Source organism: Cyprinus carpio, chromosome B14 (assembly GCF_018340385.1).
Source record: "Cyprinus carpio isolate SPL01 chromosome B14, ASM1834038v1, whole genome shotgun sequence".
Lineage (NCBI taxonomy): Eukaryota > Metazoa > Chordata > Actinopteri > Cypriniformes > Cyprinidae > Cyprinus > Cyprinus carpio.
Window position 1 is genome coordinate 177,202 of NC_056610.1, and position 103,103 is coordinate 280,304.

At 34.5% G+C, this 103,103-nt stretch overlaps 1 protein-coding gene and 3 pseudogenes across 1 annotated transcript; 3 read left to right on the forward strand and 1 right to left on the reverse strand.

The window, feature by feature from the left end:
- Positions 1-7,753: 7,753 nt before the first annotated feature.
- Positions 7,754-10,593, reverse strand: LOC122139550 (annotated as a pseudogene).
- A 24,156-nt stretch (positions 10,594-34,749) lies between these two features.
- On the forward strand, positions 34,750-47,983 carry LOC122134570 (annotated as a pseudogene).
- Positions 47,984-56,121: 8,138 nt separating this feature from the next.
- On the forward strand, positions 56,122-81,112 carry LOC122134617 (annotated as a pseudogene).
- A 1,140-nt stretch (positions 81,113-82,252) lies between these two features.
- Positions 82,253-83,038, forward strand: LOC122139565 (protein bicaudal C homolog 1-B-like). The gene is made up of 2 exons (XM_042737724.1): positions 82,253-82,431; positions 82,543-83,038. Exons 1-2 carry the CDS (start codon positions 82,314-82,316, stop codon positions 82,668-82,670), a joined length of 246 nt encoding a protein of 81 aa, XP_042593658.1. The 5' UTR covers positions 82,253-82,313; the 3' UTR covers positions 82,671-83,038.
- Positions 83,039-103,103: the final 20,065 nt, after the last annotated feature.

Below are 103,103 nucleotides of genomic sequence, written 5' to 3' on the forward strand. Positions count from 1 at the left end.
CAAATGGGAAGAATAAAAGCTCACGTTACAACACAAATTGTTTTTTTTTTTTTTTTTTTTTTTTTTTGCTGTTGTTTTATTTAAAAACTGACTGTTATACTATTGCACTGTAGGCGTATTGCTCGAGGTCTGTCTGTTTTACAGAGAGAGAGTTATTTCAGTTAAACAGTATAATATTTTTTGATCCCTAGTTAGCCAAGCTCTTTCTGTATTTATTTTTATAATATTACACCTGCTGTTGTCTACTAAAAAATCCAGACATCTGGATAACCTCATTGAAATCTGTCCGTAGGTTTATGCTATACCAGCACCTGGGGCTGTTTATGTCGTTGGAAGGTTAGTGGTTATGTTATTCTCCATGGAACCACCTCTGTGATTATTTATTAAACATATTTAACTGTTTGTGCAAATTAACTTGCCCGGAATCTAGACACCATTCCCTTTCGAAGTCTCATGATTTTGCTCTTACTTTCCCTTTCTTTCTTCTAACCTGTGAACATGCGCTTGCTGGGCCCGCAGTAAGATATCCAGAACCACAGGAGAGAGCCAACAGTGAAGAACGAACAACTTTTAATGTATTAGTCAGTAAATAATGATTGTTTGTATCAACAGCCGTTTCGTGTTGAAAATATAGCCCCTACCCCATTCAAGCGTTTGTTACAGGATGCACACAGTCTTTTTGTGGGAAAATACAGAAAACTCCTGATCCTGTCAGGTACAAGATTGAGATAATTCAATTTATGCCAGTATGCCCTGTCATAGCTTAATCCTCAAAAAATGACAAATCAGCTGGACTACAGGAGGGCTGTTTATGGTAAAAATATTTTGGGAAATAATTTTATTAGACTTAATGTCACAACCAGTACCAGCTTTTAGTAACCGAGTGAATTAATCTAGATAATTCTTTTCTGTTTATTGTAATGAGTGTGAATTCCAGTGGTGACTGTTTGCTGTATGGGCTGGTGGCAGGGCTTTGCACTGTGGAGCCATTCTTATGCCTTTACACACCAGGACGTCGGGAAAGTGGGAGTAGTGTGGATCCGAGTCCCAGAGCGTGATTAGAGGGTAGTACATGGCGTATCCAACTTTCAAATTTGTTAGCATTTTTTTTTTTTTTTGGAAATGAAAGTATTTCTATAACAATACAGTTTCCCTATTCAGTTGCCTTACTATAAAATGGCCATTACAGAGGTTCCTCAATTAAATTTCTTAACTAGTAATAAATTCACATACAGAGAGATCTAGACTTCTAATTCTTGCCTATTAAGAACTTGTTTTATTTTTTTCCAAAAATAAAAAAAGCACCAAAAAGCATGAAGTTAATAGTATTCTCATTGTGTCAGAATGACCATAAGAGTGAGATGACAGCTTAGAAATGTTTTGTTTTTGTGAAAAATAATATTAATCACTACATCATCCAGGTGGATGCTGCACACTGGTGCATGAGGAGATTCCCCCTCACAATGTAAAGTGCTTTGAGTGCTTAAAAGCGTTATGTGAATGTGATGTTATTATTGTTTATTTTTTATTATTTATTGTTTATTGTTTGTTAATATTGTTATTATTATTTTTTTTTTTTCAGACCCTAGGTCCATATCAAAAAAATAAAAATAAAGAGTATAAGAATCTTTACAAATTCTTTAAAAACCACAACAAAAACAAAAAAAAGGAATAAGAAAAAGATGGTCCAACATGGCTGTTAATGATTTTTATGAGACAAAAACCAGACAAAATATCATCTCATTTTGTGTCGTATTCTTATTCAACTGTAACATCATTCAGAATTTGAGCTACATATTAAAAGGCTATCGCCCCTCTCTCTCTCTCCGCTCCTCCCGCCTCTCCTCCCCCTTCGGCCAACTCGTCTCCTCTCACCCATCTCTCCTCTCTCTCTCTCTTCCTCCCCACTTTTTATAAGTATAAGTAACAACTGTGTATGTTATATATAGCTATAATATATATATATATATATGATATATATAATATAATATATTCGATATATATATATATATATATCGCCCAATATTCCTTTTGATTTAATAAAATAAATTTTAAATGCCAAGTCTCACTCTACTCCTTCTCTTTTGGCATGTGTTAAAAACAGCCATTATGGTAGGCAGCACGACCCTCTGGTGAATTCATTTTAAAAACACACATTATGGCAAGTATGAAACCATGTTTTCTCTGCAACAAAGTTTCTTAATCCAATCTCTAATTGGAACTGTTGTTGTGTTGAACGAAACCCCCATGAAACCCCAAAAAAAAAAAACAGACAATATTGTGTCCACGAGTATGGCTCATGCACTGATCTTCGGAGAAAAACGGAAAAAAACGGCACTCTTGCTTGTGTAACATATGCTTTGATTTATATCAGAGTGTTACCATGGTTTAAAAAAAACAAATACTCATACAGGGATATTTTGCCTTCATAACATTGAATTATAGGCGGCATTCTAACTCATTTTTTTTTAATATGGCTTCATCATGGAGTAAATCAAACAAGATCATGGTTCTGGGGAAGCAGGGTTACAAATCTCTACAGGACAGCTCAGCTGAATCTCACTTTAGGTTTTCTATGCGGAGATTTCAGTTCACTGGAGGAGATAAAGTGCAGGCCACTCCATTGTTCGAGGCTTACCCCCCCAAGCGGCCTCCAGCAGCCGTTTCCTGATTACGCAAAACCTCAATGAGAGCTTGGGCGCAGCTGTTGTCGTTGGTTCCATAAAGTACTTGAAGATATCAGGTCCTGTTTTGTCTTGCTTTTCATGCCAGAGACAACAACGAACGAATTTACATGATGTTATTCAGGGTAGAGCAATTGTCTAGCTCACCGGTAACCACGTCACAAGAGGTTCTGTAGTGGGCAGTTCTGTATTCCTGTATTGCCTGAGACACACCCTGCCCAGACCATGTAAACACCACCCACCCCCCAAAGCGCCTTTTGTCGTGGACAAACAGTGGCTTGACATGCCCACTTAGTGGTGTGCTCCCTTGACCGGGTCTCCACCAGACTTTAAATGGCCAATAGGAATCAACCCTGTCTCATCAGGAGGAACAGCATCTGAGGCCGCACTGGGGCGCGCTTTGCTTTGTCCCGGCAGTTTGTAGTGGTGTTGTGCCATTCGTGAAATTTCACCCTATAAGTTGGAATATTCCCTAACTTTTTGTGGCGTTAGTAATTATATATACTATATATATATACTATATATATATATATATATTGTGTGGTGTGTGTGTGTTGTGTGTGTGTCTGGTGGTCTTGTCGTGTGTGTGGGTTTATATCTCACATCTGCAAAAGCTCTAAGTGTTGTTTTAACAAATTTTGCATCTGAACTATATATAATACAGTGCCGTGAAACACGGTTTTTTGCTGTTTCCCTGCCTTTCCTGTTTTTTTTTGTTAAATTTTTGCATATTTGTCACACTAAAAGATTCAAGATTCATCAAAAAAAACTTTATATTGCACAAAGATAATGCAAAGTAAATACAATTTAGTTTTTAAATTTGATAAGTTCATTTATTTAAGGAAAAAAAAAACTGTCCAAAAATTTGCCTGGCCCTACGTTTGGAAAAGCTTTTTTCTTGCTTTTTTTTTTTTGTTTTTTTTTTTTGCCCTACGTGGAAAAAATTCATTGCCCCCATCCTGTTAATCATGCAAGAAACTGATTAACCACATTATTTTAGAAAGCTGAGTTAAAATGGTCACTTGCCACACACAGGCCTGATTACTCGCCCTACCTGTTGTAATCAATCAAAGAAATGACTTTAAATAGAAAGCTGTCTGACAAAGTGAAGCCTGCTTTTAAAGAGTCAACACAATCATGGCCTCGGATCTAAAAGAAAATTCAAGAAACAGATGAGGTCCTCATTATGAGGAGCAAAATAGTTGACATGTAATTGTATCAGTCCCTGGAAAGGGTTGGCGCGGGGGTTAAAGCCCATTTTCTAAGGCTTTGAGACTCCACGTTGTGAACCAGGTTTCACTTTCAGAGCCATTATCCACAACACGGCAGGTTGCTTAAACTTGGTTTTTTTTTAACAGTGTTCTTAACCTTCCAGGAGTGGGCACAAGCCTACCAAAATTACTCCAAGAGTGCCAACGACGACTCATCCAGGAGATCATAAATATATAAAGAACCCCCAACAACATCTAAAGAACCTGCAGGCCCTAACTTATTACTTCAATTAAGGTCAGTTTATGTTCATGACATTCTAACAATACAATAAGGTAGACAAAAAGAGGACTGTGCAAAAAATGGCATCCATTGGAGAGTTCCAATAGGCAAAAGCCACTGAACCTGACCAAAAAGCACACAGAAGGCTCATCTCACAGTTTGCCAAAAAATTCTTATCTTGATTATCCCCCAAGACTTTTGGGCAAATAATGGAACTGTACCTCCTCTTGCTGATGAGACAACCCCCAAAAAGTTTAAAAAAAAAAAGTTTTAACTTTTTGTGATTATGTGTGTCCTGTTTACTTTTGGCGTGAAACCAACACAGCATTTCATAAAAAGAACTTCATAGCAACAGTCAAACATGGTGGTGGTAGTGTGATGGTCTGGGGCTGTTTTGCAGCTTCAGGATCTGGACGACTTGCTCTATCAGTAAATCCTGAAAGAGAATGTCCGGTCATCAGTTTGTGACCTCAAGTTCAAGCACACGGGGTTCTGACACCAGCAAAACCACCCCAAACAAAGCCAGCAAGTAAAAACAAAAATAAGATTTAGAAAAACAAAAATAACACATTCCAGAAGCCAAAACAAATCCCCAAACACCTAAAAAACATTCTGCAAAAGGGAAAGTGTGGCCAAAATTCCTCCACAGCGATGTGAAAGACTCATTGCCAGTTTATCGCAAATGCTTGATTGCAGTGTTTGCTTCAAAGGGTTTGTTAGAACTGGCTGGAAGACCTGCCAAGAGCCTGAGCACTTGCCCAATACGTGTCCATTCTGGACAGAACAAGAGCTGAGAGATAGAGTAACTGTTATCAAGTGTCAGCAGTGGATTGAGTTTCTCAGTAATGTCTCCTGATTGGTCACTCACCGTGCTGGTGGCATGTGATTGGCCGGAATCTCTGTGTGTCTCCTGTAATCTGATCTCCTCTTTAGCTGTGTGATGCAGTTCACTCTCTCCTGATTCCTTTGGACACTGGCCCTGCCCTCTGACGACGAAATCATCATCATCATCATCATCATCATCATCCTCCTCATCATCAACGTCCTCATGCCTCATGCCTACCAGTAAAGATGCATGTCCATTTCCTGTCTGAGGCAGGTCCTGCGGGGGTCCCTCTTCCTGTTCTGCTGTCTTCACACTCTTTCCTCAGCTCTTCCTCCCATCAACCACCTACAACACAATCCCACACCATGCTAGAAACTCATATTTCACACAAAACTCAAGCAGAAATGCATGAGATTGATGAGATTACTCACAGACGAGTCCATGTTTGTGTCGAGCTGCTCTAAACTGGAGATCAGTGTGTGTGTGTGTGTGCACTCTCTTCAAATATTCATTATCATTAGTGTTCACTTTCACCTGTGTGTGTTTAAATGTGTTGCATTCAGGGTTCCTATATAACTATATTGTATATAAACTATATGAACAGAAGTATTGTGATTTCCCCTTAATGAACAGGTTTGACTACTTTAGTAATTTCCATGAGTACAAATCTTAATGTTGAAGCATATAATGACATTATAGGGAATAGTGTGCTTCTAATTTTATAGCAACAGTTTGGACAAGACCAATACCTTTTGCAATATAGTTTTTACATTTTTATTATATTATCATTTTTATTTTATATTTTCATTGTGCAATTAAGTTTTTGGTAATTTTATTGTGAATTTTTGTCATTCTGGTCTGTTTTTGTTTATTTCTTATTTTTTTTATAAATATGTCTATATAGATTTTTATTGTGTGTGTGTGTGCTGTCTGTGTGCATTGAAAATAAAAAAAAAAAAACTAAATAAATCAAGCCTAAATATGAAGATTTGTGTAGAATATTGTCCATAATTAAAATATTTTTTTTCAGTTTTACATATTTTCTATAGTTTAATTTATAGTCTGTAGTAAATTTATGTATATTTAGTCATTACAATGTAATTGTTTTAAATATTTTTTAAAAAAGTTATGTTTATCTAAAAATGTCTATTTAAATTTGTCTATTTAACTGAAATTAAAACAATACAAATCTACAAATGTTTTTTTAAATAAGAAAAAAAAAAAGAATGACAATGATACACAACAAAATGACAAACTCAAATTAAAATATAAAATGAAAAGTAATTACATTTTAAAATAAAAGTTAAAATGAATATAAAAATAGAAAACTGTTTTAAAGTATAAAATAAAAACTATAGTATTTCTCAATGATGGTCAATGATGGTAAAATATCACAGCTTGCATCTCATAATCATCCGCTCCGTCTATAAATAAACCCTGTGGTTAGTTTATTCTGAACATCTTCCTGTGAGATTCATTTCATTGTTTGACCTCATGCAACACTTTCATATTAAAATCAAAATCCTCATTAACACAAAATCACAATGTTTAAGTTAAATTTAAACAAAAAAAAAATAAGGAAGTGATACTGAACATATCTGTTGTGAAAAAGATAAGGAAGATTGAGATCATTTAGAGGAAATAAGGCAGATTATGATATATGACTATTTATTAAAATATACACATCTGAATGCAGAACTCTTTTGTAGGGAACTATAGACATTATTAATTCAGTGAAAATGATCTGAAAGAAGAAGTGCATGAGTCAGACGGGATGTGAGCTATATTTCTCAGAACTCTTAATATTTACATCTGTATGTGCAGTGGTTCTGCTCTATTCCAATTTAAGTATATAAGTTTATTATATGCTGATCAAAACTGTTTCCCTAATGACGCATCTGATGTTTTTCAAGTCATGTTCAGAGTGCAATCTGAAATAGCACTTGTATACATTTTTCCTGTTTTTTTTTCAATGGTTGCCTTATGTTTTTGTATTATTAGTATAGTCTTATAGTATATAAATAATACTAATAAAACACTGTAAGCTGCATAACATTTCAGTGCAGATTTACTCTTCATTTATTCTTCATCTCACATAAAAAACAAAGCTAATTAAACTAATTAGCTACAGTAACTCATTTTATTAATTAAAACTATTTTTGAATAAATTTTGAATAAAAGTAACTATAAAATAAATCAATTTTAAAAATCTTAAAAATCAACCTGTTTACAATTAATTGCAACTTAATACATGGATCAACATTCTATTTTTATGATGTTTTGAATCATATTTATTGCAATATGAATAGCACTTATAATTTGTGTCTACACAATAAATGCAATATTCTAATTTCATGTTTTCATATCCAAAACACACAGAGATCATTCAGATAGAATTGAAAACATTCACATGTTTTAATAAATAATATTTTTGCAGAGGGTTTTATGGATAGTGTAAATCCTTTTAAATAAAACAATTGACAATAAACACACACAGTCATATTTGGAAACAGCATGTGTTTATTAACAGTCCTAAGCACTGTAATATTCATGCTACCGGGGATCTAACAACATGCTTGTGAGTTTCAAATTTAAATAAGAAATAGTATCACACAGAGGACCTTACTTTAGATATTATTAGAATAAAGGTTAGATCAGTGCTAATATCCTGTGCGTCATAGTTATCTATTCTGCAGCACAGATCAGGAAAGAAAGATCTTCAGTAGGAAGGTTACTGGTTTATTCCCATTTAATATAATCCATATGGACTGATTGATCGTCAGGAGCTGAAACTAATGACAGGTGATAGGACTGGAGTTATTCTCTTTATTTCTGGACGAGATGATTCACTCTGGAGAAACAGAGACATACACACAAACATCAGTTATGAGTACATAATAACATGATTTTAAACTAAGATTATCAGAATACCTCTTTACAAGAAACACCAGTTTCAGCCTTTCAACTTAAAAACTTTTACGTTTTAATTGTTAACTTGCTGATTCTTTAGATGTTCATATTAGCAGAATAATCTACAATCGACTGTAAATGATACTCACCGAGAAGCTCAGCATCTGTGATTATCCATCAGCAGAGAAATGCATGAAACAAACACAGAAAAAGATGTCAGTACTACTTTATTATATAAGTTATTTACTCAATGGTTTTTTTTTTTTTTTTTTTTTTTTTTTTTTTTTGTAAAAGTGCATTTCTAGTTTGTTTGATCATAGTATGTATTTATACTGTATGTGCTACTGCTGCACATTTTTCTAATTGAATTCAACTTCATTACAAATTATATTAGCAGCTTTTGTTATGAAGTTGTAACCTGAAAGTAAAACTATTAAAAACATTTTTGGTAATTGAAAAAAGGCTTAAAAAAAAAAAAAGATAATATAAATATTAGATTAAACACTTAAAACTAAAATGAACATCAGAAGTTGTCAAAAATCTGTCATGTCAAAAATCATTTGTCAAAAATCATTTTAATCTTGTAAATTAATTCTTTATTTGATGTAAATATTGAATGGAAAACTTAAATGTCAAAACTTTAAGAAAATGTTGCCTTTACACTAAATGAAATAATCTATATATATAATATGATATATATATATATGTGTATATATATATATAATATAACAAAGACCAAAAGTAATAAAAGAACATTGTGAAATTAATAAAACTTTAACTAAAATAAATATAAAAATAAGCCTAAGTCAAAATATTAATAAATACTATAGTAGTATATAAATATAATTTTTTAAAAAACATATATTTTTTTTTTTTTTTTTACATTTTACATTTTAGGCACAAAATAAGCTTACGTTGAAGGAGAGACCTGAACCTGTGCTGTAAAACTAAAACTTTTTTGGTCATCAAAATAAATTTGAAAAAACTAAACAACTAAATGAAAACCTTGAATGACCCTAATGGTTTTTGAATGTTGCTTTGGCAAGTAACTAAAATAAATAAGTTCTAAAGTACTCAAATTAAAATAAATAAAATGGTAAATTAAAGTTAATAGAATTATAAAATTAATAAACATAACAAAATTAAAAACTAAAAATGAAACCCAACAAATAATCAAAATGAAGCTAATCCAAAATATGAATAAATCTGTATATGAATAAGATAATTAACCACTAATTCTAAAATATCAGTTCACAGTATAAACAGTTTCTGAGTGAGAGCACATTTATATTATTTATTGTGAAGTCAGCTCGCACCTTAGCTGGCACTGGGGGAGTGGGCCTCCACGTATGCGTGTGTCTGGGATCTCTGTGCCGTCTTTAATCCACACACCGCAGTATCCTGTTGCTGAGTCGGCCAGACACTGCATGGGCAGATAGTTTGCCCTGCTCATCACACTGAGGCTTTTGTAGAACCCAATGGTCTCACCTCCTTCTGAGACTCCCAGGCTGACAACTTACGTCTGACACCCTCCACAGCTGCGGAGACGACACGAGCACGTGTGTGTTATACAGAGATCTGAACGGATCTGAGTTGTTGTGTGTGTGTGTATGTGTGTGTGTCTCACCTGATTCAGGAGAGTTCTTCACCTCCTCATCCACGTCCACCAGCAGTGGCAGGCTCCTCATCGGCAGCTGCATCTTCTTCCCGATTCAGTCTGGAAGCTTTTTCACAGAATGTGGAGATTAAGACCATGTGTATGTGTATATATATATATATATATATATATATAAACACACTATTATTAAATGTATCTTGTTAGTATTATTTATTTTTTATTATATATAATTTGGTGATTTTACCATCCAGTTTGTCCCACTGCCCTCGAATCCTCTGGTTTGTGAAAAGTTGGTCGCAGTTTTGCTTAAAAAAAAGAATTCAGATATTCAAAAACAAAATCCAAAGCAGCCATGCAGGACTATGGATGAAAATTATTAATTAGCAGTGTTAATCTCACAGTGAGAGGAATGCTGCTCTTCTTGTTGGAGGTCTGGTCAGAGGACTCGTCAGAGAAGTCCTTCAGCATGGCATGCTGTTGTTCATAGGGAAGATGCATGCTGTGCCTTTGGAGGAGCACAACGCAAAGGTGGATAGAGACCACATACATAGATAAGCAGCTGTAACTGATTCGACAGATAGATTTACTGATTTAGCTCTTCTAAACCATAAATAAAGGATCAATGCCCGCTGCCTAGCATGCCTGGGAAGGGGGGGGGGGGGGGGGGGGGGGGGTGGGGGGGGGGGGGGGGGGTGGGGGGAGGAGAATTCAATCTTTATTCCTAAATAATACTGCATGAATAATTTGCTGAAATGACTCGTATTACTGTAAATGAATAGTGCGTAATGATTCTGTGTTTGAGGTTTAGTTTGTGTAATTCATTTGGCTGTGTTGCTCACCGGACATCTTTCTGGTGAGCTCCGTCTTCAGCTTCTCCTGCCAGTGGTCAGAGCACTGATGTGTTCCTTCTGACCCCAGACGAGGTACGCGGTCACAGCGCCTGTCCCGCCAGCAGAAGACAGGCCCAGGACTGTCAGTCCGGTCACCTTCAGTGCTTTCCATTGGCGCTCCTGCCGGATAGAGCACAGAACAAACATCTGAGACCTTCTGCTCTTCAGGGGCATTTCTCATGATTGATTGTGTGGGTGCTGATTGTTTTGAAACAAATGGTCATCTATCTAGCACAGAAAATTCAACTACAAACAAAAACTAAACTTCCCAGTGATTCACGATGTGCCTGTTTCAAAATTTTTTCTAGCTGATTTTCTGTACATTTAATTTAAAAAAAAAAAAAAGAAGTTTCATAATCCTCATTTGTAAGCTGCTTTTGGATAAAAAAAAACATTTTCTATATGAATCAATTAAACTGTAAATTTAATGGTTTCATTTTTTAAATGATGTTGGCTGGGGGGGGTTTTGGGTTTTTAGGGTAACTGAAATAAACACATAAAAATTCCCAATGGCAGGGTTATAAAGTAGGTTAGTTAAAATAACTAAAAAAATGTAGTTACTTAAAACAGAAGTCAACAAATATTGAAATATCTTATTGCAGCTTGTCAAGATAGCATTTATTGTTATTTTGTTAACTTGATGTAGGCTACTAAAATAACTGAAACTGAAACTGAAAATGACAGTTATTCATAATAATATAGACATATTTTTAAATAAATACAACAAAACAGCATAGGATAATACTAAAACTTTAGAATTAAAACAGAAAATATTAACACATTACAAATTGCATTAAAAAGTATCTTGATGTTGATATTTGTCAGTAACTCACTTATACGTAAAGTCTGTTTGATTGTAACTTACTGAAATCTAAATAACTAATAACTGAGTTTATTAAAATCCTTAAGTAGGTTATTTAAATAAAAATTATTCCTTGTCGCTCTGTCTATTACATAAAAACATCCAATCAATAACATCAGCGTGTGTGACGTCACCAGTAGCTAGGCAGAGTTTAATTTCCTTCTTTCAGATTTCGCTTTTTTCATTGGAATTTCACACAAAATAAGCTATGCACTGAAACGAGTTACATAATTATTTATGATCATTAACAATGTTTTTATTCGCACAAAACTGTCTTTGAACAAGCTACCAAAAGAGAGTTTTGCATGCAAAAACGCAAAAATAAAAGTTCCACAGAATATTTCAAAGCATGTATTCTTGAACATTTATGCTATATTATAATTACCACCATGCACCGCTGTAATGTATTAATATATGCAGTCATAATATATATATATATATATATATATATATATATATATATATATATTATATATATATAAATTATTATTATGTCCCAAAAACTTTTCATCGCAAACAAACAAACAAACAAATAAATGAATGAATTTACCTCCCGCGGTTCAAGATGGTCTCCTGGCTTGATGGCGATGCACAGCGCTGCAGCCCGCGCGTGCCTCGTCTTGATGCTCGTCCATCCCTGGCGTGTCCCCTCTGGTGTGTTTATGTCTCTAACACGAAATGCAACTCTCTGGCAACTCTCCAAGGTTTTATGCGCCTCTGGAAACCGCTTTTTCAGGACGTGTGCGTTGGAAAGTCCCAGAAGTGGAATCTGAACCTGATTTGGGCTCCATCTTCACATCTCAAATGTGATTGGCTGTCGAGAAGAGCGTCATTAGTTGATGGAGAGAAGAATACTTCAACCTAAATGTAAATATGAGAACTAAAAGTAAAAACAAACAAACAAAACATCCCCATTCCTCTTTCAGTGATCAAATACAGAATAAATCTGTATTTCAGAGACGGATGTGACACCCATATAAGGTTATTCTTTGTAATAACTCACATTAATAGTCAATTAAATTATTATAGAGTTATGTTTAGAAAATATGCATTCATATCTGTAAAATATATGAATTAATCTGACATTTCTAATACTTTTATTGATATCTTGCATTTCTAAATGTACATTAATGATAAGTACTTAAATGAGTTTTATGAGTGAAGGTTTAGCACTCAAACTTATAATAAAGTTTAAGCCAACAGTCTAAAGTGGTGTTATTTTGAAATAAAAACATAAAGATGATGAAATGTGAGGGAATTAGTGCAAGTTCTGCCAAGATACAACTGATTCATGCGTCCAGTTATTCTGATTGGAAAACAAAGCACCTTTAAATCATTTAAAGCAATGTATCTCTTTTTTTCCTGAAAGGCAGAACTGAGATACGAAGAATCCTTTCCAAATATCAAATGTGAAGTGAAATCATAGGCTACATGATCTCTGATATATGGCTTGCTTTATGGCCTAAATTTACTTCACTAAATTACAAATAAATCCTAATCAAACAATATATCGTTGGAAAGGTCTAAGACCTTTAATAGATATTTTACCATGTTTTTTTTTTTTTTTGCTACAATTTATGTAGGAAAAGTAATAGATTAATTTATGACACGAGTGCACCTCAAACATCTACATCATAACAGGAGTTCTGACCTTTGTCAAAAAAAATCTTATTCGTTGTCTTTTTCCCCATCAGGCTTTAGAAATCATCAGAAATTATATATAATTTAAAAGCTTAAACTCTCAAAATTCATCCTGTGAAAACCATTTTAAAATTGGACATTGCATTTCCATGAAAATGGTACATCAAAATCATATTACATTTTTTTTTTTTTCGTTCATAAATTATAACAATTTAAGTTTGGATAGTGCACTTCCATGGTTGTTCAAAAATGGGAGTGACAGTTAAAGGGCTAATGCACAAGACTAATCACAGCAGGCTTGTGTTCTTGCAGTTCGAAAAATAGAAAACAGATCTGAATAACATCTCTAAATCAGTAACAACACGGCACACTGTACTGTATGAATATAAGGGGATTTTACAGGTGTTTTACCTTATTTAGAATTTTACACTGCATTGCATTGTGTTTTAGGGTTAACAGAAATGTCCATAAATGTTTTTGTTTTGTTTTTACCGTGTTAGGTTGAATAAAGAACTTTTTACATTATTTAAAATATATGTATTTAAAAAAAAAATACTTATTGATACTTAATTACCAACTATATTGATAGATATTGCATGGAGTAAATATTTAACTAGCTACCTACTTAAGCACATCTTTATACATTGATTCAGCCAAATATTCAGTTGAAGTCATTGTCAGTCAGACACATTTTAATTTTGTGTTTTTTCTTTTTTTTTTTTTTTTTTTTTTTTTTTTTTTTACAGTGTAAGCTTTATAGGTTGCATAAAGAACCTTGTCTTTCTTTCTTTTCTTTTTCTTTACCTTCTTTCGTATCTTCTTTTTTCTTATACTCGTTTCTTTCTCTTTCTTTCTTTTTATTTCTCTTTCGTTCTCTCCTCATCTAACGTTCTTTCTTGTCTTTTATACTTTTTACAATATGTATATATATATTGTCAATAAATATTTAATTTACCAACCTGAAGATTATTTACATTGTATTTGTTGTAATATTGTAGCATACTGTTATTTTATTACATTATTATATGCTATTATACAAACAGCTTATATTTTTTTCCCATAATTGAGATCATATACAAGCTATATTTACTGTATATTTCAATAAATATTAAAGACTTTTTTCCAGATTTGCTGTTGTCACATGACAGTTAGATCACAGTGAATTCTGAAGAACTTGACAAGAAATACATTTCATAATTTTAAAGACAACTGGGAAACACAAACACAAAAGCATAAACACAAAAACAGAGTGTGTTGTGTTAATAACTCTTATACAGTATTCAGAACTACACACCTACACAAACAAAACACATTTTTTTTCTTCATTATATAAGCAAATAATCTTTTCCTTATGCAACAACAACAGACATATTCATAAAAGAGATCAGTCACATTTTCTCATTTTTTTTTTACATTCACTGTTATAATCTTTAGCTTGGGTTAATCTAATTAATTTTACTTGGCTGGAACAGCAGCTACGCTAATTATGTCTCTATTTGTTTCTTCTGCTTTGGGCCACGGGATTTTACATCCCGTGGTAACTAGGATTTACACAAGCTCCAGTCCTGGATCCAGAACACCTGAGAAGAGATGATGCCAACCCCTCAGAGGACTTCAGATGATGCTAACCCAGAGACCAACATACAGAACTACCACATTTTGCTATAAGTTTGATTGCATAATTGCTGTTAATAGTGTTAATCGTCTGTTTGTTTACTTCTCTTTTATTGATTCTTTCCTGAACATTTCTGCCGCTCTGCCGTATGCACATAAACTGACAGTCATCACTGATAAGCTACTACTAAAATATGTAGAAACTTAATTTTCTGTAAAAGTTGCTTTGCAATTGATTTGTATCGTAAAAAGCGCTATACAAATAAACTTGAATTGAATTGAATTGAATAATCATCATCATCATCATCATCATCATCATCATCAGTAATGTTGAAGATACAGTATAAACAGACTCCTTCACTTTCCACTTTCCCTCAGCAGATCCCCATATACTGACAGTAGACGGGTGAATCACCGTCCTGAACTTTCCCTCATCACTTCCTTTTCTTCTGTTCTTCCTCATCAGTTTTTTCCAATGAATTACTCAGAAAAACATATTGGCATAATAAGCCCCTTGACTTCATTTTGTGCCAAACACAGGCATCAAAAAAGCATCAAGTACATAATCTTAGAGTGAATAATCTTAGAGTAAACTTTACAGATAGATATGAAGATATGAATATATGCAAAGCTGCTAAACCAGTTGTATGAAAAAAAAATATATATAATAATAATAAAAAAAACTTCCCCAAATGGTTTTTACAACTTGATTCTTTTATAGTTCTTTATATTTTTGGTGCCTTAAAGGAGTGTTGAAATTTACACAAATGATCAATGAAAATATATGCTGGTCAAAATAATAATTTGATAACTTTATGTTGCTTTTTAACCTACATGTTTGCTATTTCATCAACTGTCTTGCGCTTCATAAATGTTTTCCTTAATACATTCAGAAATGTCTATAAAAGCCATTGAGTAAGATTTATAATGGCTGGGTTTCATTGTGACCCCCTCTATAAAGATATTATAAAGACACTATATGGACTATATTACCCAACTATAAAGACACTATAAAGACACTATATAGACTATATTAACCCACTATAAAGACACTATAAAGACACTATATAGACTATATTAACCCACTATAAAGACACTATAAAGACACTATATGGACTATATTACCCCACTATAAAGACACTATAAAGACACTATATGGACTATATTACCCCACTATAAAGACACTATATGGACTATATTACCCCACTATAAAGACACTATAAAGACACTATATAGACTATATTAACCCACTATAAAGACACTATATGGACTATATTAACCCACCATAAAGACACTATAAAGACACTATTGGACTACATTACCCCACTATAAAGACACTACATGACTATATTACCCCACCATAAAGACACTATATGGACTATATTACCCCATACATAAAGACACTATATGGACTATATTATCCCACTATAAAGACACTATATGGACTATATTAACCCACCATAAAGACACTATATGGACTATATTACCCCACCATAAAGACACTACATGGACTATATTACCCCACCATAAAGACACTATATGGGACTATATTATCCCACCATAAAGACACTATATGGACTATATTACCCCACCATAAAGACACTATATGGACTATATTATCCCACTATAAAGACACTATATGGACTATATTAACCCACCATAAAGACACTATATGGACTATATTACCCCACCATAAAGACACTATAAAGACACTATATGGACTATATTACCCCACTATAAAGACACTACATGGACATAATCAGCAGCATCCCAAGGCTTTATAAATCTATATTCATAAACATTACCTGGAGAAAATGTGACCGCAGCTTATAGCCTACATAAGCATATCTTCATTGATTCAGTCACATACAGTATTTAGTTGAACTCCCTGTCAATCGGCTGCATTTTATTTCTTTTTACATTTTTTTGTTTTGGTCACACCAAGCATTACTGACATGGTAATAATACGTATTAATAACATTAAGTTAACTTTCTGGCAAGTTTCTCCCAAAATTCTGAATAGCTAAATGTTTTGCAAGTAATGTTAATAGAAAGCTCCTTCATAGTCTGGTCTTTATTTTTATTATTATTATTTTGTTTTATACTTTAGGCTATTTATACGTCGTTCATGGAATATATATATATATATATATACAGTACAGACCAAAAGTTTGGAAAACATTACTATTTTTAATGTTTTTGAAAGAAAGTTTCTGTCTGCTCATCAAGCCTGCATTTATTTGATCAAGAATACAGAAAAAAAAATGGTTAATATTGTGATATATTATTACAATTTAAAATAACGTTGTTTTTTTTTTTTAAATTTATTATACTTTAAATGTATCATTTATTTCTGTGATGCAAAGCTGAATTTGGTAGGATCATTATCACATGATGCCTTTAGAATCATTCTATATGGAGGATTCATTATCAAATGCTGAAACAGTTGCTGCGGCTTTGATATTTTTTCAGAACATGTGATACTTTTTTAGGATACTTTGATGGAATAAAAAGTAAAAAAAAAAAAAAAAAAAAAAAGAAGCTATGGTTTTTAAAAATATAATATTTTGTAATAACAATATACACTACTGGTCAGTAATTTGGGGTCAGTAATTTTTTCTTTCTTTCTTCTTTTAAATAAAATCAAACTTTTATTCACCAAGGAAGTGTTAAATTGATAAAAAGTGATAGTAAAGAAAATATATTATTAGAATATATATTATTAGAAATTTTTTTTTTTTTTTGAAATAAAATGCAGTTCTTTTTAACCTTTTATTCGTCAAATATATTAGACAGCAGAACTGTTTCCAACACTCATAATAAATCAGAATATTAGAATTGATTCTAAATGATCATGTGATAGACTGGATGTTACATGTGACACTGAAGGCTGGAGTAATGATGCTGAAAATTCAGCTTTGCATCACAGGAATAAATTATTCAAATAGAAAACTATTATTTTAAGTTTTAATAATATTTCACAAAATTACTGTTTTTTTCTGCATTTTTGATCAAATAAATGCAGGCTTGATGAGCAGAAGAGACTTCTTTCAAAAACATTAAAAATAGTAATGTTTACAAACTTTTGGTCTGTACTGTATATATATATCAGTCAGATCATTTACGTTCTTAAAAAAAAGAAAAAAAAAAGAAAGAAACGTAAAAAAAAAAAAAAAACTGGACATTTTTGAAAAACATCTCATAACTTAATAAAAAGGTTAGCCTAGCAGAATGTTCTGAGAAGATATTTCTGATAGCTGGGACATTACTATAACTGTGCGTTCAAGTTATGTTGGAAATATCGTAACACATGAAGCCAGGGGCGTCACTAGGCCCTTTTTAGGGGGGCTTCAGCCCCTAAACTTCTGCCCAGCCCCCCTAAAAAATAATTTGATTAATTAATTTGTAATCGCTTCAGTCCCCTTTAAAAACTCATTTGAAACGGCCGCAAGCTGCGTCAAGTTTTCGGCTCCTCACCCTGAGTCGGTGAGTCTGCAGTGGAATTCAGCGCATTGTTTTCAATCCGCATGGGCGCCGATCAGAGCGAACATCAGAGAGTACAAGGTGTGGGTGTGTGTGTTGTGTGCATTATTGATAGAGTGCTATGATATGACCATCTGCATTGGTTGCAGTTCTTGTGGAATTGCAGTTTTACATAAGTTACTGGACAAATACACAGTTCGGTGTTTCTCATCCAATACCAATACGTCTTCACTGCATTCACCTTCAGCCCTCAGTCACAGTGTGATAGTTGTTTTTCTTCCAACAAAAATTGAAGCGATTGTAACACCCATGAAAAACGTAACTTGTGAGAAAACGATCATAATTTGATTTTATTACTTTTTTTTTAAAATTTAAAACAGTTTATTGTTTATTTTGGCATTACATTATTCATGCCCATTGCACAGAAATGATTAAAGACACACATCATTTTCTGAAAAGCCACCCCCCACTAAAGGGCACAGAGAGAGAAACATCATGTGGAGTTATTTTGGTTTTGTATTATAAATAGTAATTTTTTGTATTAAGTAATAATGAAGTCATTAGTGTATCATGATACATACTGTATATTAGAGTAAGAGGCGAGTAGAGTAAAGGGATTTGTGATTATTATTATTATTTTTTTAAGTACTGGATTTATAGAAGTGGCAAATTGATAATTCATGTTTGTTTATTTTTAATAAATAGAAATACATATAGAACAGATTAAAACCATGTTGCCAACAGACAATTACATTAATACATGTTTTGTCTAATATCTTAATGAATATTAGCTGGTTAGTTAAATGATTTGAATGAAATAAATTTCAGGGGGTGACTTGATGTAGAAACCAACCATATTGTTGATTATAAAGACTAAAAGTCTCAATAATATAATAATAATAATAATTTTATATTTCATTGTAGATGGATATACAAATTGTTGGTCTTGTCAGTGCGGGAGTAGGTCTGCAAATGAGCAAGCGTCAGTTGAGAATAGAACGTAGACAGCCTCTCACCACACCATACCACTGTGTTCCCAAGATTCACTACAGTCACTGACCCTTAATGTTTGTTTAAATGGTCTGCCAATTCCACGTACATTTCATGAGAAAAAGCAGTGGTATCGTCAAAGGATAAAACATGAATGTCCTAATAATTGAATCAGGAAGTCTTCATTGTAAAAAAAAAGAAAATCTACATTTCCCAACTCAAAATTTTCTAGTGACTGGTCACATCTAAATTTTTCTTTTTTCCTTTTTTTTTTTTTTTATACGGTGTTGTATATGGCTCAGTCAGTACTTTTCTACTCCCATATATGAAATACAGGGCAATACAATGGAATAAGTGGTTGTACAATAAGGTTAGTAGTATACAACCCTACCCCTAATAGTCAAATAATATTTTTTTTAAATCATACCCTTATTGGGGGCTGAGCCCCCCTAAAATGAAAATCCTAGAAACGCCCCTGCATGAAGCTCACCACAAAGTCATAATTACGACTGGGAACCCCGCCCACAGACCGCACTTGACTTCACAGGAGGACTGAGAAGGGTCTGGCTGCAGACTTGCACTTGCATTCTCAGACTTGCATTCTCAGACTTGCACTCTCAGACACTTGCGCTTTCCGCTAATGACATCCGTCTTTTTTATTTTGTTCTATTTATTGATTACTTTTGTTTGAATCTCTCATCATTTTACAAACACAGTAGCCAGGTGGTGAAGACAAGAAAAAAGAAACAAAATTACGAAGTCACTTGCACTCTCAGCTACCTGCGACGTCACTTGCAATCGACCAAAATCGTATGTGTCGCCAGTGGAGACAAGACGCTGTGGTGATTAAAACGATTAAAACTAATTTGTACCGTAACGTACAGGGTCCTGCAAGAAAAAGGACAAGACCCGCAAATCCGCGGCCACAGAACAGCAGAATATGAACGCAATGCAAAAATCTCTCGTTAAGCGTGTTCATTTCCTCCCGTAGAAAAATCATTAATAAAAAATAATAAACATCACATAGCTTAATGGACAAAGACAAAGAAATAAAAGAGCTGTAGGGACAGTTATTCTATATGGGAAAACGCTAAAACGCGAAACTTTTGCATGTTGCATTTATTCTGGGCTCACCTGGTTGCCTGTACATATTGTTTATGTATATTTTATAATGAAGAGGCGCATATTGAGTTTCTTCTTTATTCTTCTTCTTAGTCTATTAATTTATGCCACATTATGCCATGTTTTTGTGCCTGTTTTGCCATGTTTTATACATTATTCGTTATATTAATAAACTATATTGAATTTGATATTTGAATAGCATCTTAATACATTAAGCCATATTAAGTATTTCTATGTTCTACGGGAGGAAAAACGCTTAATTAGAGACTTTGCGCATTGCATTCATATTCTGCTGTTTTGTGGCCACTGGATTTGCGGGTCTTTTTTTTCTTGCAGGACCCGACTGTACGTGATGTTACTAATTTTGTTTTTAATCGTTTAATCACCACAGCGTCTTGTCTCCATTGGCAAACCTGCACGATTTGTGTTGGTGTTGCAAGTGACGTCGCAGGTAGCTGAGAGTGAAAGTGGCGATTGCAAGTGACTTCGTAATTTAGTTTATTTTTTTCTTGTCTTCAACACCTGGCTGCTGTTGTAAAAATGTTGAGAGATTCAAACAAAAAATAAATAGAACAAAAATATAAAATAAAGACTGCAAGTAATGTCACTACCGGAAGTGCAAGTGTCTGAGAGTGCAAGTCTGAGAGTGCAAGTGCAAGTCTGCAGCCAGACCCTTTTGGGAGGACTTGAACGCACCATATAGTTATAGTTTGGCATCAGGTTGTATTATCGTCCTCTGACCACTAGTCGTCGCCCTCTAACGCTTTAAAACCACGCTGTGTGTTTGTGGAGTCTGTCGCCCTCTATCGCCGAGCGCGTGTATCGCGTCAGTTCAGCGCACGTGTGTCTCAGCTGGTGTCTCGCGGTTTGCTTGTGCTCACCGCCCGAGACGGACGCAGAACGGAGCTGATTTACCGGAATGCGGTCGGAACGGCGTCGCAGGATGAACGTTTCTCCGGAGGAGCGCTGTAGGAGCGACGCAGCCCGGTTCTGCTGTGAATCAGGTAAATGAAAACCCGCTGCTTGTTCTGACACTAAACAACAGGCTTGAGCTCGTGTGATTGAGTGCTTTTGACACAGTACTGCACCAGTGACGGGATCACCTGTTGTTAGGGCATGACTCAGTGTTCAGGATGTTCTGATGTGTTTACAGACGAGGTAACTGGGAGTTCATGCTGTTTTGTGTTTTTGCACATTGTCTTTAAATTTAGCTCATGTTTTGGTGATTTATAGTGGATGCATTTTATGAAACTTTAGTGTACATAAGGCTACTTTCTGTGAAGATATATGCGAGATGCAGTCATCTGAGATAAATCATATTGCATTTGATGTTTACTGTACTATAAATCTTTCAGCATTCTTGTTACTTTGAATGGCTTCAAACAGTTCTGATCGAATAAAGTATCACATGGAGGATAAATTGCTTTATTTGAGTTAATTAAATGAACTGTGTGTAAAACCTGATTTAGATGAACAGTGACAGTCTCATGACAGTCATGTATGTTGTGATTTATTTTGCTCGGATCTTGCTTTCAAGGCTAAGGAGAGTTACATATTTTTCAGAATCTGATATTTTTTTGAAGACCAAAAAGACCATGTTTCTTAGGAGATAAGTGTATATGTAAACTTTTGAATTTGTGTACATTCAGTTATTTTATCTTGTGGACTATATGTAAACATTTTATGTAAAATAGCCTATTAAAGTAAGCCTTAAATTTAAAATTAAAAAAGCCTTTTTTATGGTCATAGATGAGACTTAGAACTAGATAAAAAGTGTTTGAGTTCTAGTTTCTTTATTTCTCACAGACCTTGTGCATGAGATGCAATTCAGTTAAAATAAAACAATTACGTTTTCCCCCCAAATGGTCTGTAAGTGCTTCATATGTTTGATTTTAGTATTTTCTTGTAGTGTCATATTGAGGTTGTTTGTTGTGAATCATGAATCTAATGAATCAAATTGAATCAAGAGTAGTTTCAGACAGCAGTTTTTGCAAATCTATTTGACAGTTTAGATCAAAAACCATTAAGTGAGTATCCTCTTCAATATGAATGTGTGTGTGTGTGTGTGTGTGTGCGTGCGTGCGTGTGTGTGTGTGTGTGTGTGTTTGCACATGACCCATGAACTCCATCCACTTCACAGCTGTCATGTGTGCGAAGTGTATTTTTAGCTGAACTGACGTCTGTTGTGTGTTTTCCGGGTCTTCAGAGCTGCAGTGAGGAGTTTATTGTTTGGTTTGTCTGTTTAATTGCTGATTGATTGATTGATTGATTGTGTTTCCAGTAGCATCAGAGTCAGAAAGATTCAGTCTGAATCAGATACTTTTGGGGCTGCACGATTAATCGAAAATAAAATGGAAATTATTAGGAAAATTAAGAAATGAAGGCTGCATTTTACATTTGAAAAGTAAAATTATTATTATTATTATATTTTTTAAACACTGAATTTATTTTATAATAGTAAAAAGCAGTTTCTTATTTTTCTTCAGTAATTTTTTTATTTTAGTAGAAGTAGTAGTAATAATAATAATCATCATAATAATAATAATAATAATTATTATTGTATATATTTTAAATACTAGATTTTATTTTACAGTGAAATATTATAATTGTAAAAATACAATTTTTTTGTATTTTGATTTTATGTAGTAATATCTGTTTTATTTCATTTTAGTGATAGTCATGATGTTGATGATTGTTGTTATTATTATTATTATTTTTAAACACTAGATTTCATGTTCCAGTGAAATATAACAATAGTAAAAACAATTTCTTATATTGATTTTTAGTAATTTTTATTGTCATTATTATCATTTATAATTTTTATTTTAGTAATAATCAAGATTGTGTTTATAATGCTTATTATTATTTTAAATACTAGGTTTTATTTTAAAGTAAAATATTACAATAGTAAAAACAATTTCTTATTTTCTTTTTAGTATTTTAATATTTTTATTTTAGCAGTAGTTATAATAATAATAATAATAATAATAATAATTATTTTATTTTTTAGTAATATTTCTATCTTTATTTTAGTAGTAGTAGTAATAATAATTAGTTGTTTTTATTATTATGATTATTGTTTTTTTTTTGTAACAACATTGCTATATAATCTCAAAATTACGGGGACAAAATTGGATCTTTTTCTTTTTTAAATCGCTTTCTTTTAATTGCAATCACAATTATCAGAAAAATCATAATTTACTTTTCTGTATTAAAATGCAAACTGACTCCATTATGCAAATTAGGCATAATTTTTATAAAGTTTCACAATTTTTGGACATGAAAAATCTACATTGTTTTGCCTCTTTTTAAGATTAAGCTACTCATAAATCAAACATGTATGTGTGTTTATTACTGAAACTCTTTCTTTAGGTCTGCTCTGTCTGTCAATTCATGTTTTTCCATCCGAACATTGAACTGTTCAGTAAGTCAGAGACTCAGGATTATAATCGTGAGCTGTTTAACCGTTAATATCACTGCTGCTTAATGAGCTTCCGTCTGCGGAGAAACACGAACACTGGCCTTTGTCAGGAAACTACAATCCTTTATTTGTTATGTCCTGAGGAGAGGCAGGTTGGCGGCTGTCGTTTGGCAGAGAATGATGGATTGTGGGTAATTTGACTCTGAAATCTTCATCTGTTCAGTGGGGTCTGATTTTGGATGATGTCATCACTCAAATCGTTTGCCCTCAAGGAGAACAGAAGGAACCACGACACACACACACACACACACACACACACACACACACACACACACACACACACACACACACACACACACACACACACACACACACACACACACACACACACCAAAAACTGGTGTACATTTTACTTTGAAACAAATTTCACTCAGAAATTGCGAATAACACACTGAATTATATAGTATTTTAATGTAAAATGTACTCCAATAATCTGAAAATCTTTTTATTGTGTATTTATGTGCAAAGGGCTCCAAATTTCTGAGGCTGCTAATTTATTTTTAATTTTATAATTTTATAATTTTATAATTGTGGCCAACGTGAACTAAAGAAAGCATTTGTTTCATCATGAGATTTTCTCCCTTCTTTTACTTCAGTGAAAGGTTAGAACTTCTGTGAATTTTCTGAATGAAAGATCAAAACACAGCCGTCCTTTGCTCATATTGCTCAATTGCAAAATTACTTTAATAAAGTCTTGTTTTCTGAAAAATGCATCAAATTGAAGTGAGTCTATGCTTAGAAACGTCTGAGCCCATTGGTGGATATTTGTTCTTGTTTTAAGCATAAACTCTCTTCATTTTGATTAATTACTCAGAAACAAGACTTATAATCTTAAATCATTTTTCTTCCCAAATAAAATGTGTTAATTTCTGAATGTTTGGATGTTTTCCCTGGACAGAAGACTGAGCTCTGAGTGGGCTCTGTGTGATGTGTCTTTGTGTCGATGCAGCACAGAGCAGACATTAATCACTCTGTCGGGCAGGTGGAGAGAGAGGAAGTGAAGCAGAGAGGATCATGGGAGGACAGCAGCTCGTGCGGCGCTCATTCATCATGCAGTGCGTTGTGGGATATGTGAGGTCAGCGTGTGTAGAGCAGGACATTACGCACTCGCTTACACACGGACAGCTGATGTCTCTCTTTCCCTCTGATAGATTCACATCAGTGTCGCCATGAAGCTGTTGTTTTATTGTTATTAATGCTAATTATTTTGATAATATTTTAAACAACTTGGTCAAAGGCTTTTGCCTTTAAATGCCACTCAGAGTAGATTGATAAGCGCAGTTTTCCCACCCATTTGAACACATTTCCTCTTAAGACAGGAAGTCGGGACGGGACACATCAGATATTTCCTTTTTTCATTTATTTTGGCAATTATAAATTTACTGCTTACTGAATACTGAGCAGTATGTACTGCACACTGCCTACTATTTTGAAAGCCATCAGGATTTAGGGTTGCACAAAAAAAAAAAAAAAAAATAATAAAACTAATAACAAATTAAAATAAGTAATATTAAAAATCTGAAAAATGATCATTACTGTAAAATATTTCACTGTAACATAAAATCTAGTATTTATAATAATATAATAATAATTATTAATATTATTACTACTACTAAAACTGCGCACTGTTTTAAAACCATCAGTATTTAGGGTTGCACAATGTGGGAAAAAAGATCTAATTGCATTTTTGAATTAATTAATTATTATTATTATTTATGTAAAAATTGTCATTTACAATTCACAATGTTTGAAGCTCTAGATATATAGATGATTTATATATAAGTATGACTACAATAATAATACAAATGAAATAATGTTTCTACTACAATAATAATTAGTATTATTCTTCTCTATAACTGATTATTTTTCCTAGTATATGAAGACATGATGTGTTTTTTATTTATTTATTTTCGTTAATGTGATTTCAGGAACACTTGACCAACAGCCAGTTGTGACAAACCCTGAGTACCAAATTGAGTTCTCTTTTTAGCCTCTTCTTTTGCTTGAAAGTGCAAGTTTTTTCTCTCTTTTATCTTGAAAGTGTAAATTAGCAAGACAATACACGTGCAAATGATAAACTTTAACTCTATGATGGTTAATAAATTTGTGAATCACATGCTTGCCGAACCGTAGGGCCTGGTCCATACTGATCACAGATCAACTGCGTCCCTTCCACCCCTATTCATTATTGTCACTACTGTAATGCTGCATCGCTGATGTTGTCTAGTCAGCGAAATTACAGCCATATTCAACGAAATTCAAACCCAACAGGTCAGAGGTCACCAAACGTTAACTTTAGTGCTCAGCAGAAGACTGAGATACTTTGCTGGAGTGTGTAGTCACTGATTGCTAGAAGAGAACTTGAAGTGTAGTGTGAGCACACTCTCACATGAGACACTGATGGTGAATGTTTGCTTGTCCCGGTCTCAGAGGTGTCAGACGACACTGTCGTTTTCGGGATCATGTTACATCATCTGACCCGTAACCAGCTCTCTGCCAATCCAAGATTTAGGTGAGAGGTCACAGGGCACAAATCAAATCAGCGTGAAATCTGCTGTATGTTAAAAAGCAGTCAGGACAGTCGCTTCTCCTCACCGTATCATCTTGATGTTCTCAGTTTTTGTATTAGATTTAGATTTTATTTTTAGGATTTTTTTCACTTTAATTTTAGTAAGACTTTAATAGTAATTTTATTGTTTTTGTCATTTTTCTTTACATTTTCTCTTTAATGTCTTTATAGTTTTATTTACTTTAGTATTATTATTTTTTTTTAATTGTATATAACATTTTATTTTATTTATTAGTTTTAGTTTTACTTATTTTAGTACTTCAGCATACAATGAAACTGAAAAATGTAGCCTATACAGTATATATATATATATATATATATATATATATATAAATTTCAGTTAACTTTTATTTCAAGTGTCAAATAATTTTTTTGTAAAAGCTAGAAATGATTTGCTCTTGGATACATTTTTTGAGAAACATTTGAGTTCATAGTTAGACTTTTGAATGCAGAGAAACATGAGAAACGGGACACTTGAAAATGTTGCGGGACAGAGGCTGAACGGTTGTAGTTGCTCTTTTAGACTTTCATGTATAATTGATCTCTTTAAATAATGGATGGCCAATATTGCAACACCTTCTCTCTCTCTCCAGCATGTTCGTTTGACCAGCATGTACTCACAGCAGATGTTTTGTTTCGGCATCGCTGCTGTGTTTAGGAAAGATTTGCTCAGTAATGGTTTGAAATTAAAGAGTGTTTTGCTTTTAGGTCATTTTCCATCTCAGTGACTCAGTTTTCAACACTAAATTGTGGCTACAAGGCTGTTCTACAGCAGAAACGCAGAGCGCTTCGGCTCTTAACGAGCGAGAAATTAATCACGTACAGTCAACACATGTAATTAAGTGCTGCGTTCGTCTCAGCGGGGCTCATTATCTCATATTAAGCAGCACGTCTCTGCTGAGGTCATTACTGTGCTAGCAGGCTGATATGAGGGCAGGCCTTGCTATTTTAAAGTTTGAGGTCTGTGCGATTTTTTTTTTTTTTTTTTTCTTTTTTTGCTCATCAAGGCTGTACTTATTTGATCAAAAATACAGTAAAAACAGTAAAATTTAGAAAATATTATTAAAGTTTAAATTAACTGTTTTCTATGTGAATATATTTTAAAATGTAATTTATTACTATTATATAAAGCTGAATTTTCAGCATCATTACTCCAGTCTTCAGTGTCACATGATCCTACTGATTATTAGCACTTCTTATTACCGTAATATTAATAATCATATTATTATATGGGTTTTTAAGAAAGGCTAGAGAGCATTTATTAGAAATAGAAAACTTCTGTAGCATTATAAATGTCTTTACTGTCACTTTTGATCAATTTAATGCAGTTCACATGCAAAAATGTGTATTCTGTATTTTGTTAAAACACGCATGATTTCATACACATACTCAATCAAAAGTGCTTAGTGGATAGTTGGTTCATTCTGGTATATATAAATAATATATTTATGCCTTATAGTCATGTTTTGCAGATTAGAGCTGAGAGATATATTTACATTTTGCACCGATATAAATAATCAAGTTAAGATTTGATCTATAGAATATATTGCTTTACATTTTTTTAAAATAAAAAATCAGGCATGTGATGATTAAAAAAATATCCAAAAGATTTTGGTCTGGTTAGTTATTTTCTGTGGCGACTGACAGCCATAGATGTACATTCATGTTTAATATATTCGTTCAAAGAAAATGTATTTAAAAAATAATGATTTTAGTGACAAGGCTATTAATTGTGGTAGTTGGTTTATCATGTGATGTTGATAAATGTTTTAAATAAGTGGATATTGTCAGATTTGAAGACATGCAACACTGTAGATCTGATTGAGGTATGTGGTGTTTATGAGTATTTGTCATGTGTTCTGACTGCTGCTGAATGATTAATGTGCTGGTTTGTGTTTGTTGATGTCCGTCTGCTGTCTGTGGGATCAAACTCCATGTACAGTCTGTGGCTCCTCCTGCACTCATTAGTTGTTTTCCCTGAATAATAATTGGGCTTCTTGACGGAACAGGTCACATGTCATCACCACAGTCAGTGGGAAATCTGACCCACATGACCCGCTGTGACATCAAACATGACAACAACTCCCCCGCTTCAGCGATCCAAACCTCTGTGGTGTGCTTCATGAGAAATTTTCTTTCTTTTCATTTTCCAGTTTTTTGGTGCGTTAATCGGGAAATCAGTCTTGCTGATGAATGTACGTCATCGTTCCTCTCACAGATCACTGAATCATAACGGCTCAAACGTTTTACTACTGTACTGCTGTAAAACTCAAGTTGAGTTGCTTGATACATTTAAATAAATGTATAGATTTAAGATAAAACCTTAATTAGATTTAAAGGTGAGAGTGTTTTGCCTTTGCCTGTGTTTTTATGTCGTCATGCTAACTAGTAAGAAGTGCTTATTAGTTATAATTCTAGGGCATTGACAGGTGTTTGCTGTCAATCAAGATCAATCAAGATAGAGACCGCTCACACAACACTTCAAGATCTCTTCTAGTATTCAGTGACTACTCACACAATCAGATCAGCAGATCAGAATTTGAATTAGAACCATCAGAATTCCAAAAGGAATTTTGAATGTGAGGAAGATTAATTTGTAGTGAAATTAATAAAAATAGAAATCTATTAACAGAAATAGATAGATAGATAGATAGATAGATAGATAGATAGATAGATAGATAGGTGTAGTTAGAGATAAATAGATAGTTAGACAGATGAGTTAAAGATCAATACTTAGTTGGGGCTCCTTTTGCCTGAATTACTGCAGCAATGCGGCGTGGCATGGAGTCGATCAGTCTGTGGCACTGCTCAGGTGTTATGAGAGCCCAGGTTGCTCTGATAGTGGCCTTTAGCTCTTCTGCATTCTTGGGTCTGGCATATCGTATCTTCCTCTTCCCAATACCCCATAGATTTTCTGTGGTGTTAAGGTCAGGCGAGTTTGCTGGCCAATTAAGAACAGGGATACCATGGTCCTTAAACCAGGTACTGGAAGCTTTGGCACTGTGTGCAGGTGTCAAGTCCTGTTGGAAAATGAAATCTGCATCTTCATAAAGTTGGTCAGCAGTAGGAAGCATGAAGTGCTCTAAAACTTCCTGGTATACGGCTGTGTTGACCTTGGACCTCAGAAACACAGTGGACCAACACCAGCAGATGACATGGCACCCCAAACCATCACTGACTGTGGAAACTTTACACTGGACCTCAAGCAACATGGATTGTGTGCCTCTCCTCTCTTCCTCCAGACTTTGGGAACCTGATTTCCAAAGGAAATGCAAAATTTACTTTCATCAGAGAACATAACTTTGGACCACTCAGCAGCAGTCCAGTCCTTTTTGAAGCGAGATGCTTCTAACGCTGTCTGTTGTTCAAGAGTGGCTTGACACAAGGAATCAGACAGCTGAAACCCATGTCTTGCATACGTCTGTGCGTAGTGGTTCTTGAAGCACTGACTCCAGCTGCCGTCCACTCTTTGTGAATCTCCCCCACATTTTTGAATGGGTTTTGTTTCACAATCCTCTCCAGGGTGCGGGTTATCCCTATTGCTTGTACACTTTTTTTCCTACCACATCTTTTTCCTTCCCTTCGCCTCTCTATTAATGTGCTTGGACACAGAGCTCTGTGAACAGCCAGCCTCTTTTGCAATGACCTTTTGTGTCTTGCCCTCCTTGTGCAAGATGTCAGTGGTCGTCTTTTGGACAACTGTCAAGTCAGCAGTCTTCCCCATGATTGTGTAGCCTACAGAACAAGACTGAGAGACCATTTAAAGGCCTTTGCAGGTGTTTTGAGTTAATTAGCTGATTAGAGTGTGGCACCAGGTGTCTTCAATATTGAACCTTTTCACAATATTCTAAGTTTCTGAGAAACTGAATTTGGGATTTTCCTTAGTTGTCAGTTATAATCATCAAAATTAAAAGAAATAAAAATTTGAGACTATATCAGTCTGTGTGTAATGAATGAATATAATATACAAGTTTCACTTTTTGAATGGAATTAGTGAAATAAATCAACTTTTTGATGATATTCTAATTATATGACCAGCACCTGTAGATAGATAGATAGATAGATAGAGATAGATAGATAGATAGATTGTTTACAAGCCGTTATATTGACATCTTGTACTCTTTTTAGTAACTTACCTTACCTCACTCTGTTTATTCATGATTATTTTGTGCTGAAACTGGTATTAATGTGGAGGAGATGATTAGTTGACGTGCACTTGCCGCTGCCGGGTCTGTTGAACTGAGGCACTACTGCAATCTGTTACTCTATTAAACTGCACCAAAACGCCATTTATTGTTTAAATACTACAATACAATGGACAGAATTTGAAATCTGAGACTTTGTTTCATATTAAAAGTATAAAAGCACAATGTTTATTGCAATTTATCGGATGGGAGTTGCCCTTCAAACTTCTGTCGATTAACTGAAAACAGGCTAGACTAATCCATTCTTGGGATTAAAGAATCTATATAGTTGCATAAAAATAAGAATCGATTAAAGTCGAGATATGGATTTTTTTTTAACCCAGCCCTGGTACATAGTTATAGATGTAGCTCGATAGATCTTAGTTAGATTAATGGAATTCATTGCCTATGTTGAATTCTTTTTTTAAATTTGAAGTTCATTAAATAGTTTTTCCCTGTCATTCTGATTCAACTTCCTGTGTGTTGTAGCCAATTCAGTTCTGAATTTTATAAACAAACTCTGTATCTGTTATAAAGACTGTCACATTTTGATAGTTTCACATTATAGAAGTAAGAATCAAATTCTAGCGTCACACCTGCACAGAGCAACTGAAGTGATTATTGACTTGAGTTTTGGTTGCAATTAAAGTGTTGATTGCAATTGCTGCGCTGAACGCTGCGCTGAATGAGCCGCTCGCTCCCCGCGTGTCATTGTGTTCAGCACAAACCCACAAACCCCAGAGCTGCCAAAAGTGATAAATGAGCGGCCGCTCTGCCCTTCAGGTCTCTATTGGCCGTCTCTAGGGAATCCGCGCAGTTTGTTCCTCTTGCATATCCAATAACATAAACACGCTTGTGTTGGTTGGTTCGTGTGGGTCGATGGGGTTGAGTTAAGAGTGTGAGGTATGTCGTACGTGGCCTGAGGTGTTACTGTTCATTTTCTCATCATGCATCTGTCACTCAGGATTGTGTTTCCCGCTGATGTCTGATGACATCGTCCTCTTGAGCTGCTCTCGGGGGTTCTGCTTCAATCATTTACCCACTTCTGACTTCGTAATAAAAGTATTTTATGAATCTGTCACAGTCAGAATGAGGTAATGAGGCAGAATATGGGCCACAGAAATGTTGGTATGTTTGCAGAAGAAAAGATTAATCTATTTCATATTTAATGGGAAGAGAGAGAAGAACTGAGATGTTGCAGGATAAAAGGAATTGAAAACCCACGTTAATGAAACTGGCTTGTGTGGATCAAGTTTTAGAATCTGCTGAGAGAATTCTAAAATCATAGTTCTCAAGAGATCTAGAATTTAGAATTTTTGAATTCTTTCGTCCACATTGCATGAAAATTAGCACAAATTTGATTTGATTTGTCAAAATTCATTAAGGGTTGTAAAGATTTAAATCCAGTGTTTCCCCTACCATTATATTAAGGGGTGACCCGAAGGTCAAGTTAATTTTACTTTATTTTTTATATATATTTTATATTTTCTCTGTACTAATTTGGTTCCAAATCTCTTGTCATTTTGACCTCCCTCTACAAATAGTGGATAACTTAGTAAATATTCATCAGTGACATTCATATTTTTGGATTTCTTCTTCATTTATGTATTTTATTATGTATTAATAGAAAAAATCATTGTAAATCAATTTTAGATGTGAATCTCTGGTTGAGTTGAGCCTAAACACCCATGCCAAGTTTGCAGTCTGACTTTTTTTGGTCTAAAATTACTTAAAGTTTTATGACTTAAAGTTAAGACCAGTCTCAGAAGACAAGGTCAAATTGTTTAAATAGATTTATGCAACCCGGCCTTGGAATTAAAGTCGAATTTTCATTTGCAATTCTGAGTTTCTGAAAGGAGTTCTAGAATTTCTGCTCAGGTTTCCAGGCTGACTGAGTCTTCATTCTTTCTCTCTGTTTCCATGGAGAGCGAGTGGTTGCTACAGTGCGTGGTTTCTTGGTGTCAGCACAGGGCTTCTTGAGGATTCGCTGTGACCCCGAGGGTTCGGCTGGCCCCTTTCACAATGGGCCGACCCGTTCCAGAGTCCCAGCACTGCTTTTGTTGGCACACTCATATATCAAACGCATTCTCCTGCCAGCGGCTCCAACAATGCTTCTCGAGGGTCGTTTCTGTCCTCAAACGCTCACATGCTCGCATCAAAGAGCCAGTGGGGACGGTCCTGTGATTTCGACACATGCAAGTGCTGTGAAATGAGAACAAACCCCCTCCTGAGTGTCACCAAACAACTTCTGCGCTCGTTCTTTTTTTTTTTTTCTTGGTTTTGTCTGTATGTGCAGCAGGGCTGACGAAAATCATAGTTTAAACTATATAATTTACATTAAAATACTTATTTAATTTTTAAATATGCAATTGGTTTCGCACACACAGACATGTCTGTAATCGGTTACAATGCTAAACCTAATGTATATAAATTATTTGAAATAAAATGAATGCTAATTGAAATGAAATAAAATAAAAATTTATATTATATATATATATATATATATATATATATATATATATATATATATATATATAATATATAAAATAAGAAAACTAAGGCCTAAACCAGAGCAACATTTCTCAATTTAATTAATTAGTTATTAACTAAGATTAATAGATAGGTCATTCTATGTAAATTCAACTAAATTTCTGAAGCTTCCCTGGTTAGTTTTATTTTATTTTATTTTATTTTATTTTATTTTATTTTATTTATTTTTTTTCTGAAGAAAAACATAAATAATGATAAAATCCAAAAAATGTATTCTCATGATAATAATGATCATAATGTTATTTTTTTTAATACCACATTTGTACCATCAAATATATCAAGAGTAATCCTTATTTTTTTCATATTTTATTTAATGGTAATAATGATGCTATTTTTCTTAAATTCTTTAACAGTGAAATATTACAATAGTAATATTTATTTTTAATATTTTATTTAATAATAACGATGATGCTATTTTTCTTAAATTCTTTAACAGTTAAATATTACAATAGTATATAGCAATATTACAATATTTAATATTGTATTTAATAAGAATAATACTAATAATAATAATAATGTTATGATTTCTTTCTAAAATATATTTTTACAGTGAAATATCACATTTTCTTTTATAAATTTTATTTAATAGTAACAATTATAATGATTATGATAATGTTTTGATAATGATTTTTCTTAAATACTAGTTTTAACTACAGTTAAAATTACAGTGGTTATATTTATTTTATATGTATTTTAATAATTTTTTTCTTAATATTTTTACAGTCAAATATTACAAGTCATTTATTTCTAATATTTTATTTAATAATAATAATAATAATAATAATAATGAAAATTTTATTTTTATAAATGTTTTTTTTTTTTTTTTTTTTTTTTTTTTTGCAATATATTTAACTAAATATTTTTTGCATATCTGTCTATTTTGGAGACTCAAGTGCATAGTGACCCCAGATTTAGTTTTTGACCACTGAAAATGTGACCACAGCATTTGTTTTCATTGTCTGTCTGTAGTTTTACCTTCTCTGTGAGTCTATGGATGAATCTGTTGTGTATTTTTACACCGGCAGAGAATCAGGACACAATTTCACGGCTCTGTTGCAGCATGTCTCATCCAAAGACGCTGTGAAATCTATGCAAATTCAGCCCAAAAAACCCAAGAAACCCGCTGCTCTCCTGCTGCGTGTGTCCTCAACGCACCGCGGCTCTAATCTAACTTTGAAATTCCTCTTCATGCCCTGAGCGCTGTGTCTTCATCACATAAACACAAAGACTGCTCTATGTTTGTGTGTGTGTGTGTTTCTCTCTCAACTACACACACACCTTTGATTTATTGTCTTGCAAGAAACATGTTTCACTGTAATATAATAAATATATATAATATAATATTATATAAATATTTCACTGTAAAATAAAATTATTCTAAAAATACTGTTGTTTTCATTATTATTAAATAAAATTAAACAAAATAACAAATACTATTGTAATATCCACTGTAAAAACAAGTTTATTATTATTATTATTTCAATTTAGATTCTTCCTTGTAAACATTTTTTTCTGACTTTCATATTCATGTCTTTCAGGTGTGCTGGTATCCACTGGGATATTGTAGTGATGATTATCTGTCAATCACAGCAGAGCCGGCCCCCTCCAGCAGTTTGTGACCAATCAAAAGTGGACAAGAGGGCGGAGTCAGTTTGACTGACAGGCGAGACATCCACTCAAATTCTGAGCCCCGCCCCCTCTCTTCAGCTCAGCGATGGTCACATAGAAGCACAGACACATTTCTGTTGCACTTATTTTACATCCCAGTCATGTAAATTGAACTTTAGCCATCGGTTTTCCTTCCTTCATCTCTTCCTCTCTATTTGTTTGTGTGATGCTCGGCGTGCTCCGCCTGCGCCGTCTCGTTCGCCAGGTGCAACTACAGACCAGCTTCATCTTCCTCTTCCTCCTGTGCATCCTCAGCGTCTTCCTCTCTTCCTACTTCCTGTTCGTCATCAAACGAGAGCTGGAACCATCGTTCGCAGCAGGACGCGCAGCCGATGACCTCTACGTGACCTCGTCTCGGCCCCTCCCCTTCCTGTCTGGAGCGGGCGGGACGCTGTCATCTGATGGCTCTCTGACGGATCCGGTCGTGCTGGTGTTCGTGGAGAGTCCGTATTCACAGCTCGGACAGGAGATCGTGGCCATCCTGGAGTCGGCAAGGTTTCGCTACCAGATGGAAATCTCTCCCGGAAAAGGAGACATGCCCACATTAATGGATGGACAGCGGGGCCGCTTTGTGCTTATTGTATACGAAAACATCCTGAAGTATGTGAACATGGACACCTGGAACAGGGATTTACTGGACAGATACTGTATCGAGTTTGGAGTGGGAATGATCGGCTTCTTTAAGGTGAGCGACTCTATATCACTCCTTCAGCTCTGAGTCTGAATTACCAAATTCTTGCTGGGAAAAGTACACTACCGTAAGCAGTGAGGTTTGTAACACCTGGAGAAAATGATCCAGTAGTCTCAAAGCTTCTTGACTATCTTGAGCTAGAGATTATGTTGACATTACAGACAGCAGACAGGGCAAATATGCCGCCTCACAGTCACCCAGTCGTCCTGCTGCGGGGGCTCTACAACCGGAACCGAACAATGTACAGGACTCCCTGAGCTAGTCGCATCCAAAGCTGTATCTAAGACCCTCACATCCTTACTATCCTCAGTTAAAGTTTGCATGTCATGCAATGCATGTCTAGTTCTAAAATCTTCTCTGTCAGCCTAACTATTTCCCTGCATTTATCACATGTGAATCCCCCAACAGAGAGAGATAAACTATACACGTGGCAAGCGGTGCAAACAACAATAGCAGGAGAAAAAGCCATTACTCACTGTGATTGATGATTGATTCAGACTTACCACTGTTGTTTGATGAGCTCGTGAAAAACAGAGTGAGAGAGAAAAGAAAACGGTAATAGACGTGAATGGAAACAGGCGAGCTGCACTCGTGGGTTTATTTTAAGGTGAGCTATCAAATTAGCCAGATCAGTTTGATAGACAATATCAGAAATATGTGGGGAATAAAGTTAGATTTTATAGAGATTCAACAGAAAAGTGAAGCTGCATGGAGCTACAATCGCAGACAGGAACCGTCCTGAAGTCTTTGGACTTTTTTTTTTGAGAGCTATCCATTTTAACATTTATTAGACTTTAATTTATTAGATTTTAACATGTATTAGACTTATAATTTTTCATTTAAGTGAACCTAAAACAATCTTTACATAAACCCATTATAATCAATGTCATATTTACCTGTGCCCTTCAGGAGAAATACACAGAAATTGAATAAAGTTATCAAACGCTAAAATTCTAAATTAAATATAGATGAATCCTTAAAGCTATAAAATTTATTGATTTCCTCTCTTTTTTTTTTTTGATGAACAATCATCACAGCAGCTGGTTACTAGTTTGTTTTGGCTGCTATTTCTTTAAGAGCTGCTGCTGCTGCTCAATGTGACGCAATGTGACAAATCTCTTTACCTTTTCTGACCCACTTCAGGTCTTAAAGTCTCTATTAAATGAACTGAGGAGTTGAATCAAGGGTGTTAGATGAGGGAGACAGTGCTGGGCTGCTCCAGGACAGTTTTAAAAACCATTTCAGAGACATGTTCTTAAATGTGCATAACATATTACATGCATGCACAGATTTAAGGGGCTGTTTACATTGTGTCTTTTGCGTGCTCAAGTTCGTTATTTCTATTGCAGATGTTCATAATTGAAGCGACATGTGAATGGCCCCTAAGGCACCTTTAACCCTTGTGTGGTGTTCATATTTTTGTTACTCAGCCAGTGTTCCCCTGGCCATGGGGTCTTATGGCAAAAAATCCCACTAAATTGGACAAAAATGCTCCTGCACAAACAAATTATATATATTGCGTCTGTTTCTTAACATAGTGACACACCATACTGAAACCAAGGATTCACATATTTTGCTACACACAAATATTTAACACCGGATCATTTTTCTCAATAAATAAATGACAAAGTACAAATTTTTGTCCTCCTTAGTTTGATTGGATTCTCTTTGTCTACTTTCAGGATTTGTGTGAAAATCTAATTATTTTTTTGGTCATATTATGCAGAAATATAGAAAATTCTAAAGGGTTCACAAACTTTCAAGCAACACTGTATATATATATATGCATGTGTGTGTATGTATTTTATATATGTATTTATTCCTGTTTCTTTTTTATAAATGTATTGTTCATCTTATTTTGTTTTGACACTTGCTCATTGATTGAGACTGATGTGTGTCAGAATGCTGTAGTTATGATATTGACAAGTAGAGACAAACCAGTTAACCAGGAAGAGGCATTCTTTTCTTGATAGCATTGCTTTTTTCTTTAGACTTTATTTTTTGAGCATCTTGCTGTGTAGCATTATGGTAAGTGGTCTGAGATATCGAGTATGAATATCCCGCATCAGACTCTGGATGAAGTGCGGCTTGCGTGTCAGATTGTGTGATGTCACTTCCTGTCTGTCCCATCAGGCCAGTGAGAACAGTCTGCTGAGTGTTAAGCTGAAAGGATTCCCGCTGTTCCTGCGCTCCAACCTGGGCCTGAAGGACTGTACTGTCAACCCCAAATCCCCTCTGCTGCATGTCACACGAGCGCGACAGGTCAGCTCATGCTTCAACGCTCATCCACTCAAACTTTCCCAAGACTTCATGACCCCAAGTCCTAGAATTTGTTCTCTTTCTCACAGATTTTTTTTTTCTCTCTCCAAAAACAGTTTATTCTTTCTGTAAAAACTTTCTCTTTTCAAAAACTTTTTTTTCTCTCTTCAAAACGTTTTTCTTTAAAAACAGTTTCTCTCTTCAATTAGTTTAATCAAAATTTTGTCTTTTCAAAAACCTTTTCCTCTCTTCAAAAATGTTTTTTTCCCCATTTCAAACACCTCTTTCTTCAAAGACTTTTTTCTCTTCCAAAACCTATCTTTTCAAAAAATTACATTTTCAAAGCTTTTTTTTTTTTGCCTTCAAAAACATTTTTCTCTTTTCAAAACTTTTTCCTCTCTTCAAACACTTTTGTTCTCTCTTCAAACACTTTATGGATCAAAATAAAAAATAATTTGGAGAGTAAAGAAAAAAAATTTTGGAGGGAAAAATATCAGAGAGATTTTTTTTGGTTCATGGCTCCTGTAGAAACTTGAATCACAAATAAAGTATTTCTTTTTCTCTTTATGTCTCAGGTGTTAAGCGGCCCTCTCCCCGGGGACGACTGGACCGTCTTCCAGTCCAATCACTCCACCTACGAGCCGGTTCTTCTGGCTAAAACCAGTTCGGCCGAGAACACTGGACTCATACACACGTCTGTGGTTCAGGATCTCGGTCTTCATGATGGGATCCAGAGGGTTTTGTTTGGACACAACCTCTCCTTCTGGCTTCACAAGCTGGTGTTTGTGGATGCGCTGTCCTTTCTCACCGCTAAGAGACTGTCCTCTGTTCTGGTCCCTGGAGCGATTCATACTGGTGTACATCGTGATATATTTAGTGGAAAGGAAGGGACCAGGATGAAGGTGGGCAGATGGTGAAGGTGTGTTAAAGAGATACATCCATTGTTTTTGAATTTTTTCCAGGGTTATTTAAAGAAACTGTGCAAAGTAAAGAAACTATGGGAAAATAGAGCTAATGTGATTGGGAAATCACAAGATTTTTATTTATGTTTTGAATAAAAAAAAAAAAAAAAAAAAAAAAAAATATATATGATATATATATATATATATATATATATATATATATATATATATATATATATGGGGAAACATCTCATGAAAACGATATTTCACATCAAAGGGGAAAAATATGAAATTAATAAAAATAATTAAGATAATTAAGTTTGTCCATTATTGACAACAAAATCACAAACATCATTATCATTACCATGTCTTGTCCAGGTATTTTATACTCATTATTACAGTAATTGGAGTCTAATGAGAATCATCACTGAAAATCATTAGTCTTTTTCACTGTTTAAAGTTTACTGTCCCAGATTTTTGTCAGCTGAAACCCTTTGAATGATGACAATTTCTTGAAATCCCTGAGATCTTAAGTTAATATTTCAAAATAATTTCAAAACAATACATTTGCATGTTCAAAATTCTCTGATGTCGGTTAATAGTCACGTGGCATGCAGGTGAACAAATAAAATATTTAACAATTCTTAAGTATTTTCATTTGAATTTGAATTTTAATAATTTATTTTACATTAAAATATTAAATAATATAAATGATAAAATAATCATTAAAATGTTTTTTTTTATTTTTTTAATGTTTTTTGTTTTTGTTTTTGTGCCACACTAATGTGTAATAGTGATGCAACTACCATGAAAATAATGCCACAATGCAAGAAAAAATCTTAAAAATGCTTAATATTTTTTGTGCTAAACATAATTTCTTATTTTTCTCCCCTTTAAATGTATTTAAATGTGACCTGAACATGTTTATGACAGATTTTTTTGAGATTCTAAACAAAAGATCAGCATAAAATCATCATTAAAGTCTGTAAAAGTAGTGCGTTCAACTTATTTGTGACCACTGCTGTGCATTTCATGTCTTCTGAACTCATGCCATGACTGTATGTGAGAATCAGACACAACTGTTAATATTCTTCTGAACTTTCCCTTTAATCTCTCATGAAAAAAATGTTCATTTGTGTCTGTTCAGATGGAAGCAGAAAAACTCAGCTCAATGACGTGTTTGTGTGTGTGTGTGTGTGTGTGTGTGTTTGTGAATCTGAGTGTGTTTGTTCACTTTAGTGAAAGAGTTTAATGAGATCGTTTTATTCACTTGCCACATAAACATGCATGTGAGTGTGTGTTTGATAGTGTAGATGAATATGATGAAACTCAGAGCAAATACACACAATCATTTGAATCATGAAAACAAGGATGTCAGACACATCTGATGGATTCTACCGTGAGTGTGTGTGTGTAAAAAAAAAACCCTTCACAGTGTGTGTGTGTGTGTGTGTGTGTGTGTGTGTGTGTGTGTGTGTTTGCTGTAGTTTATCTTCAGAAGTGAGAGAAATCTAACAAACTTTCCTTCACAGACGCTTTCCAGACTTCATCATATAAAAAACCACCATCACATGTTCACAAAAAATATTTATAGAGTGAATAAAAATAATAAAAAATGTGTGTGTATCTTCTCAGGCGTTGGTTGAAACTCAGAATGAGCTGCGCATGTCGATTCCAGATTTCACTTTTAACCTGGGCTTCTCAGGGAAGTTCTTCCACGCAGGTGAGTGAAACCCACACAAGATCAGCTTTTGAGGAGTCTTGAATTTATGTCATTTTTAAGTATAAACATCCATTTTATTTGGATTAAATATTTATATATCAATATGTAAATCCATAATTAATGACAAAATTAATACTAAAACACTCCCTTATAAATATATGTGTGTGTGTGTGTGTGTGTGTGTGTGTGTGTGTTATTTCATATATTTGTATATTAATATGTATAAAATTATATATATAATTTAATTTAGAAATATTAAAAATGAAACACCGTTTTTAAATGCTAGATATATGTGAATAACTGTGTCAGGTACTGATGAGGAGGATCGGGGTGATGATCTGCTGCTGTCGTATGTTGATGAGTTCTGGTGGTTTCCTCACATGTGGAGTCACATGCAGCCGCACCGCTTCCATAACCAGAGTGTGTTAGCAGAGCAGATGATGCTGAACCGACGCTTCGCAGAGGTCAGACGCGTGCGCACGCACACACACACACACACACACACACACACACACACACACGCACAGAGGTCTGGAGTGATGTTTCATCGGGTGTTTGTCTTGTAGGATCACTCCATCCCGACTCATCTGGGTTATGCGGTGGCTCCTCATCACTCCGGCGTGTATCCCGTCCACATCCAGCTGTACGAGGCCTGGAAGCGCGTATGGGACATCAGAGTGACCAGCACTGAGGAGTATCCACACCTCAAACCCGCTCGATTCAGACGCGGATTCATTCACCGCGGCATCAGAGTGAGTGTGTTGTGTGTTGGTTGAAAAGCTTTTAAAACAATATTGTACGTAAGCCGCGTTTTTTCACAGACTCACAATTGCATAAAAAACATTTGTCACATTTTGTCCCCTAATGACAGTCTGATCTCTTAAATCATCATGAAGCACAACAGCAAGAGCGTTTAACACTCTGCTTGGATAACTCACCACAGTTTTTGAAATGATGATTATTCGAAATGAATATTTATTCCTTTATCCACACGGGACAAATGGACCTGGCAAAACATTTAAAGGAAAAAATAGGATGTGTTTTCAGTGTCATCAATGGTGACAAGTATATTTTGCAATTTGTAAAATAATTCTGAAAAACATTGTTTATATCATTATTTTATAGTTATAATGACTTTATTGAAACATTTTAGTGAAACAGTATTGCATGTATTTTATAATAATTATACAAAATATGAAATAATAAATAATTATAAATACAGAAATAACTAACATAATTACATAATTTCCATAAAATAATTATAAAATAAAACTGAACTATTAAAATAACAAAATAATATAGTGCTTATCGGTGTAAATAGTTCTTTTGTAATAATAAAATAATAATTTTGTAAACATAAAAATAACGCAATGAAATTATTTGTTATTTTTAATAATTATTTCATAATTATGAAATAATATATATTATATATATTATAAAATATATAAATTATATATATGATATTATTTCATATTAAATTTATAGTTTCATAAAAATATTATTTTGTAATTACTGTAAAAGAATTATTGAATAATATTTAAATCTAAAATTAAAATAATGGATTTCCACTCTATTCATAACCAGTTATTCTACATAAATACTGCTTAAAGCAATACATCTGACTGGAATAATATGATCGTCACCTCGCACTCACAGTTTTGATTCAAATATTTTTTTTTATTAATAATAATATTCACAACAATCAATGGAAATCAACCACACGGACAACTGCACATCACCAACCGAATAACCTCAAAAACTTAAAAATTTAATACATTAATACATCAAAACAGATCCGCAGATGCGCAGCTCCCATGCAACTCTTCTATGGAAATCAATGACATCAATGCAACTCTTCAGTTCAAATCCCTGTCGTTTCAATTTGAAGACCTTTAAAAATCAGCTCTCAAGACGCTGTTTTGTCAGAGATTAATAATCTTGCTCGCTCGTCTTTCATATCGATTTGCTAACGAGTTTGGATCTCCTGAGTTCAGTGTGAAATGTTACGAATATTCATTACTCACATCTGAGTTCATTCCCCCAGATGATGCCCAGGCACTGGAGCCCATGTGTGTGAAGGGAGAACTGATTGTGTGTGTGTGTTTTGCTCAGGTTTTGCCCAGGCACAGGACGTGCGGTCTGTTCACACACTACCATCTTTCTAAGGAGTACCCCTGGCGGTTCCGCAGGAGCTGTGAGCGGATCATTGACGGAGGGGAGCTGTTCCTCACTGTCCTGCTCAACATCCAGTCCTAGTCCTTCTTTACAACTCTTACACATCAAGCGTACGCTGTGCTTATGACTGTACTGTCAGCTGGACCTGGGAGATATAGCTGTAAAACCAGGCTAATAATTTTCAGCATTTTGATGATGCTCTGTAACGCATCTTAACTATGTATATATTTGATTTATATATAATGACTTGAAAGGGTGTTTGTGTCTTTTTTTTTCCTATCAAGAGAAACGAAGATGATTGGAATAATATTAAATTATTAATAATTCTAAATGGCGATAAAAATAACTGAAAATCATTATGCATTTATAAAAATATATTATTTTAATATTTATTTTTTATAATTATGAAATGATCTAAAATATAAAATAATTATTACATAAGAAATAACTGTAAAATAATTATGAAATATTACAAATAAAGTAATTAAATAATTCAAAATAATCAAGATTTGAAAAAAGATGATGTTTTAATCAAGACATCTTTTTAATAAATGAAATCAAGGAAGGATAATATTTAATAATAAAAAAAAAATAAACAAAAAAAAAAAAAATAAAAAAATCATATTTATCCAGACAAGACAAATGACCTGCAGAACATTTGAAGGAAAAAAATCCATCCGAGGCTTATTAATGTAATTTATTATTTTTTGTAATTGTAAAATAATTATTTATTTTTATATGTAATAATTTATGAAATATATGTAATGTAAAATTAATTCTGAATTAATTAATCATAATAGTTATACAAAAATTTTAGCATTATAAAAAAAATAGCTGTTTTTAAATGGTTATGTGTGCATTGTAATTTTTCATTAATTATTTTAATATTTTATGTAATTTCATAATTATAAAAAATAAAATAATTATGAAATAATAATACATATAAAACAATTACTGAATAATGGTTTCATAGACTTACAGACACTACAGAAATGGTATTTGCAGTGAACTGGCTTTGATTGGCTGAAGTGTGTTTGTTTCTCAGATTAGCATCTTCATGACGCATCCTGTCGAACTACGGGAACGACCGCCTGGGTTTGTTTCACCTTCAAACGGCTGCTTCAACTTCCTGCTCACCTGGACACACCGTGAAACTACAGACGCTTCCTCCCGCTGCAGCTGCCGACAAATACTTCCAGATGTTCCCGTCTTGACACCGCGCCGCTCTGGCAGGTCTGTGAACGAGACCGTTTTAAAGCCTACTACAGGAACCAAAATATCACCGCGGCTTAATCTGCATTTTGAAATCTGAATAAAATGCTTATGAGGTGACTTAAAAAGCACTTAATCCAGGAAGAACCCGCCAGCACTTTCACTGGGTGATTGGCTGCTGCTTAGTGCTCATGTACATAAAGTCTCCAGCATTTACTTCCCGACTGGTCTCAGCTCTCCTGTCGGTCTGCTTGTGACGCTTTCTTCTCTTCGTCCGTCAGTGAAATCTGTCAGCGGTGTGATCTTGGTGTTTAGGACCCCTGTGAGGATAAAGACACAAGGAACATTTGGGTCGAAAGAGAAACCTGTGACCGTTTCCCCCAAAACTTTTGCTGCTCATTGGCCCTCAGAAGACAGGTAAGGAGCAACAGCGCCACCTGACAGACGCATGCAGTACTGCACACACCCTTTACACTTTATTGGCATGATTGTTTTTTAAAACATTGTCAAAGCGTACACCAAACAAGTAATAAGAAAAAACTATTCAATTAATAGTTTAAATTAACAGTTAAAACAGTGTTAAAATAAAGTGCTTATTAATGAATTAGAAAAATATCTTATGTATTATAAAAATTAAAAAAATCTTTTTTTTTTTTGTTAGAAACTAATGACCGATCTCATCTAAAAAGAAATTAGATAAAATCACTATAACACACAAATATATACTTCTCATAAATTAAATATACTTTAAATAAAAAAAATTTAAAAAAAAACATATAAAAAAAAATCATTAAAACAAAAACAAAAAAACTAAAAACAAAACAGAACAAGTATTATTTAAACTTATTTTAACTTTTAATTTTATATATATATATATATATATATTGCATATATATATATATATATATATATATATAATATATATATATATATATATATATCATATATATATATATATATATATATATATATTGTACTGTATGTGTAATTATATATATGAATATATATATATCTATATAGATATATATATATTAAAATTACTAAAATGACTAAAACTTAATAAGAAAGATGTATATATAATTTTTTAAATAATAAAAATGACAAAAACACTACAAAATTTCAAACAGAACTTTAAATGGGAAATATCAAAATAAAAAAATCTATAATAATAGTAATAAAAAAAAGATAGGATATTCAAATATTTACACATCTATATAATAGTATATGAATGAGAACTGTAATAACAGAGATGGTTCAAGATTTTTCAAAGTTTTTTTTTTGTTGGTTCTGCCTCAGAGGGCGGCTCTCTATCTTTTCTCTGGGCCATCCTGATCTGAGCATAATTACCATTAAAGAGACTGTTGCGGTGAGAATCCATTCGTTCAGCGGTCACAGTTCTCACCGTGGGGCATCGACTTGGTGCGTGTCAGTGAGCTTCCACATCACACCTGCTTGTTTTGCCTTTATTTCTCATTGTTTTCTCATCTCGTATCCTGCAGTTATTGGAGTATTCCCCCTCCCGTCCAACAGCAGCTCTGATTATTATTTTGAGAAAAGTGCCAGTTATTTTGATTCAGATGTAGCTGCGGTCCGAGCCGCAGCGCTGCTGCCCAGAGCGAAAATCATCACGGTTCTGAGTGACCCTGTGCACAGAGCTTACGCCTGCTACCAGGTACACATGACAACATTTCTTCATTAACAAAGCATTAAGGCAAGTAAGAGACTTTGTAAAGACAAAATCATTTATTAATATGCAGTACCATGACTTTACCACATTAACCATCCTTTAAGCAGTGGTATTTGCAGTTAAACTGCAGTAATCGCAATTAAAATATCATTTATGAAATGTAATGTTTTTCATTTTTGTGTGGTATCACTATTATCAGTAATGTTTTTAACCATAAAAACACTTCAAATCATGATACTATAGTTATTGTAATATGATACTTGGCTACTGACTCTTTTAACCATCAGTATAGACTAAAAATGTAATTAATTCATTATTATTTAAAACATTTATTTATTAAAAGAACAAATTAATACAAAATGATAAAATAATACATGTAAAATTGTATTTGTTTTTGTTTATTTATTTAAAAACATGTCTTGGTTATTATAAAAAGAAGGTAAACAATGTTTTTAAAATTTGTTATCAATAAAATAATTCAATTTCATTCTTCCTTGAGTTCATTTAATATTTCTATATAACTGTAAATACAGTTAGAATCATGATACTGTAGTTATTTTTCTAGAATTTTCCTAGTATTTTGTTTACATTTCTGTGCTAAATGTGGTTTGTTGTGCATACATTTATTTGTAGTATTTTGGATGTAAAAAAAAAATTACAGTTTGAACCAGCAATATAGACTAACAATGTAAAAATGTAAAATAATTAATGAAAATAATAAATAAATAAAGATATTAGTAAAATAATAATAAGTAATTATTTTTTTATATTTCTATGTGTTTTTTCTATTTATTTATTAAAAAACATTTCCTGATTATTATACAAGTAGGTAAATAATGTGGATTATTAATATATTAATATCTACAGTGTTTGGTGTATGTCCATTTTAACAGCGTTTTTTTTCTTCTCTCTCTTCAGCATCAAAGAGCACATGCTGACCCTGTGGCTCTGAAATACTCTTTCCATGATGTCATTACGGCATCCCACAATGCACCTGTGAAGCTGCAGGTCCTTCAGAAGCGTTGTCTGGCTCCAGGATGGTACGCCACACACCTCTCACGCTGGCTCAGACACTACCACCACGACCAGGTCTGTGCGTTTAGCAGCATGTGGACTCGAATGTTCTGATACAAGCAGCTCTATTCTGCGTCATACTTCATTCATTAAACCCTCACCGATTCTGGTGTGGACGTCAGACATTGAACACAGCTCCAGCGTCAGTCATGGCTAAGTCCAGACATTTCGGGTTTGGAGAACGAGTCGATTACCGCAAGAGACTAGCTGATTGTTGAGCATCAGCTTGACATTCAGTCCCATGGCTTTCTTTCTTCAGGCATAAATGAACAATCGTTTGAATTAAATACACTCAAAAAAGCTTTCAATGAACTTCAAATCAATGTTAGTTTTTAGGTCTGGTACAAGTTCATTTACAGTTAACAGATAAGTGTGTCCGTTAAACAAAAACGTTAAAACAGTGGGGGAGAATGCAAGTTAAAACATGATTCATGGGTAGTCTTAGGTTACATTCCCCATTTTTCAAATGTAAGTGAATTGAATATAATGAAATTATGTTTGTGCTCAAGAACTGTTTCTATCATGCTCATTTTAACGAAGCAGCAAACATGAACTTTTTGAGTGTAGATTGGGAAAATAGACAGTTTCTGTTTATATTGTGAATATAGTTACCCATAACTAAAAACCTTTAAGACAGCTACCCAAAGTTGCTTAAATGAATTTCAACCTTTATTTAGTCAGTTAATAGATAGACTCATCAAAACAATAAGGTAGCTATACGTTTTTAATAAAACATTATTAGATAAATTAATTGGGGTTATCCTTCCATTAATACACTTCCGGTGAAAAGTTTGAAATAATTAAGATTTTTTGAAAGAAGTTAGCTCTTCTGCACCAAAGCTGCATTTTTTTGATCATAAAAAAAAAAAAAAAAAAAAAAAACAAAAACAGTATAATTGGGAAATGTTTTTCTTTCCATGTATTTTAACGAAATGTATTTTCTGTGTGAGTACATGGTAAAAATGTAATTTATTCCAATGATGCAAAACTGAATTTTCAGCCATTATTACTGAATATCTGAATGATTTCTGAAGGAATCGTGACACTAATGACTAAAGTCTCCCCCCCCCCCAAAGTAATGATGCTGAAAATTCAGCTTTGCATCAAAGAAGTAAAATTACATTTTGACAATATATTCAATGTAGAAAAATCAGCTATTTTTGCAGCCTAATAAGATTTCACAAAATTAAAATAAACATAAGATCAAATAAATAAAAAAAAAAAAGAAAAAAAGATCTAGATTTAATAGTGACTAGTTGGCCTCTATCAGCATGAGATTTAATAGGTTGGACGATAGTGGCCTCTATCAGCATGCAGAACCTTTTTTATAACAAATATCAGGAATGTTTGCAGAATGTTTTCATCTCCTTTCTACACTTTTTTCCAAATGATGTTTTGCAAGGTTGTTGACCCAAGAAAGGCTTCTGGTGTCAACTGCTGGACGGAGGAGGTAGTGAGACCCAAGTGTTTAGGGAAGAGTAAAAGGACAGAGATATGCAGACATGGACATACAAGTAACACTCTTCTTTCACTTCATTGAAATTATGTATTGAGTTTATTGTAAGAAGAAGTAGAGGAAATACACATTCACAGTCTGTCCCTCTTCATCAGTCTCAGGTGTTTTTGAGGAGCTACTACAGAGATGCTAATATCCAGCTCTCTAAAAATGCGGTATAAAGCGGGGGACAGGTTTCTGCCCGGCTGGACTCAGAGAAGGATCTGCTCAACATCAGGTAAACAGAGGGCTCTCGTCTGGGTCTGGAGTGCCCTGAGACTCTCAGAGTCGAGTCCACCGATGGACGTACAGGAGACTGGAGCTGTTTCTTACCTAGATGACTTTGAACTAAAAACCAGTTTAAAGAACTGTGCTTTAAAACTCACTGATACTAACTTTTGTATACTATTTATGAGCGGACACACCATCTGTCCTGTTAGGTGAACAGACTGTGCTGAACTAATATGAAGATAAACAATTTGATTGCTGCAAAGGAAAAAGAGACAATGCAACCTATAAATTTTTTTGTTTACTCCACAAATTTGAATACAGACTCCAATATGATTTATAAAGTCAAAAATCATGCCAAATGAAACTGTGACGCTGATATGGACATTTTGTAACTTTTGGTTGTTACGTTTTTAGTTAGTTCTCTGTTTTGTTGTTGTTGTTGTTGCTCGGGATGATGGTTTTACATTTTCTATCGGGGAATTTTAAAGGAGTCGATTTACTTTACTGTTAAGCTGAGGACTTCCTTTCTTCTGGGAGAACGCTTGTTGAGCTCAAAAACCATAAAAAAATGACCAAAAGTCCCGATCAGACAGTAGTGCACTATATCCCATCTCTTCAGAATCAGGAAACCATGTGATGCTCTATATGACAAACAGACTGAAAATGTCAATGGTAGTTGCATTTTATTCATGTTTAATCTTTTGTGTTTCCAAGCGGAAGAATGTCCCCATACAGGGTTTCGAACCAAAAATGTGAGAGAAAACCTCATTAATTTTTTTGGGTGAATTATCCCAAAACAGGCCTGTTAATGTTAGTTTTTTATTTTCTCATTAAACAGATAACTGGTGATTTATTCAAGGTAAATGTGTTATTAAAGCAATAGTTCACCCCAAAACTAAAATTGTATAATGTTTGCTCTCAGTGTTGTTCAAAACCTGTATAACAAAATAATAAACACAAATGTTTACATTTTTTTCTTTCAAACGCTTCATCAGGTTTAATGTTAGTAGTTGTTAAACACACCACAGGCTCTCATAAATGCATTATGATTTATTTATATACACTGAACAAAATTATAAACGCAGCACTTTTGTTTGTTGCCCACCGATTTTTCATGAGCTAAAACTCTAAGTCTAAGACTTGTACACAAAAAGGCCTGTTTCCTCTCAAATATTGTTCACAAATTCTGTCTAAATCTGTGTTAGTGAGCACTTCTCCGGTTGCCGAGATAGATCCATCCCGACATCTCACATATGGCATATCAAGATGCTGATTAGACAGCATGAATATTGCACAGGTTGCCTTTAGGGGGCTTGCCCACAATAACAAACCACAATAGGCCTTTAGTGTACATAGAATAAAATCTTCAATCTTTGAGTTCAGCTCATGAAAAAACAGGGGGCACAAAACAAACAAAGTGCTTTGCGTGTTATGATTTGTGTCAGTGTAACATACCCCCACCCCCACCCCCATAAAGGTCACCTGTCATTTTCGACTGGAGCTGGTGTGAATTTCTGTTCATTGCATGATATATTAAATATTGGGCAGATGTTGAAAATAATTAAACTCAATGTGACCTTTGGAAAACCCATCACAGTTTTATTACTACAGGGTTTATATTTGGTAACGCCCAAAACCCGTGATTCGTAAAAAAGTTTTCTATGGATTTTATTGATATGGTAATGTGAATAGATGTATGCAGATTGAAGGGATCTCTTACTAACAATGATTCAGAAGAAATTCTCGATGTTTTCTTTCTTTGTCCTGTGATCTGGTCGAACACAATGCAGATTAGAGCAAAAATAAACTCTACAAATTGTTACTAAGTGCTGGAGGTGTGTGTGGTGGATTATTTCTAGCGATGTTGGGTGGTGTTGATTTGCTATGGTTTCACATTTCCTAATCTCCTAAGTGTTTTTATGGGTGGTTAATTACATTCATTATGTTTTTTTGGTCTGACAAGCTCAAGAGGGTTTTAGATTATTAATTGTGAGTTTCTCAATGTAAGAAGCTTTCCTAGGTTTTTGGCGAAAAACTTGAATAGCATTTTGGGCAAGGACGTTTATTTGTTGCTTTTTTTAAAATACATTTCATGACACATTAGTGGATGTGTCAAAGTAGTGCATATTGAGGCGTTCAAAACACACGGGTGGCAGCAGAAGCTTTCAGTATTATGGTTTTTTGCAGGAGCTGAAACAATCCCCTATTTTAACATGATTTTCCTGGTGGAAAACCGTTTACAGCAGTCATCATTATAATGGGTAGCTAGTTAAAGTTTAATCGTTAGCATAATTCCATGACCCAAAAGTAGTAAAACTCACAACCACAAACTGTATTGATATCATTGGAGTCCCTTTCATAACAAATTATTTCCAGCTGATAAAAATCACCTGACTTTAAAGAGAGCAAAAATTAAGCTACAATTGACGTAACTGCCTTGCGTGCCTTCCTTAGAATAAATAGGAAACAAGTTTATCGTTCCTTGATGGCACGCTAAAAAAATAATTGTAGTTTTTGGTGTGATAACATCAGTTTTCTCCTTCTTTTTGACTTTAATTACTTTAATGTTTCTGACTTTTTGTGAATGATTCATTCAGTCGGAAAAGATTTTTTTTTTTTTTTTTTTTTTTTTTTTAATAATCGTTTCATCAAAATGTAATAACCTGCTCCACATGTCGAATAACCTTCCTTTGCAGCTTTGTTTGGATCATGCTAGCTTGTGTTGCTCGTTCCAAGACGGTCTTCAGTCTCAGGTAACGTTACAGGGACTGGCACTAGTCAGAAGATTGTTCATTAGTTGTACAATTTCAGAAAGAAAGTTCTCCTGGTAAGTTAGAATAGTAAGTTGAGTTGGTGTTGGTCACGTGTCATTGGGTGATTTTGAAGTGGTTTATGGTGGGTTAAGGTGTAGACAGTGGTAATGAGTTTCTCTAGAAACGTTGCTGATTGGAATCAACATCTACATCACTTGATCTCCAAGATGACGCTTCTAATGGATGTCTGACACCAGAGATGGGCACAATTACATCAAAAAGTATTTAGTTCCAAATCACAAATACTTACTCATCAAATGTATTTAATTTAAGATACAAAATACTGGTGTGAGAAATTAATTAAAATACAAATAATTTGTATTTACAAGCAATCAAGCAGCTCAAGAGACAGTGTCCATTACATTTAAAAAAAAAAAAAAAAAAAAAAAAAAAGATTACACATATAAGAGAAAGATACAGTGCTTTCCCCTCCTTGACAAACTTATAAACAACAAATTTATAAACAACATAACCTTAACACTACAAAATATACCCAATTATAATAATTTCCGTATTTAACCTAATTACCATCTACTTGATTACCATCAAACATTTTATGTTTTCTTTATTACTAATTACTATTACCTTACTCCTACTCACATGAGAATGGCTCATATTAATCATCAACAGTAAAGGAGTAACTCCTGAAAATGTTCGATATTTAAAGCTGTGTAAAAGGGCTCTATGTTAGACTACAGAAACCCTTGTTATTAGACGACAACGGTAGCCGTTAAGTGAGCTGTGGTCAGTTAATTGATTGCTCATGCTCTTGTACAACACTTTAATAGTACTGCGAGCCATGCAACGGCCCAATGGGATTCACCCGAAAATCATGTTGACAGATGAGATTCATTAAAAAAATCTAAACTGTAATGACAGTTTCTCTTGGACATTTTCCAAGCAAAACTGCCCTGAGATCCATTCACCATTCATAATAAGTCTACAGGCTTTAAAAATTTTTTTAAGTTTTGTTCTCATGCTGCTTTAGAGAGCACCATTGACAATAATAGTTAATTGAATTAACTACTTCGAAAAAATTTCCCTTTGTTCTATAGAAACAAGTAGCTAACTTTGCGCCAAAGTAAGCTAACATCACTTGTCAGACTCAGCAAGCAACAGTTCTAGAGCAGCTTTTTCTTCTGTCCGTTGTAATAATATTCAGTTGAGCAAGTATCTTGATAGTATATATTTTAATACATGATTTAGCCGTTTTGCGACTGAGCACAAAACAGGCAGCTTCTTCTATTTTTTTCCCAGGCTGGAAGATTGGAACCATGGACAAATTAAAGGATTTATTTCCCCCCCCACAAACAGAAATTCTGTCATTACATTACTCACCCTTGTGTGTATGTCACTGCCCTTAACGTTCGTTGTGGCTTTATAGTTCCGCTTCCAATACATCCAAAAATGGACATCTCTGATTTGATTGTGAAATCTAGAGCTTGCGGTCCACAATAGCCTCTGGCAATGCAACTTAAACATTTTCTTATACATAGAAAAAACTGAGTTAAAACCCATGAAAAAGTTTGCAGAAGGACATGCTTATTGCTATCCGCCAGTCCAGATGTTAGGCATTGAGGTCACAAAATATTTAACCATCATCATCTATGATTTCGGGCTTGAGGTATTTGAGTTATGGTTAAATGTTGAGTGACGTTAGCTTTTGCTTAGTGTCTCGTGTGATCCAAAACAGCTCTCTCTTACAGTTGACTTAGCGCTGATGCCGATCAACATATGGTTAACTCTCTTGCTTTCTTACAAACCACATCTTGTGCTGTGTCTCCTCATCTTCCATCAGTGCACGATCTCCACACTGAAGTTTGTATTTATTCTCCAAATCTCTAAGTGTTAAGTTGACACAGCACAAATTGGAATAGAAAAAAATAGTGCAAAGGAGTGATTCATCAAGGCAAAATGTCTGAATGCTGGCTAGACAGCCTTTAAAAAAAAGTGTGAAGGTTATGGGGATGTGATTTGAAAAGATGGTCTTGACCAAGAGAGATTGAGTGGAGAAAGACATAGATGTCAATCAAAATCAAAATTAACAACATAAAAGCAACATGTCATTAAATGTTTTTTTATGAATGTTTGGAATGACCACAAAAATAAAGTTTTTTTTCCTTTCCCTCTCTTTAACCTTACTCAACTTTTTAACTGAAGGTACTTAGTTGTATATACCAAATTAGAGGGAATTCATTTGAAACTCAATAAATAAATAAAAATAATTCTATCAAAAAAATAAAATTTACCTCACCTTCAAGCCATTAAGATTTTCATCAAAACAGAACATTTTAGCCAAATTTACCATTAACATCGCTTGCTCACCAACTGGTCTTCTCTGCCAGTGAATGGGTGCCGGTCATTCAGAATGAGAACCCAAATAGCTCATAAAGAACATCACAATAATCCACAAGTTATATTACCCACCACCCCACTCCAGTTCATCGATTAACCTCTTGTGAAGTGAAAAGCTGCATGTTTGTAAAAAAAAACAAAAAAAAACAAATGCGTTAAGATGTGTTTAACTTCAAACCGTTCTAGCTAAAATCAAAAAGTATCTCTGGAGAGAAATATGCACCGATCAAGCATCCAGGAACAAAGTTGTCTTATCTGAATCAGGAGAGAAATATGCACCGATCAAGCAATGTTTACAAGCCAAAACAGTTTTTAAAAGCAGTTTTAAATATGTGTATTGGATTTTGATGAGGACGGACAAGGGATGGACTTTGTTACTTGAGGAAGTGTTATTATGGATTATGGACTTTAATTTTTAGCCAGAAGCGAGAGTTTGAAATTAAAACATCTTAATAGATTTTATATTTCTTACAAAGCATGTAGCTTTCACTTCACCAATGTTTTACTGATGGACCTGGAGTGGTGTGATTACTGTATGATGTTTGTATCAGCTGTTTGGACTATCATTCTGGATGGCACCCCATTTCACTGCAGAGGATCCCTTGGTGAGCAAGTGATGGAATGCTACATTTCTCCAACATTTCTTTACTGCGTTCTTTAGATCATGACTTTCATCTTTTATCTCTCTGCTTGTCCGTAAAGAAACAGCGTGTTTGCTAGGCAACAGGCCCCTGCAGTCGTGCTGGTGGTGGTTGTTAACAGAGGGTCTCGAGCCCAGTATTGTTCCTGAACGCTCCCCCACTCCCCCTGAAACCAGGAGTCTTGAAACACTCTTCTCCAGCAGGAGGAGGAGACAGGCTTTATGAATGGGCCACAGCACTTACGGGAACGAATAAAGAACACATTCCTACAGTCCATCCTAAAGGAATGTTTACGCCATTCCCATTAGGGTTCTTGTAATCTGGAAACAATCCATCACAAGAAATTCCTATAAGAATCAGAAGTGATCCTGGTGAAACTTTAATGCTTGTTGGTTTTTACTCTCCTCTAGAGTTTCAGGAGAATCTCATTATTGTCTTAAACTGCAGATTTGCAATCGAAAGTTATCAACATTTCTCATCAAATCATCTGAGCTGCTATTCAAATTCAATATGTGAACTTCCCTGCTAACAAAAACATGTTTTGCTAATGTTCCAAGTTAAGCTATTCAAAATGTCCAGTTTTTTAAATGTTTTATTTTTGGAACATTAAGGGAGCGTTCCATATTATCATTTTGCGAACATAGTAGGAATGTTACTTTTGTACATTTTCTGAACATTCTGAAACGATTAGTAACATTAAAAAAATGTCTCTGAAAAAAGTAGCGTTATTCAAAATAATAAGAGATACAAAAATAAGTCCATTTTTTTAAGGCCTGGTTTCAGGGCTTAGTCTAAACCAGGATTAGACTTTAAATTAAGACATTAAGGAAGTTGGTCACACTTTATTTTAAGGTCCAATTCTCGCTATTAACGGAACCCATTAACTATGACTTTTGTCCTAAATTAAACTAAGCTGCTTATTAATATTTAGTAAAATATTTATTAAGTTTATTTATAAGTATAATTATTGATATAAGAAAATGATCTAGAATAATATCTACCATAAAATTTACCAATAAACAGCGTAACCTAATAAAACAGTTACCGATACATCTGTGTGAAATGGCAGCTGGGACTGACCCCTGGACAGAAGAGAGAAAATCGTTGAATAAAGTTGTTATTTTTGTTGTCTTTGCACACAAAAAGTATTTCGTACATAAATAACATACGGTGTGAAACCACTGAGTTACGATGGGGACTATTTTATGGACGTCCTCTTTACTACCGTTTCTGTACCTTGACCATGGTAGTTCCATTGGCTGTCTATGGGCCAGTGGTCAGAAAAGCTCTAGGAATATTCATCCCACAACAATCTTAATTTGTGTTTTCAGGACAAACAAAGGCCTTACGGGTTTGGAACAACATTGAGGGTGAGCATTTATGGACAGATTTTCATTTTTTCTTTTTGGCTGTCCTCTTTAAATCATAGGCATGCTAACAACGCACGTTAAATAGCGAGAAAATGGTCACCCTACTAAAGTGCTAGTGTGCATCTTGATACAAAACAATGACAAATACAAAAAAATATATACTAATGTGCATCTTGATACAAATCAATGACAATGACAGATTTTAAGATATGTCAGTGCAAGTTGCTATCACTTAAACCTTGTCTGTGAAACCAGGCATAAATGTTAAAGTAAAAAAACAAATATTAGTTAATGTGAACGTTAAGGGAATATTCCATTTAAATTGTATTGCAAACCATTATGGGAATGTTACGTTGAATGTTTTCCATGAACAATTCTGAAAACAAATAGGAGTGTCAAAAAGGTTGAACAAACAAAAAACACTTCCATGAGCCTGTATGTTTTTTTATGCTGACATTAATAAAGACCATATAATGCTGAGCAAACAGTTCTATTAACGTTGCTGTTTAGAACCTTGCGACAACGTGTCTCGTGTTAGCTGGGTAGTGACTCGTTTGAGCCTCTTTTATTTTAGGAGAAACAAACAGTGATCACAAAAGTTCTCAGCTGTGGTCTCACTGAGATTGTCCTGTTCGTCATGTTGTCGTGTTAGAGGGGTGTGATGGTGCTATATTGCTCTTTTCTGAGGTGTGTGTGTGTGTTTGTGTGTGTGTCAGGGCCCCTCTTTTTCTTGTTTCCTTGGTCACACTGACGGACACACACACTCTCACTATGGCGGCCCTCAGAGACATGGCAAGCTCTGTTCCAGAGGTCTCCTTTGGAACCAGGTCCTGCGACGGACCGCAAAGCTTAGGACCAGAAGAACACGAACCCTTGCAAATAACCAGAACCAGAAGAAGGAGCGAGGAGGATGGAGGACGAGGAGGATGAAGGAGCTGAACTCCAGGAGCCTTCAGACCCGGAGTGTGTGGAGGAGAAGATTCCGGAATCGACCGGAAGAAGGCTGGAGCTCATGCTGTACCGGGTCAGTGTTTTGATCGATGACGGTAATCTGTCATGGGTTTTCTGTTCAATTAGTCACAGAAAGCTTCATTAACCTGTGCATGCACAATGGAAACCACCTGTCATGGTTTTTCCAGCACAACATGGTCCTTCTGAATGCACTGAGAATGTGATGTTAGGGAGCGTTAGTGGATGTGGCCCGTTTGTTGTGGCACGTCTGCTGTGATGAACAAAAGGTTTAACAATGGTCTGTTACTCATGAAGCTGTCCAGGGAAGATTCTGGAGTCGTGTTTTAACCTCCTCAATGATTCTCAACACGAGCTGGAGTTGGCATTCAAATCCCTCAGAGATGAGAGCGAGTGACAAGATTGAGCTTGTCAGAGAGAAAGCAAAGCAAAGATTGTTTTTGTACTGATCTGGTATAGAAGTTCAGAAGTTCCTCCTTCTCATCGGACTTATTGGAGGAGTTAACTTTAAGATGAACCTCACATCAGATCTTTCACCTAAAGTTCCTTAGAATTAGAAACAGTATTGTTTTTGAAAAAAAGGTGCCTCTGATTACTTAGCAAGCACAGCTCTCCACATAAACACACAAGATATGAGGAATCGCTCGTGTCTGGATCTCAAACGCTTGGACTTCACACACACTCCACTTTAACAGTGATTCTTGCTTCAGTCGTCTGTGTTTCTGCTCATTGTGTCTTTAGTTCGCTGTGTTTGCTTCTTTCACAGGGAGGTGAATTAGTTTTGCGTCAGCATCGGTTGCTCTAACATAACTTTGCTGTTTGACGCCGTTTCTCAGAAGCAGCTTTGGGGGCTTTTTCTTTTACACACACACACACACACACTCACTCACACACTCACTCACACGCGCACACCACCACACACACACACACACACTCACTCACACACGGGGGTTGTTCAGGTCATTCTGCTTGCAGAGCCGTGTAACCCGTAGCGATGAAGAGCAGTTAATGAAAGGAGGGATGTTCACCCTAACCCTGTAAATGTCACTCTGGGGCAAATGTGTTTAACTTTACCACCCTCTCACACACACACAGACACTCTCCATAGGCGTAATGGTTTTCAGACTGTACAAACTGTATTTTCTATCTCTTTAACTAAACCCTAGGCCTAAACCTACCCCTCACACAAAACTTTTCAAAAACTTCATTCTGTATGGTTTATAAGCTGTTTTCCTCATGGAGACCGAAAAAAAGGTCCCCACAAGGTGAAAAACTGCTGGTATAACTATCCTTGTGGAGACATTAGGTCCCCATAATGTAAGGAGTACCAGGTACACGCACACACACACACGCACACACATACACACACACACACACACACACACACACACACACACACACACCCACATGCCTTTACATGTTTGAACTCTGTTTGAGACTAGATGTTTGTGGTGTGTAGTTTATTTAGATATTTATCAAACCAATAAATAAAAACACACTGTAACTAAATTAATTTTTTTGTTTATATCAGTAACATTTACATTTTCAGTAAAGCAAATCAAGTATCATATAGCCTATTTATTGTCTACATAAAGTTTCGAATAGATCATGTTAAAACAGAGCACAATATGAACAAAATATGCTTTTATGAATGCAAAACATGCAATATAATTAAACCATTTAAAAACTTTGAAAAATGTGTAGTATAATATTTAAATTCCATTTATATTTTTTATATTTTGTATCGTGTATAATTAAAGATATTTTATAAAATATTTTACAAAATAAATTTTGTTTATAATGTTTTAAATATGAATATGGTGTATAAATCTTCCCTTCTCTTTGTCTTTAGCTCCTGCAGAAGGTTCTGGACTGTCAGGTGAGGCGTTCTTCCAGAAGGTAAGAAAACGGGAAGATTTCTAATAAACAACTCTAATATTATTGCTCGATATATTATTGTCAGTGATATTTTATTATATTTTTTGTTAATGTTTAAATATAAAAAAATTAAAAAATTTAAAGTTTTAGTCATTTTTGTGTCATTTTTATTTTTTATTATTAGTTTTAGATTAAATATATTTAGTTGTTTTAGTACCAAAAATGAAAAATGTTGGGATCTAAGTCTAATACGTTTTATATATTTAATTTCAGTTTTTGTATATTTTATTTCCAGTAATGAAAATGTGTTTTTTGGTTTTAGTGGTTACCTATAATGACTCTGATATGAATTCATCTTTGATCAGCTCCTGATATGGGCTTCATTCACATTTTCATATTTAAACGTTCATAATCCTGCCAAAACGGCTGCCATCTGCAAACATCAACAAACGTGTGCATGTGTTTGTTGAGATCCTCTGGTGTCTCAGTATGAAGATCACATACCGATTTTTTTTTCTTCTCAGTTTTCTGGTCTTTTGTTAAATAGGGAGAAAGAAAAAAGTCACTGAAGTGATTTTGTCCCAAACACACAGAACAGATTTGCCTTTGTGAAGGCAAAACTAAGAGCTTTGAGATGCTAATGAGCCATTGTCTATGTTGAATCTGGAGGATGTGAAGATGCAAATTGAATGTCTTTTGAAACGTGAGTTTCTCTTCCTCACACCACTCATTGTCTCAGGTGATTGAGAGAAACACTACACACGCAGGTGAAATGGCCATCCAAGCTGAAGATCGGTGCCAAATCAAAGAAAGGTGAGTACTGTCACGCTCCTGTCATCGTTTATTCACCCTCATGTTGGTCCAAACCTAAAAAGAGACGTTAAATGTCCAGGCTGCTGTTTTACATACAATGACCAAAAAGTTCAAAAGCACCATAAAGGGGATATAAAGAGTGACGCAATGCATTTTCATGCCGCAAGTCTGAATATGCAGATGATGTTTAAGCTAAAGTCATATGGGTTAAAGCCCAAAGTCTGCTTTTTTTATTATCAAAAAACAATAATAATCTTGACAAAAATAACCATAAAAAAAAAAAAAACAAAAAAAAACATTACTTCTACAAAATAATAAGAATTTAGAAAAATGACTCACAAATAAAAAATAATTATTATTATTATATATATATATTTTTTTTTTTTACTATAAATGCAACATGTTCTCTTTTAGGGTTTAGGTCAGCTGATATAAACTAAATATAAAACATTTATGTTAATTGAAATAAAATAACCATCTGAAATCAAATCTATTAAACCTTAAACTTATTTTATTTCACTTAAGTGCCAAGGCAACATTTTGTTTAGTTTAAGATGAAGTACTAAAATGACTAAAACGAAAAAAAAAATGAAAAACAGACCTGTATTTGTATTTTTGGGGGGGTATTTTTATTTTTTTGGCGTCTGTAGTTTTTCTCAATTGACCAATCTCAACTAACATGATATACAACCAATCCAAAAAACCAATAACACGTACCAACCATGCTATCTGCCATCTTGCCTGACATTTACAGCCGGTGTTCGTTGTTGTGCCCGTTTTTGACCCCTGCCAAATTTTTAAAACCTCTTGTTGAAATCTGATTGCCTAATCCTATCTAAAACCATCACCCTTACTTAAAAGTTAAAGCTATTTTTAAAAATTAAAATAGATATATATATTTATATATATATATAAAAATATATATACATACAATTTGATATATTTTATATATGTTAAAAAAAGTGACAAAATGCACAAACCTTGCTAAAACTTAAACCCTAGACATATTTAAGGGTGGTTCACACCTTAAATAAACTAAAATATTAAAGATGTTTATATCTTCTTTTATTTTATTGTTAATTTCATTTTAATTGTTGTTTATTTTATTTCAGATGGTTGCATCTTCATGCACCAAGTTTGAATATGCAGATAATATTTTTAAACCAACTATTAACTTTCTCAACAAATGTCTTAGTAAGTAACATGCACTGATGAATTGTTCACAATAAAATCAAACAAAAAAAGAAAAACAAAAAAAAAAACAAAAAACTAGATATATAGATATATACTATTATATTATATAATATATATTATTAGATTAGAATAGTTTTATATATCAGTACAAGGTTCAAAAGTTTGGAAACATTACTATTTTTTTTTTTAAATGTTTTTTTTGTGTTTGTTTTTGAAAGAAGTGTTGTCTTCTGCTCATCAAAGCCTGCATTTATTTGATCAAAAATACATAAACAAAATATAATATTGTGATAATATGATTACAATTTAAAATATTGTTTTTAAATTTATTAATACTTTAAATTATCATTTATTTCTGTGGATGCAAAGCTGAATTTTTAGGATCATTATCACATGATCCTTTAGACAATCATTCTAATATGATGATTCATTAGCAAAGTTGGAAACAGTTTCTCTGCTGCTTAATATTTTTTCACCGAAACATGTGATACTTTTTTTTAGGATACTTTTGATGAATTAAAAATTAAAAAAAAAAAAACAAGAAGCTATGTTTTCAAATATACGAATATTTTGTAATAAACATATACACTACTGGTCAGTAATTTGGGGTCAGTACATTATTATTTTCTTTCTCTTTTTTTTTTAAATAAAATCAATACTTTATAGTCAGCAAGGATACGTTTTTAACTTGATAAAAAGTGATAGTAAAGAAAAATATATTATTAGAATATCTATTATTAAGAATTTTTTTTTTTTATTTGAATAAATGCAGTTCTTTTTTACCTTTTATAGTCATCAAATCTAATATAGACAGCAGAACTGTTTGTCCCAACACTCATAATAATCAGAATAGTAGAATGATTCTAAATGGGTCATTTGATAGACATGGATGTTACACATGTGACCACTGGAGGCTGGGCTAATGATGCTGAAAAATTCGCTTTGCATCACAGGAAATCAATTATTTTTTTTTAAAGTATACTTCCAAATAGAAAACTATTAGTTGAAGTTTTAATAATATTGGGGTGGTCACAAAATTACTGTTTGTTTTCATGTATATTTGTTCAATAAATGCAGGCGTGAGTCGAACAGAAGAGACTTCCTTGCAAAACATTAAAAATAGTAATTGTTTCCAAACTTTTGACCTGTACGGGATATATTCATAATATTTTTGAAATGCTATGACTATCTCCATCTCCGGTAAATGATTTTTACCCATTTACACGCCGACAACAAAAAATAAAGTCGGCATTTTTATGATCCCAGTCTACAGGTTGTTTTCCACTGTTGGAGTTATAGAAGTAAAATGCATGATGATTTGTGTATTTCTGTTTAGAATCGTCATGTGAAAGTGGAGGGGAAGAGAGCAATGTTTCTGGAGGGAGGCCAACGCAAGATTTTGGAGCTTCTAGAGACTAAGGTGAGGTTTGAGCTTCTTTGACTTCTCTGTTCATCCGTCCTGTGGTGATCTCACAGAAGCCCTCCTGTGCACAGGTTGAATAAAGTCACGCTGAAGATGGACGTCACCCACACGGAGCACCCTCATGTGATCGGGGAAAGGAGGCGGGACCATTAAGAAAGGTCATGTGAGGACAAACACTTCCTGCCACATTCACTTCCCCGATTCCAACCGGAACAACAACCGCAGGAGAAAAGAGCAACCAGGTACTCACTTCCCTCACAGTTGTAGCATACTGCAGTTGTACACACTACATACTACATCATTCATTTGAGTTTTATATAAAAGTAAGTATATACCTGCAGGTGTCTATCGCTGGTCCGGTTCAGGGGTGGCATCCTGCCAGGAGACAGATCCGGGTCAGTGACTCATTAACATTAATGTCATCAACATCAATATATACAAACCACGTGAATTTATGTGAATTCAAACATGTGAATTTATAATAAGTATTCATATATTTAGATTTTTTTTCTTTTATTTATTTATTTTAAAAAGATTTTTATGTTTGAGATGTGTCTTGGTTATAAATCACCTCATAATCTGAAAGAAAGAAAGAAAGAAAGAAAGAAAGAAAGAAAGAAGAAATATCAAGACCATAAGAGGGTTATAATATGCCTTTAGTGAGGTGTCAACTGATATGTATATAGGTTGCACATCACTGAAAACAATATTTTCACTCATTATTATTATCTATAGGAAAAAGGTGTATTTTCCTTTCGGATCAGTTTTGGATCAGTTTTGTTTTTTAATATTTTTTCATCTGTTTTAGTTTTTACTTTATTAAGTTTTAGTTATTTTAGCAAGAGAAGAAAACAAAAAAAGAGAAATGTTGCCTTGGCAGCTAGCTGAAATAAAATAAGTTTAATTTTTATACTATATTTTTATATTTTATTTTATTTTAATTTATTTATTTTAGATAATGTTAATTTGAATTTATTGATATAATATTACAAATTAATAATAAATTAATAAATAATAAAAAAAATTGTAACGTATTTATACTTTATGGTCATTTCTATTATGCTACCTTTAACTTGAATGATGCTTTAAAAAAAATATAGTACTACAGCAATGAAATTTTATGACCATTAAGATACTTTAATTTAATATTATTTTTGTGATAATTTAACAATTTTAATATTTAGTTACACATATACTTACAATATAAATAATATACATATATTACAATAAATGGTTAATATATAATATCAATATTATATAACATAATAAAATATTAAATTATTATATCAATATTAATATATTCATATAATATTACATATGCATATATAAAAATCTAAAAATACACATTTGTAAAATTTTGTACATTATGCTAGTATTTGTCATGCTACTTTTTATGCTGATTTACATTTTAAAAAATCCTGTACTGTAATAATGAAAATCTAAGCAGAATCACCATTATTGAAAATAAAATGTGTTTATAATAAATATTCATTATATTCAGATATATGGCTTTGTATTCAAGATTGATATATTTAGATTCAAATATGTGTTTTACGTGTGTGTGCACGTGAATCTGATTTGCAGGACCTGCAGCCCCTGGTGCTGACCTTTGACCTGCCTGTGACCCTTGTGGGAGGTGTGGTGTGTGACACGGGCTCGCCGGTGATTCAGCACGTGGCTCAAGCATTTGGAGTGAGCGTCAGCTTCAGGACGCAGCCCAAACTCTACTGCAGCACCTGCAGCGTGAGAGGAACACAGGGAAACGCCGCTGCCGTCAAGGGTGACGCTCGCCGTCACACATGGCATAGCGCCGCATGCAGCATCAATAACTGACCTTTGACCTCTGCAGAAGGCCACCTGCGTCCTGATGGAGTTGCTGCTGGGCACGGAGGCGCTGGCCGGGGTAACAGGGGTGATGGTGAGCACACAGCTGGATGTGACCTCGCAGCAGCACCTCCTGTTGGGTCAGAACGGAGCCAACTTCCTGACCGTCATGCATCAGACGCACACGCAGATCATCCTGCCTGACCTCAGCGCTCCGCAGCACACACCCTCGCTGCTGATCCAGGGCACGGCCGACGGAGTGTGTGTCGCTCGACAGCAGCTCATGGTATAGACCTGTGTTTGTGTGTTGAGCTCAGTTTGTGTATGTAATGTTCACAAGAAGTGAGATACAGGGTTATTTTGGTGTTAAAATTCTACAATAGTTTTTATTAATATTTAAAAGAAATATATGTAATTTTTTATGTTTTTTATTTTATTATTATTTTTTTGTATTTTTGCTGTTTTGTCATTTTTATTTTATTTTTTTTAAAATATGTCTACAGTATATATTTTTTATATATATTTTTTTAAATTCAATGTTAGTTTTAGTCAATTTCTTAACTTCAAGCTAAACTAAATGAAAATTAGAAATGATGCTTTGTCAACTAACTGTAATAATAAATCGAAAGAGAAAAGACTCATAAGTTAAGTTTATTTAAAAAAAAAAAAAATCTATAAATACAAAATGTTTTTAGGGTTTGGTTTAATCCAGTGTTATTATCATAAACTAAAACTAGAACTAATAAAAATAGATCAGAATAAAATAGGAAAAAATAATTGATAATTTAAATAAAATAAACTTTAATTGAAATAAAATTAAGTATACATTTTTTTTGTGCTGTCAAACGATTAATCACGATTAATTGCATCCAAAATTATGTATATATAAATACACACATGCATGTATATATTTAAGAAAAATATGCTGTTTATATATTAAATGTATTTAAATATAATATTAATTATATGAATATAAATATATACATGTAAATATTTTCAAATTATATACTGCATGTGTGTGTATTTATATATACATAATAAATATACAAAGTATACACACATATATACTATGTAAACAAAACTTTTATTTAGGATGCGATTAATCGCGATTAATCGTTTGACAGCTCTAAAACACACACATATGCACATGCATATATTTAAGAAAAATATGATATGCTTATTAAATATATTTGTATATAATATAAATTCTATGAATATAAATATATGCATGTGAATACATGTAAATATTTTCAAAATATATACTTTATGTGCGTGTCTTTACAGTATATATACATAATAAATAGAGTAGTGCTGTCAAATTATTAATCGAAATTAATCGCATCCAAAAGATTTAGTTTACATTATATATGTATGTGTGCTGTGTATATTTATTATGTATATATAAATACACACATACAGTATATATTTAAAATATTTACGTTTATACATTTATATATCCATATTCTTATATTTTATTTTATATTTAAATATATTTAATATGTAAACATAACATATTTTCCTTAAATATATACATGGTATTTATGTATACCTAATAAATATACACAGTATACACACATATATTATGTAAAAAAAAACTTTTATTTTGGATGTGATTAATCGTTTGAGAGCACTAAAATAGAGAGAGAGAGTTACTATATATATATGTATAATATAATAGTATATTACTGATACTGAAATAACACTGGGTCAGTCTGAACTCATTATAATTAACAGGTAATTTCTCCCAAAGTGCTTCTTTCACATTCATGAGTTTTATTATTTTCAAAAAAAATAACATATCAAAAAATCAGCGTTTATGCATGTCTAATGGTGTGTGAAGAATTTTCTATCGTTCAGTCATTATATACTGTGGCCCCAGACAACATGTACAGCATGTATAGACTCCCCATAATACTGGCCCCAGAAAACATGTACAGTGTGTCCCAGTTACAAAAGTCTAAAAGTAATTGCATTAGGAAATATCAAAGCAAATGTCGTTTAATGTGAAAATAGAACACAAACACCCAATTCTGACAGGATTACAACACACAGTATGCTTAGAGTACAATAAACAATAGACATTTGTCATGAAGTACATTTCCTCTGCGATGAATGAATGTGACACATCTGGATGAGACTATATCCATGTGTTGGTCTCCTGCTGGTGTGATGTGTGTGTGTGTTTTCCCGTTCAGGACTGTCTGCCCGTCTGCCTGATGTTTGATTTGAAGGACGAGGGAGAGTCTGACCCGCGGAAACTCGCTCAGATGATGCACAACCTTGGTGTTTTTATCAGCGTCAAACCCAAGGTCAAGCAGACAGCAAAGGTACTGCAGCACAGCTCCCACAATGCACCTGTCACCAAAAACATGCATACAAATTTATAGACTACAGTTACGGTTTCATACTTTTACTTTCTAAAACCCCAGTCATCATGTTGAGGGCCGTTCACATTGACAGCAGTAAACTCACTGCATTCATTACCTTCACATGTTTCATCATTTCTATTTTTGGTTCAAAGAGCATGGGGTATGGGTCATATTAAAGCAAAAGCCATGCATAGCTCATTATTCACCAAAAATATGACACCTTTCAGACACTGCTGACATACTGTTCTCAATGTACTATTCTATGAGTTAAGATGCACTAAACACAATGTTTAGTAGTATGGCTAGTGTGGTGAGGTAGTTTTAAGATGTGTTCTTTTTTTTTTCTTTTTAATAAATTTATAGACATTTCTAAAATTCTGTTTTCACTTTGTCATTGTGAGGTACAGAGTGTAGATTAATGAGAGAAAAGAAAATGAATTTAAACAATTGCAGTATCAAGCCGCAACATAAAATTGAAAAAAAAAAAAAGTGAAGGGGGTCTGAACACTTTCTGAATTCACTGTACAATTATATATTTTTATACTGTTATTTACTATTATGATTTTTTATTTTTTTATTTTTTGCATATGAGGTGTTAAATGGTAACTCTTTAAAGTGTTTGTTTCCAGTCGGTGGTCGTTAAAGGTTTGGAGAGGAACATTGGCAGTCTTTATGAGGCCAGACGTCTGCTGCTGGGCCTGGACTCCACTGAGGTTTCCATGACGACCAAGAATGTGTTCGAGGTGACCAAGACCCCGGTGGACCCTCTGGTGGCCAATAATGGCATCACAAGCTACTGGATCAATGTGCTAATGCAGCAGCTGCGCCTCACTGAGACAGGTGTGTGTGTGTGTGTGTGTGTGTGTGTGTGTCCTCTTTAGTTTCACTCATGCTTGTTTGTTTTGTTAAATGAATGGTATGTTTTTTGTACCAATCTTCATCTTTTGTGTCAATCTTCAGGTGCTGTGCCCTCTCCTGAGGCCATGATTGGCTCTCTCTCTGGGAAGCCCCGCCCCTTGCCTCCTCCCGGATTGACTGTTTCCTCAGAAGATGGACGGATAGGAATCAAAGGAGTGGAATCCAAATTAGAGAAGGTTTGGATGAACATGATGTTCATAATAGACAAACCAATGAACACCACCTGACAACAACATTCTAATACAAATAATAATACCCCATAATTCAAATAGAATAAAATAAATAATTAAATAAAATACATAGATAATAATAAGAATGTTTTATTTATAAAATATAATTACTAAAATGATATCTAAATTAATTATATTATTAAAATTATGATTTTAAGTTATTAAAATATGTATTCTAATATTTTTAATATTAAAATATATAAAATAGCATTTAAAATGGTATCCATACATCATAGATGTATTATTTGCTGCTTTTAATTTTCATGCTGATTTAAATAACACTTTAAATATTAATAATAATATTCATATTTAATAATATTTTTGTTCAAATGTAATGAGAATTAGAAATAATTGGAATTACCAACACAACTGTTTAAAACTGACATTTTCAGGTTCATTATGATCAATAGAATTGAGAATAAAAAAAAATGTCATTTGAAATAAGGTAATTCTGCATTTTTTACATGCAGATTTGTGTAAAAATGTCTTAAAATTTGTCAGTCTAGTCAAATAATGACACTTTGCAAATGGAAGAAATGGAAAGTCTCGTTGAATGCCTTGAATTGTGATATACAGTACAGTATCTCAAACAGTGTAAAGAAAGCTGTATAGTTGTAGTTGTATAGAAATCTGTAGGATCATACTAATTGATGAGCTTATTGTACAAACTTATATGCTACTTATATATCTTCTATTTAAATATGCATTTAATAAAATGCTAAAGTAATTTACATTTACTGTAAACAGTAAACTTTGATCATGTAATTGTATCAGATTCCAGAGACTGAAGATCAGCCGACACAAGCAGAGACGGAGTCCTCCATCACACCACATGCGGAGGTCACAGAGGTCAGAGAAGTCGTCGTCAAGCCGACTGTCTCTTCGAGGAGAGGCAGCCAATCAGAGGCCTTAAGGGAGCCGAACCCGCTGCTCATGCCGGAGAGGTAAAAACCTCTGTCCTGAACAGACAGCGTTAGGACAGACAGGCAGACGATGCTCTGGATTCCGGTCTAGAATAATTTACAGCACTGAATGAAGCTCTCTTATTGTGTGTGTGTGTGTGTGTGTGTGTGTTTCAGGTCAGTGAGAGTGGAGGTGGATGGTTTTTATCTGAACAGAGACAGACGCTGTAGTTTGAGAATATTCCCATCTGTGGACACTAATAATGAGGTAAAGCACTTTCACATTTTTAAAATCAAAACAAAACTGCTTGTTGTAAATGTATTGCATCTTCTGTATGAATAGTTTTTTTTTTCAGAAAGACTTGTCTTGTCAGATTTAGCTCTCAGTTACAATTCACAAATAACTTGTCTTAATGGTTTATTGAAATGGTTTTTGTTTGCTGTTTATTTGAACAGGATCATGAATATGAGAGAAAGAAGCTTCTGGCAACTCAAGGTTTGTATGTTTTCTTTATTGTAGGACTTAAAACAGTGTGAAAAGACAATTGATAACTTGATAACTTGATATATAATAATATTGATGAAGTATATAATATAATATAATATAATATAATATAATATAATATAATATAATATACAAAAATAAAATAAATTATATATTATAATAGAATATATAATAGAAATGATGAAGTAAATTTAACATTTTTTGCAGTGTGGCTTTATTTTATGATAATTAAACACATTTTTCTTTGTTACTACTATTACTACTACCAAGTCATCTAGAAATATATAAAATGGTATAAAATATTATTGTATAATTAGAATTGTGTATGATTTTGTCTTTATTATAATTTTATATACTTTTATTTTTAAATAGTACAGTATAATATAAGAAATATATTTTCTAATTTGTTCAGTTTTATATACTTTTATATGACCTATATACTGCATATTATTAATATAATATACTGTTTTGAAAATAGTAAATATTAAAATTAATAAATAATAAAAATATTGTTTTAACTTGTAAAGTATTTATACATCATGGGTGCATTTATTATGTATTATAAAAAAGAAGCTTCTGGCAACCTGAGTTATTCATTAAATCATTAATCAAAAATGAAAAATGACAACTGATAACATTCAAATAATATAACATAATACAATATAATAAATAATAAAAAATAATAAATAATAAAAAATAATATTGGCGCGGGGCGGCGCCCTAATGACGCCTCGAAGGAAAAAATTTACATTGAAGTTTGGGTGTGTGTAAGGGTGGTTTCCCTACAGTGGTTCAGGCTGTAGGATTGCCGAAGGACTAAAGAAACACGATGGTATAAAACTGTATAAAAGCTGTACATTTCTAGTCTGTTACCACCCACTGCCACTTATACCAACGACGGAAATAAGCGCAGTTACAATAGCTAAATATGTGGGAGAGCGTTGCTATTGTGTGACTATATTGTATTACCATAGGTAGCACTTCAATGTTAATGTTGAATCAAGACTAGTTAGCACATAATTTATAATCGAAGTGGTTTAATAACAGTATTTTGTTATGGTTACACTTGAATTGGTTACAAATAGAGGAAGGGTAGTAAAACATATAGTTAAATGTACCTAACATGTATGTAAAATATTACCTGAGAGAGAAAGAGAGAGGGGAAGATGGAAAGAGGGAGAAAAAGAGGGAGAGAGGACAGAGGGCAGAGCCCTGAGAAGAGAGCTCCAGCAAAGAAAAGCCAGCAGAGAGAAAAAAGCCAGAGCAACATTTACAGTCTTCTTTTATCCCTTCCTTGACCATGTGACTGAAACCCAAATGTGAGACATTCAAACTGACCAATCAGCAGACTACCAGCTTCACCCACTGTGCAAAAGGTGTGACAATTAGCAGACCCCCGATGTAAAAACATGTTGGCCTACAGGCCTTGATCGATATCAGCAATTCTGTGCCTTCAGGAATGCCAAATGGCCCTTTTGTTACTCAAGATAGTTTGGGACAGGAAAACAGAAGTCTTTGATAATTTTTGGGAAAGACATGACCCCCCTTGGCACCCGTTGGCCACACCTAAAGAGGCAAAAGGTGACACAGTCCATAGAAATATGATTTCTGTTGTGTGCAGATGTCATCTTCAGACTTCTGGTCTAGACTTGTTGCAGTTGCAGCTGGTCAGTCTTTGTTCTCCTTTCAGTCCTGTGTGAGAGATCTTCCTCAGATGGTGTTGCATCCTTCATAGATATGCAAATCGTCCATCGAATACTTCACACCTCCACAAGAGCAAGCACTGAAGTGGGGTAGAACCCCAGTGTTCCTCTTTCTGAAGCAGGACACGGGATGTGAACTTATGCAGCAGGGATCATGTGATTTAAAAAGATCATATGGCACAACAAACAGTAAAAATAACATGGCATTTAGCATTGGTCAGACATTTGATGTGGTCAGATTGAATTTGTCTCTGGCAAAAGGCCCTTAAATTGATGTACTTAAAAAGATGGTCAAGTGAGAACAAAAGATGATCTGAAAAAGCTCTTAAACTGTTTTTGGAAACATAAAAATAATTGCATTATAATAAAATTAACAATTATTGTTAACACCCCCCTTCATCAGTAAGAGTATCAGCAAATATTCAGTGTGACAAAAAAAAAAAATAAAAATTTCAAAAACAACCAATTATTGTTGCAACTGAAATGAACAACATACAAAGAAACAGAAATCAAATTAATTACATGACATATCAATGAAAATGTTTGTACTTGGGGAAGAATGAGAAATACTAATTTACATCTCAAACTTGAGGAACAAAACTAAGTGATTAGGTAAACCCAAAGAAAACAAAACAAATGATAATGGGATGAAATCTACAATTATAATACAGTCTGGATGTATAGACTTAAAAGCATTTTTTTTTTGCATACATTTTTGAGGCAGTATCAGACAGATTTGATCCTGTGTGTGAAGATCAAATGGTGTTATCTGTGTGTCTGTATTTAGCTGTGGCTATGTGTAAGTGTAATCATGCTCCAAACAAAGACAGGGAAGTTTTACAATTGTGATGCAAATTTAGTCCTGTAGTAACAGGGAGCCAGCCTGAGAATGTGAGTATGTGGTGTGTGATCTGGCTCAAAATGCTTCAATACCAATGTTTTTTGTTAAGGGGCATGATGAAATGCCAAGTTCAGAGGTATTGGATCCTGTTGTGAGGAAAGGCATTTTCATTGTTAAGACAATTGTGAATCACACTGTGGCCCCATGGCAATTCTAGGCTCCTGTACATGGCTTGACTGCAGCTATATGGAAAATAGCAGAGTGTACCACTCAGGAGACAAACAAAACTCAGCATAGACACACATTCAACTTGAAATTGCTATACAATTCCAGTATTACAGTTATTCCAATTTCAAACAAGACACATGGTCTAGATGCATAGCATCTACAACCTTAAACCTAAGTGTTTCACACACTTACAGTAAAGCAGTCATGTATTTTAAAAGAATAAACTCAACTAGTCTTTGTACACATGTAGTTATACAAACAACTATAATGTGCTTTATGCACACAATGTGTTTAGCGCAATTACAAATTTGAAAATACAAACAGGATAATTGACATTTGGATGTTAACATATTAAACTATCTGCTATTAAACTGCTAAACCACTAGCAAGTGAAGTCAGTAGCTGGAGGCCTTGCATGAACAATGCAGTCAACTCACTAAGAGTTTTACCTGCAAATGAGCATTGATTTCTGCCTTTAGAAAGTGGTTTCCTATCTTTCTGAAAATAAGGTGGAGGTCTACACCTACCCAGTGACCAGCATTTTTCCTCTGTATGGCCTATTTTGTGACAGGAATTACAAAACCTGCTATCTTTGCCACAGGGTTGTCGCTGTGTTCTCCTGAAGTTTGAGGATTTTCATGACTCTCTAATGCTTTCTTTACACCATGCGTTCTGGTCCACGACTCTGCGCTATTACGGTGCTGCATCACCTTAAGAACTGAAATCGGCACACTTTTTTGAGCAGTGGCACATGCTTCCTCTGAACTAAAAGTTCTAGAATTATCACAAGAAGTCACCTCTTCCAAGAAGTGAACATGCTTTTTAGCCCCATCACTGTTAAGTGTTTTGGGAGACATGAACTCTTGTTCATTTAGCTTAGCCTTAAGATCTGCAATGGTGCCCTTGTGATTTTTTTACATTTTTCACTCAGAGCTAACTGTTCAGCTAGTAATTTATCTAGCTGTGATTGAAGATCCTGAATCATTGCCTCTGACTTTTGTATTTCTGCATTTTAAGAATGCAGTTCTTTACAATTAGCATCTATACTTGAAGATAGATGTTTCATCAAATCACATAGCCGAGTACAGCTTATGAAGTTTAAAGCCTCAATTATTTCACCATGTTTTGATTTCTTTTGATGCTTACCAATTATGTCCCACCATTTGAACATTTCATCATCTGAACATCTAGTATCAACATATTCTTTCTTGAGTTTGCACAAGGTAGGCTCAAGTTTTTTGCTCCATAAAGCAAACAATGCATCACTTGCTTTTAGAGATTTTCCCTTCCATCCCTGAGGAGATAATCTGAATGTCTGTTGGATTGTACAGTAATGGGACTACTGAAGCTACTTTCAACCTTCTAATTACTATATCATGCAAAATGGAGAATGAAAACATACTTACCAAGTCCGCAATCAGAAGGCCAGCTATAATCCATTCACAAGATCAACTATGAAAAAATCCTCATTCTGATGACCAACCAAAGTAAATCTCAGAAAACTCACTGCAAGGGATCCCGGGTTTCGGCACCATCTGTAAGGGTGGTTTCCCTACAGTGGTTCAGGCTGTAGGATTGCCGAAGGACTAAAGAAACGTTATCAGCACGATGGTATAAAACTGTACATTTCTAGTCTGTTACCACCCACTGCCACTTATACCAACGACGGAAATAAGTGCAGTTACAATAGCTAAATATGTGGGAGAGCGTTGCTATTAAGTGACTATATTGTATTGCAATAGGTAGCACTTCAAAGTTAATATTGAATCAAGATTAGTTAGCACATAATTAATAATTGAAATGGTTTAACAACAGTATTTTGTTATGGTTTACACTTGAATTGGTTACAAAATAGATGAAGGATAGTAAAACATATAGTTAAATGTACCTAACATGTATGTAAAATTACCTGAGAGAGAAAGAGAGAGGGGAAGATGGAAAGAGGGAGAAAAAAGAGGGAGAGAGGGCAGAGGGCAGAGCCCTGAGAAGAGAGCTCCCAGCAAAGAAAAGCCAGCAGAGAGAAAGAGACAGAGCAACATTTACAGTCTTCTTTTATCCCTTCCTTGACCATGTGACTGAAACCCAAATGTGAGACATTCCAAACTGACCAATCAGCAGACTACAGCTTCACCCACTGTGCAAAAGGTGTGACAATTAGCAGACCCCCGATGTATAAACATGTTGGCCTACAGGCCTTGATCGATATCAGCAATTCTGTGCCTTCAGGAATGCCAAATGGCCCTTTTGTTACTCAAGATAGTTTGGGACAGGAAAACAGAAGTCTTTGATAATTTTTGACCCTACATGTGTGACAATAATATAATAATTGTAAATCTCATATTTACTCCAGAGTTTTACTGATCAAGATCAGCTCAGCATATTACAGACTGGTTTTCTGCAACATTTTCAGTGTCTCACATTTAAGCATATTCTTTGTGTGATCGGATGTGACGATGAAAAGCCTTGAAGTTAAGTGATTTAAGTTCAGATTGTTATTGTGGGCCGTGGCTGGATGGACTCGTGCCGCTGCAGGCTCCATCTATTTGGCATTCATCATGCTGTATAAAGCTCAAAATGGATTAAAGAGCTGGAGTGTGCCAGAGAGGTGATATAGGGGAGCCATTTAAGCGTTACGCAGTGCCAGAGAGGGTGATAGAGGGACCCATTTCAGAGTAACACGCTGCCAGATTTATAATGGAGTGCAGCCACTCCACCCACTGAATATGCAGACAGATGAACAGTCACACACACAAAAACACACGGAGAAACCTGACATCAGATCATTCTGGCTAGAGGACGAGACGTGTGACGAGTTCCACTACATTCAGCTCTTCTGCACCTCTTGTTAATTGAGATACAATGAATATCTGTACTTTAATTCTACTATAATTTAAAAGGATTTACATTAAAACAGTTTTCACTTAGAAATTGCTCATGAATTTCACCAAAAATTACTAAGAAACGACTTTGTGTGTGTGTGTGTGTGTGTGTGTGTGTGTGTACAGTGCCGTGAAAAGGTTTTTGCCCCCTTCCTGTTTTTTTTTTTTTTTTGAATATTTGTCACACTTAAAAGATTCAGATCATCAAACAAATTTTAATATTGCACAAAGATAACCCGAGTAAATACAAAATGCAGTTTTGAAATAATGATTTCATTTATTAAGGGAAAAATCTGTCCGAACCTGCCTGGCCCTACGTGAAAAAGTAATTGCCGCCTAAATCTAATAACTGGTTGTGCCACACTTTCCAGCAACAGCTGCAGTCAAGCGTTTGTGATAACTGGCAATGAGTCTTTCAGGTTGCTGTGGAGGAATTCTGGCCCTCTCTTCTTTGCAGAATTGTTTTAATTCAGCCACATTGGAGGGTTTGAGCATGAATGGACTGTTTATGGCCTTGCATCACAGTCCGGACTTTGACTTGGCCACTCCAAAATCTTGATTTTGTTTTTCTTGAGCCATTCAGAGGTGGACTTGCTGTTGTTTTTGGGATCATTGTCCTGCTGCAGAACCCAAGTGTGCTTGAGCTTGAGGTCACAAACTGATGGCCGGACATTCTCCTCCAGATTCAGGAGTGCAGAATTCATGGTTCCATCAGTTATGGCAAGTCATCCAGGTCTAAAGCTGCAAGGATGCCATTTTTGCCCAGTCTCTTTCTTATTGTTTAAACATGAACACTAACCTTAATTGAAGAAAGTGAGGCCTGCAGTTCTTCAGATGTTGTTCTGGGTTCTTTTATGACCTCCTGGACGAGTCATCGTTGTGCTCTTGGAGTAATTTTGGTTGGCTGGCCACTGGAAGGTTTACCACTGTTCCAAGTGTTCTCCGTTTGTGTATAATGGCTCTGACCATGGTTCACTGGAGTCCCAAAGCCTCAGAAATGGCTTTATAACCCTTTCCAGACTGATACATGTCAACTATTTTGTTTCTCATCTGTTATTGAATTTTTTTAGACCGCAGCATGATGTGTTGCTCCACGTCGTCAGACAGCTTCTATTTAAGTCATTTCTTGATTCAACAGGTCTGGCAGTAATCAGGCCCATGTGTGACTAGTGACATTTAATTCAGCTTTCTAAAATAATGTGGTTAATCAGTTCTTGTATGATTTAACAGGAGGGGGCAATTCATTTTCAAATAGGGCCAGGTAGGTTTGGACAGCTTTTTTTCCCTTAATAAATGAAATCATCATTTAAATACTGCATTTTGTATTTACTTGCATTATCTTTGTGTAATATTAAAATTTGCTTAATGATCTGAAACTTTTAAGTGTGACAAATATGCGAAAAATAAAAAAATAAAATCATGAATATATAAAAAAACACAACAAAACAAAAAAAATAATAACACTCACCTAAAGGATTATTAGGAACACCATACTAATACTGTGTTTGACCCCCTTTCGACCTTCAGAACTGCTTTAATTCTACGTGGCATTGATTCAAAAGGTGCTGAAAGCATTCTTTAGAAATGTTGGCCCATATTGATAGGATAGCATCTTGCAGTTGATGGAGATTTGTGGGATGCACATCCAGGGCACGAAGCTCCTGTGTCCACCACCACATCCCAAAGATGCTCTATTGGGTTGAGATCTGGTGACTGTGGGGGCAATTTTAGTACAGTGAACTCATTGTCCTGTTCAAGAAACCAATTTGAAATGATTCAAGCTTTGTGACATGGTGCATTATCCTGCTGGAAGTAGCCATCAGAGGATGGGTACATGGTGGTCATAAAGGGATGGACATGGTCAGAAACAATGCTCAGTAGGCCGTGGCATTTAAACGATGCCCAATTGGCACTAAGGGACCTAAAGTGTGCCAAGAAAACATCCTCCACACCATTACACCACCACCACCAGCCTGCACAGTGGTTACAAGGCATGATGGATCCATGTTCTCATTCTGTTTACTCTACCATCTGAATGTCTCAACAGAAATCGAGACTCATCAGACCAGGCAACATTTTTGCAGTCTTCAACTGTCCAATTTTGGTGAGCTCGTGCAAATTGTAGCCTCTTTTTCCTATTTGTAGTGGAGATGAGTGGTACCCGGAGGGGTCTTCTGCTGTTGTAGCCCATCCGCCCTCAAGGTTGTGTGTGTTTTGTGGCTTCACAAATGCTTTGCTGCATACCCTCGTTTGTAACGAGTGGTTATTTCAGTCAAAGTTGCTCTTCTATCAGCTTGAATCAGTCGGCCCATTCTCCTCTGACCTCTAGCATCAACAAGGCATTTTCGCCCACAGGACTGGCCGCATACTGGATGTTTTTCCCTTTTCACACCATTCTTTGTAAACCCTAGAAATGGTTGTGCGTGAAAATCCTAGTAACTGAGCAGATTGTGAAATACTCAGACCGGCCCGTCTGGCACCAAAATTGCTTAAATCACCTTTCTTTCCCATTCTGACATTCAGTTTGGAGTTCAGGAGATTGTCTTGACCAGGACCACACCCCTAAATGCATTGAAGCAACTGCCATGTGATTGGTTTATTAGATAATTGCATTAATGAGAAATTTAACAGGTGTTCCTAATAATCCTTTAGGTGAGTGTATGTGTGTGTGATAGTTTGCTAATAGAAAAAATATTCATTGTTATATTAATATATTAATATTATATATGTATATTAAAATATATAAAAATATAATTTAAATTTGTAAAGCATTTATACATTATAAGTGTACTTGTTTTGTTACTTTTTTGTGTTCACATTTTAATTTTAGTTAATTTTTCATTTCTAGTAATTTTGTTGTGTATTTTGTCAGTTGGGTTATCATTATATATCTCTATATTTCTTATTCATTTTTATTTACATTTTAGTTTTTAGTTATTTTAGCACTTCAAGTTAAAAAAATAAGAAATGATGCTCTGCCAGCTAATTGAAATGAAATTAGTTGCATGTAATATTTTCATTTATTTGTTAACATTTATTTTAACGTTTATTTTATTTACATTTGTTAATTGTCTTAGTTTTTCATTTTACTTTTAGTTAATGATAACCCTGCTAAACACTCCAGAAACTGATACAGTGACTTTTAAATAAACTCCCATTTAAACCACTTCATTCTCACACAAACACACACACACACACACAGAGAGAGAGAGAGAGAGAGAGAGAGAGAGAGAGATGTGGAAAGGTAGCAGCACATTCTTCTGCATGACTGCTTTTGATTAAGTTGCGTTAATTAGGTGGCAGGTGTTAATAATGCAGGGGGATACACACACACACACACTCACACACGCACGCACGCACACACACACACACACATACACACACACAAACACACACACACACACACACACACACACACACACACACACATTAATTAGAGCTGCTGTTGTATGCCAGTGTAAATCTGGATGTGGTTCTGAGTGTGTAATGTTTCCAGGCATTCACGATTTTGTGTGGGTTTCATAATGCCTGTGATTTAATCTGTGAAAACCTGTGTGTGTGTGATAGCCATGCAGCAGAAGCCCGTGGTGACTGAGGTTCGAACCCCTACAGACACCTGGAGTGGCTTGGGCTTCTCAAAATCGATGCCCACTGACGCTGTGAAAGAGCTGAGAGCCGTGAGCCGCCGCTGCTACAGACCCTACCACAACCAGCAGGTACACACCTCAATATTTAATTCACATTTATGCATTTAGCAGCCACATTAAACCAAACTAACTTAGAAGCATAAGCACTTTGTTAAAGAGCCAACAATGTTCGCTCATGCCACCAGACGGGATCAGAGAGGGTGAAGGTTCTGGAAAGTCACGTAATGAAAGAACAACAAGGTGCTTTGACCGTAGCTGGTGGGAGGAAATCTTTTAGCTTTCTAAATTATGAACTTTTTTTCTATACAAAGCTAATTTGGCTTTTCAAAACTCAGTATCAAAGTTCAGCATGTGCGCCAACACAGTAGCATCTGAGTTTTGCACCAACAAACGCCACTCACATTTTCTTCATGACATGTAAAATATCAAGTTGTTTTGACAAAGGATACACCATATACACCAATTTTTGGTTTGTTTATTTGTGTTTTGATTTAAAGTGACAGTAAAGACATTTAGAATGTTACAAAATATTTCAGTTTCAAATAAATGCTGTTCTTTTAAATTTTCATCAAGGAATCTTGAAAAATTAAATGTTTCACAGTTTCCACAAAAAATAGGAAACAGAATTGTTTTCAACACTAATAATAATCAGAAATGTTTCTTGAGCAGCAAATCAGCATATTATAATGATTTCTGAAGTATCATGTGACACTGAAGATTGGAGTAATGATGCTGAAAATTCCGCTTTCATCCCAGGAATAAATGACATTTTACAATATATTCACATAAAACACATTTTAAATTGTAGTAATATTTCACAATATATCTTCAAAAACATTTTAAACATTTTACCAACCCCGAAACTATGAGTCATTAGCACAAAAAACTTCTTTCAAAAACATTGAAAATCTTAATTATTCAATTTTTTTTTTCTTTTGGGATTTTGGGATCTCCTTCTAACATAGAAAAGAGCAGCAAAACATCTGCTTTTTGTTCAACAATCAGACATAAAGTCATACAGGTTTGAAATAACATGAGTAAATTATGACAAAAGTTTCAGAGACTTCTTTCAAAAACCTTTAAAAATCTTACCGACCAAAACTTTTAAAACGTAATCTTAGCCTTGCCATAGCAATAATGGAATGAAGTTCATTAAAGTTATGTTTCCATGAGTAACTTCAAATTTCCTGAGTGTAAACATATTAAACACAAGTGTGTGTGTGTGTGTGTGTGTGTGTTTGTGTGTGTGTGTTTGTACTAAATGACAGACTGCACAATTACCCACCTGTGTGAGTATGTGATGGGTATATGAAAAGATTTATTTCTGATCAGTGGAATACAGTCTGAACACACACACACACACACACACACACACACACACACACACACACACACACACACACACACACACACACAGGTGTCTGTCATTCAGAGCAGTGTAATCATGGAGAAAAGTTTCTGAACTCCAATCACAGACGTGTATGAGCACACAGTGAGCAGCACATCCCCCTGCACTTCCTCCCTCATTTCCTCTCCGCTGGGATAATGAGACTCTCTCAATTAAAGATCTCAATGGATGCGGTTTAGCGCCGCACTGCAGCACTGATTGAATCTGTTTTTGATTGTTACTGCTGTTTGAATCACATTATTTCTGAGAATAAGTGAAGCCCTGTGAAGGATTCAAATTGAAAAGTTATTGAAATCTGTTTGTGTTGCTTTCTTTCCATTGTGCTTTATCTGTTCGTAAAGGGTAGTTTAATCAAAGATGAATCTTTTGTCATCATTTACTCAAACTTTTATGACTTTCTGTCTGCCGTGGAACACAAAAGCAGATGTTTTGCTACTCTATTCTATGTAAATAAAGCAGACAGTGATCAGGAGGTGAAAAAAGAGCAATAATTCAGATTTTCAATGTTTATAAAAGAAGTCACACCAAGGCTGCTTTTATTTGATTAGAAATACAGAGAAAATACATAATATTGTGAAATATTATTACATTTAAAAAAAAAAAAAAACTGTTTTCTATGTGGATATATTGTAAAATTTTATTTATTCCTTTGATCAAAGCTGAATTTGTAAACATTTAATTTTTGAAACAAAGCTGAAACATTTCTGATTATTACCAATGTTAACAACAGTTGTGCTGCTTCATATTTTTGTAAAAAACAATACATTTCATTTTTCAGGATTCTTTGATGAATAGAAAGTTCAAAAGAACATGATGAATAATAAATGGAAATCTTTTGTAACATTGTAAATGTCTTTACTGTCACTTTTGATTAATTTAACCTGTCCTTCTTGAAGAAAAGTAATGGTAGATAAGATTGTAAGTTTGTTCAATTGTAATTATATTTCACAAAATTTGACTGTATTTTTAATCAAATAAATGCAGAACTGAGCTGAGCAGAAGAGACACACACTCTTAAAACTAAAAGTACTTCATGATGCCACAGGAGAAAATTTTTTGTCCAATTGGTTCCATAAAGAACCTTTAACATCTGAAGAACCTTTCTGTTTCACAAAAGGTTCTTTGTGGCAAAAGAAGGTTCTTCAGATTATAAAATCATAAGAAAGAGATGGTTCTTTAAAGGACCTTTGACTGAATTGTTCTTCTATGGCATCTCTTGAAGAACCTTTTAAGCACCTTTATTTTTAAGAGTGTACAGTAGTAAAACTTCTGTCACATTTAGGCAAATGCGCTTTTCGGATGTATTATTATTATAATAATAGTTTCACAGAAGAACAATAGATGTTTTAATTTCTGGCTTTTTAATAAGGTTTTTGTCTGGTTGTAGTCGTGGAGTTCACAGAGTGGAAAGGAACGCGGTTGGAACGGCAGCGACTCGGAAAACTGGAGAGAAAGACGTGGATCTTTGTCTTCATCACCACCTCCATCATCATCCTCGTTCACTCCCTACAGTCTGTCAGCGTCCCGAACAAGCAAGTGTGCTGCTAAACTCACCCCTCTGCTCTTTAATTGCAGAGGGTGTGACACATCGTGTTTAATTAGCAGTAACGATTAAATTAGTTGAGCTGCTCATTACACAATTTAATTCTGCCAGCAGCTTTATTTCAAGGTGAAACAATCACTTGTGCTGAAACGTGTCAAGATTTAGAACCTACTGGGAAATTAAAATATTATGAGCTTCTCATTTCTGACCTTTGACCTACAGCTGAGGGATACCTGACCGGCTCTGAGGGCGGGGCATCTAGACATTTGATTGGCAGGTCTCCCAGTCCCTCCCACGCAGACGATCTTATTGAGTTACTGGCACAGCTGGGTCTCTGGAGAAATATATCGACATTTTCCAACACAGAGGGTAAATACACAGCCCACACACACACACACACACACACACTCACGTCCCAGACGGCACACCCACAGACGCCCACGCTGCTGTTGTCTGATGCATATCTGGCTCTGAGCGCTTTTAGGAGTCAGAGCACACAGGTTTATTTTAGTTTGCCTGGAAACAAAGTCAAGTCTAAAGGTTTGAGATGGAACTAGTCAGTGAGTTTGCCAAAGTTCAGATCTTTAAATACTCTGAGTTTTGTTTGAGCCAGTTAGTAGAAAGTAAACTAGATTTTCCATGAGAAGAACTGTATATTCTGCACTATTTTCTGTCTGTGAAATAAATCAGTATTTACACTACAAAAATACTGAATAACAAACTCATTTATTTTGTAATGTTATTCAATACAAAAATCTAAACATTCCTAAATGAAGATAGATTCATTTGAGAAGCAAAATGACAAATTTATTAGAACATGTTATCAAATAAAAGAAATATCTTCTAATGGGGTAAGAATTATCAAGCTTGTTTTGGCTTTGAATTAAGTTTATTTTTCTGACTCTTTGGCAGATATTTGTTCTTGTTTAAAATATATAAAAAAATGTAATTATAATAAGAGAAATATCATTACAAATTTAAAGATAAATATAATTAAATAAGTGTATTTTGATTTAAGAATGTTTAGATATTTGTACTGGAAAACAACACAAATAAAGAGTAATATATATATATATATATATATATATATATATATATATTATATTATATATATATATATATATATATATATATATATATATATATATATACACACACACACATATATATTGCAGTGTATTACAGACAGAAAATCAGATATGTGCAGTTATTTGAATGTTTTCATTGTAAAGGTAATTTTGTTAAAGATAATATTGATACTTAATAAATATTAATAAAAGTGTAATTGTTCTTGGAATTGTTTTACATTTTATCACTTTTGAGTTTGCAATAAATAGAGCCTTTAATAAATAATACAGCTTTCCTTTAACCCCATTAGCAGATATTTGTTCTTGAATTTTGAATATTTTTCATTTGTCTTCTCAAGTAAAGACACCTTTATTTAAGGATGATTATATATTTGCAGTGTATTACAGACAGAAATTCAGATATGTGCAATTATTTTAAGTTTTTATATTTTTTAAACACATTAATTGACTTTTTTTTTTAAAAAAAGATTCTCCTTGGAAATTTATTATGTATAAATATATTATTTATTTCTATTATTGTTGTTTATGTTTTCTTTGTAAAGATAATATTATTAAGTTATTGTATACAATTCATTGAAGTATTATTGTTATAATTATTTTATTACTCGAGTTTGCCACAGATAGATAGATAGATAGATAGATAGATAGATAGTCAAAATGTGGTTGGTTTCTTCATGTTGCTGTAATGAAGGGTTTATAAAGTCGAACGTCTAACCACATGACACACACATACTGTGAATATGTTCTCTGGTCTTCAGATCGATTACCAGACGTTCCTGACGCTCTCAGACGAGGATTTGAAGGAAGTGGGCGTGAACACATTTGGAGCGCGACGCAAGATGATCCTCGCCATCACGGGTCACACTCATTAAACAAACTTATGCAGAACTCCATTTGATCATCTCAACATATGGTGGATAAATAGAAACACTTGAAGAGTTTTCATCTGAAACTTTTCCCCCTCAACAGATTTGAGCAAAAAGAGGAAGTTTCCAGAAGTTTCCAGCATGAAGTCGGGATACCTGGAGGGAGGTGCGAGTGGCCGTCTCCCGCGGATCATGAACGAGGATGCGGCTGCCAAGAGTAACCGCTGGTGACGGGACGCTGTGACCTCTATAGTGCTTCCTATAATGCCCCTGGGGCCGGTTTGTGCTTCCTGTCATGTGGCCCTCTGGGACCAATCAAAGTGTGACATGATAGATGATTTCCATATAAGACAGAGAGGACAGATGTGCTGTGACTCTCAGAGGAAACATGCAGAGAAGTGTGACCTTCAGCGTGAACCGACCGACTGCCTGGCCAGAACCCACACTTAGTATGCAAGTCTCTGACTCTCTCTACCTCTGTTTCTCTGTCTACTGCTCTTCTATGCAAAACTTCTTTTCCTTTATATATTGTTCAAATATGAGAATACTTTACGACTATGCTTTAATGTCAGTTAATTTGGGATCTTCCATTAAATGAGAACCAAAAAAACACACAGTTTCCTGTATTAACTTGAAGTAATGTTGGATTTTAGAGTTGTGGTGACAAAAATTAATGAAAAAAAAAAAAAGTAATACTATATTACCGTAAGCATGCAATGATCACATGATAAATATGGCCCTATAAAATTTGTTATAAAATAATAATTTTAATTTAAATAATGTTTTATAATAAACCTCCATTCAAATAAATACTACAATTATTATTATTTTAAAGTAAATAGTTTTTGTGACAAAACCTTCATTAAAATAAGATATGAAATAATTATTTTAATTTATTTTTGTGACACAGAACCTTCATTGAAATAAATTATTAATTATTATTTTAATGTAAATACTTTTGACAAAGCTTCATTAAAATAAGTAATAAAATAATTATTATCTTAATGTAAATAGTTTTTGTGACAAAACCTTTATTAAAATAAGAAATAAAATAATTATTTTAATGTACATTTTTAATGAAATAATTAAAATAAGTAATGAAAATTATTCTATACTATTTATAAATAGTTTATTTATTTATTTTTTACAAAACCTGCATTAAAATAAATTATAAAATAATCCTTATTTTAATGGAAGTCATTTTTGTAAACAAAACCTTAATTAAAATAAGTAAAACTATAATATTTATTTTAATTGAAATCATTTTTTTTTTTTTTTGAGACACAAAACCTCAGCCAATAGATGGCGTCCTTTCACTGTCTCTGCCTCTATGAGAGCTTAAATTTTGTGTATTAAAACTCTTCCTGGGAATAATTTTTCATAGGAAATTAACAAATTATGTAATTTCATAACCTTGAAAATTACCAGCTCGGCAGAGTTCTCTGTTTAAATAAATATACTGTGTGCTAAAATGAATAATTAGCTGCTTTTTATTCAGCAGAGAAAAATATGAAACCGCTCTCAATATTTTGCCGTTGCACCCCAGTGCACAAGTGAAAGTTTTTTCAATTAAAATTATCTGTTGTGAGTGCACTCAGCGTTTCTCTCATTTACAATTTAATGCATCTCTCGTCTGCATGTCATTCAGCTGGATTTCTCAAATACATCATGCGGATTTCAGCTTTGTCAATATCTTGGCTTTGGCTGATGGGGATTTTCACACTCTTAACACTTTAAAAGAGTAAAATGTTAACAGCACATAATCAGAAACCATACTGACCTGCATCACCCACGTTAAAATATTGCCACTTAACATTAACAGCATTAAGCCAATGGAGTGGAAGGGAATAAATTAAGCACACACACACACACACACACACACACACACATACAGCTCTGCTTGACACAGAGAAACTGTCTCGTGTCCATGAGTGTCTAGCCACAAGACATTCAGTGTTTTACTGATGACAACTCATGAATCAGCCTCTGCAAGGTTAGAACCGTCAACCTTTTATTTACCACCAACACAAACATTTAACCAGTCACAACAAGACTTTGAGTTTGTGTGACTGTAGTGCTGATGCACTAATGCACACACAACTGTCATTAGTTCCATTACAATGCATTTATTGATAAATTATATTGCATTAAGTTGTTTTAAAATGTCCAGCATGATGTATTTAAGTAGAGCTCTCTAAATGGTCTTTACACAATTGAGTTAAGGCTGCTACATATTCTGTGTACAGATTCAATGCTGCATAAAAGCCAGATTAATGCAGCTCTTATCTACCTCAGAGGTGGCTATATATCTTTAGCTTTTTTCCTTGCTTTACATTTTTAGTGCATAAAAAAAGCTTAGTGCCTTTTCTCCAGGTTGCATGTCAGCCCTGCTATCATACAATACCATACAGAATAAAAAATAAATGAACAAATTCATATAACAGGTATATTACCACCCTCCTTTCAGGCTATGAACTCTTCAAGGACAAGTAAGTGAAGTGACATACAGCCAAGTATGGTGACCCATACTCAGAATCTGTGCTCTGCATTTAACCCATCCAAAGTGCACACACACAGCAGTGAACACACACACACCGTGAACACACACCAGGAGCAGTGGGCAGACATTTATGCTGCGGCACCCGAGGAGCAGTTGGGGGTCCCGTGCCTTGCTCAAGGGCACCTCAGTCGTTGTATTGCCGGCCTGAGACTCGAACCCACAACCTTAGGGTTAGGAGTCAAACTCTCTAATCACTAGGCCATGACTTTCCCAAAGTAAGTGTCTCCTCTTATTATCACTTTGTTATATTATGTTGGATTATGGAATGATTTAAACCTTTTATAGTTTTAAAAAGGCACCCATTTTGTGGAATGTGGTGTTACTCTTCGAATGATGTCTCAAAAGATTATTTTGACTTCATTAGTAATTTTGCGGGTTAGGTTATGAAAATGTTACTTTCTCTGAACATTCAAACGTTTTTTTAACTAGTTTCAGAGGTTTTTGTGAACGTTAAAGACAACATTCAGGAAACATTCATTTTTTTTTTTCTTCCAAACATTATGGGAATGATACTTTTAAATAGTCCCTAAACAGATAAGCATCCAACCAAAAACGTTCCATAATGCATAGAAATAATGTTTTTGTGCTTACACTTTAAGAACGTTATTAAAGACCATGGCTGCGTTTCCCAAAAGCATCGTGTGAGTTTAAGTTCATCGCAGACCCATTGAAACCAATAGAGCTACGATCAACGCGGCCCAGATAACTTTAAATAATGTTGTGTTAACAATATCGGAAGAATGTTAGTTTATAACTTTGAGAGAACTTTGCCAGAACGTTCTGAGAACGTTTCCTGTTTGCTGGATTAGTTATTTTATTCCCTTGTGCTTATAATTCCAAAGCAGTGTTTATAATATTATTTCAATATATTATCACGATGTACACGATGCACATTTACAGCACTTTGTTATTCTTCTAATTATTTACCAATCGGAATCGTCGCACATTCAAGAAAAACAGTAAAACAAGGCGTATACACTAGAAGCGGGTTCTTTGTGTAAGTGTAGTGGTGCTGAACGGACAGCTCCCTCATTGGGGAACGCCTAATATCCGTCTCGCGCGTTATGTTTACTTCTAATGAGCTTAATCCATTGATTTATTTATTCTCTTTAATTAAAAATGAGCCAATATTCCCATCACTCTCTCTCTCCCCGCAGCTGAATTCACTGCAGTGGACAGCGGGCAGTTCAGAGCCATTACAGGCCGATTCCAAATGAAAACCGAGGCTGGTTTTAATTTGTTAGCAGTGATCAGGGAGCGTGTATTGATTCCCTCCGCACAGCACTGGATGTTTTACAACTTAAATTCAACACCTGCGTATTACCTCCAGCACAGCCCAACCTCCGCGTTTGTTCCCGAGTGAATGCACCACTCCCTTTGTTCTACATCATTTATGAGACTGAAAGACTTGGTGCGTCCCAAATCCCATACTTATGCACAATTGTATGACGTTTTGTAGTATAAATAGTGCGAGTAGTGCGTTCACACTGAAAATTCCAAATAGAAAAAGTGCACTTTAAATACCCGGATGATGCACTTAAATAAGTGTGCAATGTTGGAAAGTGCATAATGTATAGTGCGTCATTTGGGACGCAGTTTATGTGTGAGCGATGCGACAAAACTGCAAAATTGACGTTATGATAGAAAGGTTTTGATAATTCTAACAACTGCGTTTGGTTTAGTTATTGGAGCTTGAGTCACGTGATTATCATTTGTGGCGTCGCGTCGCTCAATGTGGAGTAGAGAGAGAGAGAGAGAGAGAGCGCGCGCGCGAGGGAAAGTGGGCGGAGTCACGGTGGAGAGTGGGCGGAGTCGCTCACCGTTCCGTTACACGGGTCCGTTTCTCACGGTTGTGTTCAGTGTAGCAGCTGCGAGGATCTGAGGAAACTCACTCACTCACTCACCCTCCCAAGTCTCGGATACTTAACGTTCCCGCCCGGTCTCCAGTCACCCGCTCGGGAGCAGAGGACCGTCCCGTCTTGAGGTGAGTGAAGCGAATGATGAATAACGTCTGTATCAAATGAAGCCAATTAACGCAGACGCCAGTGGAGCTCGCGCTGAAGGAGCCGCACGCGGAATGCGCGACCGTTAAAGTCCGTTGTCAGATTTTCTTCTCAGTCCTCAGGGACGGTTAATCATATCAGATGGACATATTCATCGGATTTATAATCCAGAAATAATCCGCGCCCTTCTTGTGAGGCTCTAGAGTTGTTTATTGGATAAGAATCAGACAGTGAGCTTTTTAATATCTTATATTTTGGGCGTGTTTAAAACGAAGTCCTCTCAAACTCAAAAAGGCTTGACGTCTTTACCTCAAGTGCCCCGCGGATAATGTCACCTGCTCTCTTTTTCTCTTTCTCCTCCAGATGATGCTGAGTGTCGGTCTGTTCGTGTCTCTGGTGGTTCTGTCGGTGTCCGTTACCGGCAGCAGTGACGGAAATCCTCTGGACAATGATAAGTGGATGAGCACCGTGTCCCAGTACGACAAGAGCAAATACTGGAACAAATTCCGCGACGTGAGTTTTTCGCTGCATTTCCTTCTTCTGCTGGGACACTTGTGTGCCTATTTTGCTTTCAGATGTCCCCTCAAAGGTCTTGTAGTCATTATAATTAGCTTAATTTAGAAACAAAAGTCAAAGGAAGGGCTTTGTGTGTTGTTAGCCTGCTTGGGATTTCTCTAAATATCCGCTGAAGAACAGCAAAGCTTACCGAACATCATTTTGTTGGATTTGCTACAAGCCAAAAGCTTTATAAATTGGCAAAATAGTTTGTTAATTAAAATATGTAATGTCAAAAGGTGTATTTTAGGGTTAGGGGTTGTTTAGTGTTCATAATACACTTCAAAACAATGGATATGGGTATGAGCTTGTCTGTGTTGGGCTGTATTTACATTTGTATACCATTCCTACTATGCAGTATGCAAACATAAAACCTTAAAATTACTGTTAGGTAGTATTTTTTTTGTGCTTTTTCGGGTGAATATATTACTCACAACCTGTCAAGAAATTGTAGAGGATGAATATGGACACTTATCTACTATCTATATACAGTAGTATGCAAACGGCAGTAGGTCAAATGATGTCTGAACACATAATAGCATGAGAGCTGTTCGATTTGAAAAGCTGAAGAAAATAAAAATTGGCAGGGAATTGTGAGATCTTTTCTCAAATGTATGCTAGTGCTATAGACATCAAGAAAGTTGTTAGTTGTGGTTAAACTGTACTTGTTTTATGATTTTGTACCAGGGCCATAAACTATGGAAGCTTGTTTCTGTCATGGAATAAAAAAAAAAAAATGTTATTTTTTCTTGCAAATCTTTATATTGCGAATTTATTTTTTTCTCTGAAATATGAGATATATATTAAGAATTGGAAAGAAAGTAAGAATTGTGACATAAGAAATCACAATTACCATTTTTATTCTATAGAGGGAAAAAAAAATGGTGAGATGGAAACCAAGAAAAAATGTCATAATTCTGAATTTGTTTCACCTTTATGACCTTTTCTCCCTCAGAACTCTGGAAAAATAAGAATTGTGAGTTCAAAAGTTGCAATTAATTTGGTCCATAGTGGAAACAATAAACAGAACTGAGAGTATAAACTCAGAATTCTGAGAAAAAAAAGTCAGATTATGAGATATTAAGTCTATAATGACTTTTTTTTTCCCATCAGAACTGTGAAAAAAGTGTAAATTCTTTGATAAAAAGTCGCAATTGCCATTTTTTATTCTGTAGCCGAAAATAAAACACAACAGAATTGTGAGATGTAAACCCAGAATTTTGAGAAAAAAATAGTTCAGAATTTATATCTCACAATTATACATTATAAAAACTATTGTGAGATAAAAAGTCGCAATTATCATTTTTTATTACATAGAGGGTGGAAAAAACTGAATTGTAAGATGTACACTCAAAATAAAAAAAAATAATAATTATAAAAAAAAAAGTCACAATATATATATATATATATATATATATATATATATATATTATATATATATATATATATATATATATATATATATTTTTTTTTTTTTTTTTTTATCACATGCCAGAAATGTGCTTCCATAATAACCACCTTAAACACAGAGGAATCCGATTTTGCAGGTTTTCAATATCAGATTCATAAAAGAGCACATTTGGTTCCTAAATCCTGAATATGTGGTTACAGTCTTCTTGTAGTGAGTCCCAATACTGCCGTACACTTCAGCAGTGATGTGCATAGCTTTAGAATGCAGTCAAAGTATGCCAATTGGGATGCAGTCTGTGCGTAGCGTGCATGTGTTGTGTAATCCACACCGGAGAGACTGAGATCTGGAAACGAAGCACCTGTCCATAAGTGTGTTCGGAGGGTCTCAGCTGTGGGATCCATATGGGAGTGAGATTCAGAGGCTCTTTATATGGATGAAGTGATTGCAGGAGGTGAAATGAAGAGTCTCTTCATGCCTCTCTCTTTCGTTATGCATCTCTCTCTCCTCTCATTCTTTATCTCTGCCTCTTTCCCTCTGTGTCAGTAATTTTTCTGTGTTAATGAGAGGTGATATTATGAATGCTGATGCGGTGAGAGACGCTTTGAAAAGGAAGGTGACAAGGACGTTAGCACATAAATGAACACACACACATACACACGCTCATATGGTTCACACTGAACAGCCGCCAATACTGGAAAAATCATTATGGGTGGGCGGAATGACCGACATCTTACATCTTGGTATGTGATCACAATTTTTTCCTGAAAAATCAATGCGCAAATGATTAATGTATTAAATAGCCATATGGTAATGTTTTGGTCTAGTTTTAGATAAGCGGGCAAATGAAATACTGTACAAATTAAAGGCACTTCATGTCCTTTTCACTTTTTATTTGGAGGACACACAGCAAAAAATCATGCGATTGATGTCTGGCATCAGTACAAATAGCCAGATTCGCTGTATATAAGAGCAGAAGTTGCATTATTAAACTTACTGGGTGAAGAAATGGAATTTAAGAATTCATTAGCGTGAATCTAAATTGAATTAATGCACTACAGGAGGTTGAAGTACAATTATTAATTGTATTTGTCTGACTTGCAGTTCTAAAGAAATTTAATTATGGGAAATGAAGTGTTCTTTCACCCTGACGCATAATAAGTTTATTTATTAATATGAGGATGTGTATATAAATTTTTTACAAAATTGTACAGGTGGCATTTAAAAAAAAAAAAAAAAAAAACCCTGCAGTGTAATTTTTCACCCAAAGTTATAAGTAAAAGATTATTGGAGTACATTTTACAAAAAAAAAAGTAAAATAAATAAATAAATAAAATAAAATTAAATATTTTTACAAATATTATTCTTTATTGTGTACATTTTTCTTTCTTTATTTACAGTTTTTCTACTTCAAAATTTCACATTAAATTTCATGTTACTGTTTCTTTGTAATTATTTGTAAAATTCACTAGCAGTTTCTGATTGAAAATAGTTTCTACACTTTTTTTTTCAGTGCATAAAACTTTCAGACTTAAAGACTTAATTACCTTTTTATTTAAACTTTCAGACAAGGCTTTGTCAAGCCATAATGTAAAGTTTGTCTTGACAAACCTTCCTTTTCTAGTTACTTACAGTTTTTGCATTCTGCATTTTGCATGTCAGTTGTACTTCCTTCAATTCAAATTTAAATTGCAATTCTGCATCCTGTTTGCTGTCTCAATTAAAATTCAGGAATTGAACTGGAATTTAAAAAGCATTCTCAATTAAATTCTGAACGCTCCACCCTGTTGTAAATTGACTATATATAAATACATTGTAAAATGTAAATTGACTATATATATATACATATATATATATATATATAGTATATATATAATACATACTGTTTATTGCAAAGCAGTCCTTTTCTAATATTTCTACAGTAGTGTAAATGCTATGCAAAAGCTTTGTCACACATTCCTACCATTGTGTGGTAGATACGTCATAATGTGTTGCTCTTTATTTGTGTACGTGTTATTTTTTGTGTTAATGTGTGTAATAACTCCACAAGCTCCATCAATCAATATGTAGAGAGAGAGATGACAGGTAGTGTTGAGCCCACGGTTTAAAAGCTTTAAACTGAAGGTTTCCTGAGGATCTAGTGCAGAAAAGACATTTTAAACACATACTGTACATACACACACACATTTTGAAAGGCTTTCTGTTCCAGTAATAGTCAGAAGCCTGAAATTAGTGGTGGTTTTAAAAGGTCGTTGTGAAATCTGTGTAGGCCTGTCTAATGCAGTGCTCTGGCTGAGCAGGTTTGATTCAGTATTGTTTTTCCATTCACTTTTGGCATTAACTTGCTCAGCAATAGGCCCTCTGCAGTGAATGGGTGCCATCAGAATGAGAGTCCAAACTGCTGATAAAAACAGCTGTTTGAATCCACATGACTCAAGTCCAAAAGCTTTGTGTTTGTAAGAAACAAATCCATCATTAAGACATTTTCAACTGCAAACCATTGCTAAAATATGAGTCCTCTGTCCATAATATTGCTTTCTCCAGAGAAAAAGTAATCTGGTCTGAATTAGGAGAGAGATGTGCACAGATCAAGCACCGAAATAGTTCTAAGCAAATATGTGGGTTGATTTTGATGTGAGAGGACAATAGGGGATGGACTTTTTTACTTGAGGAAGCATTATTATGGATTATGGACTTGTATTTGGTGACGTCAAAGTCATGTGACCTTGTTATTGTTCATTTAAAGCCTACGTTTATCTAGGCAATTTTATTTAGGATTCAAGATTCATAAACGTTATGTTCATTTGTGAAGATTGATGAACAAACTGTATAAGAATAACATTTTTGTTGGTCCCACAGTTTATTTTCTGCAATAATCCAAAAGCTAATGGTAAAATCCTATTGGATTATTGTTGAGGGAAACGGTGATGCAAACTCCCAGGTTGGCTTACAAAAATGCATCATCACTGCAGCACTCATTTAGTTCAAGGTGATGTTTGTTAACAGAACACAAATGAAGCTGTCCTCAGTTTTTTAAGCACCAGTACGTGGATGATTTGCAAAAGAACGATGAAGCTCATGGCGTTTCATGCAGCATAAAACTCTTTTGCTTCTAATCATAACCTTTACTTTTTAAAGACCAGTCAGTGTCTGTAGCTTTTAGTTCATTTGTATGCTAGTGTACTCATAAGTTGACAAGATTAAACTTTGCAGCAGAGTTTAAACATTAAAAATCTTTCTCCTCTGGGAAAACTGAATAAATATTTTTCATGAGTCATCTCACAATATGTTCTGCCCAAACTTCCTGTTTCAACAGGAAACACATCAACACAGGAAAGAAAATTGACCTTGTCAAGTTGTTTTTTTAGGAATGAAGGACTGACTATCCTTGCTAAAGGCTGATGGGTCTGAATTGGATGTGGTTGGACAGTAGAGGTGAGGTTACAGCAGGAAAGTCTGGATGTGAACAGGAGGTCTGATTTTTAAAATCTCATTAATGAAATGCTTTAGGTTTGTGCTGTCCAGCGGTGTGTTGTTAAAGGATGGAAATATTATTTTGTCATTGATTTAGGTGTATGGGATTCATAAAGTCATCATTAAAGTGAGTTTTGAATGCAAAAATCAATTGTTTGCCAGAGTTAAAAACTGCTGAATTTGGACGTCAGAGATCTGACCATCATTTGATCATTTGAAAAGTGCAAATTCAGGAGGCGTTATACTGACTGTACAGTTCAGTTTGATTCGATTCGGTGTCCTTTTAAGTCATTTATGAGAGAGCTCAAAGGGCACAATCATGAGAGAGACCTTGTGTATGTGTGTGTGTGGTATGGATCCTCTGGGGCCGCTGTGACTGCCATGTAAATGAGCCTCATTACTGAGAAACTGCTCACCGTCTAAACGAGAGGGGGCGCTGAGGACAGCAGAGGGAGAGGCTGGAAATTTTGGTTTTGTTGATGCTCTATGTTCTCCAGAGGTAAGGCGGCTTGTGATTTACTGTAATCACTGGGATTCTGAGTCTTAAGAGTTTCTGTCTTTCTGTTTCTGGTTCAGTTTTGCTTTCTGTTGCTCCTTTTCAAAGGAAATAGTGCTGACGTCAGTGCGGAGGATCTGTGAACCTCTCTCGGGTCAGACCTGCATTTCCAGTCACTTCAGAGATGAATAATGACCCAGCTGACTACATTACTACATTACCTACCCTCTGAGTACTGGTAGTAGGGTTCCAGCGTGGGGCAAATTTCAGAATTGAGGAACTATCTCTGTTTCAGTTAATTATTTAGAATTTGTGTTGAACTGGCCTTAACTCACGGGGGATAGATTGAAATTTGAATTGAAATGACAGCAAGAGAAATTTACTGAATTGACCGTTCGCAAAGACCCACCTATCGCCGACAAACAATGCCGCTCTCACGCTACACATGTTCTCACACAGTGAAAAATAAATCACAGAGCAAATAGGAAACTGACAACACACCGACAGACAAGACAGAGCAGGCTACTTTTGGTATGAAACAAAATTTGGTCATTTTTAAAGAAATTCAACATTAAATAAGGTTTTTTTTTTTGGATCTTTAATGACAGATCCCTGTATTGCCTCTGTTAAAGTGGCACATGGACCAATCGTCTTTTCATATTTACTTAAAGCAAGAAAAGAACATGAATGAACATTAGAACATATTTTATTACAACTGTGGAACACACCATTTTTCAAGTTTAAGTCTACCAAAGTTAATCTACTCTCTTGTTCGATTTGTGGTTTGAATACAGCTGCAGCTCCTGGGCATGCACACATCAATATAGCATATTTTTTGTCATGCTGAACAAAAATAATTATTTTGCATTACTGTTTTTGCATTATTGTTTAGGGTTGGGGAAGGTGTAGACGTTAATAAAACACATTATGATTGGTCAGATCGCCTGTCAATCAAGCTCTTTGTGAACAGTCAATTGCAATTCAGAAAAGTTTAACATAGGCAAGGCATTCTGGGAAATGAAGAATTATTCCATCCACCCATCCATCCATCCATCCATCCATCCATCCATCCATCCATCCATCCATCCATCCATCGTTCTATTGTTTAATTTATATGCTGTTCTGTTTATCATTGTATCTTTCTGTTGTTCCATCCATCCATCTTTCTATTGTTTGATTTATTATTGAAATGGTTTGTTGTTCTGTTTATCGTTGTATCTTTTTATTTTGTTATCCATCCATCATTCTGTTTATCCTTCTGTTGTTTGATTTATTGTTGTATTGTTCCATCCATCCATCCATCCATCCATCCATCCATCATTCTGTTTGTTGTTCTATCATTCTATCGTTCTATCTATTGATCCATCCATCATCCTTCTATCTATCATTCTATTTATTGTTCTATCATTCCATCTAGGGATGTCAAATTTCGATTATTTCCATGATCGATCGTCGTTTAAATTAACGATCAATTAATCGATTAATCGTTAACCTTAATGCTGCAAAAATGCGTCTATTGGAGTCACCTGGCATGAACAGGATGTGCAAAAGCCACACACACCACACAAAACGCTTTATTCACTTGAAAAGTAAAGGGGTTTTAGTCTGAATAAAATGCTAGTAGCAGGATTATAAAATGAATAGATGTGATTATAAATGATTTCATAAAATGAAGAGAGCGCGCGTTTTTGAGGTCATTTTATTTTGTTGACTGTTATCCTATCCTGCACGGAGACCCGCTGAACGCGCCTCTTTAAAAGGTTTTGTGGTGCTCGTTGTTGTATTTTAAAAGGCACACACAACTGCAATGTTTTCAACTGACATTATGGTATTTAAAATAAAATTATCCAAAACGTAAGTGGCGCGCGTGTGGCTGTGCTGCACAGTAAGTGAACTACATCGGCGCTGCTGCACCAAAACACACTGTTGCTCACATTAATTTAATCCTGCTGGATTCTGTCCTAGAAAATGTCAGATTTCTAATTTTTGCATTCCGGTAGGCATATTTGTTTTTTAAAATCCAGCATACAGTGCATTAGATTGTGACAGAGCGTGCCAGAAGACGACGACCAACCAAACAAATATCTAGCAATTATTTGGAGGTTATTGATCACGTCTCATTCGGCACAAATCCAAAAAATTCCACAATATCAACAAATCATAATAATAAAAAACTATTATATAAAATAAAAACTAGGCTTGTACTTTACACGCATTCGCATATAGACGGAAAAGATTATCCATCTTCATATGAGGAAACACGTGCTTGGCATAACAGTAGAGTGGACCGGTATACTACGGTCTATTTAAACTGACCAGTGTAACCGTTTAAATGTTTAGTTGACTATTTTATTTTGATAATGAACAGACTGCGATGTAAGTTTGAATCGCTAGAATATAGGCCTATGTGCAGATGGCTCCGGCGCGATCGAAACAGTTGAGACCTCAAAAAAAAAAAAAAAAAAAAAAAAAAAAAAACTTTTCCGCAAAAGTGTTTACTTTTCATTTGTGCGCACACACAATAAAAAACAGAAGATTTGTGCTCTTGTAAAATAAAAGCAAACAACAACAGAGTGCGTTGTCATTTTTTTTTGCTCCGTGAATTTATGGAGCGCCTAGCACACTTCTTTTTAAAACCCTATATCAAAAATATAAAACTCATATATATATTTCACATAAAAAAAAAAAAAAAAAAAAAAAAAACAATTTTATACTTAAAGCATCCCATTTTGTCCCAGGGCTTGAGAACCTGTGCACTAGTGAGAGCCATGCAGAAACTGTGAACGTGTGCTCGGCGGTCACTGTTTAGTGACATCACTGAATGCGCGTGGGAAAACGGTATTGTGTCGGTGACAGCGCCTATTAATCGCTGTTTTGAATCAGCAATTATTTATTTACAAATATACAAGCTCGATTATGACAAGTGTGGTATAAAAAGTTTGTTTATTAGAGGAATAATAGGAAAAATGTTAGATCGCGACCATGCCCTCTGGATGTCGTTCGAGCCTATAGCCTACATTTACGCGGCTTTGTTCTGGTTTGCGGTTAGTCACGAATTTCCACAAATTCAATAACATATAGGCATCATTTCTTTTTCTAAATCTTCACAGTCTAACCCTCTAATTTCGCAGGTTTATTTTATTAACTTTTATTAACTTTTAATAACTGTTTTCGCATCTTTTACTTTGGAAAACATAGGAAGGGAAATTAAAGATTTCACAGATTAAGAATTTGTTCGATTTATTAATTTGTTCTCTTATTTCACTTAAATCATGAGCTACTTAGGGAACAAAATTAATGAAAAATGGACAATTGCCACAAATCAATAAGTCGTAGGAATTGATTAACAAGTTGTAGGAATGAATAGACTACCTGTCACTGTGTCCCGCAGCCCTGGAAAGCGCACGATATGAAACGGTTATCTGATGAAATGATTAGTTACTACATTTCTATTGCTTTTTATGTTGAAGAACTTTTATGTTGTTTCTATTTTAATGTACTTTAAAGTTTAAATCACATTAAAAGCTTAATTTGTACATTGTGAATGAATGATGATGCTTTTATATACCATGACCGTCACTCACAGCCGCTCGCACGTGTTGAGTGCGCATGAGCCGCACGCAGTCCAACATTAAAATCGGTTAACCGACCATCGGCCAGCCTTAATCGATTGCATCTCTTATCGACAATTAATCGATCATCGATTAATCGTTGACATCCCTAATTCCATCCATCCATCCATCCATCCATTGTTCTATTTATCATTCTATCTGTTGTTCTATCATTCTATCTATCCATCCATCCATCATTCTATTTATTGTTCTATCGTTCAATCATCATCTACTGTTCTATCTATTTTCTATCTGTTGTTCCATCCACCTACTCATCCACTCATTGTTCTGATTATTCTACCATCATTATATTTTGTATTATTTTATACTATACATTATATTATCTTTACCTTTTATTTTATTTTATTACAGAATAACAACAATATATTTGAATTTCAAATTACTATAATTTTACTTACATTCAAATTCAAACAGCATTCTGTTTACTGCCTCAATTTAAATTCAGGTATTGCATTCTTCCATTCCCAGCGAGTAGTAAACAATTTCACAAGCATGCAATTTGGAAAATAAATTTATTTTAATTCAGACGAAAGGTGAAAAATAGAGTGGCTGGGAGTTGAGTAGATTTACTGCATGACAAAAATAGGAATTGAGTGCCCGCACGTCGATCTGAAAGCAAAATCGCACAGCACCTCTTGAGCAAGTGTCACAAGCACTTTAAATCGTATCAGATTGGCTGTTTATAATGAGAGAGGTTTGTAGTTTTTGTGGTTTTAAGTTACTGACCTGCTCTCTGCTTTCTGATGTGTTACTGGACTCCCTCTGTTGCGGACCAGCCAGGTTTAAGGAGCCGACTTGGAGGCCTTTTCTGACTATCTTCTCCTTTGTCCTAACGTCTGGACCTTCCCTTCCCCCTTTCGTCTCTCTGTCTCTTTCTCTCGTTCTCATTCACTTCTTTGACACACATAATCGACCCTGTGCTCCGTCAGCCGTGGTGAAATCGCCCTGCAAACACCACAACACACACACACACACACGCACACACACGCACACACACACCTGCCTAAATCAGCAGCCATATCGCTGACTGTTTTCTGCCGTCATTAGAAGTGTCATGCATCCAGATACAGACATATGTGTGTTTGTTTTTGCATCTAGCTGTGCTATTTTATATTTGGTTCCTTCTACCTTTGGCAAGTGTGTGTGTGTATTTGTGTGTGTCTGTGTCTGGTTCTGTGTGTGTGTGTGTGTGTGTGTGTGTATGTGTGTATTTGTGTGTGTCTGTGTGTGCATGCGTGGCTGTTTCTATTGATTTGTTAATTCATTAGACTGGGCAGAAAACCTGAACAGAATTGCTGAGGGAACATGACTGTAAGAGAGGCAGGTGTGTAAACCCACGGGAATGATCTGTGTGTGTGTGTGTGTATGTGTGTGCTGACAGACGGTATTACACTGAGTGCTCACCCAGCTGGGGACTACTGATGACTGTGCTGAGCATGTTCCGTGAATGTGTGCATGATGACGACACCGAGGGATGAAGTGAGAGAGCAGCCTGCAAGGGACAGATTTCACTTATGAGAGAAAGAAAGACTGAGTTTGGAACTATAGTCATTTCCATTCTATGGAAGCCTATGTTATAGATAAAATGACAAAATCACAGGTGCGCTCAGATGTATCTATGATACACAAAAGATTAAGGTTGGCAGCAAAGTAGGTTTTAAGTCTCGTTTGCTCATTTTTTTAAAGTCTCTTTTGCTCACCAAGGCTGCATGTATTTGAGCAAACATACCAGTAAAATATAATATGGTAAAATATTATTTAAATGTTATTTAAATTTTAAAATGTGATTTATTCCTGTGATAAATAAGAATTTTCAGCATCATTACTCCAGCCTTCAGTGTCACATGACCCTTCAGAATTCATTCTAATACACTGATTTCCTGTTTAAGAAACATTTCTGATTATTGTCAATGTCAATTTAACTCGAACATTTATTTTGTCAGGTTGCTATGAAGACCTTCCAGTTTCTGTTTATAGCCCAAATGATATGACAATAGTTTTTCTCAAATGAAACAGTAAAAAACACTCATGAAGTGACTCTCAGAGCAGTTCTAGAGATTGTTTGTTTATGTACTCATATATTGAGGCAGCAGAGGCTGAAAACACCACGAGCGTCGCGTGCACTTTAGTATGTGTGTAGTAAACAAAACCGCACATCTGTGCTATTCATTCACACAGCGACATGCACAACATGCAGGATTCATATTCAAATAGTATTTTTGCAGCTTAATATTCACAGGCGCTAGTCTGTTGCATTTTGATTTAAGTGTAATGACCTACTCTTGGTTTATCCATCCAAAATTTGGCAAATTCTGTGACATTCCACGTGGAATCCACGATGGCAAATTCTGCTTTATGACAGAAATCATAGGACCCTACAGAAAAGATCAGTCTTTGTAAAGAAATAAAAGGTAAATAGGTGTAAAGATATCAGTACTTACCAAATACCAACCACTTCTGGACTAAAAGCCCTAATGGATGCTATTCAGTAATGCTTGCACATGACTACCTGTCTGAGTATTGTTGATGAGACGGCTGCCTCATAATTCTCTATGCAGAAAAAACCCTGCTTACTGACCCCAAAACTCTGAACAGAAATCTAAAATCGCGCTGTGCTTATTTGGTCCATCAGACAGTGATTTGTGTTAACCCACTGGGGTCTGAGGTGATTTTGGGGCCCTTGAGATGTTTTGACATGCCCTGACATTTGTGCTTATTTCTTGATTTTCAGCTTACTATATAACATTACTGATTGAGCCAACAAGTTTTTTTTTTTTTTTTTATTCAGCACAAACTGTGCTAAAATAATATGGGAGCAAGATGGATGTTACCATGTTGAGCATTTTTAGAAATAAAAAAAAAAAATATAATATATATACACACACACACGACACCACACACCACACACACAACAAACACTATTTATATATATTATACTATACTATATATCTCATATATATATCTATTGATTATGCATGGTAAGTTTGTGCAGGGAAAAAACCCAAAATTTTCTGAAATAAGGCCATAAAAACCTACTGAATAGTTCTGAATAAGATCTCTTTGATTGAGAGAGTAATCAGTCTTGTAGGCTAGGGATATTTGGACTTCCAAAATGATGTGAAATGTCATTCTGGATTACTCGTTCACGAGAAAAAAATATAATTGATTTTAAAATTGTTTTTAGACATTGTGTTTGCGTGACGTCACACTATGTGCGAGGAAGTGACAATGCTCATGAATATTTAGTGATTCACACATGAGAGGACAAACAGGCTGGTCCCCTAGTGGCCCAGCAGTGTGACTGTGACTTTGAGGGCACGGTAAGAAAGAATGAGGCGTGAGATTGAAAATTTGATTTTATTTTATTTTCTTTTATTATTTGTATTGGTATTCACAACACAGTATAATTAAAAACTATATTTATGAAGGTCAACCGACCCACATATTGTGCATACTGAAGCTACACACTGAGATGTGAACAGACTATTGAGTCATTCCTGAAACAGATTAACTGTTCAGCAAAGTCGAAACAAAGTAAACCATACCTGATATTTAAAATGGCGGTTCGTTATGATGCGATTTACATTTTTTCCTTTTCTCTTTGGGGTTGTTTACCAATGCTCTTGGTGCATTAAAAAAGATCTGTGAAAGTTGCAAAGACTAAAGTCTCAAAATCCAAAGAGATATATTTTTATAAACAAGGACTGTTTCCACCAGTAGCCTACAATGAAATCATTCTCACAAACAAACTCTCTATCAAAAAAGTTGTATATCCAAAACTTTGAAAGACACACTCGCGCTCCTCACACACACATCCTTTAACTAACGTTACGCTTTTTTATATTTAAATAATTTGCCAATGATGATTCAAACGCGAGTTTTGAGCAGTGTAGAGTAGGCTTGTTGTTTCTCTCCGATCCTTTCAGATTACTCAATTGTCAAAATAATCAGTAGATTACTTGATTACCAAAACAATAATTAGTTAGAGCCCTAGATTAGTTAAAATATGTAAAAATACAACTGCATTGTTTTAATTTGTGATATTAAAAGATAAATATTTTGTCATTTAAAAAAAATATTATATAAAAAAAATAGTATTAAAAAATAATTGTCTCAATTCTACGTGTAACCAAGCTAATCTGTATATCTCTGGAGCTAAGTGTATGGTGCACACATACCCTAGTGTTGAATAAGTGGTGATATAGCTCATAATTCTCCAAAATTATGATTAACAGATCATTCTTCAGGTCAATCATAATTCATGAAAAAAAAAGTTAGTTTGAATAAGGCAAAGTGTGTTAACTTTGCCAGTAATTATCCTTTTAAATGTTAAAGTTGCCGAGAAGGATCATTGCATGTTTTGTGCTGCACGTTATAGTTCTCTGTTTTAGTGTATTATAATTTTGAAACTATAATACACCAAAATAGTTTTTGAGAAGTTCAAGAAGTAAGGACTCTGATTTAGTCCTTGGAAAACAAAAAAAGTATGTGCTTGAAAAGCTCCCTTGAAAGTCCTGGAATTTCATTTTGCAGTTTCTGTACATATACCTGTTTCCAGTGTTGCTGCTTCTTTCCATGGATTCATGAAAAACTAACCATCATCAAGTTAGTCAAGGAGCTTGTTTTACCATAGAATAATAATCATTGTATGTAGTTGAACATCTAATGTTGGTACAGCACTCTCAGAAGAGAAAGAAAACAGTTTTGAAGAGACCTCAAGTGAAAGGTCAAGCAGGTGTTCATCTGGGGGCGTGTTGAGGTATCTGGATCACTAAAAAAAAAAAAAAAAAACAAACAACAACAAACAAAAAAGCGACAACCACACACACACACACTCACATACTATATATATATATATAATGTATATATATTGTATATATATATATCTATATATATATATTATATATATATATGTGTATATATATATATATATATAGTATTATCTCATATATATTAATAGTGTATAATATACTATCATATATATATTATGATGGTGTGTATCTATTCTCTACTATAATATATATATATATATATATATAGATATCCATATATATATATATCTATATATATATATATATATATAGTATGATTTTTAGTCATAGGGACCACGGCATGACTTTTTATTATCGTAAAAAAAGGACATGTTTCATATTATTGTTATAGAACGTTAACAACATCTATAGAAATTATTTATAAAATATATTTTGCGAAAAACAGAGTATTAATTAAATAAACATCGGTCTAACCAATTTTTCGAGACGTAGCTATTCATCAGCACTCCATTACTTTATATCATATTGTTTTATTAGTATATTAGAGTCATGAAAACATCCCATCGATTGTCAAGAAATTTAGATAAGATTGATGAAGTTGCCTGTTCATATTTCAAAATGTTTCCACGCGACCTTCAAACCCATTTATCAGGGATAAAACATATTCATACGTTGGGGGGAAAACACCATTTAGTAAATGTGTGCTTGTCAAGTTTATGCCACAATAAACACGTAAACTAATGCAAAAAATAAAACACCATACTGAGCTGCAGCTGGGTCCAGGTGGCATTGTCGGATCCTTTTTCTGTTTCTCGAGGAAAAATTTCTGTATATTCCTCTCAGCGCTATATTTCTTATGAGGGTAGGATTGGTGTGTTATTCCTCTCGTTCTCTTCCTGCCAGATGAACAGTAGACCGAGATGGAACCTAGATGAATCCTCCACACTTTGTGGCATGGAGCTGATGTGGGCGTGTACATGCCCGCAAGTCTCATGTGGGACCAATTTGTTATAACAAAAGCGAAAGTTAGCTCCCGTGGGCCGTCGGGTCCACATTAAAAACTTTAATTAGAATCAGAGGGAAGAAGAAACTTGACCTCGTGTTGGTTTATACGATAACTTAATCACAGAATATATTGTTTTCAACATGAGCTGACTTCATTTTAAAAAGTAGACACTGAAGAAGCTAGTCTATAGATAAATTTATCTCATGTCTGTGTGTGTATGTATTCGCTGAGTTTCAAAAAGCAGTAGTTTGCTGGAGACAGAGAAGAACACCACCTGTTTATTTGTCTTTGTTTTACAAGAGATAGCACAAAAGTTTTCGTTGTTCAGTGTGGGGTGACACAAATGTAAAAGTTAGGATATCTAACAGTTTTCGAATGATGTATAAAAATTATTTGTGTGACAAATGACTAAGTTTTTAGTGTCTTGCACTGATCTAGTAAACAAGCTAGGCACGCTGTTGATACGTCGACCCTGGGAGTAAAACCTCTGGAGTCTAAGGGTTATTTTGGGGCCTGAGAAGCATTGTCATGCCCTGACACATTTGTGCTTTTTTCAGTTTCTTATAAATATCTAAATGCATAAAGTCTAATCTCACTTCGTAATCAGCACAAACTGCTATAATAATATGTGAGCAGCATGTATGTACATGATTGTGTTTTTGAGAAAAAAAAATGTTATAAGTGCGGTTAGTGAAAAACTAAAAAATGTTAAATCACTCTTGAATAAGGCAATAAAACACATACAGAAAAATTGGTTC

Coding starts and splice junctions, on each gene's coding strand:
- LOC122139565 (XM_042737724.1), top strand. CDS start 82,314: ATGTTCTCTGGTCTTCAGATCGATTACCAGACGTTCCTGACGCTCTCA. Junction 82,432..82,542: donor GATGATCCTCGCCATCACGG/GTCACACTCATT, acceptor CCCCCTCAACAG/ATTTGAGCAAAAAGAGGAAG.